Source organism: Agelaius phoeniceus, chromosome 4 (assembly GCF_051311805.1).
Source record: "Agelaius phoeniceus isolate bAgePho1 chromosome 4, bAgePho1.hap1, whole genome shotgun sequence".
NCBI classification, from domain to species: Eukaryota; Metazoa; Chordata; class Aves; order Passeriformes; family Icteridae; genus Agelaius; species Agelaius phoeniceus.
Genome location: NC_135268.1, coordinates 42,984,624 through 43,128,802, shown reverse-complemented (window position 1 = coordinate 43,128,802; position 144,179 = coordinate 42,984,624). Strand labels below are relative to the sequence as shown.

The following is a 144,179-nucleotide window of genomic DNA, read 5'->3' as shown; positions in this document are numbered from 1 at the left end:
TTTTGCAGTGCATTATCTAACAGATGTTTTCAGATCTTGTGCTGTTTCTACTGTCTAACCCATAAAATTTCTCAAACTGTGCATCTGGTGTATTGATTTTCTGGGCTGTTTGAGACATGAAAGAGAATGGAAGATGTAACTTATATCAGGTGAAATACAAGTACCAAAGTAGCTCTCGTGTCAGCTACTTTAAGAAAATTATCAAGAAAAAATAGAGGGTTTAGAACATTTATCTCTGTCACATTCATTGACTTTACTTTTACAAGCTATTCTTGATTAAATTAAATATTCCTTTCTGTGCCTAAGCACTCAGGAAATATCAGAGGGAATAAAAAGTAAGTAGCAAGAATTGGTAACAAAATACATCACCATTTACATCTGTATTTCTCATTTCTCATTGCATTCTGCTGAACAAGTACTTAACCTACAAATCCATAGCTTTGGGAACTTGCTATCAGGTACCTTATGCTCCAATTTCAGGATTTGTATGAAAAAAACCATTTAGACACATTGGAGTCTTTCTTTTTCTGCAGTATATTCTTGTGTTCACACTGGAGCAATCAGAGATGAGAAAACATGACATGAGAAGAAGGTGGCACAACCAAAGCTCGTGAGGTCCTGAAGACAATAACATTAACCAAAATACATTTTTCACACTTAGATATGTTGCATATCTAAATCAACGGACCTAAATAAAATAAAACAAAACATTCCTTTATCAACCACACCGAAAACAATGATTTTGGCAGTCTTGCTAGAATTACATTGGCCAACAAATCTGATGTTTAGGCCTTTTGGTGAGGTTTAGCTTAGTTTTAGGGAAACATTTTGCAACATTGCTTAAGTTAAACTTTTCATAGCTCACTGATCTGGCCTACATGTTCACTTTAGTTTCTTGTAATTATAGCACAACCTTCAGGGATTTTTTTCCTCCAAAGAAATAACAGCACCTTTTTATTCTTGACTTTGAACCAGCTATAAATTTGCTTGATATGTCAGTTCTAAAAATTGCATAAATATATCTTAACTGTATACTTCACAGGAGCTGCTGAAATGGTGCACTATTTCTTATATAGCTAGATGAAAAATAAATTATGCAATTTTAATGACAGCCCAGGGAACTTCTTTACTTGCCTGAACATCCAGACATCTGTTAACTGTTGCTATCAAGACTCTGGATGGCTCTAAGGAAGGGTTACTGGATGAAATTTTATGACTCTTGCTCTAAAGAAGGTTAGAATCAGAGAATAAGGAAGGTCAGTTCCCAACTTAAACATTTATGAAGACAGAAACAATTCATTCATTTCATGCACTTTTATGTGCATCTGCTGAAGAGAGGAGATTGGGTACAAAAGGATAAGGACATCTCTATTCTGTCAGTAGAGCAGATAATTCTTATTCACCAAAAATGTCCTTTAAATTGGCATAATGATAAGTAGATAAGACCCAGTTGAAAGACCAAAAAAGTATCACATACAAACAAAACTCTCCCCCCATTATGTGTTTTTCCTCCTAGATCATAATAAAAAATCCATGATACAGACCCTTGGGCCAAAATACATATAATACAGCAGAGTCATGAAATGTGCAGAACTTTAAACAAGGGTGGGGCAGAGTGGTGTCTATGAAATATTAAAATAATTTTCTTAAGGGAATGGTCTTATAGAGGATGATTCTACAGAATACAGGCTTCTAAGTTTGTCTAAAATTTAGCTGAAAAGTGCTGAGATACTTCAAACTTTTCGTGTTAGGTAACATCTATGTCTCTGACAAATTTTTATTCTTAAAATGCAACTCAGCATACCAAACATGAGATCAGTTATTTCTTTATTTCAATTAATCACATTCAACATAACTTTCTCTTATCAAAGCAGAATGTGTAGTGTTCACTTAACTAATTTGCCTAGTCAGCTTTCATTCAAAGGAAAGGAAGGAGTAGAGAATGGAGGTGACAGTAAAGGTATCAGTATTGTTAAGTGCCAGGTTCGAAAAGCCATGTGCTTCAATCTCAGATGATGTCTCCAGCCTTCCATAGAAAACTTGATTCCTGTTAAAAATATGTAGTAATCTAATAAATTATCTAATGAATAATCTTATCAAATATTAAGAGCAGTATGAAAATTTCTGAGGAAGCCTTCTTTTCATGACATTTCCATACTTTCAGAGTCATCAGAGTAATTCAGTGTTTTCTACTCAAATACATCCAGGAGTGATTAATTCAAATCCAGCCATAATAACAATGTATTTTATCGGTTAATCCAATATGGTTTTTTGCATCTAGGTATTGTATTTTCTTCAGAGGAAATACTGATGCATTAATTTATTTTTATGAAGTAGAGGAATTCTGACCATCACATTTTAGTTACTTTCTGTATAAGATTCCTAAGTCTTCACCCTGTTTTGATCTTAAAACATTTCTAAAGTTAGCAAATATAAACATGAAAAACAATAAATAAAGTAATGATGTCATTTAATAAAATAAAATATTTAAACAGTACCAAACCAACAAGGATAATAAAAAGTCCTTTTAATATTTTTAAGTGGTTATTGGAATTTGAAACAAATACCAGACTCGGTGTGAGACGGCTCTGTGAACCTGCAAGAAGACTGATGTTCTAAAGCAACAAATTTTAATGTTCTCATGTTAGAATTCTTTCAAGATAAATTTTTCTGAAACATAATACTTTACCATGTAAATCCGAGTGCCTCTTGACTCCTGCCTCAATTAAAACCCAGACTGTGCAAGCAGAAAATACATAGTTATATATAGGAATACATTGATTATGAAAGTCTTTCATTCTAAAATACTTTTATGTTTCCCATAAATTTACTTCCAATCATCATCATGCAATAGAAGCTTAATATAATAAAACTAAAATTACATCACAACACAGAAATATATAGATTGCCTCACCAGCCTCAAACTCCTCAAATTATTACATGCATCCTAGAATTATCTCTTAGCAATGGAGTTGAAGGAAAATAGAATTTGTCACTAAAGAGTTCAGCTGATAAATGTGTCCACAAAATCATATAAAAACCTACTGAGATATAGAACAAAAAGAAGTACAAAGGGACAATGCAGGACTTATAATGAGTTTAACTTTCAGCTAAGTTGTAGAGCTACAAAGCACAGAAATACCAAATTCTGCCTTGGCAGCAATGATTTGGGGGTTCTATGCGTGTGATCTTCCAATAAGAAATATTAAATTCTTTTCATTTGAATATAGTCTCACATATAATTAATATTAGCTACCAGTGTAGCAAAAGAGATACCCACATTTCTTTTACAAAGAGAAAAAGTAAACAAAATTAACAGAAAGAAAGCAGAAGACACAGTATAAGCCATGACTGGCCTAAAGTTCAGAATTTAAGGGACATTTGCATTAACTCAACAGGGCTCAGATTAACTGGATTGGCTCAGGATAAAAGTCTAATTTTATTCAAATTACAAAAGCAGTAAGTGAATTCTGTGCAAGGGAAGATACATGGATTTGTTCATAAAACTTCAGCTATCAAAAAGTTTTGGTTTACATAAAGCTAATCTAGTTGCTAGGATTCCCTCTGCTACCATAAGGGAAGACAGGCAACTCCAAAGTAAAATTCACCTCATCTTGTCCAGTTGCTACAAAATCTATTGTACTGTATTGAACACAGCTCTTCATTTTCAAAGTAACTTAAGATAATTGTCATCTTATGAGGTAGTAGTAGAAAATTTTGAAATATTGACTAAAAAGTAATAAATTCTTGCTTCCATAATTCAATTTCTTGCTATATGCACCTAGACAGATAGAGAACCAATGCAAAATAAATGCCACACAGCCAGAACACTAAGCAGTCATTCAGTGACACATTTCAAGAATGGCCAATATGTCTTGAACTCTGCTGCACATAATCTGATGTTGCACTTCAAAGCAGGGTTCTAAAGCACTGATATTACTCTTATCTGACTTGTGATAGGCTGTGAGGCTGAGTAAAAAAAAAAATCTACATCTGTGTCATATTTATAGAGAAAAAGAAGTTTCCATCTCTTTGTTGTGGTAACACGGGACTTCTTAGGCATTTCAACAAGAAAAAAATGTTATCTCTGGGGTTCAGAAAAAGAAATTAGAACTAGAATAATTTACCTTTCTTTGTCCTCCTTAACTAGAGGCAAGTTGTTGACTCAAGTCCCAGGGGCTAGGAGCAACTTCAAACATTACCTACTTAAATAAAGAAGGTCTGATTCAAAGACATTTGAAAAATATAAAGGCATACAAAAGTGCGTTTTATAAAGTATTTTGATTACTGAGCAATAATATATTACGAAGATAATGAGTTGATTTACTGAGCATTTGTTGGTGTTCCATTACTATCCTAAAACTATGATGAGACATAGACATGTCACAATTTGAAATTGAAATACAATGTCTAGGGCACTTCACTTACAGCAGTGATGTTACTTTTTCCTTTGAAATTTGTCTAGTCACATCATTCATCCCATTAATCACTTAGAGTATTTTCAAGAATGATTGTTCACACTTTTTAAATGTTCTCGCTGTTATATTAATGCTAAAATTGATTAAATGGGGATTATTTTCCCAAAACATTTACTTTAAAGAAAATTGTAGGGGGTTGTGAAAACAACAACAAAATTTTCATATGAAAAGTAGTCAGATTTGAGAATAATTCACTGTCAGCAGGCATTTAAACTAATATGATATTTTGTCTTTCAAAAGTCATGAAGATCAGGGAGACATCCCAAAAGACTGGAAGAAGGCTAGCAGCACCTCTATCCACAAGGAAATTATAGAGCCATCTGTCAAATGGAACACATGATTAGGAAAAGCCTGCACAAGACTGACCATGGACAAATTTTGCTTGACAAACCTGATTACCTCTTACAACAAATGAACCTGCTTGAACGTTGTCTACCTGAATATCTCCAAGGCTTTTGATATGGTTTCCCATGGCCTCCTCCTACAGAAATGTGTATGTGATGATGTGGATCTGTGATCCATGCAGTGGGTTGGAAATTGGCTGCCCAGCCACACCTGGAGGGCAGTGGTAAATTGCTCCCTCTCACTCTGGCAACTGCCACAAGTGGAGTCCCCCAGGGAACGATACTGGGCCCAAGGCTGTTCAGTATCTTCATCAGTGGTTTGGATTATGGGATCGAGTGTGCCCAGATGAAGTCTGTCAGTGATACCGAGTGAGGCAGTGGACACTTTGGAAGGGAGAGCCAGCCTGCAGCAAAACCTGGACAGGCTGAAAAATTAGGCTAACAAGAGCCTTATGAAGTTCAGTAAGGACAAATATAAGGTCCTGCACATGGAAAAACAATCCAGGAGAGCAGCACAGGCTGGGGATCTATCTGGCTAAGGAACAACTCTACGGAAAGGGACCTGGAGGTGCTGGTAGACAAACAGTTCAGTGTGAGTGAAGAGTTTGTTGCTGCAGCAAAGAAAGTCAACACAAACACTGGGTTGCATCAACAAGGGTCACCAACAGTGAAAAAGAAATCACTATTGCATTCTACACAGAGTTGTTCAGGTCATACCTTGAATGCTGGGTTCAGTTTTGATCCCTGCTATACAAGAAAGATGTAGATAGGGCGGAGAAAATGCAGTAAAGGGCAACAAAGATGACCAAATTACTGGGAAGCCTGCTCATGTGAGGAAAGGATGAGAGAACTGGGTTTGTCCACCTTGGAAAAAAGATTAACGGACACTTTACCATGCTCCAGCATGTAAAGTGTGTCTACAAAGACAGAGACTTGCTTTTTTCAAGAAGTCATATGGAAAAGGTGATGGGTACAAGTTCCTCCTGAGGAGATTGAGATTGAACATAAGGAAAATTTTCACAATGAGAACAAACAGTCATTGGAATAATCTTTCCATTGTAGGAAGTGGACTCCCCAAAGTTGGCCACTTATGAGATTCAGCTGGACAGGGTGCTGGGTCATCTTGCCTATACTGTGCTTTTGCCAACAAAGGTTGGACCAGACATTAAAGGAGGTCCCTTCAACCTGGGGATGCTATGATAGTATAATTCTATGATTCATTGAAAACAATTAAAAATACTGTTTGGGTCTTTTGTGTGTAGGGGCAAAAAGAATCACTATTTCGTACTTTGGACTGCAACTAACAATTATACAGGTAAAGCAACAAGAATACATCTACTGCCACATAGGAACACATTTATGCTGAGTCTTCCACATTGTTCCCCAAATTTTATGCTATAGTTGAAAAAATTAATTAAAAAATTCACTAGCTTGCGAGTTTTACAAAATGTTTTTAGTGAATGAAACACAGGTAAGTTGAATACTGTAATGTGAGATGATCTTTGTGACAGAAAGACAAATCTACGTTCTTTTTTCACACGTAGCTTTAACAAGTCTACACCTTGTCAAAAAATGAGCTGAGTGAGAAAGATTTGACATCTGTGATCCCAGCAATTCTGCCTAGCCTATGTCTCACTGCTCTTTGAAAACTCCGTGTTTGTCACTCTTGTCATGATCCTCCTGTCAGTTTTCTGATAGATAACATCCACTTTTTCTCCATTGACTTTTCCATGATCAGTTTGTAGAACTGAAGATGACACAGACTGTTTTAATGGGACCTTCTCCTGAGTTGGCAAAATTCAAATAATAAGGCTTAAGATGAGTAAGAAGTCATTCATGAGGGAACAGGTACCTGATATAAATATGAAAAGAAGCTATATTTCACCCTGACAAGGTATTTGATTTGAAAGGATCATATTGGCATAATTCTGACATCCTGGGAGTCAGACTTTCCATCTGTGATGGTACTGGGCTTACAAAAAACATAAGACCCTGTTCAAGCAGGAAATAGCAATCCTTTACAGGCATTACAAAATATAGAAAACCTAAAGGAGTCTGATACATGACTTCGTCTGCTGGGAGAAGAGTAGAGAGAGAAAAGAAGGTAGAAGTAAACCATTGGCTCTTTCTAGCCATAGCACCAAGGGAGAGTGCAAATATCTTTTCCTAGTCTCACCTGACTTGCCTCACTCCTTCCTGAGGGACATGGATGAAAACACAAGACTTAATTTCCCAGGTCCCACTCTTTCATGCATTTCTGGCATTTCTTTCACATTCCCTGCCCATTTGGATGGCTGCCTCTTCCCTCAAGCGTTTTCTTGCATGAAGTCAGATTTTCTTTCTCCCCAGGGGTCATCTCATCTCCTTTCATCTAGTCTCAGCCACTCTAGGACCATGAGTTGGTTTTCTGCTTCATACAGAAGTAAAATCTTTTGCAGCCCCCACCTGTGACATTTTTTCCAGCCTATCCCAGCCTTCCCTTTAGTGCTGTTCCTAAATCAAGTCAGGAGTTTATGGGGTTAGCACCTCCCTACATCCCCACGTACATGGCCATTGCACATCCCTCTTCCCTACATAGGCAGCCCTAGACTACAGGAGTGTTTTATCCTGTTTTTTTTTCCCATGTTTTTACCAACAAATTTCCTGCCTGTTTTTGTTCCAAAGAATTTCACACCAGTGTAGCTTTGGTCTTCTCTGATCTACAGTCCGGCAGATCCTCTCTGCCTTCTCTGTGCCTGTTTTGTGTCCTGTGAGGTTCCGCTGCAGCACAGCCCTTGCATTGAAGCATGTTCAGTCTCTCTTCAAAGCTGGCCCATGTCTGATATTCAAGAGGCATACAGGATAGTGATGACCTAGCACAAACACTGAGGAATGGCTCTTCAGAGATACCAGCTACTAAACCCACTGCAGATTGTATACAAACCATGGCAATTTGGAAGCAAATTTTTTTAAATGCTTGCACAGGAAGAGGTAAATGCCTTTCCTTGACACAAAGGCTGACTGTGTGAAGAAATTCAATCCACATACTTGAAGTCTGACAGAATTAAAAGCTTGTTAAACAGGGTCATAAAATGGGAAATTTCAGATGTTCAGATTTACAAGGCAGGACAGGAGAGAAAGCGAGAAAGAAGCAGTGTCAGCCCTGTCTGTGGTATCCAGAGCTTTAACTTCAGTGTCTATTAACTGTGAACTTAGAAGGAAATATCATTGTATAAAATACAATAAGCCTGTGAAGCAGTCATGAGGTTTCAGGTTTCCCTACTGCTTTAAACTAGGCTTACTCTGACTCTCCTCTGAGCCCAGAGAAGTCTTTGTAGTGTGTGTCTGCTTCAGCAGGGAAGGCAGTAAGTTATTCTGGTTGCTCCAGTTTCAAATAGCATCAGATGTTCTGCAGAGAAGGACAGTGGTTTAAGTCTCCTCAGGTGGAGAAAGCAAAGCAGAGACCTCACACATTTAGGAGGAATATGCTTTTTAAAAAAGCATGCCTCCATGCTGCTCCTTTGCACACTCTCTGATAAACATTAATTTTCTCTGAAGAAGGAGATCTGGTTACACTGTGTCAGACACCAAACTCTGCAGACATGAGCCGACCATGTGGATTCTCTTAACAATCTTTTCACCTTCAAATTTCCCACCAGCTTAGTCCAGGTGGCTCTTCTACTGTGCCAATCATTCTGGTAGGTAATACTCAGTTTTGTGTTTCATTGTTCTAAGAGGAAGATAAAATACCAGATACTGCAAATGTTCTTAAGTCTCACTGAGTACCATATGCAGCAGTGAAGATAGGACTGAAACAGATTTGCTTAGTTATTGCCTGAAGATTGTATTTATCTAACCTACATTACACATGCATGCCTGTGCCAAGAGACAGGCTCCAAGCATCAGACATATTTATCCATTAAGTAAAACTGGGCTAAAAGATTTAGCAGGAATGATATAAACATGGTTATCAATACTTTTGGTTGAAAAGAGCATAGTATAATCATCATACTTTTCAAAAAAAAACAACAAAAAAGTAGGTATTTTAAAGACCTCATGTAAATAATTTCTATGAAATCTAACTCCTATTTATACAACATATATTTTCTGTTGCTTGAAAACTATTCCACCTTTGCCCTGGTTATACTCCCTTTGAAAATGAAAATGTATCTCTTACCTGACCCAGTAGATCAGCTAAACTTTCTATCTATTTATTTGTTATTATTTTCTTAGATCAGCTTTGAATTTATAATTTCCTTTTTTGCAATATTTATATATAAAGAATATCAAGTCATCTAACATGCCATTAATGTATTTCAATACTATATCAATACACTCCCTGTGGATTAATTAAGAAAGAAATATTAATTTTCCATTGTATAGGAATTATCCACAAGCTTGGCTTTATAAAAAAGACAGATAAAATTGTTGATCCAATAATTCTGAAATTCTTTGATAAAGTTAAATATAACTGCTGCAAGATGGCATTGTTTTCCTACAAAATCTATAGTAAGGTGTCAGCCTGCAAGGAAATAATAAAATTAACATCAGGGACATTGCCAGACTGAATCCCACTAGTCAACTGAGGTTAAGAAAGAAAAAGACTTCATCTAAAATCAAATGTAATTTGATTAGAAGCAGGCAAATCACACCATATCTGAATACTAAAGGGTTTAATGAATACTATTTCAGGTCTTTGTCTCTTCCATGGGACAGTGTTCATCTTTTTGAATAGTCCACATAGATTCACAGAAATCCTGAAACACAGAATTGCAGAATATTCTAAGCTGGAAGGGATCCACAAGAATCATTGGGTCCAACACCTGGCCCTGCACAGCACTATTCCCAAGAGTGTTGTTCAAATGCTTCTTGAACTCTGTCAGCTTTGGTACTGTGACCACCTCACTGGGGAGCCAGTTCCAGTGCCAACCACTCTCTGGGTGAAAAACATTTTTCTAATATCCAAGCTAAACCTCCCCTGACACAGCTTCAGGCCATTCCCTTGGGTCCTGTCACTTGTCACCACACAGATCAGTGCCTGCCCCTCCTCTTCCCCTCATGAGGAAGTTGAGACCACAATGAGGTCTCCCCTCAGCCTCCCCTTCTCCAGGCTGAGCAGACCAAGTGACTTCAGCTGCTCCTCATACAACTTCATCTCAATGCCCTTCATTATCCTCATAGCCCACCTTTGGACACTCCCTACTAGTTAAATGTCTTTTTTATATTGCTATGATCAAAATTGCCCGCAATTCTCAAGGTGAGGCCACCCCAGAGCCAAGCAGAGCAGGACAATCGCGTTCCTGGCCTTGCTGGTGATGCTGAGCCTGATGCACCCCAGGAGAAGCCTGGCCCTCCTGGCTGCCAGGGCACTGCTAACTCATGTTCAATGTGCCAGTCATCAGGATACCCAGGTCCCTTTTCACAGTGCTGCTCTCTAGAATTTCATTCCCCAGCCTGTCTGTACATCCAGGATTGCCCCATCCCAGGTGCAGAATTCAGCACTTTGCCTTGTGAACCTTCATTTGGCTGGTGATTACCCAATCCTCTAATTTACCAAAATCTCTACGCAGGGCATCCCTGCCATTGAGGGAGCCAACAGCTCCTCCCACTCTTGTATCATCATCTGTGAACTTGCTCTGTATCCCTTCTGGAGAGAACTGGGCCTAAGATGGATCCCTGAGGAACCCCAGTAGTGACAGGTCTCCCATTTGATGACACCCCATTCACTGTAACCCTTTGTGCCTGACCTGTGAGCCAGCTCCTCACACACTGCATGACGTGTTTATCCAGCTGTGTGCTGGACATTCTATCCAGAAGAGTCCTGCGAGAGACAGTATTTGAAAGTTTTACTGAAATCCAAAAGGATTACATCAGCTTGCTTCTCTTGATCAGCTGGTGGGTTAACTTGTCATAAAAGATGAGAAATTTAAGCTCCATCTTCAATGACATGTTTTAACAGCTCTCTAGACTTAATATCTTTACCCTATTTATTGTTCCACTAAAAAAATACAATACTATTTGAATATAATTTAAAAAAACCTAAATAAAGAACATCTAAATATAGGTTGTTTGTGTTTGGGGTTTTTTTTTTATAAAATGGTTAAAGCATAAAAGATCTTGCCTTTTCAATTTGACGTACTTCATAGAGGATGTGAAAGAAAGCAGAACTAATTTATGCTTGCAGTGGGTAGCACAACTTGTATGGTAAATATACATGGGCTGAATGCAGGAAAATCAACAAGACACAGATAATTTCAAAATCCAATTTAAGACCTGGGATATTATCTTATGGTTTAGTTCATTTATAATCTGTACCAAGACTTTTACTTAAAGCACAAATGAAAAGTTAGAGACATATTCTTCATTTTGTTTTCAACAAAAAATATTATTCTTGACTATGCTTGTTTGATTTGTCGTATATTGGTGATTTGTTAATGATGTACAGATGTAAGCTTGTATTGTAGAGGGAGGACCCTGGTTACTCATTCCAGCATTAATTCTCCCATTTAAGTATAGGTTAGCCTGCTAATGGGGAGGGAGTCATAAAGTTCTTGTATTTTTGTAGTGCAGGCTTTAATGCACTCTTTGTTGATGGCTGCTTGAGGGCCCCCAGTATAATTGGGAAAATCCATATTTATCCGCTCGTAGAGATTGTATTCTTTTTTAAAGGAGCTGTACCCCCTTTAAATAGCCCTTGATTCACTTCATTAGGGTTTGTGGGTTTTCCTTGGAGAAGAATTAAGAGTGAACATAGATTCGTTTCACAGGCAACCAGCAAATGATAACACCAGTTATCATCTGCATCTGACTTACATCAGAAATAATTTGTTATTAAATTGAACAGTGTTCCAAAAGATACTTGGCTACCCTGCTCATATTTTGCCCCCTTAATAGTATTACTCTACGCAGTAAAAGACTGACTCTTAATGCATATGTATAATCAGACTGAAATACAGTTCATACAAGTCAGGTCTTGGTTTTCTTGATCTTATTGTTTATGACTACAATCATAGTATGATGTTAATACAACCACCACGTAAAAACTGTAGTTACGTTATACAATAATATCAAAATTTCTAAGGTTGCAAAAAAAGAGATTAAAATCCTGGGAAAAGACAGAGAGAGTTATGTGTGTAAGAAAATACATTATGAAATTAAATGTGCCGAACTATTTTTTAAAAATTATTAATTTTTTTTAATAATTAAATTAAAGTGGAAGGAAAAAATGAGTTGAAGAGCCCATACAAGGAAGTCAAGAGTACACTGACATTTGCATTTTGTCACCTGGACATGCTGATGACTATGACTGAGTGAATTTGCATTAAAATATAAAAGCCATAGCTGAAATCAAGGGCACACATTCTAATTAACTACAGTACATCAGGGAGATGAAATTATGAGTTACATTGTACCCAGCTGTTATGAGGAATGCATGAAGTTCAAAATGGGCTTCCACCATTCATACAATTATCAAGAACTACCACTGACTCCTGTGCCCAGGGGAATGCAGAAACTGCTTGGTTCAATTATTCACTTTTCTGAAGAGCAGAGGCACAGAAAGTATCACAGCCTCTGATGCTGATACAAGAGCTCAGTAACCTGGGAAACTCTGAGGTACAAGGATGTAACACAGGAACATACTGAGAAGAATATTGTCTGCTAAGCATCAAATTAATTCCAGGGAGAACCTAGCTGTTCATGCAAAAAATTGTATTTAAATGTATGGATCTATGTCAGGAATTTATTAACTAATGAGACAAGGTCTGTTGAGGGAAAGGGGATGGAGTCACGGAAAAGAGGAAAACAAGTGAAAGATTATTTGGTGGCAAAGGAATACATGAAAATGTGAAAGAAACTTGGAGGAAGTCTGCAGAGAAGAAAAGACTTTTCAGAGGGAAGATTCTTAAACCTAGTTTGGTATCACCCATTGAGTCCAGAAGATCTCTGTCTGTATTGCCTCAGGTCCTGAGTGGCTCAGCTATGAAAAAAGAGAGCAAGTGTGCTACAATTTTCAGAATACTCACCTGTCTTGTCTTTTTGGAAATCCACCACTTTTGGAGGGTACCCATGAGCTCCTGCAGCCCTGCACAAGGTAAAAAATGCCAAGGAAGTTTTAAGGTTATGATTTCAGCACAGAGAGGTTCCATAACTGTTTTTCCAATGAAAGCATATTAAGGCCACTCAGAAAAGTATGGAGCATGACACTTGCATAAGTCTGTTCACCAGGAGGAAAGACATACAATGCAGATAATTCTAAATTAGAAGACCAAGCAAACCAAAATTCAGATATAGAATTAATCGGATTCAGATATTCTACTTGTCATATGTGACTAGAGATGTATATTATAGAAATTCATTAATCAAGTTACCAGGATGTAGGATAAAGTTTAAAGACAAAACTACTTAGAAGTCCAATTAAAACCACTTTAAAACAACCCTAAAATAGGCTGAAGTACTATTTGTCCAGTATTTCAGTAGTTTTTAGCTAAAAATTCTGTGAAGAGAAAGAAAGCCTGGGGAGAGAGGGATGGAATTTGCACATTCACAAAGAAGGACCCTGGCTTCCTCCATGTCTTCAACATCAGCCTGTCCAGGAAACCTGTCTACCAGTGCTGACTCAAGGATGAGGACACATTTAGGTAGAACAGCTGAAATTGATGCTGCCTTTAGTTTCAGGTTCTAGCCTTTTTCTGAAGGTTCCCATTCCCAAAGCAGAGACAGCCAAAAGAGCAAGGTGTCTGCTTTTGAATGGCCACAACCAAGATCCAAACATATGAATGTAATCTGAAATCAGTCATCCAACCAATTTCAGCTTGGCTGTGGAAATCAAGTAGAAGATTAAGCAGAATTCAATCCTCTCATAATGGACCATCATCCCTCAGTTTCCAATTATCTGGCATGTCTGCCTGCCCTACCTCCTATAAATCAGTCTATGATCCAGTCCTTCTACTGATTGAACACAAATATGAACATACAGCACCCCAGCTTTCTAGACAAGTTTTTTTGGTTTTGTTTTTTTCCTGAGAGCTCTTCCTGCAGACTGAATCTCACCCTAACTTTTTATCTAGCCCAGGTCAAAAGCAGCTGCACATGAAACTCTTGCAGTTGCATGGCTGGACATTGCCTTGGAGCCTGCTGACACTGAGTGATTAAATCCTTACTGAAACCTTTCTCAGGGTACACTTTGACTCAGTTTTCCTTCCCACATAAAATTGGGCATGGAAGATCACTGGTGTGTCACAGTGATCCTCATCCCAGCATAGGATTAGGATGTAACCAAGGCATGCACTCAGGTCCTGAGTCCTCCCATATTTCTGGCATATCCTTAAGCATCCTGTTTGCTCTTCATGTGAAACATAGAAAGATAAAGCTACTTTAAAAGTTACAGGAGTATGCAAAATTTGGCTCAAACTCCAGTGTGGGAGAACAACATTTTTTGATACATCACCAGAGCTTCCATTGGACATCAATTAAAGTATAAAGTAAGTCATATTTAACTTTGTTTTGCTGAATTGCTAGTAAATGTAGAAAAATACATGCTGGAAATATTAAATGTTTTTCAAGATTAGAAAATAAAATATATTTTTTAAATAACCAAGCTTATTTTAATTGAAATAAATGTTGATTTTTCTTATCTTAGTACAGTATTGCCAAGATAAAAAAATTCAATCTTTTTATTTTAATGAGTATTATTTGTCATGCTAGCAAACACTAGTTAACCAAGAAATTGATTTTCTACAGTGGAATTAGGTCATTGCCAAACACTTCCAGTGTATTTAATTTTCTTCCCCTATTGAAATCCAGCTGTGAAATTTTTAAAAATACTTGCACTTTGTTTATACCCTCTGCAAGCACGATAGGCATAATAATTATTGCCCTTTCCTAATTTGCTCTGTGCAACAAAAAGGCGAAGAGTTTTTGTTCTGCTTTCATAAGGTGAACTTGCTATGCTCTCTATGGTCTTAGAAACTAGCTCTTCCCCCTATTGTTCTAAATAAAGGCCATGTATGTGGGTGACCAAAACTATAAAAAGTAGTCTAGTGTTGTTCTACTGCTTGTCATGGTTTTGCTCCAGCTGGCAACTAAGTCCCACACATCTGCTCACTGGCCCCACCCTCATTCTGTTAGCATGGGGAGAAGAATTGAAAAAAAAAAAAAAAAGAAAAACTTTTTCTCTGGATTGAGATAAGAATAGTTTAATAATTGAAATAAAATATTAATGATAATAATAATAATAATAGAATTAAACGAGAGACAACAAAGAGAGGAATGAAACCCAAAAAAGAGAAGTAATGCACAGTACAATTGCTCCCCACTCACTGACTAATGCCCAGCCAATTCTGAGCCACCACTGGCATTACCCACCCAATACCCCCCAGGTTATGTCTTGAGCATGACATTCCATGGTGTGGAATATCCCTTTGGCCAGTTCAGGTCAGCTGTCCTGGCCATTCTTACTCACAGCCTCTTATGCACTTCATCACTGGGATGAATTTTTCCAGAGCCTGGGACACTGGAAAGTCCTTGGCTTGGGGCAAGCACTGCTTGGCAACAACCAAACATCAGTGTGTTATCAGCATCATTCTCACACTGAATCCAAAACACAGCACCACACCAGCTACTAGGAAAAAAATTAACTCCACCCCAGTTGAAACCAGGACACTACTATCATAAACATTGATACTGGTAATTGTAATTACAGCTAAACTATGCAAACATGAAAAATAGAAAGCCTAAATATTTCACTTGTCCACCAGAAGTATGTGGTATTTGAGTGTGACTAATAAAGAACTAAATAACAGATTTATTGTGTGCCTAGCCCATAAAGGGACTGATAAAAGTCTTGCAGATAAAACTGTCTAAAAAGGATTTTTAAATCCATGTTTACAATTTTATGTGTTATAGAAAAAGTCTTAAAATACTCTAACTACAGAGCACACACAGTTTATTCATTTATAAACTAATAAAGATTTGAATAGAACACACTCAGATTTGAATCATTTATTCAAAGGGAAATTTACATTTGTATTCCACTAAGTCCCTGTGTGAATCATTTTTAGTAAGGAAAAAGCTTCAGGAATCTATGTTCGATGCTAAATCTCAATGACCAGTTCTGCAAAGTGCAAGAATTGCAGAAGACAACAGAAGCTCTGTCTGAAACTTCCTCTGTTGTGTCCTTTCTCTCCTCCCAAACACTGAAAACAGCAAGATTCTGGAGAGAAGTTTAATCCCTGGAGCAAAAAGAAGTGCTTCCCATCACTTCCATGACTACACAGGCTTGTGTACATGCACACAGACTCAAATGGAAAAGATGAACTATTGTTTTCAAAACTAAGCCCTGAAATTAATTGGAACACTTTTTACCATTGAAAAATTATTAATTATTTGACAGACAATGACATTATTCCCTCTGAGGTATTATCACTCCTTCAGAAACTATATTTTTAAAGGCCATACAGAGAAATGAGCTAATATAGGTTATAATGTTGATTATGGTGTTGAGAAAAAAATTCTCTGACTGCCATTTGTTTTATAGAACCACCAATGTAATATTTTATCTTTTGACTTTTTATGCAGGGGTTTTGTATTGTATGAATAGCTGAGAGGTGATAAGTATAAAATGACTCATAAGGAGAATTATTAATGCTGGTAAATTGGATAGCACTCCATAGGATATGACAAAGTAATTACTCTCCCAAGAACTCCTGACTTTTCTCAATATGCACTGATAATCTGCTCTGTACATTGATTCATTGTCTATGCTATAATGTACAGATGCTTCAGGTTTTTCAAATAAAGGTACCATCCTGTATAAACATCTTATTTTCCTTCCAATGTAGAAATGTATTTTTCCTGCTGCACAAACTACAAAGATCTATAAATAAATATGAAGATTAAACAACATTTACAAATGAGTGTGGAGATCTCTTCTCTGGATGTAATAAACATGAGATCAGGCATTTCTCAGTGGAAGCAGTGGATGGTTTGGCAGCTGGCTGCCAAGAATGAAAATGGTGCAGATCTGAGGTAGCTCACAGATGCACAGGCTGTAAACACTGCTGGCTTATCTGTTGCATACCTTTTTTACCTCTCCTTCTTTATTACTTTTTATTATCTTAAATACCTTGTCTTTCTAATTTTATCTTTTTCCTTCAAACCTGGGTCTCCCCTTAACTATCTGTAAAGTGTGCTTAAATATTCAACAACTTATATGTTTCGTGGTTCATGTTTTATGGACAAAAAAGTACATCTCACAATGCCAGAATTTCCTAGATCCTATTGGAATATATAATGAGTGATATATTATAATTCTGAATTAAACTGCAGATAAATTTTCTGCAGTTTAACTCAGAAAAATTTGGAATTAAACTGTAGAAAAAAGAACTTCTACTTGGTGAACAAAACCTATTTTTTTTCAGCTTTTTTTTTTTCTAATCTTCTCTTTCTTCCATGTTGGACATAGCTTACAGTACAAGGAATACTAATGCAAACTGAAAAAATTATGCTAAGATATTTTTGACTGTTAGCATTTTTGAAGGTAGATTAGATGCACAGAAGCAATAAAATGGAATTGAAGTGAGAAAAAATTTCTGATTTTGAAGGCTGATCATGCTTAAGGTCTTACTATTTACAAGGTGTTTCAAATCCCAAACAGCAATGAGAAGAAATAAACTTAAAAATCAGTGCAATGGTCACCAGAGCCCATGCATTCTAGAGAGTAAATGTTCACTGTGGGAGATAGGAACTCAAAAAAAAAAACCATTAAAAAAACTGGTTTTCTACAGCTAAGAAAATAGTACTACTTTAGAATATTGTGTTTAGAGTATTTTCTGGACATATTGGAACTTGGATACAAATGGAAACAGTGGCTCCTTTGCCCAGATCTTGCATATTGAGGAAATGAGGCATTGAAAGAAAGTATCTGCCTTAGCTGACATATTGTTTCAGCAGAAAATAAAGAATCTGGAATTCACGAGCTCTGAGGTCTAATGCAGACACAAGAGAGACCCTGCTCTAGGTATGCAGAGTGCACTGTCATCAAAGTGCATTTTGAATTTAGAGTATAAGACTTCTGGTTTAGGGACCAAACAGGTCTCCAATGCTTTCAGATATGTTAATAAAAAAAGGAAAGTGAAATTGCTTAAAAAAAAGAAGATATGGCAATATTCAGAAGCTAACCTATAGTTCAACTAAAAATGTTAATTGGGCCCTAAAGGAGAAGACATACCCACACATAAATATCAAAAGATAAACAGTAAGTCAAGTTTTACAGAAAATACAAAAAGCAAAACTAAAATATATCCAAACAGACATAAATAAAATGCACTGGCACAGCTGCTTGTGTGAGGACTGATTCTGGCTGTTTGGTAAAAGCATCAGACAACAACGAACAAAAAAATAAATATATGCAGGTGCTGGCATTTAATGCATCACCTCAAAAATGTTTTAACCTTCCTGTCTAAGAGAATGTCTATAACATTCAAGAAACACCAAACCACATAACAAAATATTCTCAAATATTCTGACATGCAAAACGCACACAGTGCTATACACAAATGTTGCAAAGTTGTCTGAGCAGGGCAAAGAGCCCTTTGATACTTCGAGCATAGGTGAAACTGAAATCCTAATATGTAGGCAAACTGCCAGCCAGAGATGACTAGGAATAACTGCTGAGATACAAAGAAAAGCAGCAGGAGAAGAGGTTGGAACTGAGGTAATTTGGATGGAAAGTCTTGGCAGGAGAGAAAAGCTCCTGTAAAGTAGCAATAGCTCAGTATGCCAAAAAGACTATTTGGAATTTAATTTTAATATAATTTAATTTCAAGCATTTGCAAGAGGAAGCTTTTCACAGGTTTTTTTCCTTCTCACATGGTGTTTCAATAGAAAACAAGGGGGTTTTTTTGACATTTTAATTTTTTTTTCTCTTCTCAACATTTTCCATGGTCTCCCTTCATCCAAGACACACTCTTTGGGTAAAAAACTAGGGGACAGAAAAAGAAAAAAGGAAAGGAGAAAAAAATTAAAATTATTGACAACATAAAGGTTAATTTAAAAAAAAGTGGCATATTCTTATTTTTTAAAGATACACTTAATTCATAATAAAATGGAGAAAAATCAGCACTTATAACAATAAATTACAATGTGTGAAAGTTGTTCATTAAACTATGTTAATTTTTCAGTTCTTAACCTAAAACTTAGGTTAAAAAATTGAATATTAAGGGAAACAGAGTAGCCTGTAAGTAGTAGCCAGGGTGAGTAGTAAGGAGTGAAAAGGACACATGCTGGTATTAGCTATGTTTTTTTACGTAATTCCAGATTACAGTTTTGTGTTTAACTTAAAATTACAGTGAACAAAAAACATCATAGGGTAAATTTGAAACTGAACAACAAAAAAATTTGGAGGACTAGTTAAACATCATTTACCATCAGAGTGGATTAAGTTTTTCAAAAGGAGTCCTAAGTTATACCTTGGTTTGACTCTGTTAAATAGGTTTTTTAGAGGTTTGAATGATGGAACAGCAGAAGGCTTGCAAATATTTTGTCACAGATTTCAAGACAATAAGCAAGAATTTATGACAGCAGCAAATCAAACCCCAACAACTATTGTAGAAGGTGTTAAAGATTGCAGTATTTTAGCCAGACCAAGTCAATTCTCTTTCAAAATATTGTTACAGCATATTTAAAAGAGAAGTTTTCTGACTGTTCCAATATTGAAGAAGTCATGAACAACAAAACAACCAAGGCATCCTAAGTGAAAAGTGACTGAAGAAAAGAAGCTGCTGTTAATAGGTTTCAGACTACAATGAGAACTGCAGCTTCAGCACAGGAGGGTAAGTACTCCCACCTGCTCCTTGCAGGGAATAGCTCACACATAAAGCCCCAGCCAGCACACACACTGGCCCAGCATGAAAGTGCTGAGCACTGAAACACCCTGGATATTGCCCACAGAGCAGGACTTAAGGCTGTCCTTTTAAGAAAAGCAGGTCAGAGGGGTCTTTGACCCAGTCAGGTTGTTACTTTATTTAATAATGCAGAATGAAAGTGTGGCATTTAAGAGGACAAGTTAAAGTTGGAAACCATACATTGTCCCAGCCTGTGTTGCACTAAGTGCCATCCCAGTTCCTGACTCACACACCCACACACAGACTCACAGGAGCAAACAGAGACTCAGGCACTCACAGCTGAGGGAAGCACCACCAACACTGCACGACCTCTATCCTGCTGAAGGAAAACACCTCTACCATTTCAATACTGAAACTGAAAAGGGCAAGAGGGTCTGCACATACAAATGGACTATACAAGGATTACAAGGGCAGAATTTAAAAGAGGTCATAACAGCACACATCTATGTTATTTACACTGCTTCTCTAATCCAATGCTGCTTTGGAGCAAGAAAGGCCAGCCTTGCTACAAAGTCTGCACAAGGTCACTGAAATCAACGCCCTTAGCTGAATTCTGCTGATGCTTAAGCCCCTCAGGTAAAGCCTCCAAAGACTTTCCTCTTTGAAGTCCTTTCTTGCATTAGTCTAGAAGCCACAGGTAGCAACAAAACATGTTCTGGCAGAGAGTCTTGAAGCATACATAATTCACTAGATACACTTTACAGGTTCTAACAGCTTTTTGCAGGACCTTTCCCTGTGCCAGTCAGGCCACAGCTAGCTCTGCAGAGGGGGACTGGGTTAATTAAAGCAATTACAGAATGCATTCTACTTATACTCTCATAATGGCTATTTTTGTAATTAAAACTTAAATCCAAAGCTCACAGAGATTAATGATGAGCTCATTTCCATTTCAATAGAGTTATCATGACTGTAGCTGTCGACAATTTGTAGTGCTACTTTATTCACAGAAAACAAAGTCCTATTGAAAATGTCCTGTCTTTCCACTTAGTTGCAAGAAAAACTTCCTCTTTTTTTCAGTCTTAAAAGAAAAATTCAATGTTTTCAAGTAATATCTGGTTAGACTCCAGTTCCCAAAAACTAGACAAATATGCATTGTTCCAACATTTGTATTGTTTACATGTTGTGAATGAAGCCTTGTACATATATTGTAATTAGTAAAACCCCTGAAAGTCAAATTGCCTGGAACTGTCTTTTGCACCAAGTCTGGTCCTCAGTCCCTCCCCTCAACAGCTCCTACAGTGCAGTAGGCCCCCAGCAGAACGAACACAATTTTGCTGTAGCCCAGTGTTGCTCTATCAAACAGGGACTTCTGCAAGACACCAGGCTGAAGAGACATGATCCCTGTGTGATGGAAATAACCCACAGCACTTATATGAGAGAAGGCAAAGGTAGGGGGGCGTAGAGAACAAAAATGGAAAAACAGCAGTCAGAGAGAAGTCAAAGAAAAGCTGGAGGAGAAAAGAAAGCAAGTTCCTTATAACAACCCCTTGAGTACAAGCTATTTATTTTGAAACAGGACACCTATGATTCCACATTTCTCCATATCCAAATAAAAAACTGTAACTTGAGTCTAAAGCGTACACTTGTGTGTGTCAGAATAAATGCAGAGTCTAGACCAAACTGAACAGAACAAAACCACAAACAAACACACAATAAACAAAACACACAGAAAAAAATAAAAAAGAAACCCAAAGAGAAAAAAATTTACATCCTTCAATACACCCTAAAAGACCTTAAGCAGACAATGGTGTATGCTGAGAGAAATTCTTCAGATGTCCTGGCAACAAGGGAGCAGGAGGCGGCGGTAAGTCTCATTCACTGCCACGTGAGTTCATGTTGCTGGAGCTGAAGGTGGAAAATTTGGTAAGAAACTTCTGTAGCTTTGTGAAACCATGTTAGGCTTTGAAAGGAGCAGCATGTGTAGGAGGAAGAGCAGGCAAGTCTTCTCTATAATAGTTCATAAAAAATCTGTGCACACAGTTCTTCTGTGCAGCAGCACCCCACAGGCCACTAAATATAGGCCTCTATCTTGGAAAAGAAAAACATTTCTCAACAATTTCAGCAGTATTAAATCACTAATATCTACAGAAATTGCCTAAATACAGAGTTTTCTATACCCATGAGAAGTCAGAAAGCAACTTAATGTCCTTGAGAATACAGAATGCAAACTTCTACAATGGCAAACACATCTCAAGTGGCCAAGCAGAGCAATTTCAATTGAATCCCTTTTCCAAAATTTATAAGGGAACTCCACTGACAATGCTTTCTCCATCTCTCTGCATTTCCTATATTCCAACCATCTCTAACATGAAATAATGAACAGGATGAAGGAGGTGAATGTGGAAAAACTTTAATATTTCTTACAATGTGAGAACTGGAAATAATCAGATGAAAGCTGTATTTCTACATGCAGCAATAAATGGACCTCATTGCCACAGGATGCTGCGAGAGCTAAAAGAATTTTTTTACAGGCTCAAAAAAACCACCCCAAACCCAGTGCTTAAATTAAAGCCTGTAAGAACAAAACATACTTGTGTATACAGCCTCACAATCCCGACCCTCATATTTCACTGTCATATTTTCTGAAAAATCCTTTTGTCAAGATTTCTTCTCCTGGGAAACTGAGATGCCTCAGAGAAAAATGAAAACAATAATTATCAGATTGCTTCTCCTGTGTTTGCTGCTTTGGAATGTGGTTTGGACATTGGTTACCAACTGGTCATTTTTTCATTGGTTTCATGTGAATTGTTTTAACTTAATGACCAATCACTGTCAGCTGTGTCGAGGCTCTGGAGAGAGTCACAAGTTTTTCATTATCATTCTTTGTATCTGTCTGTATCCTTTCTCTATTCTTTAGTATAGTTTTAGTATAGTATTCTTTAATATAATATAGTATCATAAAATAATAAATTAGCCTTCTAAGAACATGGAGTCAGATTCATTCATTTCCTCTTCTGACAGGGGACCTAGAAAATGCCACAGTCACAGATGGTCAGAGGAGAGATCAAGTTCAAGAGGTAGAGGACAGATCAAGTTCAAGAGGTGAACTGCTGTAATCTTGTCCAAAGGACTCATTGTTAGGCACACACATGCACATGCAGAGCAGAGACAAGCAACCTGGCTAAGCTGATCAGTGTTTTCATCTAGTACAACAATCCTTTGTATGCCACTGCCTCCTCCCCTCTCCCACTTACCCACACACCTCTCCCTTCAGCTCTATCTGTACCAGCCAGGTTTAACTCTCTGTGGAGGGACACTTCCCCAGGTGGGAGCCAGTGATGGGAATGGGACAACATGAAGATGCCAATGTTGTATTTGAAAGTGCTGATGATCAGTTCATCAAACCCCATTCTAAATAATCTTGCAGCAAATGCACAGCCTGCTTAACTCTGTAGAAAACAAATGGTAATCATATAAACCTGCACTGCCTGAGTTAATTCACCACTATTTCTGCAAGGTCAGGATGTTTCTTAACTCATCATTTCAGCATGAAATAGAGGAGAGAGACATATAGACTAGTTTCATCTACAAAATTAGAAAGGTAAAATCTAGTAATTCCCAAGGAGTTCAGTGTGCAACACTGTAGCTCTCCCATGTCTGACAGGTAACATTAGATCAGCTCTGACACCAAGCTTTCTTCATTGTCACAGCTGTGCACGTCTGCACAGAGCAGGTTTGTGGCTGTCTTCAGTAGCTGAAGGAACGGTATTTTTCCTTCTCTTACTGTTTCCAAAATGTCCCTATAAATTAATAGCTTTTTAGAAACTAAGCAACAAGAAGCAGCAACTTAAGCTGTAAAGATGAAGTAGGATCTTGCTGAAAAGATCCCAAAACTGTGACTACAAATGAGCAACATCTGAAAGCTGTTACTGAAAATGCTGTATTTTTATTCCTTGTATGCTGGGAATACACAAACACAATGTAAAACTACAGCTTTGCATTTGATAACTGCAAATACAAGGATGTACATATTATATTATCTATTTAGTTCCAGGGTATAGTAGACATTAAATTTATGTTATTGAGTTTCTCTTCTTTTCTTAGATCATGCAGTAATTTCTGCACAGAAACACATCTATGCATGATCTAAACAATATTCATGCTTATCTAAATTCAGAAGTGGATTACTGATAATAAAATGTATCAGATTAAATTATACCCTGACTAGTTTTCATTTAAAATAGATCCCAGTGAAAAAGTTTGCTTTGATGGAAATCTACAGATTGGCAAGTGCAAATGTCATCCTATCCTCAAGCAACCTTGTACAAGAATAGTATTTCTAATGATAAAATACACTCCCTGCTGTCCAAGTCAGCACAGAATATATCACTTTCCTTTCATAATACAAAACTTAGGGAAAGCTGCCCTCATTGTGGTTGCCTACCTCCATCTAGTGATCAGAAGAGGTATATAAATTAATGCTACAACAATGATTAATCATTTGCCACTGGTGAATAAAACTTACAAATCCCAAAACTCTGTTACTGTTAATTTTCAAGTGGTGAAGGAAGTTTCTGGATTCTAAGAAAACCCAGAACAGACCTCCAGCATGCTGAAAGATATGTTAGTACATTTGTGCAAGCAGGATGTGCATCTCATACAGAGACCTGGACAGGCTGGAAGGGTGGGGTGTCAGGAACAGCATGAAGTTTAACAACAAAAAGTGCAAGGTCCTGCACCTGGCCCAAATAATCAAAGAGCCCAGTCCAGGCTGAGATCTGTGGGCTGAGGCTCAGCCTTTCTGAAAGGGACCCAGGGATCCTGATGGAACAGGAGCCAAGTGAGCAGCACTGCAGCAATGAAGGCAAAGCAGACGCCAGAGTGCAGCCAAAGGGGCATTACCAGCAGTGCTAGGGGCATGATCATTCCACTCTCCTCAGAGTTTGTCAGGCTGCACCCAGAGCTCTGTTTCCTGTTCAGGTCCCTACAATTCAAAAAAGACATAGAGAGGGTCTAGAGAAGGGCCATAAAAATAACCAAAAGTCTGGAGAACTTGCCTGGTGAGAAAAGACGGAAGGAGTAAGATCTTGTCTTTCTAGAGAAAAGAAAACTCGAGGGTCTCATCACAATATTCTATTACTAAATGGGTGGCTCCAAAAAGAACAGAGCCACACAAAGAGGTCAAGGGGCAAAGACTGCAAGCTGCATTTAGAAGCAGATTTATCTTGATATGAGAAAAAAATTTTCATAATAAGAAAAATTTATCACTGGAAAAACCTCCCCAGGGACATATGGGAGTCCCCATCACTGGAGGTTTTCAAGACATGACTGGACAGAATGCTAGATAATATCATCTAGGCTCCCTTTTTCAGTAATGCTTGGACCAGATTCCTTTCTTTGGAAAGCAGTGACATTGTGCCAAGAAGGCACTGAAAGAATTCTGTATTCTGCAGTTCTGCAGTCAGCAAAAAGGAGACATAGGAGAGTGAAAGAAAAAGAAAAGGAGTACATGAATTGAATTAATAACACAAGTTCTATTTAAAAGCAAAAAAAAAAAGAGCTGCTCCTTTGGAGCCAAGCATAGTATTCTAAAAACAGGCAATAATTTCAGAACCTAAAATGCTACAGGGAATTTCTTGGTTTAGACAGACTGTAGATGATTGTCCCAAATGTCATTAGAGGTCAGCACTAAACCTTCCCCCCTCTCTTGTTGGGGGCATGGACCATGACTATTCAATATTCAGAGCAGCATCTACAATATAACCTTTGCCCACAGCAAAACATAAGCACAAGTACTATTCAAGACACAAAGCCTTTAACATAGTGGGATTTTATGCATATTTCTCCAAAAGTGTGGCTTTTTTCTGTGTATAACCAATAACACTAGAAGATTTTTGATCCACAGCTCAAACATTATACGCTCAGAAATACATCTACTAACTCTTGTACAGTGAAGTTTTATTTCAATGGAATTTTTAATTTAATTCCCTGTAGATAGTATTTAGAGATTTCTGCATAAGGTATAATTTACTCATATCTTTGCTTTTTACTCCCTTCTGCCATTTAGAAATATTGATAAATTTCTTCAGCATCCACTCATCTCTTTAGCAGACCTCCAAAAGACCATTAGGGCACAGAGAAATGTTTGAGAGAAGTATTTCCTTGGGGAAAAAAGGGAAAAGGAAAAGGTTACAAGGAAGAGCAGGAAAAGAAAGGGAAAGGCAAAGGATGTGAAGAAAGAAATAGATAATCAGCTCTTACTTTGTTTGTATCCAAAAGCCAAAATCACCCTTTAAACATTCTGCCTGAGTGGGCATGCAGGCAGTCTTTGAGAGAGAAAATTTGTTTCATTTGCACAGCATGGATTGGCAACAGACTCATTGCATTACTGCAACAGCATCTGAGGGGTTAGAGAAGCTCCCTGTGCTAGTTATCAAAGCAAAAAGACATCCCCCTACAGACTATGCCCCAAAGCTTGCACAGGACACACCATGCAGGAAAAGGCCCAAGGCTAATAACTCTGTTCTATATTTATCCCTGTGGTCCTATGCTTTGCTCTGTCATGTAAGAAAGTCATGTAAAGCCCTGTGACTCAGATATAGCTGACTGATAAAGCTCCCTGTTATCTCTCACTTCTAGAAGCATGCTGTTTATTTGGCATATAATAGCCCTGGCTACACAAGGCAGACTCCCATGAACAGAACAAAATCTACAGGGGTCTATCCTTCTCCTTCATTTGCTACATCTTTCACAATCTGCTTTCAAGGCAGCATCTCTGCAATAAGGAGAAATGAGCAATTAAATCGAGCTAAAAAGTTTGTTTGGAAATTATTGCCTCTGGTGCCCATGTACAGTCACATAAATCTACTCTCAGACCTGGCCCTTAGCTAAAATCTGTGCCTGAATATCTTGACTGATCCCCTAATAAGAAGATATGGTTTGTTACCAGATTAAGGTTTTTTTAACTGACAAGGAATTTAAGACACCTTATCCTCTACTTTCCCTACAGGAACTCAGATAAATGCCTCTCTCCACAAATTTCATTCATTTAAGAAAGCAAAAGGTGTGACAAACATATGACTGTCACTCTTGCATGTAACACAAAGTAATTTATAGAAAGCTATGGCAAATCAGATGGTTCCGCAAATTTTAGTACCAAAGTGAATTCCTGGCCTGCTCCAGAGAGTGTAAATCCCTTACCACCCTCACTTAAGCAATGTAATAGCAGCTCAAGGAAAGAGAGTGAATATTTTTCTTAAACCCTTTAATGTTCTCTGTAACACCTCAAAACATGACTGAATAGGCAGACAGATAACAAGTACCAGAACCACATCTCTTAGAGCAAGATGGACACTCTTTTACAGTGTCCATTCAGAAGGTCTGCTGATGGATCAAACCTGCCCACAATGCAAAAAAAGGACACTAACAAGCATCTAATCTCTGTTAGTCACTGTCATAGCAACAGCTATTCATTTTTGTTTAGAATAACAAAATATTTGTCTCAAGGCACGTGCTTTTTTTCATCATGTAAAAGTTCTTTTTAATCAACATTCTCAATGAAATTCTCAGTTACTTACTGCTCATTTATGCAACAAAAAATCTTGACCATTTAATTCCACATTAAGCTGGTCCTTCTGCATGATTGGCTGGATTATTCCTGTGAGACTAGTTTCTGCCTACACAGACTTCCTCAGGTAGTTCTTCCAAAGCCCAGGCCCCTGCTTAGCTCCTCTGGGGTGATGGGATAATTGCCTGGTCCCAAAATCATCACAGCCAAGCTCCAGCTTGGGCATCATACACGGCTGGTCTCCTTATCCCATACCTCGTGGCCCTTTTCACAGATAATTTTGGAGTAGCAACTGAGTTTATGGCACCTTAGCCCACTGAACTCAGGAGTTTCTGGAATTCTGGCACCTTTTTTTGGAAATTATGGGATTTCAGATCTAGATGTTGACCTCTGGAATTCCATACTACAGATTTCATGTTAAGATAAACAAAGATAAGAATGAGTTTGCATATTGGCCCTGCATATCAAGGTTCTAAAATAACAGAAACTGGTAGCAGTGAGACTGACAGGCCAAATACCAGGTATCTCAGCATTAGATCTACCTTAGATCTATTGTAGGCCAGGACTGGTGGTAATGTTCACAAGAAGAGGTGCAGCAGAGTGCCTTCAGTAGAATGAGGGTTGTGAATAAAAACACTGATTTTAAAACAAAATTTTATGGGCGCTTGTTTGTACATTTAAATAGTGTGACACCAGTTGAAGTTCTGCAGTCTTGGGTTAGATGTTAATATTTGGTACAAAAAATGACAATCTGTTGTAGCTGCTGCTTTTGCAATCTATTTCAAATTAACATGTGATTTATGCCAAGGAATTGTAGCACTTACACATATACTACTTATAGTGTCTTTAGTAAATTAATCACAGATATGCTGATCTACCCAGTCACTGAATGATGCCAGTAAAAGTACAATCCTTACTTGATTAGCCTCTGTTACTGGAACAGGTTTTTGTTTCAGTCCCATATGACTCTCATGGAGGGAGCCATTAATAATAGATTTAAATTTTTCACCTTATTTGCATTAGTTTTCTTTAAAATTTGCTGTGTGTAATTAATTTTCCTCCTATTTCTGCCAGTTTATCTGTTTGCTATTAAAAAAAGAGAATTATAAAAAAAATGAGAATTATATCTTTTCCTCCTCCTCTTCTAACCAAGTGATTTTTAAAATTAGATTTCCCTGTCATAATAATAATAGAAAACAAACAAATAAACAAAAACAAACAAACAAAAATCCCACCACAGACAACATGGACAACAATTTCTGGGATAAAAATGCAAGATTTAAACTATTTTACTAGTTTAAAAATTATCAGGAATTAAAACCAGCTTATTCTGCTCTTATACTGCACATTATTTCTCAGATTCCCCTTAAAATCTATGATAAAAATGTTCTTATTGAATTCAGTGTTAAACAACGGCATCATAGAAATTAATCCACCTGCATGGATATCTTTAAAGTTAATTGACATTTATGTTCCAAAATGGAAAAAAATATTCGCATGATTAATAGTCTTAACTTCTGAAAAACACCTCCTTTAGTACTCTGAATTTCTCTGTACCTGTAAGTTTCCTTTGGTGGAAAAATAAAATCCTAAAAACAATTCAGACTACACTTGTACCCAAATTTCTGTTAGAACCATCTACTTCTAAATGTTGGTCATACTCATGAAGACTTGCCGACATCTCAAAAAGGACAAATGCAGGGTTGCAGGATTCTTAAGAACCTATATTTTAGCCACAAAACACAAAATTACGTTAGAACTCTGCCAAAAAGGTCAGACTTTGCAAAACCCATGGAGAACAATATCTGGAGCCCATCATTAACACAGCTACAGTCTTAATCCTCCAAACCAACAAGTCATGTTGAATTCTTTCCATCAAGGTGCTAAGGTATTTAATCAAGAAGTCACAAACATCACTCATTAAACTTGCGTGTCAAATTACTTCAAAATAATCAATCTCACTTCTCTACAAGCTGCATTTACAATGGCCGTGTCCTGCCCCAGACAGGTTGCTACGTCTCCTTTCCTTCTCCACAGCTTGCCAGGGCCTTGCATTTCAGCTGCTATTTATAGCTACAACTTCTCTCTTTTCTCCTTAAGGAAGCTGCAAGTTCCTCGGTAGTTAATGAAAATCAATCAGACAATCAGACTGTTACCTCTTTCATGTACATAGAAAGCAGTTCTTCAGCTAAAAAGACAAAAAAAAAAAAAAAAAAGGGAAAACAATCTGCCAGCTCTTAAAACACATTTCCTGGAAAAATCAAATTCTAATTATAATTTAACCTCCTTCCAAAGCTGCCTCAAAGCACCAACCCCTTAGTAAGAGTCAAGAGTTTCTACAAAAAACAGTACACACTAAAATTTGTTCTTGCTCTTGAATTTAAAGCAGGATTAGGCCTGTGGTGTACTGCTGAGGCTGTTTATGGCATGTTTTGATATTGCTTCTCATTCTGAGTAATTCCACAAGATGAACACAGGAAATATATTTATATTCCTATTCCTCCTTTGAGCTTTTGGACTTTAGGCATTCCTCTTCCTAAGGCTTGTTTGCCCTCAAAGGAATAACTGATTCTGGATCCCACAGATCCAAAACAGTAAGGAGAAAGCTAGAGAAAGGACTTAGAAGAAAAATCCCAAAGCCAGTTAGCTACAAATAGAAACCCAATGTATTAGTAGATGCAGACTGCCTCATTCCATGTGTCTCTCACCCTCATCTAGACACTGAAACGACTGAGCATGGTAATGCCTTAAAAACAAAAGGTACAACTGAGTTAGCCAAATAAAGGTTTCTGTATTTCTTCACACTACTGATTTCTCTGGAATTTTCGATATGGCAGCATTACCTATGATAACAGAGCCTCTCTAGTTCTTGATCATTTTGTTCCTAGCGCTGCATATTAAGAAAGAGGAAAGGCAAGGGGATGTGTGATTAAAATGAAAAAACTTTTATTCACCTCAGAAATATTGCCATTTCTTTCTTTTGATGCCTCAGTTTAAAGGAAGGAAAAAGACAAGTGGGTGCCTGCTGTTGCAGTGCTTTTGTTATCACCACAGTAGCTGCCATAATTGCACTTTCAACGTCTGTGTCTGCCTCCACCGCTGAGACTGTTACTAAAATAATTACAGCAGCATTGACTTTTCTAGCCTTTTTCTAAGCCTTGTCTGTGACATGCATTTAAAGTGTTTTACTCTACCTGCTTCCAGGCAAAACCAGGCACTTTACTTGCAGAGGAGTAACAGGCCCAAGAGAGCTCTTGATTCCAACGCAACATTTCCAGCTTGAGTGAGGAGCAAGGCAGGGCACAGGCAAGACCTGTGCACTTTTCTTCACTGCTTATGGACAGGGGAGGGCACAGCTGGGTCAACACATCCAGTCCCTGGTTGTTGCTGGTGGCATCAGAGAAAGCCCTGAGCAAGAGAGAACCAAAGGATGAGTCGGGAACACCACTGGGCACGTGAAGAACTGCTGGGTGGAACTCAGTGCCATCTCTTGTCACGATCTGTCCTTACGAACAGGTTTCGTGGCGGTTCGTGCGGGTGATCTCAGGGTGCAAAAAACCAACACAGCACAGGGGATTTGCAGTAATAATCAAAACAAATGCACCGTCACTGAATGACCACAGCAAAATGCGATAGAGGGATTAAGGGAGAGAAAAAAATAGAGAAAAAGAGAGGAAAGAGAAAGTGGGGGATATAGCTACCAAATGTAGAGACAAAGTCCTTTGGTGCAGTCCAGTCGAGGATCCGCCTGTTACGTCAGGAAGATCTCAAAATCTCTAGCTAACTCAGAGGTTTTTATTATGATAATTCTATTGAAAATTGTGAGGGCAAGGGAAACAGATACGATAAGGAATAGGTACAACAGGTAGTCCACGTCCTCAACAGTAAGCAAGAGCTATTGTCTTCTTGGCCCAGTGGTCACACCTGCAGGCAAACATCTCGCTTTGGTCAGCTTGCCTCCCCCACACACCTCCTCCAGGCTGGGGGTTTCAGTCCCAGTCCTTGGAAGGAGGAGAGGGACCTCTCACATAGGGGTTTCCTGTCTCAGTCCTTGATGGAGAGGCTTCTTACATCTCAGTCTGTCTGTCACAGTGGTTGTAAAACAGGTGAGAGTCTTCTGTGGGAGACCACCCAAAACTCAGGAGAACTCCAGCCAGGCTGAGAGGTGGGGAGGATTCCAGGACTATTGTGCAAAAAAGGGCAGGGTGTCCCTTTAAGCTCAGTGTGGTGTATAGCAGACAACACCTGTGGAAACAGTGAGCTAGCAATCAGGCACATGATTTTCCCCCCACTGGTTCAGCAAACAGGAGTTTTTAATTTTTCAGTGGTCTCTCTCCATGGCAATCGTGAGGCAAAATGAAGGATATTTTGGACAGACTCTCGCAAGGTTACGCATACAGAAATACAAATTTGAGTAGTTAACGACAAAGTGGGAAATCAAAACACTGGAAACATCTCCAGCTTTCTCTGGTTCCTCAGTACATGAATTTTCTTATCTGTGTTCCAGACTGCAGAAGCCTTAGGTATATGACCTAAGAAAAGTTTGAAGGTGCATTTAACTCTGCAGCAAAAGATCCCTAATCCTCTGTTTGGAACCTTCATTAAATAAAGAGGCATAACTCCCATGTAGAATATAAATTATATTTGCTCTTCCAAAATTCACATGCTAGACTTCTACATTTTCCAGCACATGTAGATGTGGAAGCTTAAGTCCTTGATTTACTGGTGGACTTGCCTCAAAGCAATGAATTTAATGCCTTTTCCTACCTAAATAATGTTATGTTTCTATGGTCCTACAAATGAATTCACGGACAAGAGAGAGTAAAATGTCAAACAAGGTGATATTTTTCTGCTTTGCCTTAATTGAGCTAGTAATTAGAGATCCATGAAAGTGAACGGCTTTGTTAATATTATCCCATAAACAGATAATTATAATTTTGTGCCATTTTACTGTCCAGAGGTACCAGTCAATGAATTGAGAAAATTAAAGAAATTGACAGTTTGATCTGAAAATGAATGAAAAAGCCTACTAATTTGGTAATGTTATGATGCTTGCTTAGAATGAAAATAAATTACACAAGTAATTTGAAATATTTTGAAAACTAAAACTTTTACACTTGGTATTTGGAAGAGTAACCTATAAATAACATGAATGCACTTCAATATTTGTGTGGGTCAGTTTTTACCTCAGGCCACAAACCTAATCAGGTAATTCTGAGATTGGGACACTAGTTTGACTCTTGTAGTGAAGATACCAGAGAGTTTTTGCTTGCCTGGTTGGCTTGTTTTTTTGGCCAAATCAAGTTAAGCAGAGCAAAGAAAAGGCTTTTCTTTTTCCCAAAAATGGAAATTCAGAGCATGCCATGAAATGGATTAAATGCCAATGGCACATAAAAAATCTACCTACTGAGAGAGCAGTAGATCTGTAGAGGTCATCATACACAGTTGACATGTGCTAAGAAGCAATAATCTTTCTAAGTGATGTTACTTTGGAGATAATTTATCCTATTTTAAAGAAGAACAGCTTATAGTAAAGACATGTAACCAGTTTGCTGCTCCAGCTCTTCAGGCACGAGCTCTTTTACTGATCTGCTCCAATAGGGAATGAATAGTTGTTCAGACTGAGGGAGTCACAAGTCATGGTACATTTGGGCTTAAGAATTCCTAGTTTAATATTTGAATACATGAATATTTACAGCAAAGAATATAAAGTACAGTGGGAAATGACAACTTATTCCAAAACTTCTCTGTACATTTTACTTCCTTTTCTTTTTTTTTTGCCCAGGCATTACAAGTACCTATTAAGAATTTGATATACCATGTTTCTTTTAGTGCTACCCAGGGTTTTTAAGAGACACCTCATCACTCATCGATTTCTGGAGCATGAACACTCACTTGATCAATGTCAAATAATAAAGGTTGCCATAGTTCTGTCTTAGCTGACATGAAAATAACTAATGATTTCATTAACAAAATAGATTAAAAGCAGTGATAATCAGTGACAGCTCATTCTGTAGTGGCATCTGTACTGATGCATCTCTGGCGCCTGAAACACCAGACAATTTGGTTTATTAAATGGAGTTAAAAGAGATTGACATGATCCTGTTTCCTTTAGGCACCTTCCAGGGAGCTCCTTCTAACACTGTTAGTAGAATGTCAAGCCCAATACTATTCTTATAATGAAATGCTATTAACACTATGCCTTTCAATGGTAGATTACCATGGGGTATCTGAAGGGCTGTTTATTTTAAATTTTCTTTTCCATTTATATTATTAATATAAAACATATCTGGAAGCTTTTCTTTATCTTGAAGCTGATTACAACCTTTGTACCTTCTAAGTATGAAATCACGCATTTTCACTTCTGGGAAAAGCACAGCTGTGTGTCAGGTGTAAGGCTTTGGGATGTGACTAAGAGCCACACATATCCTGGGACCATTTCAAAATTCCATGTGAAAATGAAATTAATCTGCGGAAATGGTGCCTAGACATTTGGAATGTCTAAGGTTAAGAGCAGCAAATGCACAGGTTATGATCCCAGCAATTCAATGAGATACTCAGATCACAGTATTCTGATTCTAATATATTGCAGCCTTGGATCTGACCTGCTTCACCATCACGAGCATGAGTCAGTGGATTGTCTGGGCACAGGCTAGGAGTTCTACTGTACAACACTGCAATATTAAACAGATTTCTCTTTGCGGTCTTCAGAAATAAATGAAAAATTTGAGATGTAATATAACTTGAAAAAAAGAGTCAATTTAATAATGATGAGAACTGTTCCCTTATGTTAACTGAGTATCAGACTAAAAAAAGAGAGCAAGTCATCTTGCAATCAATTTTTAGATAAATTTTGCTATTTTAAAGACTTTGGCATCTACAATACCTCTTATAAAAGCAAAAAAAAATATTTATAGAAATCATACACTACATAATACAAAACCAGAATCCAATCCCTAGCAATTTTACTAATTCAGGGTCATCTATTTAGGTATGGATGTTGACACACACAGTGATATCTATTAGACCCAAAACATCTTAAATCGTCCTAAGTTCCTTGACAGAACACTATTTGGCAAGAAAAGTCCAGCACCTGATGTTTAATATTCAGTATATCAGAAATGATCCAGTGTATCTAGCAGATAAATTATGGCTAGTTACAGCTGAGTTTGGTTGATAGACTCTTATGAATTTTTAGCAATGATCAGCTAAATGCAATTTTAAATATGTGAGTCTTAGAACATTTGCCTTTTAACTGACTGCAACTAAGTCAAGACACATCCACTTAGTTTTCATATGTGCCTGCTGTTATCACTGCAGCAGAGCTATAGAGCAGAGGAAAGGTTAGCTGAGAGGCTATGGGCAACCTACAACAGCTGAGAACATTTTCAAGTTTCTGATCAGAGCTGAAACTCAGGAGCAGTCCCAGGTCGGCACCAGAACCATGTAGACTGCAAATTTGATCTTTGACATCAGCAGGAGAAAGCACCCAGCACACTGTGACTCAGTCTGAGCTGGCTGAGGCTACTTGTAGCAGCTGGACAAGGGCCAGTGGCCACTGCCCAACCTGTTCTAGTCTGAGTGGTGGGAAACCATATGTTTTCAAGACCTGAGAGTCCCAGTGCAATGAACAGTCATCTGGGGCAACACAGCTGGGAGAGGCTAGAGGCAACTTTCAAACATCAGCTGGGAAACCACAAGAAAGAAGCAAACTGTGTTAAGAAAATGTATAAAAAACCCCCATGTGGACCATAGAGCCGGGGGAAAGAAGCTCCATGCTGATGGCCTTCATAGGCCTAGAGAAGGCTCTGGAATGGCCTTGTTTTACTGAAAGAAAATCTAAGTATGATTCTGATGCAACTGTTTGTTCTCCAAAAATATCAGACGAAATGAGGGTGAGCCATTCAGAGCATTGGGACTACAGGATGTAGCACTGCAGGATATGCACACCAAGAGATAAGCCTAAAAACAGCCAGACTGGCCAAAAGAAAGAATTCACTCCACATAAAGTTCTACCTGCTCTTAATAACTGTAATTGCATTGAAAAAGGTATGCAGATAAATCTCACTTTCTCTACTAGGCAACAGCATAAACAGCTTGTCCAAGGTCACACAGAAAGGATGAACTGAACCCACCTCTTTTAAATCTTATAAAACCATATATCATTTAATGAACTTAACAGTTGTGACACCACCGTTCATCTTTCACTGATGCTACAGCTGCTGCTCAGAGGTGCTAGTTATCACCTTTTGAAAATTTCCTGTTTCCTTCCTCTAGTTGAATACCACTCTATCAGTAGAACTCATCTAAACATTTAGTAACAGGACAAGGGAGAATGGCTTCAAAGTGAGAGTAAGTTTATCTTACATATCAGGAAGAAATTGTTTACTGTGAGGGTGATGGGGCACTGAAAGAGGTTGCGCAGGGAGGTTGTGGATGCCCCATGCCCAGAAGTATTCAAGGCCAAGTTGGATGGGGCTCTCAGCAATCTGGTCTAGTGGAAGGTGTTCCTGACCATGGAAGAAGAGTTGGAATAAGATGAGCTTTAAGGTCCCTTCCAACCCAAGCCATTTGACAGGTTGCACCTATGTGTTTTAATAGAGACTGTTGTCTCATCATATAACTAAAATAAACTTAGTTTTACTTAAGAGTTATATTGGAAATCTCTGTTGTATATGGAGGAATCATGATCATTTCAAAAGGTGACAGAAGACACAGCTTAAAGGATATTGAGGACAGGAAACCCCTCAAAATTTGCATTGCTCTAGCTTGTTACCTCTGTTCCTTGTTAATCACATTACAATACAGGAAGATACGAGAGTAATCTTGTAATGGGTGCTGCCCCGGTGTTATGAAGCTACATCATATCACTTCCTTTTCTAAAAATGAGATATTCAGTCCAGTATCCTGAGTGAGGCTCTTTGGTATGAGAGAAAGGTTTCTGAGTAGTTTAAACTTCAACACATCTCTAAAAGACAGCTGATTTCACATCATCTTGTGAAGTCTGCACAGGTCCTCTTCCACAGGATAAGTCATCATTAGCTTTTATAAGCCAGGATGGGCTATAAGATCTTCCAAACAATTTGGGCTGAGATTCCTTATCAAACACACTTTGCTCACATTTCTGTCAATGGCAATTCCTGAACCAAGAGAACTTTTAAGCAAAAGTCACTGAGCAATGTGAGCTTTTGAAGTGTTCTGCAAAGGTCAGAAATTAACTTCCCCCTCTTCTCAGGAGTGGATGCACTTGAACTTACTGTAGCATTGGCATGTTCCTGATTCTGCCTCCACTAAGGTGAAAATCCCCCCAGCCAAGAAAGATGTAGAGAGTTGGACACATCAAGAACATATGGCACATGAACTGAGGTCAGGGGAGGGAGATGAGCAAAGACTGAAGTTTGATTGTTGGCATTAATGTATAAATATAGGGCATACAGTGAGAAAGCGTCTATGTATCACAAACTATTTGTCTTTTATTTCTCTGGCTATTTTAACCAGTCACAAGAAATCACAGCAACCTCAAACCTAATATAGGGGGAGAAGCTGACAACTTTCTATGACGTCTGAGAGACAAAATATTTTTATATATGAAATAAAGATTGAACAAACAATGCTAATAATTGAGAGTACTAACACTGAATTAAAATTTCTATGAAAAGATTTTTCAGATAGGTACGCATCATCACATAGTGAATCTAGATGTAGTGAGGGCTTTTAAGTCACATACAGTCTTTTCCTAGTAAAGTAAAAATTGAATGTAGCTACATAAATACTTTTCACACCTACCCAGATAACAAGTTTCACATATTGTCTCTACCACACATATGACCCCACTCAGCATCAAGAATGAAAATAGAGTGAAGAGAATTAAATGAGAACATTGTGTCAAAAGGGGACTGCAGTAATAGTAAGTAATTTCCTTTGGAATTCACACCTACTTGAATGTGTAATTTTACTCAGATGGAAATTTGCTGAAGTTTTATAAAGAACGTCTCCATAGCAGTGACCTCATGAGGAACAAAAGAAACACAGTGTGATTTACGTGTACAGGAATTAAACCACTAAAATACTGAGCAATAAAAATTTGCATAAGCAGAGGGGTAGTACAGATGTTTTACCATTCCTTACTCTTTTGCATGCTATTCACAGTCTTCTGATCTTTTTCATTTAAACAGCCTCACATGGACAGGACATACACCAATGAGAACAAGTGCACTGCAGAAAAGAGGACTTGGTTGTCTTTGTCCTTGGTTCATGAGGCGACATCCCTTTATTCTAAAGTTCAGACCCGATTCATTCTGGTCAGCATTTAAGAATGCACTTAGCTTTAAGCACATGCTTGAGTAATACTGAATTTGCCAAATTGAATTTATGTGGGCCTAAACAGAGATGATTTCCCAGCTCTAGTCCCAAGTCTCTAAAGTAACGAACAGCTCACAGAACTCTCTCCATACCTAAGTCACGCACTGCTCAAACCACAAAGCTCAAGTGCACAGCATTGTAGAAATACAGGTTCATATTCCATAGGGAGCAATTTATTTTCTTCTTACTATTTTATCACCAGTACCTAAAACTGACTAAAAACTGAATTTACCTAAGGCTTTGTGAAGTTAACATTCTGCGGATTACCCCCTTCTCATGTAATTCTTTTTCAAAGTGCTGTTACTACAGTTTGACTACTAGAAACAAGAAACTATAGACAAAACTACCCAAAACATGGCTTGGCTATTATGTTTCAATTATTTTTTCATACTGCTATTTTAGAAAGCATTCAGGAAATTTTACCTTTTGATGATGTACTTTCATCCAAGAAGGAAGAGGGGAAAACAATGAATGACAAAAATAATTGCATTTCAAATTTGCAATTCCAACTATGAGATATATATAGGGGGCATTAACATAGAGTAAAAATCTATTCTTTCTGAAATGCTTCCTGAAAGTACAATATTCAGTTCTTGTTGATGCACAAAAAAAATGTGTTTCCTTCAGACTTGACTCCCTCCACTTACTTAAATGTTTGCTTTAGATTCTTCAAAGCCATGCATGTTCGCTTATGTTGCTATGCTACCAGTGTAATACTATGGTAACCAAGGCAACAGGTTATAGCCCTGTGTGCATGTGTAACATGTCAATAATGTCAACACTCCGAGCATCGTGTTAATATATAAACTATCGACTTACCTGGAAAAATTCTAGTTTTAGACTATTATTCAGTTTTTCCAGTGTCAAATACTTTATGTTCAGATGCTTTGGTAATCCCTTGATAATGAATTATTTAATTCTACAACTTTGCCATTGCAAGTTTTCTGTGCCATTTTTGGGCTATAACTAGATATGTTTCAGTAAGTTTTGTTCTCAGTACTAGAAAACCAAGCTATCATTTTACAGTGCAAATATTCATGCGAGTGCTGAGTGAGGAGTAGTTTATGTATTAGCCAATTATTTATGGCATCTCTTGAAGGATTCTTAATCCCTGTATCCACTTTTTGAAGAGAAGAAAGCAAGATATTAGTTTCACTGTTATCTCTTTGAGCCATTACAGTGCTCTGAACAAACCTCTGCTAAAAGAAATTTCAAAAAGGCATGCAGGTGACCACCAAAGCTGTTTGGTCAGTCGTCTCCTCATCTGGGCAAGGAAGAGAAAATATAACAAAAGGGTCATGGGTCGAAATAAGGGCAGGGAGGGATTACACATTGATTATGGTCATGGGAAAAACAGACTTCATTACCAATCAAATCAGAGTAGAAAAATGATAACCCAAATCTTAACAACTCTTCCCCCTACCTCTTCCTTCTTCCCAGGCCAAACATCTCTATCCCTCTCTGTCAGTGGCACAGGGGTTAGGGAAATTACTGCAGTTCCCTTTCAACATAATCTTGTCATCCTGATCATCTAGTGCAACCTCCCCAAACACATTTTTCCAGGTATATGAAAACATGTCATGTACTGCAACAACCAGGTCTTGTACAATTTTGGCTTGCACTCCTGGAAATAATCCTGCTCAAAATAATAGCAAAGTTCTGAGCCTTGAACAAGTCGAAATATGGGAGTGACATAACACCATGAACATGTGGATCTGTACATGCATCCTTATCTCCTGTGGAATAATGAATTTCTTTTCTGCAGTTAAGAAAGAAAGGTCAACTGTCAACTTTGTACAACTACAAAATGACTGCCTGAGTCTCCAGGGAGATTTGGCAAATATGGGACAATCAGGAATGAGAGAACAGTGTGAAAACACCTTCCTTCTCAAGGCAAACACATGAGGAGAGGCTTCTGAAGGCTCACCAGTTTGGCAGGCTCTCACTACAAGAAGGTAATGACTAGGGAATTATTGGCAGATCTTTCAGAACTGCAGAATGAAATGGGAATGGAGAAAGAATTTGATGACAGTATGGAAAAATCAAACCAATAAATGTTCTAAACCAGATGTGCATTCATTTGCAGAAGGGGCACATATCCCACTCTTCTAATGAAAGCCTATTTATTACAAGTCTCCTTAGTAATATTTTTGAAAAGAGGAAAGGTATCTGACTTGATCATAAGCATCTCCAAGAAGTGGCTTTTATTTGTCACTGCAGATTTGGGTTATTTACACATTTCATTACATACTGAAAATAAAGAATACACTACCAGGACAGAATTGTAGCATAAATGGCTGTTTGGAAAAACAGCAATTCAAGGGAGAACAATAATACTCAGGATATCTCTGAATGATGAACTATGTGTTCAATTCTTAATTATACTGAAAGATGTCTGAAAACTCATCTCGCTTGTATCTATAAATTCCAGGATTGCCTTCAAAAAAATTTGCCCAGCCTCCAAAATATTCCCTTTGACAAAGGCATTAAATAAATCACCATCTAAGAATTTGGTTCTTGATCCATCTGCTCCAGTAACATGGTTTGAAGAAAGCTGCAAATTCTGCTCATAAATGATCTATACCCTCTTATTTTTGAGACTGCTTTTGACATACCTGAGAAACATACAGATGTCTAAAGGATAGAAAAAGTAGCAGATCAACAGAAAAAGGCTGTTATCAGCTCTGACAGAAATTACTCCAAATTTTGAAGATTTGAGACTCTGTCTGGCAGAAGCATAAGTGAATAATGTTTCACTCATTAGCACTACATTCATCAAGTAATTTAAATGCCACAGGTGGGCTCAGTGCTCTCCAAAGCATACGTGAAAAATCAGTTAAGTCTCCACAGAAACAAGCAAGCATTAGACTACACAATTTTACCCTCTAGATCAATTTTTGGATGTTAGATATAAATAGAAGGAAGTTCTTTAAAATTGTGAAGTAAAATGATTTTTTTAATCAACATATGCAGTGGATGTGACATTAACAAGAAGAATATCTTAGTTTGTTTATAATTTAAATAAATCCAGCAATGCCTTAAATTAACCAGGTGGCAATCTTCAAGCTGTGTTGCAGACTCCATAGAATTCTCAACAAAAACAAGGATGTGTTTTAGATACAATTCCCCAGCTTTGGATCCCATTTCAGTCCAGCAAGCAGAGAACAATTTCAGAATGAATTAGCAGTGCCTGCATGCATTCTTTAGTTAAAAAAGGAAATTACCAAGAGGACAGAGTTTTAACAGCTTTACGCAGGTTGACAGTCACCACTGAATTTCTGGAGCAAATTGCCGCAATCTTCATTTAGTTTTGTTGATGTGCTATTCCATGGCTGCCTGACTTTTACAGACTTTCCCTGCTAAAATGATAGAGGTGTTCAACCACAGGTAGTGAGCCCCAAAATGCTCTACCTAATGAAAGAGATCATTAGCTTTTGATCAGTGAGTGTACACAGATACAACTTAAGTAATTAAGTTAAAAATTCAACTAATGAGGAAATATCTTAAATCTTCCACAGTTTAATTAATTTCAAAGTAACTGAATTTAAAGACACATAACCAAGAAGTCCATTTTTGCATTAACAAAATACACCAAGTTTTAAATTCCATTTGCCTTACTCTCCCTGCCTTTAAACTCCTCTTGCAGCTTCAGAAACTCCTCTTGAAACAATAGATGTGCTTCCAGCTCTTCTAAGGTAATATCTGCCTATTCTTTATACCAAGGCATAAAATTTGAAAATATTTTTATTTCAATTTACCTAGAAGCTGTCCTGTTGGGTTTTTTTTTTCCCCAAAAGCCATGCTGTTCATCACAATACAGAGGACCTAAGCAGGAGCAATAAATACCAGTTAAGTAGCTCAAACACAAAGTCACCCTGATAGCAGTATTTTGTACTAGCATATTAAACAGCATCAAGACATTTGGCCATAATTGCCCACATTATTTAATTGTTAACATACTCTTTGGAAGAATTTTGGCCCATGAAAATGCTTGGGCACGGTTCAAGGAGAAGCAGATCCGGTGGTTCTTACCAATACCCAATTTGGACTCTGCTATCCTGCTTTGAAGCAGAGAGAAAAAATAGTGCTAATTATCTGCAGGGCTAAGGAACCATCTCTCCACAAAATTAGTTACAAAACTCACATGCCTTGATATAAAAATCCAGTCTTCCCTACAGCACAAGTCCCAGGGGACCGAGACTGTCTCTCAAGAGACAATCAAGCAAAAGAACTGGAAAACTCACATCCTATAGCAGCCACCAATTCACAAAAAAACAGAAAACCAAATCCCTATCATCTAGTGACTGGAAAGTCAACTTGAGGTGCTCTTTGTATCCTGGAACAGCAGCCAGGAGATTCTGTAGCCCTGGGAGGTAAAAAAATACTGAGTACAAAGGAACACCTGGCCTTGGGCAGGATCTCTGATCAAACCTCCTCTTAGAAAAATAAGCAAATCCCTACAGATTATTCAAGTAAAGGAGGCTTTTCTTTACCCCAAAAAGAATACCAAAAAGCCCTTTGGAATAGAAATGTGAATCTGACCCAGAATTCCAGTTTTCAGGGCATTTGACTGAGAGAAAGCAATCCCAAACTTGAGGCTCTGCTGCCTGGGCAGCTGATCAGTTACCTTCAAGCTCTTCACTGATGCAAAACACGGAAGCAGTCCCTGTCCCAGGCAATTTTCTGTCACCCTTCCCATCAGGAAGTGCCCTGACTTCTTCAATCTGCATGTCTTAGTCATACAGGCTATTTTTTTCCCCCTGGTTCTTTGATCACAAACATTCAAAATACCATTTCAGGAAAGTGAGACACAAGACATCACTCCTGTCAAGCAAAGAAGGAATTAGGCATGAGGCTATTGTCTCCAAGAGCACCAACACACCAGCCCACCTTGGTGCCACTTTCTAAGAGCACAAAGGCGACCCTCACGAGAGTACTCCAGGCTGCACACACAGCCTTTCCATCTCTGCCCTGACAGCCTAAGAGGGGGAAGAGAGGCATAGGAGAGGGAGAGGCACAGCTGAGCAAAGTGGTGCAGCTGTATATCTGCCTCATGGGGCTGCCCAGCTCCAGGAGATGGCTCCCAAGTGGCTCCAGAAGCAAAATCCAGACTCGTTTCAAACTCATCTCTTTCATGCCTTCCTTCACTCTTCTGCTCTTCAGGGATTTGCAAGCTGTTCACATGATCAATCCATTGCATGGCTTTTGTTTGCCTTTGGGAACAGTGTAACTGTCTTGCCTTGCACCCCTCTCAGTACATCTCTGCTCTTCATCCCTCACTCTGTCTCCCAGTGCTGTAGGAAATCAGTGTGTTCCCATGAGGGGTAGGATGGGATGGCAGGTGCCCCAGAGCACAGACACATTGGGTTGGACTACCTAGGGTGGTGAAACAGGAACAAAGCCCATCGGTGCAGTGAAGACACAATGTGTGCACCTTCAAATCCCTAAAACTCTGCTGCCTGGGTGTCCCTCCTCCATTTCATGGTCTTACTTAGGAACAGCATCAGCAATAAGTAGTATCTGACCTTGCTGGCAGCGCAAACAGAGAGTGCAGCTGAAACACCTCCATATTTTCACCTCTTGAATGGTCTGTTGAGGTAGTGACAAAAGCTCCCTGGAGGAGAAAGAAAAACCACTTCAGTGAAAAACTATATTTTCAAGGTCAGTGACAAAGTTCCAGAATATTATATTATGAAAACAAAGTGAAAAAGAAAGATGGAGCAATATGCACAAGTCACTCTGTGTCAACAAGGGCAAAACTCTTTATTGAAATCTATTACAAGGGGGTTAATAAGCTGTACAAAATGCTACATACTTTTCAGCTGAATGCATCATTTGAAAGTTTCAGGGTGAAGTAGTATCCTGGAAGACATTCCTGAAAAATTCCCCAAAGCAAGGGGAAAAAAATCATTTCTGCTTAGTTACTTGTTGCATGGCCTGAACTACTGCAACCAGCATGTTTCCTTAAGCATTACCCAAGAAGCAGCCAAGCACTGCACAAGTCTGTGTGCTAGTCATTGTAGTTCTACGTGGCACCTGGGCTCAACCTCACTTTGAATCTAGAGGTCCAGAGAAAAAAATTGCACTAAGTCACTTCCACAGAGCTATAGATAAGCTTTGATTAGTTTGCTTGTAGAACAAATAGCACAACCAGAACAAATATCACAATACAAGCATGACAGTGGTGAACCAGACAAATTATATGTATAATATAATCATGCACAAACTTTCATTTTTGTAGAGGATTTTTAAATACCCTAACTATGACACTTTGGAGTACAGAATTTTTTTCTTCGTGACTTTTTATTGTTCTTCAAAAATACAAGAATAATCAGAGATAAAACAAGCATTCAGAGATATTTGAGAACTGTTCCCACCTTCTGAGCCAGAGCTATGTAATTTGCTTTTCAGGGTACTCTGATCAGATTTCTGAGTTCAGTTCATATGAAACAATAACAGCAAACCAAATACTGTAACTATTTGCTTTTCTGAAAGGGGCTTAAGGTTGCATTGGAGGTTGTAAGAAACACAACGAAGAAGAGAAAGAAAATAGCTTGTGTTTTAAAATAAACCAGGAATGGTCACAGAGCAATAAATGACACAAAAAGCAATATGTCAAAAAGGGGACTGAAAAAGAAATGCCAAGAGAACCACACTTACACTAAATGTCCCCTTAGCACAAAGATAAAAAGCAAAGGCTGAACTTGACAAGGCTGAAAATAAGTTTGACAGCCTTAGACAAGAAATGTAAGATGACCTTGGCTACACTGACTTGAGTAAGCAGATGCAGACAGACGGCCAAAAGAAAAAATATCTGAGTACTTTCAAGTATAAAATATTCCCGGGACTGTAGAGACAATCTTGCTGTTTATAAATGAGGTCTGAAGAGTCAAACTAGATGTCACAATGTAAAAAATCCCAAATAAGCTCTTCGGAAACAATCAAAAATATCAGTGTAAACACAAAAATATCTGGCACTGGGTAGAAGATATCCAATCATAATAACAGCAATTCATATGAAACAAAAAGAAATAGAGCACTTGTTCCTTGCTCTTCCTTGGTACAATAATAAAGAGGGTATATTTGGACGACAATGGAAATTTTCTCATATATCTCTTTCTGCAGTTGAATTAATGTAGAAAAATCACTTAATAGCGTTGAAAGTCGTTATACATCAAATTTTAGAAAAAGAAACTGATTCAGAATAAAGTAGATTAATTGCTAGCAATTTAGATTGAAGGGGAAGGGTCGTGACTCTTGGATCTCTGTTCTTAGTATCCTCAGCTACAAGGTACTGTTTGGTCAAATCTCCCCATAAAATTTTCTTAGCTTTTGCAATGATCTCACCCGATGGTTTTCTTAAGCAGCACTGTAAGCCGTGTTCTCTTTGGAAACTGCAGGTGCACTCGAGTGTTCCTTCTGTGTGTGCTTCCTTGCTATGCCAGTAACACGCTCATCACCAACTCTGTTTGGGTTTCAAAGACCCTCAGTGGCAAAGCCTTTCATGTACCCCAGGTTTTCTGCAGATAGTTAGATCAGCTTCAAGACAGATGGAGGTACAAACATTATCCCACTGCCCACAGGTGCACAGGCTTAAAATAAATTTAAAATCATGGCTTCTATTTTTCTCCTGTCTATCAAGAACTGCAGAGGGCTTTTTGTGCTGGAGAAATATTTCACTTACGGCTTTCATTTGTTAATTAGAAATCTGCAAATATGAGAGGATAAATTTTGATATTTTGGTTTGTAGAACTTCCCTCCACAGTAGTAAGCCCTCACAATTAATCATTCATTATACTCTGCTCATTCAGAGTCTGTGGATGATGTCCCATTATAGTTAAGGTTTTTTTCCTCAAGAGTGACTTGCATTGCTAAAAATATGTAGGAGGGAAACAAAATTAATTGATATTTCATCTAGCATGTTGTGCTTGTCCTTTTGGAAAAAAAAATACTTCAGGAGTTGCATAGTGTGCAAGTATCTTAAACTTAATAAAAGCCCAAGAGCATCTCAGAAATAATTTTGCTTTTTCTTTCTTAAAAGCACCAGACAATTTGTTTCAGGTTCCCCCAGAAAATATCAAATTACTTTTCAGCAGAAGATCATAACTGACTTTTAGACTGACTCCTTAGATTTACTTGCAACCCAACTTTGCATCATTCTTTCTTACATATCAAATATATCATCAGTCAACTGTTTTATTTCTACAGTTCTCAATTAAAACTACTTTCAATGCATTTTCCATTAAAAAAGCTATTTTTGTGGTCTAAGTAAGCCTTCAAATGTATTTTGAAATATAATTCTTGAACTATACATTAATCATTGTTGAAATTATTATGGCCAACTACAATTTTCTAATTGTAAGTGCTGTAAAAATTCATAGCCTGCATATGACTAAAAGAAAATAATGTCTTCAAACGCCAAACTGCTGAATGTTGGTTCTTGCCAACATTCTTCACAGACCCAGATTAGTTTTAATTTCTGTTACAGAAAAATGCCCTTAAGAACTTTAAAGCACCTGGGTAAGGATTACTAGAATGTAGTAATGGTAACATGGTAAATGACCCTTGCTTTTCCCATAGCTTTTAAGACTGTGGAAAATTAACTGGGGTACAAATGCATGCCTGCAGCAGGAAACAGCAAAGGTGAGGACTAGTGGCAGTTAGGACACGAACAGAGATGGACAAACACACACCACAGAGCCTATTCCAAACAACAGCCAAGTTAAAAGAGTTAAATTCTGTAGTTCACTGCAGCTATGACATCTTATTCTGGTGACAAGATATACAATGGTACCGTATAAACATTCTGACTGAAATGTCAAAAACCCAGGTTTCTGCCTCATTTTTCTTTTCAGGGGAATGAGGAGAAGAAGAAGAAATGGAGAATGGGATGGGAAGGGGAGAAAACTAAAATTTCAGCTTCATGTCTTGAGCACCAAAGCATAAAAGATGTTCTAAACTCATCTGAACACAACATTTGCAATCTAAGAGGAACAGTAGCAACAATAGAAGCCAAAAACAATGCCACACATCTGTAAGTCATATTGAATATTACTGCTGTTAATTTAATTATGACTACATCTCTTGTATGTATGTTGAAAACCAAAACTAAAAATAATATTTTCGTGTTCTGGCAAACTCTCAAGCTTCTTAGACCAAAGGCAGTGAGGATTAGAAGGGGTTTGTTTCTTGATTCTTAACAGAAAATAAACAGCCCAGCTTCTTAGGTCCAAAAGCTCTCTCCAAAACTCTGGTTTTTATACATTTTACATTTACATATTGATGAAAACATGTGTATTGTAAGTTTAAAAAAATCTTGTCATTATTTTTGTATTTATTTTTATTTGTTTCATCCAGGACTGGAACTTGAAAATAAATATACTTGTGCTTTGAATTCACAGGTTAGAATCTTGGTACTGCTCATTTTGAATCTCTGTTGCTAATACATTTGAATTTACTTCTGCTCTAAAGAGGAGCCCTTTCTATAGAGCAAGCGCCTGAAGAAATTTGCAAGTTATTTCATAGTTATAACAACCTCCTACCTAGCTGCCATTCTCACTCTTGTGCATTTTTGTTAGCAAATCAAGTTCAAAATGCATCCAACATCATCAATTTCTCAATTTCTCATAGCTGTTTCTTGAAGACATCTGAACATAAAATCTGCATGCTGTAATCAATGGCACAGGGTGAATGATACCACAGTGAAACTCCCAACCTGTCTGTGACTTACATTCCTAATGGCTGGGCCAATTTCTCTATGACAAGAGGTATGAGCAATTACATCCAAGAGAAGAAAATAATTTCCTTGCATCCTGTAGAATAGATTTTCAAAGCATAAAAGTTATTTTGGTCTCACTTTGTTTTAAGATCTGCTGTCAGACTTTGATATGGTGAATGGTTTTGTCTGGCACAAAAAATTTTAAAAAATGACCTGTTAAAACCAATTATTGTTATCTAATACAAAACATCACTCTTCAGGGCATGAGCCAACCAAGTTACTTTAAATAGGAATAAATTCTCACTATCAGATTTCTGTTTTCTTCAGCTAGAAATCCAGATCCTAGTCTTTGCTCAAGAGAGTGTATCAAATGGAGATGTCACATGTAAATACGTGTCTCTTAGGCAAATGTGCAATAGGTTTGTCAAAATTTATATGTTTACTTTAGATTAACTTCTTTCTAGCATAATTGAGGCAATGAAATCTGGAGTGGAATTAACTTGTGTATTTGTATGTATTTAATTGTCACCTCTTTACTGAATTGATATTGCATTTTTAACTAGAATGAGACTAAGCTCACCTGACATATCTCCTTTATACAACTCATACTTTTGTAACAAGCCAGATCTAAATTAGAAAACCAAAGCTATGTTAAATTTTACCTGTGACATCAATGAAACAATTGAAAAATTATGCTTTGCTGCCACATTAATTCCATTCTCCATGATATTTCCTGGAAGAATTAATGCACCTCATCTCCTTGTAGGTCCTGCGGGGCCACTTGTACCTAAGTGGATCCTCTTTTGATCTGTTTGAGAGGAAAAATGTAGAGAATTCCATGTAAAGAATTATCTATTGAACTCTTGGATAAAAGAACGTAAAGATTACATAAACATATACATTAAAAAAAATGAATACATGTATTTATTTATATACATCTAGATGTAGGCACACCTCAAAATATATTGTATGAATATATAGGCACTTAGAAAGGAGGAAGAACGTGCTTATTGAAAGTCAATTAGATTTTTCAATAATTATTAAAAATCACAGTAAGTAGGTAAATGGTAAAGTAAATAGGTAAACTTTAAACAACCTCTATTAGGAATCATCAGAATTTTGAGTTACAACTGTAGTGACACCCACAGCGTACAATATCTCTTCCTACAGCATCTGAAAGGTAAAACACTGTAAAAATATGTAAATAAGATGGAAAAGAGAACTCAGATGAAAAAATTGTCCACCTAACAACATTTTTTGAGATGCATACACAATGGACTAAACCACCTCATCTGCCAGATTTACACAAAATGTGGTAATTAAGATCCCTGGTAATCATGTGGGAGAAAACTGACTGATTCACATACACACAGCCCTTACACATACACACAGCCTGCTCTCCACAATATTCCACTGAGAAAACTGAGCTGTTCAAAAGATTCATTTTGTAGTGAATATTTACAACTCAAAATAGGGGCAGGGAGACTCTTAAGAATTGGACTGACTCCATTTGCACCATCAGAGGCTTTACAATCCATCTCCTGTTTCTTAAAGTTTCTTTTCATTTTGCAAACCTCTGAATAGACCAGAACGTGACATTTACTTGAAACATCTAAGTGACTCTTCAATGAGTCACTCTACAAATTCCTTTTTCCTTCAGCCTTTCTAGGATACAGAGCCTTAAGTTCCAGAAGTGAAAAACAAGGGAATAATCAGCTGCATTTCCCATCATTATGATGCTGACCTTCATTGCACTTTGAAAGAGAGATCTGATTCAGTGATTCCAGCTCTGTTTTCCTGAGCATTCAGCCAGTGCAATACACTCAAATGTATTTCCTCTCATAAGAAATTGGTCCATTTTTCTGTTTTCCATTCCAAAGCAATATAGTATTCAGTTGCTTATTTTTAGCACTTAATACTAGAACAAAGAGAAAATGAACTATACAGTGCTACCAAGGACCAAAGTGTCTCCATTCACTCAGGAAGTACAGCAGCTGTACTCTATTGTCATCCTTTGACTTATAAGACATACTTTCACTTATTCATTCATCAGAATGAAAGGCTATTAATTTTTTTTTTTCTTTTTTCATCTATATCTTACTGGATAAAAAGTATTCCTTTGAAGACAGAATAAAATTTCCTCTCTGTGGTCAGAACCATGCAATTATGTCTATTTAATATCTAAATTCTTAGAGTTAAGCTCATTTTTAATTCTCCAGAAAAGAAAAACATCTGTAACATTAATATCTGTTATTTAAAACAAAAATTCTCATTATTATATCCATAGAAACATAGATGGTAAACTGAAAATTCATTTTTAAAAAAGGAAAAAAAAAGGTTTAAAGAAGCAGTACTTTCTACTGATTTTTTTTTCTAATACAAAAGATTTTCTATTTCCCCAATAAGCACCTACAAATCCACCCCCAAATTTCTTCTCTTTTTCATATTTACCCCTTCTTCCCAGCCTTTTCTCTTTTCCTTTTTCTTCTACTCTTTTGGGATAACCTTTACTGATCAGATTCTGCTTTGATTTAAACTTTGGTTGGCCTTTCCACCTTTTACTCAGGATAGAGAGCATGAGCATCACAATTCCAAAAATTCTCCTGGGAGCAGTCTGCAGTGCAAAGTGCTTGCACTGAATAAAATCCAGCTGCTGGAGAAGGAAAAGGTGTTGCAAAAATCATCCCCTTTTTTTTTCTTCATGCAGCAATAGTAGATTTTACACCAAGAATCAGCAGCAAATAGCTCATGTTCTTGGGACTTAAGTACACAGTTATTCAATAGAGCACTTTACCAATATTGATCCCTCACTGTCCCACTCTTGCATAAAAATTCTTAGCTATTTCAGATAAATTCCAAGTGCACATATCAGTGCCTGTGATTCCATGTACTTTACTTTTTGGGAGCCCTCATTACTTGCCACATGGTAACAGCAAAATTACAAAATGAAAAAACTTGCCATTTTATATTGCCACCTATGAATCAATACACTTTAATTATAAATATATATAGATATATAAACTTTAATTATAGTTGCTTTAGGGGGTTTAATCATTCAAGTCAACACGCACAGTCTTAGTTATTACAGACACTTTGCATATTTCGTTTATTGATGGTTCAAAGTAGCACTAAGGGAAAGTCTTCCTCAGTACTTTATGAATTTCAGAGTATTTATAGCAGAAATTACCTGAAGTGCTAAATGTGTCATCGTTAAATCCTTTGTGCCTTCATGCATTGTGCCTATAACTGAAAAAACAGCATGATGCTTCTTCATGGAGGAGGTTTCAGTCAATTCTCATGCAGGAAAACGAGGCAGCACCGCAACACTTTCCATTCTTTTTCTCTCTGGTGCAGGGACAGAAAAAGTCCTGGCTAGAAAGTAATGCATTCTGCCAGTTTTTTTCAGCATTAGATTACATACTGAAAATGCTTTTATCTTCACAGCAAAATATCACCTTTGGTTTCCTCTCTAATATCCAGCAAGAAGCACTCTGGCCCCCTAGGGATCAAATCAAGAAGCTTCTTTTTCCAGAAGGTAAACTAAACCTGGTTTTAGACCATGCAAAGCTTAAAAATAGTCAGATAAAACAAGAATTTCAGAACGTCAGAAGTAAGGTTTCTCTTGATCCTGGCTTTATATCAGCTTTGTCTGCTAGACCCTGTACATTTTGATGCAAATCCTTCCATTTCCTTTGATCCACACCTCTCTTTATTCAGCTGGAAATCAGATCTATTTGACCTGGTGTTACACTGAACAAGACAACAAAAAGAGCTTTTTTTCCCCAGGTAAAATCCTGAGTCAAAATCCCAGCTCTAGGAGAAGGTAGGATTACACCTCCAGCACGATTATCTTTGCCTTGTCACAGAAGAAATCCTGCAAACAATGGTTCCACATCTTCAAGTCCTTCCTAATACTTCAAACTGTGTACAAACATACTTCCTTTATTACCTTTTATTTCCATTCAGCGAACAGCAAACCAGATGCACTCAATATGCAATTTTGCATTATTTAACAAATTTTTCTAATAGGGCATAGTAGCACAAAGGTGTCCTCAAAGGTTAGGGCTCTCTCCTCTCTATTTCAAAGCTGAGAGTGTAGTAGCAAGGAATAAAATAGAGCAGAAGTCTTCTGATTCCAAAGTCTTAGAGCGTAGGTGAGAACAAGCATCTGATGCAACAAGGAAAAGGTCAGAGACCTTTGTGCTTTGAGCTCTGCCACTCCCAAAGGCCAAAGCTGCATTCACTTTGAAACTGAACTGTGTGGTCAGTCCTCAAAGCAACTGGACTGAAAAGTGTGAGGGCAGTCCAGACAATTGTAGATTTGCTAGGCTGATTGGCTAAGAGTCTTAACATTTATTTTTCCTAAAATTTCCAGACTCTTTTTCCTAAAGTCTCAAGACTGCTAAAGCAAAACCTGTGAGATTCACTTTTTCCTGTCTTTTGCTATGCCAGGAGAAAAATTAAATATGCAATGAGACAGAATCTGTTACTCCATCTAAAATCCAACAAAAGACACAATAAACGTTTTGACATTCACCTTTCCTCTCCAAAAAAGCTTTACTGTAAAACTAGCATTATAAGTGTGTCTCAAAAATAGAGCAGTTCTTTATCCACATTGCTACATTTGCTTGAGAAAATGTGTTATTTACTCAGTCCCAGCGCAAGGCAGGCCAAGCAGCAGCCGCTTTGCATCCCTAGTGTAGCATTTGAGACAGGCTGAGTCAAATGCGTAAGATTGTAGTTCCTCTGTTCTTAACACTTCAGTTGTGCCTGTGAGGTATGAAATAAATCTGAAGCCTTTTCAGCAGACTATGAACAGAATCAGGATTTTCCAAATTAACACAAGATGTTGGGGTTTTTCCCAATGGAGAAAACAAAAATTCTTATTAAAAAATGAAATGCTTTCTTTCTGTTCAAATATTAACTGAAGACTTCACAGATTACAAAACTTGCTGTTATACTGAGTGCATGATTCCTAGGGAATTGAAATTGATCATAAAAGAGATCTGAAGAAGATGACACAGTTTAAGGTGAATGCATTTATAAAGCTTGCAAAAAATAGCACCATGTCTCCTTCACCTCAGGAAAACACTGAAAATAATTATTTGAGACTGTTAGAACAAGGTTCCCTCAGTTTCATCAGAACTTATAAATTCTAGAGATTTAGGTGCCTAAATGCCAGCAGGAATGTTTATAAGTTTATTAATACTGAGATTGAAACCAAGCAGGAACACCATAAGCCATATACATCATAAGATGAAAGAACTCTTCCCCTAAATTCCTGCCCTGTTTATTGCCAATACCTCTCTAAGCTTGATTCATTATAATGGAACACTTGCATAAAAACTGGGGGTGGAGGGGGGGGGGTAATGATGTAACAAAATACCTGAGTGCAGTGTTGTTATCTATTCAAGCTCAGAGACAAGAATGTAAAATGCATAGAAGGTCAGATGACAAGCAGGAGCCTTAATCAAGTTTTCCAACTCTTCCCTGCAATATGTTTTTTTTATGTAGCATATGCTTGAGGTGACAGAGAAAGCCATACTCTGATAATTGTATAATGATATGGGAGCACTTCCAAGAAGATCAAATCTCTGCTCCTCTCTGTTCTGTGAAAGGTCAGCAGCTTCTCTCAGCAACTTATCTTTTTGGCTCCCTTATTTAGTGAAAAATGGTCAACATGAAAATGAAACATATTAATTCACCAAATAGACTTGCTTTGAAGTTTGACCTGAATAATCTTTTAAGTTTGGCTCATCTGCCAAGGAATAAAAACAATTATTCATACAGCTTTACTCTTGTCACCCTAATACATGATTAACTTTCCAAAAATAAAAATCAAGTCTTTTTTTCCCTCCGTTCTGAAGACCTGACATAACCTCTGCATTTCGTGAGAAACATGCATGTCTTTGAATCCTGAATGGTTCCCAGGATAATAAAAGTTACATCTGTTTTACACAGTGACTAAGCCTTATAAATAACAGAGCTTCAGCCCAGTGAAGCAACCAAAGTGTCACTACCTTCAGACAATAGTAACCACTAAGGGTAAAAGTTCTTGTGCTGACAAAAACAACTCATAACAGCACTGAGGAATGTGGAGAGACACTTACCAAGTGAAGTTCCTGCTTACTTATGCAGGTAGTAGGGAATGTTCTGCTTTGCAGGCATCTGAACAGGCCAATTTATCACCATGAATAAGCACCCCAGTGCCAAACAATCACAAAAACAAAACAGAGCAAGAACACTCTTGCATTAGGACTATATTGAATCCAGGCTAATTAGCTTTGCTATGAGCAGAGCTAATTTACTCTGGAAGAACACTAAATTGCTTTTGGACCCCACTGGATCTTGTGCAGCACACTTGGCAGCCCATGGCTCCACCTGGACATGCCAGCTCATACAGATCCAGGCTCAGGGATCACTTATAGGAACACAGCTCTCAGCCCTCTCCAGCAGAGCTTTCAGAAGTGATTTTGTTAACACCACTTTATGGCCCTGGAGGTAGACTAGAGAAGATATCCTGCAGAGAGAAGCTCTGGCCTCACAGAAGAGAGAGGCGAGCTACTCTCCAACTTGAATAGGGCCAGCCTTTCCCTTTGGTGTGAGCCCTGAGCTGTTCTACTGAGCATCAACTACTTTTATAATCATAGGACTTTACCTCTGAGTTCACTCCAGATGGAATTTTTTGCTTAATGTGTATGGAACATCTCAGCTACGTCTGAAGTGCTCTGACCCTCAGGGTCAAGAGTCCGTGACATCCATTTCATTTTTGCAACATAGCAAGGCTGGTTTTCAGACAGGAAAGGAAAGGATAATTCTTCAAAGAAACTGCAAGTCAAAGGTAGATGAGGAGAATGTAAATGTTACCCTGGCTGAAATAAAGCAGGGACAGTTCGAGTTGGAATCTGCAGTTTTCAAAAAAGTGCCAGAATAACCACCAATCGTGGTAATCCTTACCGTGCTTCCTTGGACTTGGAATATTAACCAGCAAACTATAATTTGTACTGCTACTCTTTCATTATTTATTTTTATATATTACGTTATAGTGCTGATGGACAGAATGGCCCTTTGTATTTAATCTATTTTTTAAAGTATTGGAGTTTTGTGTTTATGGAATGAAGTCCAAAAGCTAAGAATACTTCATTTACTCCTCTTGCTTGCTTTATTATATATTTGCATGCCTTAACTGCCAAAATATGTTTAGCTCTCCCAGTCCATCCCTGTTTTTTCCCGTCAGTATTTTTTTTTTTTTTTGCATAAGGTCTTTCATCAATCTTTCCCTGAGTCATAAATTTGAGTCTTTTTCTGTGGTTTAAAATTGCCATGGAAGGTCCAGCCTTTGTACCTGTACTGCTTAACACCAGCTCATACTCCAGTTTCTTCTAACCCCTTTTCTGATGCCAAAGAAGTCTTCTGACCTCCCATTTTATCTTCAAAAAGCAATTATTCCAGCAGATACTTAATGAATCATCTTACACAAAGATTTTTGCTATGAGGTTTGCTTTCTTTGTACACTTACACTGTAGGGGGAAAGCAACTTAGCCCTTCTGATATAAAGAACACGTTTGAAATCCTAAAAAATGGTCTTTGAAGTGAGGGTGCTGGTGCCAGGAGAAAGTATTGATAAATAAGAGCAGGCAAAAATGAAAGGTTATTTAATGTGGTTATTTAGGCTTGTATTCTTAAAACGGTATTCAATATATAGTGAAGGGAACCCATCAGAGACCACAATGGCTTAAGAACCCTATTTACCAAATAAAAAATTGAGACCTGATGGATGCACTTGGAACCTGACATTCCACATGCATCACCTAAGTGTGGTGGGAAGGTTTTTCCTTTTTGTACAGCTGCCCATAGTGTCACCATCTGCACCTTGGGTGAGAGCTGCTCTCACATGGGCTGGGAGATAACCAGCCAGCCTAACCCCATCAATGGCTAGCTCTTTCAAGGTATGGCCCACATAATTTTTTGGCATTTAAATAAGACATGTTGTGATTGAAAAGTCAGGATTTCTTGTTACTACTTAGAAGCCTCCTAAGTGTGCCTGATATGAACACCTGAGCTTGCTGAGAAAGTGACTTTTTACATGGGCAGATAGTGAAAACACATGGAGAAACAGTTTAAAACCTATAGAGGAGAGATGCACACTAGATATCAGGAAGAAATTCTTTACAAAGAGAGTAGCGAAGCACAGGTTGTCCAGAGAAGTTGTGGATGCCCCATCCCTGGAAGTGTTCCAGGCCAGGTTGGACAAGTTTTGAGCAATGTGAGCTAGGGGAAGGTGCCCCTGAACATTAGGGGTTGGACAAGGTGTCCTTTAAGGCCCCTTCTAACCCAAACCATTCTATGGTTTTATGATTACAGATTATCAGAAACAGAAAAATAAACATTCGAGTGATCCTGGAAACTTGCCAATGTGGACTTGAAGAAAGAGCTGGATGGCATTTTCAAAATTTCAAGGGTTTTCTACTCTTCCCTTGAATGTCTCCATAACCTGAAGTAAATCTCCATTTGCTTTATGTTCCACTGAAAAAATCTTTATTTGGGCAAAAGGGAATGCACCACACATGGAGGTTCAAAATATATTGCCAGTACAGCTAATGTTTTTATAGCTAAATAATCCATATTGTCCAATTAACACAGAAAACCTTCATTCATAATACAGGAAAAATTGCTTTAGAAAGAAAATAGCCCTTCCAACTACATACCCTTTTTCTCTGGTGTGTGCTTGCCCTTCCTATGTTCCCTTGCATCCAGAGGTTGATGGCTTCAGGCACCACCGTGAGGTTTCTGCTAGATGGAGGGATATTGTACATACAGCAACTATCACATCCTCAGTCCTTCACTGAGAGAACTATGATCTTGTTGCTGGGTATCCCAAAGATCCTGTTGAAATTACCTTTTTATGTTTTTTTATGGTGTGTTTCTCCTTGCTTCTCATTCAAGTTTGGACAATGCTCCCCCAGCCCTGTTACCCTGGCACCCTGTTTGTTTCACCATGGCTTTCCTTGGCCTTTACCACACGCAGTTTCCCATCACTCCAGCCAAAACCAGGTCAGGCAGCAGCCCCTGGCCCCTTCACAGAGTTAAACCAAGTCCCCACAACTCAAGCTGAGGCACACACAAGTGCTGGGTCCCTGCACAACCAGGTCAGCACAAAGCCTGCTGTTTTCTCATGCTAGTGGCAAAATCACATTGAACAGGACAGCACAATTAAGACATTTCTTTATATTAGTAATGTTTAGGCCTAGTTTATAGGCCTTGAGTCTTCTAAACAAAAATTACTTCTCTTGGAGCAAAAGAAAACTAAGCCCATAATAAAAAATCCTGGGGTTTTGCAGGAGAATGAAAGGACTGAACCAGTTAAAGAACAGACGTGCAAAATAAATAGAAAAATATTCAAAAATACATATGTATTATAGAAAAAAAACAAATCCCATTATTTGTTCATGATCATAGGCAGCAGCTGGAAGGTCCAGTCCACCACAAGTGCAAGGCAAGGCCTGTTAAACCACCATGGCCAGTTATCACCTAACCTAAATACTCCAGTGATGGAATTTCCACAACACCCTCAGCTGCCCCCTACCCACTACTTCATTCTCTTTACCCCAAACAGTTTTCTCAGCATCCTTCTTGGTATAACTTGAAGTCACATGTTCTTTAATCCACAATAATAACAATAACTCTAAATCTTTCTTTTGTTCACTGATGCACAGAAAGGACATCGCTTTCCTCCTGCCCGAGTGGTCCAAGATTTACTAAGATCAACAGCCACTTTCAAATGTTAGAGCTGTAGTAGAAGAGTAAGATATTACTTATTCTTCTGCTCAAGGACCCAAGTACCTGGGATATTGTTCCACATGGTTCCCTTTGGTTGTGTTCAGGGGTAATGCTGGAGACTAATAATTCAGATTATCATCTCTTCCCAATTCTGACCAATTTATCCATTTCAGACAAACAATCTCACTACAGGCTTTTCCAGATATGAAAAGCTCACAAAGGAATTTTTAACAGATGGGCATGGTTTTGGCTGTAGGAACCATTCATATATTATTAAAGTACAGGCTGAATTTGTTTAAAGCTTATAAGGCACAGCAGTGAGGGCCAGGATCACACATAGCTCTCCAAGCTAGTTCCCCCAACTCTGTCTCCAAACTCCCTCATTCAGGGCCAGACAACTGCACTGTGCCCAATCTGGCCACAAGCCAAGCCCCCCAGAGAGAGCAGATGTGCTCGGGGCCCTGCCTGTGTCGTTCAGTGGCTTTATGCCTATTTATTAACGTGTGAAATACTGTGGGGTTCCATAGGCAGGGAGCTGGGGGCAAAAGGCTTGTGTTTAACTTGATTTGGTCAGCCTTCGTATCCTAGAGTCTTTTAATGTTCCTGTGCCATGAAGAAATGTGGAGCTAAACACATCTGCCTTTGAATTCTACAAATGAAGATGGAAATTTAATTACTTATTATTACTTATTCTCAGCTATAGAAATAAAAATATCCTCTTAGATAGTCTTTTTCTCATCAGAGCCATTGAACACAGGACAAATTAAAGCTAAAGCACCACCTAGCGACAAGCAACTGAAAGTTATTTTAGAATACATAAGAAAGCTTCTTTTCCCCTGAAATTTTAGTGAAAGCTAAAGAAATCAGACGTTTACCGAGAGCCATAAAAATCTTCCTATTAATAAGAACAATAAATATACGGGGAATAAATATAAAACCTCTTTTCCCATTTATTTTCTGTGTTCACAGCAATTCTACTGCTCACACCAGTCCATCCTGCCAATCACAGAGTTTTAGAATATTTGAAGTCCAAAGTGTTGGATTGTGTTCCCTGCTCAACATGTTGGGCACAAGGTCAAAACCAAAATGCTCATGCCTAAAGTATTCCTAAATACTGAACCATGAACAGAAAAATGGAATCGCAGCACAGAAACATAGAAGTTTCAGATATGTTATGGGTGATGTTCCATTAAGAAGTACCTTTAGCAGCACTCAACCAACAGGAATCATTCAAAAAATGATGCTGTAGTACAGACAGGCAGCACAGTAAACTTCAGGAAGGCTTCATCACCCAATAACACCCCATAACAGATATCTGTTTAGATCTCTTGTAATAATTAAAACCACACCATTCTCTAAATTCCTGTAATCACTTCGAGGACAAAAATAAGCAAAGAGGTTATTGTGAGACAGAATTTACCAGATGGCACAGTCAGTGGAAATGGAGGGAAAGTACAGATATGAGCCTGACAATTGAATCTGGTGTCCCAATGCAGAGCAGCAAATCACAGCAGAGTTGTGTGATAATAAGCTCAGGTAAGAACACAGTACAATCATGTTAGGGCAATGCTGCACTTCAGATGATTTCACACTTCCTAGCACAGAATAAATCACATGTAATAGAGGAATTGTATTTTCAGGTCCTGGGATACAGTTTTGTGGACCTGGAAAGAATGCTTAGGTGTTCCATCATATTTTCAGTTCCACACCCCCAGATGTGTATCTATTGTTTAGCCTGGTCTTTCTTCAAGTTGCATTGATACTTGGGCTTTTGTTCCAACTCACATCAACTTTGATTTAGTTCCTACCAACGCCTCTTAAACTTTTGCATGCCCTGTGCATGCAGTCTTCTTTTGATATCATCTCTTCCTTTGGTATGATTGCTCCCCCACGAATAAACCAGCTAACAAAAATACGGGAACTGACCCAATATTTTCTAACATCACATTGTGATAGAAAAAAATGTTATATTATATTACAACAGTTCTATTATCATTACATAGCAAGGGTTCCATATTGCTAGAGTTTTGTACCTGCTTGATACTTCTCATAGGCAGCTCCTCTAGGCACTGACTCTTCCTTGTTCTCACAGCAGCCAACTGAGTCCAGTTCCCACCAATCCACTCTTTTATAACATTCTTCTCATTGGCTGCAGGTGTGGCCTGTTAACATCAGGCCTGCTCCTAATCCTTAATAATTGGTTCAGCTGCAACCATTTAGGGGATAAGATTGCATTCTATACTGCCTTCATTTACTCATACTGGATCCCCCTACTAAAAAAAGTATTAGAAACATGAAGAATAACTGCAGAAAATTTTTTAAAGTTAAGAAAAAAAGGAAACACAAAACTCCCCAACCAAATAAACACAAACAAAACAGAACCAAAACCCATCACAATACCAAGGAAACCCCAAAGTCCACTGCATAAAACATGAAAAAAAGTTCTTGTAGCATTCAACAATCCCCAGTAACTTTAACGCATCTATACATATCTATAATGTGATTTACAACACAAAGACCGCAGGAAAAACAATCAATTTACTACTCCAGGAAATCCTTCACTATAAATATGTAGTATTGCATATCTGCTATAATTGTTCAGAGGTAAAATAATGTTGCCTCTTATTTGAAGTAGAAATGCGATTTGAATGTATTTAAATGCAGATATTTCACTTTAAAAAAAGCACCTAACAATAATTTTCCAAAGAATCCGCCATACATACAGGAAATTAGGCAGAGAATTAGAATTCACAGTTCTCCTATGAGGAGTGCCATTGTTAATTTTAATTCCATACAGTTTCCTGGTTTTCAGCATCAGAGACTCATTTTTCATTACAGCAGAATAATAATTTTTCACAGAACAAATTAAACTTAAACTAGGAGCTTATACCAAATTGTTCCACTCCCTTCTGCTGGGAAAGCAGAGGAAACAGACTTACTAGGTGATCTCTCTAGATCTTCACTGCAAGGATTTTGAATTCTCCCAGCAAGAAGAAATGAGAGGCTTTATGTCTTCTTGTTCACAGCTCAGGTCACTTTCATGAAGTCAGACGTTAGGCAAAGCACCAGCAGTGGTAGGAAACACTGCATTTCCAGTTTAATGGGAAACTGGGTTTTCTGCTTTGCAATTCTATTTAAATGATTACAGAGAAAGCTATTACAAGTTAAAACTTTAGTCCACTTGAGCAGCAAAAGAATATTCTTTCTTGCCTTTACTTTATGCTTAACTAATTGTTCTCCAGACCGTCACAGCACATATGAAGTGTTTCATCTGTACCTGAACAAGTCTGAAAATTTCTGGGATCAGGGATCTTGTTTGTACAAAAAAAATCAGGCCAGACTAACTCTGCCATTCGATGCATCAACAATGGCACTTGCCCCTACCAAAATTCCTACATCTCTAAGCAACATCATGAGATTTATTGACTTTCAGGACAACCAGAGACACTTGCTATTAATCAGAATAACAACTAAAGCACTGATGTTTATCTTCTGTTCCAACATGAGCAGAGGAAGATTTAAAGTATAAGACCAGGCTTTTCTTTAATGAGATTGAGGTACGTTTCTTGGTTGTCAGCTTTTTAAAAATCACTTTTCCCCAGGGAGGTAGATTGGAAGGGAGAATAAACAAAGGTCATAAACTGCCTCTCATTTAGTGAAAGTCACCTATTGATACCTGAAAGCCCAAGCAATATAACAATTAATAACACCAATATACTTCTATCTATGAGTCTAAAGGTCTCAATGAATTACATATCATGCTGGTGTATAAACCCACAAAAAGATCAGACATTCCCTCATGTAGTTCATCTTCAACAAAGTCATAAGGATTTCATATAGCCACCACGAACTCCTGCATTCTCCACATATTCCTGGTACTCACTTTTAGCCATCAGGAATTTATTACAGATGGACTGAAAAGTAGCACAAATTATCATTGAAGGATATCTGCTGTAAGTGAAAATATATTGTAATAAGGTATTTTATCTGGTCAACAGCTACTCATGAAGGATGTCTGCAGTGATCATTGTGATCACTTGTCCTTTCCACAGGAACAGCTGAGTTTCCTTCAGCATATTGCTGTCACCTGGAATATTTCTGAGAAACAAAACATGGAGCTCCAGAGGTCTACAGAGCACAGCTGACTTCCATTCCTCTTTGTTACTGCAATACTTACAACCAGAAAAGTTGCAACAGAAAAAAAAACCAACCAAACAAATAAATAAATAAACAACATTGAGGGAAGGAAAAAAAGAATAACACATTTTTTGTGCATTTGAAAAAGCTGATGACAGGATTCTTATGAGAAGGTTTTAAAGGCTGTCAGATTGACATTGCATATACTCTTTAGCCTACACAGTTTGAGTATTAGAGACAAGTATTTTGGATGGTCTCCTGATGATTCTTATTTAGAGAGTTTCAGCCTCTGTTTTCCTACTGAAGCAATTCTTTTTTTCCGTCAGCAACTCTTTTCCAGCTGTCTTCATTCCTTCCCCACAAGGATAAAATCACACTGGAATGCCAAGAATCTTTCTTTTTTTTTTTTTTCCTGTTTTCTATTTTTTCCTTCTCAGTCCCTTATTTAAGTCTCTAGGTTTTTGACAGTATGTCTGAGGTTTGCTGTTATTTTAAACCAGCTGGGGATTAAACAGAGCATGAAGAGACTCAAGCAGCCCCCACCCATATCTCTTGTTCTGCTTCTGCAGTGTTGGCAAAAATCCCATGTGCCTTCCCTCTCACCCTTGATCCAATTCCCCCAGCACACACAGGCTATTCCTGTTGGCTCTCTGAGCAGCCACGTCCTGCACTCAGCACTCCCAGGGCATGACACCTTCGGCACTGCGCACCCAGTGACTCAAGCCCCTGTCACCAGGAGTCCACACAGGGCACAGGGAAGGCAGCACCTCTTTCCCCAGATGTGCCTGCAGCAGCAGCATTACCTCTCCTCTCCTGCTAAGTCTGCACTGTTCTCATCCCTTCTCTGAATTCTACTTCTTTAGAAATAAATGAACAAAGTAAATCAACTCCCCAGCCTTTGAATACAGCTTCGGAATTTCAGGTTTGTTGACTGCAGTCAGCTTAGCACTGCACACCCTGACTCCAGACACAGATAGGAGCATAAGCTTGTAGCATGGAATTATACTTTTTTCCCTCAGTATTATTTACAAATAAAGCATAAAAAATTAAAGACAAAAATAATTTGCAGCAGCTTGATTCTTATCTCCCAACAATTTGATGTTTAATTCCTAAGTTTCATGACCCCATTTACTTGCAGAGCCACTCCTGCTGCTTACCTCCCAGTGTGGTGTAGGGCAATTATGAGTAGCACTCTGGAACATATTTTCAGCAATTATGGTAATGTAGATGATTAGGAAACAAGCTCATAAATTTTGGCAAAGACAGTGTTGGTACTCTACTCTCCTTTCTGGTGCAGTGTAAAATGTTGTTTCTTACTATGGGAAAGTAATTAATTTTTGATTCCTGTTTCTCACACTAGTATTAATTTCAGCCATGAAATATGTTTGCTACCTGAAAAAAAGTAACAAAAAATTATAAAAGGAAACAAGGAGATATAGGAACAGGATAAAGTTGTTTCTTTAATGACAGAGTTAGGTATTTGGAAAATAAAAATATATATTGGGGGAGGGGATCCTTTTATTGATTTTCTGGACAGTCTTCAAGAGAAGTAGACCCTCATTAAGCTTCTCATCACAAAATTATCCACAGAAGTTAGAATACTGTAGGTGACAGCTCATTGGGAGCAATGGGTTAAAAGGGGAAGACTGGTGGGGATTGTAAACACACGCAAGCGACCTTGCAGCTGGGAATGCAAAAAGTCTGGAGAGCAGCAATGTAGAAAAAAGTATTTTATGCCTTCCACTGTTTGTGTTCTGTGTGCCTCCAGAACATCTGTGTATAGATAACATGGGTGTTTGGTAACTTGGAGGCACCCTAAGGGTCAGGCTCAAGCTCCCTGCCTTGGTGCTGAGATCAAAGCCCTGCGGAGATTACAGCACAATGGTAAATTACACTTGTGCAAACCCTTGGCAGACTGCTGGGAACATCAGGATGGGATTTTCCAGTATGACTGGGCTTGGTGGTGTCTGCACCCCCGTGTGTCCCTCTGCCAAGACTTCTGGGTTTGTTTACTTGGTTAGTACTGACATTTTTCTGGTTAATTCCCCAAGGATACTAGGGGAATGCAACTGCGTAGGCATTTTCATGCCTCAGCTTCCCTTCCCCCAGCCCTCCAGTAAGCTTGTAAGTGGTTCACCCATTTTAACTACAAGACAAGAGAGGGGAATTTCTTTTTGCTGTGTGGCAACCTCCTAAAACAGAAGTAGTTCCCAGCTTCAAGGTCCATACGTGTCCTGCAACCTCATCCACTCCTGTTTTATGCTAGCAAGAACAGAAGAAGTCTGTGGCTCAGCCATATTTTCTTCTGCCAAATCAGTGATGACAGAGTTTATTGTTATTACTTCTTTTTTATTTATTAATAGGAAAATTCATTCATTCCTGCTTTTCTACATTTTAAAACTAGTACTTTACACTCCAGGCTAACAAAAAACACCATTGAAAAAGCACTAATACGCTTTATCCCATTGCCCTGAGGGTTGTTATTCCGCAGCAACACTTTGAGTGAGTCAGTAATGCTCATACTGTGTAGTTTTTTCTAGAATCCAGTCTGAATAGTCAGCAACTTTGGTGTAGACTCCCGGCTGCCTGGGGCGGGCGCAGCCTTCGCCCCAGCTGGTGATGCCCACCAGATACCACACCTCCTCGTGCCTGCAGGACAGGGGCCCTCCTGAATCTCCCTGTACCACAGGAGAAAAGGAGAGAGCATGCAAGGAAGAGGTGCCATCAGTATTTCTATCACAAAGAAAGCTGTGAATAAAATCAGCATAATTCAATGTTACCATCAGCATAACAGCCTAGATTTCAGTCACTCTCACTTACAGCTAATTAATAGAGGACTGAAGCAGGTGTTCTGATTGTATAGTAAATTGATTTCTAAATAGTCATTGCAAACAATTTCTTCTTCCCATGAAGGTTCAAAATTACTAGTTTATATTATTTTCTTTTTATTATCATTATCACCTTGTCTACATACAGTGATTTAAAACTGTATGTAGTATTGGCAAAGTTTTTTCTTATTGACAATGTTTTTAGTATCTCAGTTCTCTACATGCCTTATCCTGATTGAGTGACTGTCCCACTAAGAATAAAACACCTTCATGTTTTCTTTTTCTATCCCTTCCTGAATATAAGATTCCTTAGAGAAGCTGTTATGAGTTGTTAGGACAACAGCAAATGTGGTTTTTTTTTAAACAGCATCTCCATGTTCTGTTACCCTGTATCAGATAAAAAAAGCTTAATTGGCATAGTGGAAAAATTACATCCCAGCTCCAAGTATTTTTATTCCTAACTAATCATAGCAATAGTAACATTTCAGCGTACAATTATTAAGTGTTAAATGTTTGCAGTGAAAACTGTATTTGGAAGAGAATTTAATATTAATAATCAAACTATTTTCTTCTTGCAGAAATTAACTCAGAATATTTAAAGTGGCGAAAGTGCCTGAGTTTACTCTTGAGCAGAGACTTTGGCTCATGGAGCTCATGCTGTTGTGACATTTTCAACTCTAATTATGAACAGAGCAGTTTTCACAGTTTGTTTTTGGCCTTCTATTCCCCATGCATTCTAATTGCATTACTAGCACCCTCCCTTCTGGTTTATACACAATGGATGCTTTAAAATAAGATTTTAGGCACTCTATTTCCTACCAAGAAATGGAAAAAAAAAAAAAGAAACTACATAGGAAATCTGCTCTTAGTGGAGAAATTCTTCAAGATACTATACTTATGCTCTCTGGATTTCTGATAGCCTGAAGAAACACTGTTTTATTCCCTAAATGGATATCTATATATCCACACTCAGAGTTTCCTTTCCATGGAATCTATCCCTAAAGATTTCAATGTCGTATAAGAAATATTTTCCATATACCTTGGTTTTCAGTGCTTTTGACAACCAAAATTGACAAGTTAATCAAGAGCTCTATTGATAATCATACTTTTCTGATAACAATTAAAAATAACTGCATTATTCATTTACATATTTGAACATATGGTTGGAATATATAACCATACACTACTGTTTGTCATTACCTTACAAGCATCCCTTCCTCCTTCATCATAGCCAGCACAGACCACTTTGTCACCGATTCTGCGCTTCCGGTACCTTGCCTGGCATTCCTCTTTTGACATGAAGGGAACGGGAGCCTTTTGAAGAATATCTTGGACCCGACCTATATGGAAGGCAATATGAGATGAGAAATGTTTGGTTCTAGAAAAATAAAGGCTAAAATTCAACTCTAGAAATCCCCATACACTGATATTACAGTGTGGGAGGTCACTGCTTCTGGAGTGTCAATAGATGTTCATGACACTGATTTTTCTTCCTTTGTGTTAGCGAACAATGTGAATTCTCTTCTAATTTAAATGCTTTTATGATGTTGGGAAAGCTTCAAAACTCCCTTGTGATGTGCAACGAATCCTCATATTGGAAAGGCTCTCAGGACATTGGCCCTTGGAGCATTGCTGTCAGCATTGCTTTGTGTTAGTAACTATTATTGTCTGGTAAAGTGTTGCAATAACTTTGAAATCTCCCAGTTGCCAAATCTGTGCTGCTCTCTGTCCTAGTAGTTTTTAAGATGGAGAAATTTGCACATAGACTAAACAAGAGTATTTAAAACCAGCTTTTTCTCTAGTAATTAACAGAAGACATTTGTCTATACAGTAACTGCCTAAACTTGTTAGATTTCACATTGAGCTATAACTTTCAGATAGGTACGTGTATAAAGGAAAATATTTTCTTTAAAGAGATGCATATACAACTATATAAACATATTAAAAATATAATAAAGAGATGTAAAACCACAGCTTGGTAATTAAGAGCTTTTTGGCCTACCTCCATATAAAATCAGAGTTCAAATCTCATCTACTATCAAAACACAAGTCATTGGCATGGTCTATAATCAATCTTCAGAATAAGAAAAGCAACATACTTCAGTCTCCAATTTCTAAAGTCATATGAATAGAGTCACATAAAAAATCACCATGAGTTATGTGAAGACTGTGATTCAAAACAGTCCAGTGGTAAATTTATTGCCTTTTTTTTTCAGCTAGGAAAAAATAAAAAAGAGTGTGCAAAACCCAGGTATTTACTGGGGTTTGCCAGTAAATTAAACTAGAATCTAAGGAAGGGTATCTAAGAGTGTTGTAGAAGATGTATTTAGATGTATGTAGAGGATTGAAATCTCAAGTACTTCAAACTACTGAACCAATTTATAAAATTAATTATTGTGTCAGAGCATGAAGCTATTTAATGATAATTTTATACATCTTTCATTTATGTTTTATGGTGTGTTAATAGAAATCAATTCTAATAAAGAATTGTATTAAAGTGCTGTCTAGAAGGAATAGTGGTAGCTAAGAACAGAGAATAATTTTCTATTTTTTAGAGAAGGGGAGGTTTTTTGTCAAAAACATTGACTTTAAAAATACAAAAATTTACTGTTTAAAAGTATTTCTCTGTACCTTTTTCTTTTCTGTAACCCCATCCAATTACCCAACAGTCAGTATAAAATATGTTAGTGTCTTCTTTTGATGGCAGGCAGATAGGTAGTTGAAGATCTAAAGTACAAGAGAAAATATTAGTTTGTCCAGCAGAGACAATTGCAACAATAAGGTTTTGTGGGCACCCACATGACCCCTGAAAACAACTTCCATGTATGCTTTGTCCCTTGCATTATGTGCGACTCCCAGCATGTAAATTAGAGCCATCCATTTTCTTTTTTGAAGCCAACAGAATAGCTTCTCCTCAAACCCCAGTAACAGCATATTAAACATATTAAAGGAAGCCAGCCCAGGTGTTCATGCACTGCCATAGCAATGCCAGCCCCGTGTCTTCCTGCACATTTTCACAATTCCTCTGCAGTATGCTACATACCAGTAAAATTCATAGGCTCAGCAAGTTTCATCAAAGCAATGTCATGTCCAATATGTGCATATTTATACTGAGAGTGAACAATAATCTCTTCCACTTTGAAGAAGGGGGTATCCTCGTTTATTTCTGATTGTCTCAAAATGCCAGCATAAATACGCCAAATGTTGGGATTCTCTAGACTGAGGGGAAAAGACAGTCAGTCTGTTACTAAATAGCCTAATGCAGTATTACAGTAAGAAAAAACTTGTATCTCATGAGAACGTCTAGGGTTCTGTAGGTATTTGTTGTCTGCTTTAGAATTTCACCTTCTAGAGTCATTAAAATAATTTAGCATCAGCAGTACAATACTATGCTAAAAAGGGAGGAGATATGGGCTTCCAGTTACATTAAGAAACTTAATGTCTACCAGAAAATTTCACCTTTTGGCTACATTAAAGCATTTCATCTATTTCTAGTTCTCATTGTGATTATCCTGAGAGGTAGGCCCTCAATTTACCTTGCATGCCGGGCTAACCTTTGAGGCTTGTTCGTCCATTTGCATTTAGGTCTCACCTGGAGACGCAGTGAGCAGCCGTGAGGACCCACTGGTTGCTGATGATGGAGCCCCCGCACAGGTGTCTCTGGCGGGACAGCTTGGCGTGCAAGCTGACCTGCCACGGCCACTCACCAGGGGAGGAGTCTGTCCCACCAACGATCCTGACTGTTCTTGCAGAATGCTGCATACACACTATGAAATTACAGAAGTAATTTAAAACTGAGCTTAAGGACAACTTGCATTCACCGATGAAAAATGAAGATGAGACTACTGCTGATCACTGAATAGGCACCACCTATTGTGAAGAAGGTGACAAATGATACATTTTTCATGGGTTATGGTCGTAAAGTCTATTAAAATCAAATTCACAGTGCTGTTCCAGTGTTTGCTATGTATTAAATTTGCAGGCAACCCCAATGAGGGGAGAGAATAATGAGGAGGACTACACTGATATCAGAAGGCTAATTAATTACTTTATTATACTATATTATACAATATTATATTACATTAAATCTAAACTGAATCTGCCAAGCACTCCACTCTGCACACAACTGTACAGAATCTCATGACTGTGATCCGACAGTCCTGACACATGCACACTCTTGGCCCTGATAGGCCAAGGAAAAAAAACACCATCACTTTGGGTAAACAATCTTCATATTGCATTCTACTTTTGCATAAACACAGGCACAGCAAATGTTTAGAATTATTTTTCCTTTCTCTGAGGTTCAGAGAATGTGAAATCCAGCAATATTCTTGGGAAGAATTGTGCCTTGCTTTTCTCGGTGAAGAGAAATGTGTTGACAACTATGTGAAGACCTGACTGACTTCACTTTTCCAGAACACTCTAACTTTACAAGATCACCCACCGGCACAGTGCAACCACTTAAAAAAAAATATGGTTTGGCCTCATACACTGAAATCAGGGAAGCACCGTCTATTTTTCATAAAAAAAGTTGTACTTACCAGTACTGGCTTTTTTTTTGCATAATCTTAATGAGTATCCAGAGATACTTCCTGGTCCATGTACTATTTTCACTGGAGATCCATTTGAGGACATTCTTAGGTGACACTCACACTTTCTGCAAATTAATTAATGCAAACATTTTGTTTGTACTTTTTTCACTGAACAACATATACATTAACTCACCCACCACATGTCTGGAATGATTATTTCAGCAATCTTTGAACATTTTAAAAAAATATATCTCACCCTTCTTCATTGCATGAATCTTGGAGGAGAGAATAGGAAAAAAATTGACAGCGGATCATGTCTGTGCAAACCTGCTGACAGGCTCTGTGTCCTTTAGTATAAGTGACAGTAAGTTCATCTCCCAAAAAATCCATCTGCATGTAAGTGCGAGAATTGCAGGCTGTAAGAATGATTGCATTCAAAGCATCAGAAAGTTATTACTTAGATTAATTCAAAATTAGTGGGTTTATTGTAATTTATTGTTTACCAGGAAAAGATCTTCTGCAATTTAGGAGGCCAAAGCCTGATACAGCATTTTCTTGTGATATGAGCTCCTCTGGAATTCCACTTGTTGATGTCTTCAGAAGGCAAAGATTTCTAAAATTAAATATTTTTCACAATAACTAAACCTGTTCTCACATTCCAAAAATAATTGTTTAGGTACTGGTAAAAGAAGGTTCTTTCCTAAATACCCTCTTTTCTCCCAAATCTCAATCTGTAGAAGCATTTCATATGAAAATGCACTCCCTAAATTTACTAGTTCACACTAAATTGAGGGAATCAATTGTGCTGTGAAATGCCATACAAGGATACTACTAAAAGCAGTACAGTATTTACACATATATAGAAGAGGTGACTTTAGAAGATGCATGCCATCTCAGCTTTGCTTCTCCCTGAAATTCCTTTGAGACCCTATTCTTCTGATTTGTGTGCAGTGTTGATTTTTAACTATTCTCACTACTAAGTGTGAAAGAAGAAAGACAAATAGAAATATTTTTAAAGCCATTAACTTAATTGAAAAATCTTTTCAAGAAAATAAGTTCGCCCTGCCAGGAAACCAGATGGCTCTTTTGATAATGCCATAAAATTCAGCTTTAAGTCTTTAAAACAATCTGGAGGCTCACTGTACTTTTGACATGTATACTTCTTTTCAGATTAAGACCAGATACACAACCACAATACAAAAGTCCTTATCACATTGGAAAACAGTTGAAATGTCCACATGAAATTACAAATTTATGAACAAAACCCATCAGAAGCTGTACTTTACTGAAAATAGCCTTTTAGCATAAATTTACATTTGTATAAGAAATTAGTGTTTAAAAAAAGACTCTGTATTTTTAAAAAAATAAATTTTAAATAATCTACATGGATAATATCATTTAACTGTCATATTCACCTTTGAGATTCTGTTTGCCATTTCCTGGTAAAAAATGTAAAGAACAAGCACTTGGGAAAATATGTACACATAGTTTGGCAGACAGAAATATCAGGAGTGAAAAAACTTGTAACATTAATTCCTGAAAACACTTGATCTTCAAAAATGTCCATTTGACAATCTGCATAAAACAAGAACAAAATATCAAAATTCAAAAAACTTTAGTATGTCATCAGAATATTGAGATTTACAGATTATTCATTTCTATCTTTATTCCCATTTTCCTTCTGTGATTGGTAAACTGGAAAGGTAAGACAACATTTTAACTAAAAACTATTTCTCAAGAATATTATTGAATATGTAAAGTCATGGAGAGCACTACAGGGGTAAGGTTCATATAGAGGAAGAGAAAATACATATTACAGTAGAGATTTGCTAATCTAATAGGGAAAAATTTAAATTAATTTTCAATGGGCATATCATGTTCATGGGAAGACTAGAAAAAAAATAAGTAATAAAAACACTTCTTTTACTATTTGAAAAGTAGGCAGAGTAAATAGGATTGCTGTCCTCTGACATAGCCAAAATATCAAAACACAACAGAGGCTTGGCAGGATAGTTCACACAACCAGACAATGGACATAGAGATTACAGGGAATACTAGCATGTTTAAAAACAGATTAATGAGTATCCTTCTTCAAAGATATACTTGAAGTCCCAGTTAGAATTCTAGTGTGAGAATTTAAAAAGAAAAACTGGAAGCATCAGCACGGAGGATGTTTCTTGAACCTATCAAGCTGCAGAGATAGTAAAAATAGTGAAATGATCCAAAAGACAGGATTTGGTGGCAGCACAGAACTTGAGCTGTTGAGAAAGTGCAGCAACCAAATCAATACTGCCCAGTGTGTTATAGAAACATATTGGGAACACATTACTTCAGAAAGGGAAACTAAGAAGAGGCAGAGCTTACTCCAAATCCTGTTAATTTGATGAGGTTTTCAAAAAACATAGGGAAGAAAGGACAATAATACTGGGAAGTAATTACACAATAAGAACAGTAAAACATATAATCAGAAATGTAGAAAATTGGAGTCAATTAACTCTCACATTTAGTAGTTAAGATCCTATGTTAAGGGATCTTCAGAAGAACAGATAGTTTCAAAGGAAATTATATTTAAAGTAAAAATGTGGATCTGAAACTTAAGGGAAGCTAACCCATGATCTCAAGGACCATGTTCAGTGATCATTTGCTCAATATCCAGTGATGCCCAGGAAGATTCTTTGCAAAGGGCAGAAAAGAGACAAATTGCTTTGCATGCGTAGTAGTGTGTGTGCATAAAGTCAGAGAGACAAAGGCAGAAAATGAAAGGCCACCTAGAAAGGAATAAACTAAATAAATTCAGAAGAAAACCTCGAACAAATATTGAAATAAACCCATTTCAGGTGTTGACAAAACAACAAGGCAGAAAACATTACTGAGGTTTTAAGACTACACGCCACAAATCTCTGTCTGGACAGGTACAGATGATCTGTCTGAGATTAGGACAGGTGACCTCCTTAGATGACTTCTTGATGCAGTAGCGCTGTCTAGGCTTCTATGATCACACAATTTATTTATTGTCTCTCTTGCCTGCTCTTGCCTCTTTCACAAGACACAGAAAGTAGGGGAAATCAGGGAGGAACATGGTTGATTTTCACACGATGTCATGGTTTTATCCCAGCCAACAACCAAGCCCCATGCAGTCACTCACTCACTTCCCCACCAGAAAGATCAGGGAGAGGATCAGAAGGGTAAAAGCCAGTAACTAGAGGTTTCAGGCAAAGACTGTTTTGTTGCAAAAGTCCATGCTGGGCACCAAAAAGGACTTTGGTGGGTTGACCTTGTCTGGATGCCAGGTGCCCAGCAACTTACTCTATCATTCCCCTTTCCCAACTGGACAGGTGAGCGAAAATGAGATGGAAAACGACACATAGGTTGAAATAAGGTGGTTTACTAAAGCAAAAGCAAAAGTTTGCACACACACAAGCAAAGAGAACTAACCCAATTCTTTTATTTTCTACTTCCCATCAGCAAGTGATATCCAGCCACTTCCTGGGAAGGTCTTCCTGGGAAGCAGGGCTTCAGCACACATACTTGTCGCTCCAGAAGGCAAACACTGCCAATAATAAATGCCTGCCCTTCCTCCTCGTTTCCTTAGATTTTATAGCTGAGCTGACATCATAAGACATGGAATGTCACCATGGCTAGCTTGGGTCAGCTGAACTAGGTGTATTCACTCACAGGATCTTGCCCACCCCCAGACTATTGATGGGTGGAGAGAGTGCTGATGCTGTGCCAGCACTGCCCAGCAGTAAACCCAAGCACTGATTTTAGAAAGCAATATATTGATACACATCTCTATGAAATGTGATTTATACAGAAAAATTAGATTATCTGTGAGATAAAATAAGGCTATATGTAAGCAGAGTTACCTCATCATCATTAAGAAGGGAAAATATCACACAGTAAGACAAAGTGGAGATAGAATTAAAAAGAAAAAGAAAAAAAAGAAAAAGGGAAAGATGTTTCAATTGAGAATAAGAAATTTTGATACACACTGTTTGATGTTAGACACTTGAGAATTTTGTATGAGTAATGATTGCAGGAACAAGCACAGACCTTTCCCTTTCATCACAAATCACCCACAAAATGCATATTACATCCTTTCCTATTAGCCAGCTGCATTAAAACACTGCAGATCTTCAATAAAAATTATCAATTGCATACACAGTATACAAACAGAATGTAGAAAGCTCCATATTTCCCCTGATCTTTGAATCTGATGGGCTTTTATCTTTAATTTTTGTATCCATGATACAAAGATAACATACTATTTCATCAAGCTAATATTATGAAAGAATTCTTTAGATCTCTAAAGAAGGGAATTGTTTCTGTAAGACAAATGATAACATGAAAAATTTAAAAGATATGAACCTCCTTTGTCCCTGAGTGTATGAACTATATTTTAAGAATAAGATTATTTTAGAACTATTCTACATAATGAAACACTTCTACATGTGAGTGATAGATTACATTTCAGGATACATGACCCATAAAACTAATCAGAATCAGAGATTTTAAATAGTTACCTAATTCAGAAAGCTGACATGGCTTTAGAGAGAATCCAGACACAACCTCATCAAGCGCCTTTATGTTGGTTGGAGTTCCAACACTGGTGTGTTTCAAGAAGCATTTTTTACTGAATGACAAAGAGTAAAGAAAGTGGTAAGAAAATAGGTCTTCTTCCTTGGACCAAGCCATCCTCCTGAACCCACAATTCCTACCATTGTGCATGATCTGGCCATGGGCCAGAACAATCTCCAGCCTCCAGTACAGAGTTCAAATGATGAACAGAGCTAGCTGAACAATGTTTAACTTTCACAATTGAGCAGATTAAGAGCTCAAAAATAGGTCTCATTAAAATGAAATAATTTCTCTGGATACTCTGATGATGCTATTTTCAGAACAATAAGCAGAGTAAGATTGAACAGAGCAAAAATGCAGCACAGCTATCAATATAATTTGCATTTCAGTATCTTCAGAGAATTTTAGGATTTTTTCAAGGCTGTAATAATCAAGTTTGTCTTTCTCACCAACAGACAAACGAGAGCCAATTTACAATCAATATTTTCCTACCTGTAAGTGTGAACAAACATTTCAAAGAGGAATAAATTGAATATTCTTGAGTAAATTCTTGCATCTTAGAGTGCTCTAAGATTTAATCTATTTAGGCACAGGGCTGTCCAGGGGAACGAATCCAACTTGTATTTACCAAAAGCTTGCATTGTGAAAATTTTCAGAGGCATATGTAAAAAAATGACAACGGTTGTCATTGGTACATCGTTTTTGACACTCTTGATAGCTGTCAGCCATAGTAATATCAAAAATATTCCCTTCCATATCCAGTCCTACATGGACATCTGGGCTGCAAGCTGTGAAGAAAGAGAGACCAAGTTCTGAAAATGTACTTCTATTCTTTTCCCATCCCTTGCCCCAAATTGCCCAAAAGATAGCAGACTGTATGACAGATTGTATGACACATCCTTCATAATCCAGATGCCACATCCCACGCTCACTTCAGTTACATCATACTTTATACATAGATCCAGCACCAAATCAGAAATGTAGGTTTAGTTTAGTACCTCGTGGCAAGGGGAAAAACTGGCAGACTTTGACAGTGCCTTTGCCTACGTGAGAGAGGGGCTCTAACCACTCTGGCTGACTGAGAACAGGATGACACTCACCACAGCAAGAACTCAGCATCAATATTAAAATATATTTTCCCAGTTCCAAATTCATAGAGCAGATTAGATGACATATTCTTTCCTCATAAGCAACAGACACTTCCCACTTGAGTCAGAATATTACATTTACACTTCACAGAGAGAGGACCACAAAACTGCGGGGCTTGAAATGAAGGTCATTTCAGAGAACAAGAGTCAGCCAATGATTTGAGGCATTTTTAAACATGTATGCACAGATTTTCATTTAGTCTGATTCTAGAGTAATTCAGTGATATTAATTAGTCTAAATAGGAAAAAGAATAATATCCCACTGAAATCTCTTTCTACTCCAAGATACTCAGAAATCCAAACATGAAGGGTTACTGGCAGGAAAGAGCTTTTAAGGGGCTTGGCTGCTCTGAAGGACAAGTGGCAAGCAAAAGAAACCACAACTTATTGATAATAGTTAAAGTGGAGAACTTGCATAAAAACCCACTAAGTCCTGACATCTTGAGCTGCTATACCAATACAACTAAAGAAGTAGCCTGACATCCGTAAGACACTATTTGTCCTGAAGTCAGGAAGTGAATAACTATATTCTTCCTTATTCCATTTTTCTAAAGTACCACACTATGCTTAAAGTTGATCTCCTTTTAATGACATCACTATGAAAGTGCAAATTTAAAACATTCATAAAATAACACATTTAATAGGCTTTTAATATGCCTGATAATAACCTGCAGGCATGGCATGATGACATTAGGTCTTCATGTAAAGCACATATACCCTAAAAGATGCATCTGCTAAAAAAATTATTACACAGAATCACAAAAGTATTAGCATCACTTTGTGACAGTGCACTTTTGCCTTGCTGAGCATCTGCACCTCAGGGTCACACATGCCATATGAGCCACTTTCTGGACTGGAATTGTAGTAGTAAATTAATCTTTAGAACTGGAGTCAGTAGTTAAAGCAAGGGCTGCCATCTGCCTCTAGCAAAAGAAATTGTGACTGCAGGAACATGATCTCCCTGTTACCTCATCTGGGGACCCTCGGTGGTGGATAGGTGGGCCTGAAGAGTAAAACCAGTGGAGATTTTGTCACCTGTGTTTGAAAGTGGTCTGGCAAATAACACACAAATCACTGCTTGGTTGCCTCCCCGATTCTATTCCTCTTCCCAAAATGCTAAATTTTTAACAACTGCTATGCAATGCAGAGCATAAAATATATGCATGTGAATAACCATATCTTACCACTAATTTGGTTACACTGTTTTAAGGAATGTCCAGAGATAGCTCCTTCCATATCCACTTTTGGCAGCATTTCTGTATCGCTGTCTTTTAAATAGCAGGAGAACCTGTGTTTTAAAATGCAGCAATTCACAGCTTTGGCAGTACAACACAGACATTCATAACTGTTTCTCAGGTGAAATGCAGCCTGTCCAATATCCCTCAACGTGAAAATTTTGACAAGTGTAATTGGAAGAAAAATAGGGTCAAACCTCACACACTTTCTTGGCAATTGTGGCAGATGAGAATATTTTGTGTTTGTGGGAGCTCCAAGAGGTCTCAACAAAATGAGAAGCAGAGCCCAGGGCTGGGAGGACATAAATGCACTGGGCATAGAGAGAAGACAACCTCATTCTGTTGGGCTACTGAAATTCTTAATTGTGAGAAAAATATACCAAATAGAAAGGATGGGGAACAGTACAGGGGATCATTGAAGATGTGAAATTATTCATATTGTCCCTCAACAATAAATACGTGGCCTAGAGAAGGGAGTGCAGAGTCAGTTCTCTTTCCTTCAAAGGCCACTGTGTGAATGTGAAAAATTGGGCATTGTCAAATTTAACCTTTTGAATTCAAGCAATTACTCTTAGATCAACAGTTTTAGAGATACTTGACTTTTTTTATGGCAACCCTGCACCTTTCCCTGCATGCCTATGTTCTGTCAAAATGTTACCAGGTTTTTAAATTATCACAGGAGACCAGCAAGTACATGAATGTTCTACCTTTTTGCAGGATCTCTAGTCCATGTGGCTGGCAAGTAGGTGAAGAGCAGACAGGTAGGATGGTAAGTGCACACTATTTGGCAGTAATTGGCACTCGGTGTAAAAACTGTAGTGAGGTCTCCTCCTTGGAAGAATGTATTTTCATAGATCTGAGTCACACATTCTGACATGGAATAACAAAGTTGTCAATTATTAGAGACAGGAACACTCAATTCACCAGGAGAGCCACTTCTCCTCTTCATCATTAACCTTGCTTTTAAACCAGGCTTTTGTCAGGAAAAGTGGGTAAGGGGGGGTGAGTAGCACAGTTCCTCTGAGAGTCCCATCTTTTCACTCCAGCAGAAATAATACTGTTTAGGGTGTCTCCTTCTGTTCCCCACCTCACACTGAATGCTGGAGCAGGGCAGCTTGAGCCCAGGTAGAAATCCAAGAATCTGGATGGCCCTCAAGGCAGATCTGCCTGGCAGAGGGGAAAGGTACCTTCCCATGGCAAATCTCAGGAGCAGCAGAAGCCTCTCCTGAGAGAGGCCAACACAGAACATCACTATGAGGAAAACCAGGAAGAGGAAGCGCAAAAAACAAAAGGAGTTAGAAAGTTTTATGTAAAGACAATCCTATTTTTTAGGGATCCTCTGAATTCAGAGTCACAGGTGGTGCCATTATGCACAGCCTCAATGGCTCCCAGGATTTCATAGACCTTCGGCTCTCTCACCCTCCACCCAAGACCCCCCAAACCTTCTTCACAATGAAGAAAATACTGTTACAGGAATAATTTCTCAGGAACAGTTTAGATTAAAAATAAGATGTACTACTACCTTGCATCTGCAGGACTTCTTAACTCTGAATGTCATACTGAACTCTGTAATGGCAACAACTCACACTGCTCTGCAGCAGAGGTACCCAAGCAGCAACCTCCTCACATCTTTCAAAATGAAGGCACTTGTAAGATCACAGAGTATGCTGAGTTGGAAGGGATCCACAAGGATCATTGAGACCCTGCCCTGGCCCTGCACAGGACCATCCCCAGGAGTTACACCACGTGCCTAAGAATGTTTTCCAAACACTTTCCGAATTCTGTCAGGTTTGGGGCTGTGCCCGCTTCCCTGGGGAGCCTGTTCTGGTGCCCAGCCACTCTCTGGGTGAAGAACATTTTTCTAATATACAACCTAAACCTTGCCTGACACAACATCAGGTGAGTCCCTCTGGTCCTATCAGTCTCAAGATTCTTGGGGGTCTTGAATATCTACTGTAGTGGAGAAGCAGGGTAGAGTCCAAGGGCTCTAAGATCTCTGCATTAAAACACACAAGAGATCTTCTTTGCATAGAAAACCACTCTCTTTTTGAATTTGCCCTCCAAAAGGGGTAGCAAATCAATAAAATGGCAATTTTTATTCCTGCATCTACCAAAGTGCTTTTTCTTGGATAAAAGATAAAGAGAAAAGAATGCACTTTTACAGACTGGGTGGAAACCCAACTGAAAACATTTCACCTAGTGGCTTAATCTGTTACTTTAGAGTGATCATACTGTATCAAGTGATATTTAAAATGAAAACAAAAAGTAATATCATATTGGATTTGACAGTTTTTAAAGACTACAAGTGGATTTTATTTGTTATTATGATTATAAACTATGCAATTCAGTATTTCCTGCACACAGGTATAATATATATATATTTTTTTTAACAAGGAATAAATAAGCATTATTATACATATTTGCTAGATGTGTTAATATCTTTCAAAGGTTAAGTCCTTATTAGTAAAAAACTAGAATTTATAAACATCCAAATTCTCTGGTATGTATACACTTTAAAGCTCTTTCTCTAAAAAATTCTATTTATTATTCTTAGTAGCATTTCCTTATCCAGGTCATCATTAAAAACATTTTCAATTCTTAGAATACACCAAGTGAATTCTAAAGCTAAAAGAAAAGAATATTGCAATTATTTATTGTATCAGATATTTTGGATCCTATTTATCTTCTTCTAGCATAAATTAATACAAAAAAATTATTTATGCTGCAAAACTAGGCACCATGTAGAACTGTGCCAGTTCTGAAGATTTTAATTTGGTTAAAATGTTTTCTAGACCTCAGAAATTTTCCAAGATTTTTTTCTGAGACTTAAAGCCAAGTGAAACATTTTCTTAAATAATATTTCATTTATCTATTTGATTTTGCTAAAAAGCTGTTACCTAATTGTTTTCTGAGAAAACAGCTAATACATTACTGAACTTATACTGTGTTAGTCCTTAGTTATAATTTATCAGGAAAGGGAATTTCAGAGAAGCACAGTGCAGTTTTTTGTAGTTTAACTTTTGTTACTGGAACAAAGTAAATCATTTACCCATCATGAAAGACACACATTACTCTGCCTCCTGCACCCCCAAAGGGCCTCCTTCCCCAGCTGCTGCTTGGGCTACTGACTTTGCCACTGGGCACAGAACAGGGACCATCACACCAGTTTCACAGTTACATGCCATGGTCCCATGTGTGCTGGGGAAGGTGACAGCATAGGGGGTGGCAGGACAGTGTCAGTAAAGCCCCACTAGAAAGTTCCATGTCAGACAATAGGGTTATGCCATTTACACAAACTTAACTAAACTCAATCCAACAGAATAAACAGCTCTCTCCAGAGCAGACTGCAGTTACTAATCTTCTCCCCTCCTACAAGAGTTTCTCTACACTGTTTGTAAGTCTCAGGAATTATATATTAACTTACCACTGTAAACAGAAGCAAGTAAGAAAATGAAATAGGAAGTCCAATAAATCCAATTCATCCTAAAAAACATAAAATCATTCTTTAGGATATGTTCAATAAAGGCTGTGTAATTAGTTTTATAAAGCACTGCTAAGCCTAACACTGCTTTACACTTGTACTGTTTCACCATTAATTCAAAATGACATTGAAAATTAATTGCAACTGTGACATGCTGTTTTGGCATACCTTTTAACAGCAGAATATTCATTCCTGCTTAGACTGGGAACAATATTCCTCTGAAATGACATTACTAATATTGACTCTCCAGATATTTTAGTAAATACTGTTATCAAGCTAGCAACTTGAACACTCACTGCTTCATATGCTATAAGAATTCTAAGCTTTATTTCACATGCAACAACTCAACCTGTGAAATAAGTTAACCACAAAATACAAACCATAAAGACTCCAACTTGCACTGTCCTGTTGCTATGAAAATCTTTCACTGAATACCAGTGCATTATTGCAATAATGATTACATACCTGAACACATAATAAGTCTGGATGCATGGATCAGGTTTGCACTCTACTAAAAAAAAAAAAAAGTCAACACTTTTTGTTAAATATTACTACCTGCAATGCTAACTCATCTTTAATGTTTACTTTGAACGGGTACCGCTTTTGTCAATACTGCTACTGACCTTGGGACACATTTTCAGAACATCTATCATCCACACTGCACTGGAATTCATCCTGTATAACCACACATATGCAACATAGTCTCTCTTTTCTTCCCTATAAAATGATGATAATATTTCAAAACTCCTGGAAAAATTTTCACCTCTATATCAAATTACAGAATTTTTGTGGTCCCTGGATGCAGTCACAAAATCTACCTGTATCTGAATATTTACAAACAAAGTATGCTTGTAATGTATGCTGAACTTACCATTTTTTGTGTTGCTTAACATATATTAGTATTCAATTAAAATAATTGTTTTGCCTGTGTGTGTGTGTGTGTGTGTGTGTGTGCACATTTAAATTGGTGGCACAAACAGGTTAGAACTTTTGTCCAAGAACTTAGTTTCTCCACTTTTCACTTCTTGTCTGGGCTTTCCTATTCAGATATTGGGCAGTTGTTCCAATAGGCAGTTGTTACTATTTTAATAAAAACAGTAGATATTAGAGAAGATAGGATATTAGAGAAGACAGGATGTTTCAACATACACTGAAGGGCCCCAGTATCTTGATCAAGGCCTGTAAACTGCCAAACAGTAATTCTTGGGCAAGTTGTATGTTGTATGTCAATTACTAGCCTGGAATGAGGTAATTTGGGCATACAACAAATGCTGAGTCTTTTGCTAAGTGATAACTTTTGCCTTTCTTTGATCAAAATATTTTGCAATTTCAATGAACACGTAATACCTCCACAAGTTATACTCCAGGCATCAAATAGGAAAGTCCATTTGTTAAACAAAAGATAGAGTTTTACTCAGCAGAGTATAACTAAGAGACTCTCATTTTCAGAAGAATCTCAGATGCATGCAGTTTTTTGGTTTAGAAAGTGACTTAATTTAGTTTTTAATCTTTTAACCCATGCAGACCATGAAGGTCATCTTCTAAATATGACCTGACTATAAACTGAGGTGCTTCTATACTGGGAGTTTTGTCAGGGTGTGGCACAAATACTCCTTTAGGAAGAAAATTGGAGTAGGATTCACTGACTCTTTTAGCTGCTGGAAAAGAAGATGACACATGAGATCAAACATGGCAAAATTATTTGTTTGTAGCAGCATACTAACATTTATATATCAGGTTTTTGTCTTTTACAGCATGAGGATTATATTCAGGAAGGCAGGTGGATATCTGGTATGCACCACTATTCCACGTCCTGCATGTGTCCAAAACATGCATCTTTCAGAGACCAAAAAGCAGTTTGTGTAAAGGTGGCTGGGAAATTCTAGTGCCTCAGGGCACCTACAGGTGCTCTCAAGCAGAACTTCGCAACAGAGGGAGGTCACACCTTGTCTGTTGTCAGTGTTACTTGTAACAGCGGTAAACCATGATCCAGAAAACACTCACACATTCCATTTCTGTCATCCCAGTAGAAAGTCATGTCCTTTCTGACACCTCACAAAAGGGATCTTTATAGAAAGTGTAATCTTTTGGTTTAGAGATCAGCTGCTACCTTAATACCACAGCAGATACCTACAACTCTGGAAAAAGATCACAAACAGCTACTACGCACATGCAGTTTTTATTACACAATATTTTATTGTCTCATTATTTTATCAGGAAACCTGCAATGCCGTGCTGCATGCCACAATCCTACAGAACACTCCCCCCCCCCCCAATAAAACCCCAAATCAAACAAAAAAAGCCCACACGAAACTAACAAACAAACCCTCACATCCAGAGGATTGCTGCTGACACTACCAACAGCTACACACCACATGATTTAACCTAATAAAAACACACTAGACAATGCAAGGTATTTAACATCTATCCAGCAGACACAAAGTTGGCTGTATGTTCAGTACTGTTTTCCTCAATATTTATTTCCTTAGCAGCATCAGATTGCTTCAGAACCAATTTTTACAACAGAAGATAAGAGATCACTGCCATTTCAGAACAGCTCAGAACACAAAGATTATAGGATTACATCAGTGCTCAGTCTTGGCAAAGACACTTTTTGCATCACTAAATAGGGATTTTTCAAATTGGCATCCTCGTGCCAGCATTTGAGCCCATGCACTTTTCATAATGAGTTTCTTTTTATAGTTTTATCCAGTTTTTGTCTCAATTAGTTTCCTGTCCATTTTGAAGAGTATTAAGAAATTATAGGAGATACACACACATTTTATGAGAAGAGCATGGTACAAGAAAAAAGCACAGCACAAGAAAAAATATTGGTCAGGGTAGATAGAAGTCATAAGAATTATCTTATGGAAAAAAATGTTATAATTTGGTCTATCTTACAAATATTTTTCACAAAAAACATCCCACAGAAGGAAAGGAAGTAATATTAGTTTTCATTTGTCTTGAAAGTCCTTAACTTAAGCACATAGCTTAAGACATGAGGTACCTCTCCAGGTTTCAACTACATTCCAAATTTCCTGAGAAAACATATTCTGGATACTAATCTTATTTACCTTGAAAATTCGCATTGCCAAGTACGTAAAACCATGAAATAATTCCTTAATTTCGAGTCTCTTTGGAAAACTTGTGTCATGTGTATTATATGCATTAACATATGGAGGTGGTCTCAAAAGTTATCTCATTATAAAGAAGACAATGTTTAGATTCAGCCCTGGAAACTGAAATTCTTGTTATTATACAGCAATGAGACCTATCTTTGAAAAAGAAGGCTGAAGAATGCAAATATTACTATTGTTAAAGGCTCTTTTGTCTTAATGGTAAAATAAAGGTAGTGATAATAATAGTGATATTTGTCAAGATCTGTGATTTCATGGTAAAAACTAGGCTTATCAGAATACCAAGAGTTTGGCAGGTTCAAGGAAATCTCTAATTTATTTGGAACAAATAAATCATTATTTGTTATTATTATGATATTCTGCAAAGTATAGCAGTATCCCAGGTATTAAGTGACAAAGTGTTGTTAAAAGGAAACATAGAAACAGACAAGAGAAATAAATCTGTAAATGTCAACAAAATTGAGTAAGAACAGATTACTCCTTTCCTACTTTGTATCACATTAATCATTTCTAGACCAGTCCATATTAGTTTTATCAGCTCTGACCTCCAGCTTCTCTGTGCCAGTCCCCCTCTGCAGGCTGCCCACAGCCCAAGAACAACCTAAAGGCAACAATACACCAGTAGCCCTCAGCACCAAGAGGCAAGAACAACTAAAGGCATGAGTGTGGTTATTGGTGGGCACCCCTCTTTGTACGGCACCAGGTATCGTGCTGGACCAACACACACCAGTCAAAAGAAGCCCCAAAGCACAGGGCATCAGTAAAGCCAGACCAGCTAGAGGACATCAGCTTGGTTTAGCACCAGCTTTTTCTTCAGAGCTTGCAAAAATCAAGGAGAGTCTGTTCTCCAGCTGTATGGCCTGCAGCAGAGTTTGAGCTGTCATGAAGGTACAATCAGAAACTTTGACAGGCATTTCATTCTATCACTGTAATTCCTCTTCAACAACAATTAGCAAAAAACTCTGTATCTTGCCTTCAGGGCACTAGAAGGCAAGAGCACACTGGCTTTGACCAGCATGGTAAAATCTAGTTGATTGATCACCCTAGAGGAACTGATGCTAAGAAACAATTATTCATCAGCAATTTACCTGCACAGAGGCATGCAATTTCAACAGGTACTATTTCAGTCCACATTGAGGCATAATGGGAGTTTATTCTCAAAATTTGTAATAATACATTGCTTTTATCATTATGAAATCCTGTGTGTAATTTGCATACAGTCTAGTTCCTGCTATGGTTAATGCTTTTGGTACAGTTTGCTAAAAAATGATTCAGAGCACTCCTCTCTTACAAACTACTTTAAATGCTTACCAAGGAGTGAAATGATCACAGATTTTTGTGTGGTCTTTACAGAGGCAATCATCACCAAAAAAAAATTATGCGAAGAAGAAGGATTATCACTTGTGTTTTTCAGAAAAAAAGAAACCTGAAAACCTTACAAACACTTGAGACTTCCCAGTTACTTGGAAAATGCTGTGGCATGTAAGCTGATCACTTCATCACAGGCATTACTGTTGTTATTACCATAGCTTAGTTTTTATGGCACTGTGGCAATAGAATAGTTTCATCTGAGCAGATAAGGCACTAAAATTTAAGGATTAAAGGTTTGCATTTCAAAGATTAACATGAAGTTCACAAGCACTATAAAAGTAGAGCAACTGGGCCATTACTGCATCTTCTTTAATAAAACAATAGCAACTAGTTTTAACAAATTGCTGGACTGACATCAAAATATTTGATTTTAAAATATGTCTCAGCCTAAATAGATTGAAAACTTTTGGAAGTAAACTCTTGAAATTCCTTTCATTCTGATCCAGTATTTGGTCTCCTAGACTTCAATTTAATCCAGATGCCTTTATTTGGACGAAGAATCAATTCTCCACATAAACCAAGCTCTTCTGGCTTTTGACATGATTCCACCCAAAAGCGCCGCAGGATGAGGGCTAGAAGAGTTTTCTCCTCCATTTGTGCAAAGCGCTGACCTATGAGTTACAGGGCAGGAAAAAATTAGTCATTGTCAGGTTGCATCAACAGCTGCTGCACTTGCATGCTCACAGGACTTAAGAACAGAACTAGCTTTAGGCCAAAATAAGGTTATATGCATACAAGTAACACTAGCACTTTTCTCTGCATGAAAACTCTAGACTTCTTGGGATAATCCACAGTCCATCCTCCTTCCCATAGTACACAGAACTCAAACAGCAATGTGGAAACAGTCAACCCTTCATATGGAACTACTACAAAAAACAGCCTGGTCATAACTCTTGAAAGGACTGGGCAGGAGGGGTGGATAGCAGACCAGAGCAGAAGATGCAGCACAGGGACTGTGGGGAGAGAAAAATCTCATGGTTCCATATATGTGGAGGGGAGCAAAGGAGATGCAACTGCAACAGAATGACAGACAGACCTTCCTTCAGTGATCATTAAGCCTCATACACACAGATGATTTGGTAGCACAGAGGGCAAAGTTCAATTTACAATCCAGAGACAGGTGAAGGCAGAAACATGAGAACAGAGAAACATGAAGGAAGCCAAACCAAGTGCCACAAGGTAGTTCACAAAAACTAAAAAGTGGAGATGGGACACAAAAGGCAGGGCTGAGAACTTTTTTAGGTTCTCCCCTCTGTATTATACACACAGATTTTATACACAGAAGTCTGTACATATGTACACACAATGCACTTTTGCAATTATACTAATGAAACACCTCTCCTGCACATGGTTCCTGCACACTCAGGAACTAGCTAGACATGTTATATTAAATTAGATTTCTCTTTAGAACAAGGAAAGACCTAGTTTACTGCTCTTATGGAAAAGGGCACCTACTACCAATGAGACAAATCAAAACACATCAATCGCATCCCCCAAAAACAGAAACCAAACCAAACAAACAAAACCAAAAAAACCAAAAGAAGTAATATTTCCCATTATCGTAACAGCATGACAACATTTGGATGCTCCCCATCTACACTTAAAATCAGTGTAGGGAACAGTTTTTTCACATGTTCTACAATATAAACAACACTGCCTCTACTTGAAGCACACATAAAATCCAAGCGTCACAGTGGCATCTGAAAGTGCTAATGAGTTCTGGGATGACAGAGAAAACACCAAATCAAATACAGTGTCAGAAATAGGGAAAGAATACATCAGTTGCAGATTGCATGCTTTGGACATCCAGCTCAGAACCTGAGAGAGACAAATGAACTGTTCCCAGAGCAAAACAGGTGCAGGACATGTGTCTTCTCTCACTCTGTGTTGCTGACATTGAGAATCAGAAATTAGGAAGCAATCATGTCCTAACACAGGAGCCCAATAACATGCTGCCAGGGTGCACAGCAGTGAGGAAGAAACATCAGCAGGAGACACACTTGTCCCTAGGAAGAAAGGAAATCCCTTGGAAGAAACAAATGGGGCAGCTCAACAGCATCAATATGAGTCTATGAATTAAACTCTTCTGAGAGAATTCAGGTCCATCTAATGGAAGTGTGTGGCCTGCAGGACACACTGCCCAGATTCAGAGGTGGGGAATGAGGAAGAACACTATACAAACAGTACTCATTGCTGTCTCAGTTACCACATTCAAAAGCAGAACCTTACAAGGGCTTCCTCTCCAGATACATACCAATGCAGTTCCTGGGACCAGCTGAGAAGGGCACATAAGCGTATGGGTGCCTTCCCTTAGAATTTTCAGGGAAGAATCGCTCAGGCCTGAACTCTTCCGGGTCAGGGAAGACCTCAGGGTCTCTATGCAGGGCATAAGTTAGAACTACGACATTTGCACCTCTTGGTACCTGATATCCCCCTAAAGAGAGGCGAGAAAGGGAGAAGAAGAGTCAAAAAACCAACAAACAAGTGACTTCCTACACACAACAGAACAGTAAAAAATAAAACAATGCTGCCCTTTTCTTGGGAAACATCTCCACTGCAGAAATGCTAACACAAGAGAAAGTGGCAAAGACAGAACACCACTTACTAATGCAGCAATCCTCTCTCAAGGTACGGGCAAACATGGGAACTGAAGGGTAGAGACGAAGAGCTTCTTTCACAACACATTCAAGGTATCGAAGATTCTTCAAATCCTCCGTTGTAATGGGACGTTCAGTATTGTCTGTCCAAAAACAAATAGAGGGATGACCAAGACCAAAACTCCCCATCTTTGGCTAAACAAACTCATCCTGGATCCCCCCAGAAACTCTCATCATGCACCAAGACTACATACAAGAAGGTGTTACAAATATATTATACATGCATATCTTGCCCCAAAGACATAAGTTGGTTGTACACCCCAACAGACCTTCCCACACCCATCCCAAGCACCTCTAACTGCTGAAAGTTCCAGAAGGGCCACAAGGCATGCTCTTAAATCCCCTTCTACTTCTAGGCTTTTAACACATTTCCACTCACAAATGCAGCAAAACCCCAATGAAGGGGGAATGGAGACTTACCAAACACCTGGTCCAATTCCCTGTGAACCTTCTTCTGAATTTCCGGATTATGTCCAAGCAAGTACAAGACCCAGTTCATAGCAGCTGCTGTTGTATCATGGCCCTACAGGTCCAGATTTACAAAGACATTAATTTCAACTCTATTCCCATGTACCAGCGGGCTTTGTAAATACTTAGATGTGCAGTTAGTATGAAAAGTGAGACTTATTAGGCCCATCACCATGATAAAAACAAGAATCAAGAGTGAATTATTCAACTCACTAACTATCAGGATAAAGGTGATCCACAATTGTTCTGACAAAAGAGGAAAGTATTGAAATAACCCAAGCAAAATCCCTTTCTTCTGATTCTCTGGAGCTGCATGAACTATCAGTATCTACACAATTAATCAGATGTATATTCATCTTTTTGATTACCGTCCAGTCAACATCTAGGGGGAGGCAGTGACTGTCACAGGAGAGATACAATGGACACAACTTGTAACCTTTTCAAAAGTATCTAAAAATTGTTTTATGAGACACAATACAGTAGCCATAGAGGAAAATACTTGGTTTTCTGTGGGAAGGGAATCAATTAATAATTCCCAGCACTGTGGAAAGGAGAGACAAAATAAGAACCAAAGAAGGGGGGGAAAAAAGCCATAAAAAAGGGAAGAATAGAAAAGGGAAAACTTGACCATAAAAGGATTTTGATAGTAAAAAAGCACACTTGTGGTGAAGTTCAGGATGCTGCTGTAGTACAGAAATGGCAAGATGAGAAGAGAGTTTCTTCAGGTTACAACAATAATAATATGATTCTATGAATTAAGCTCTTCTGAGAGAACTCAGGTCAATCTAATGGAAATGTGTGGAAAACTTGTGAAAATCTTCTTCAGATCCTCCCTTGGGGAATCAGACAAGAAGACGGGCCTTGAAGATAATCAGAGGGATGGGACACGTCTCCTATGAAGACAGGCTGAGAGAGTTGGGGTTGTTCAGCCTGGAGAAGAGAAGGCTCTGGGAAGACCTGATTGTGGCCTTTCAGTACTTAGAGAGGACTTACAAAATAAAAAAAGAGGGAGTGTGCTCATTTTACATGAGCAGGTACTTATGAGCAGGACAAGAGAGAATAATTTTCAACAAAAAGAGAAAAATTTAGATTAGATGTTAGGAAGAAATTTTTTAGTCAGAGATTAGTGAAGAACATGTTGGCTAGAGAAGTTTTGAATGTCCTGTTTCTCAAGGTGTCCAGGGCCAGGTGGGATGGGGGCCTGGCAATTAAATCCCTGAATTGCCAGGCCCCCTGACAAATTGATGACATCCCTGCCCATAGCAGGAGGGTTGTAACTAGATGATTTTTAAGGTCCTTTCCAACCCAAGCCATTCTAGGACGAGTTTCTCCACAATGAAGCACTGATGCACAGTGGACAACAGAACCCGAAGACTGCAGGCAATGTAGCAAGGGAAAAAATGTGAGATGACATGACAAAATGCAAGTCAAAACGGTGAAACTATTTAGAGCTCTCTTCAGTATTAATGAAGTTTGCAAAAAAAGGCAAGAGCCCACGGTCCATGTCAGCCTTTAAGTTTTCATTTTGCTCCTGCTTTCATGAGTAGACCCTGCTCACACAGGCAGGGTCTACCACATGTGCGTTGTCCAAAGTTTTTCCAGGGCATACCAGTGCATCTATCCTACCTCTGTAGAATAGAAACATTGAGATTTTCTCTTAGGCTTCCAGGGCTTAAGTAACATCATGCTAAAAGCAACCTCCTGAACTATGGCAAGAGTCACCACCTGAAAATTCTGAATCTTGGGTTTGGAAAGAAAAAACCAAACAAAAAACCCCAGCAAATAATACCTTCCAAAATAAAAACAACAACAACGGAAGAACAATAAACCAATGAGTTCTTTGGTTACCTCAAACATGAAAGTATCCACTTCCTCACGAATGTCCCTGTAGCTCAATTTTTTCCCTTCATCATCTGTTGCACTCAGCAGCATATCCAAGAATGCTTTTCTCTTTTTGGAACCACTTTCTTCAGAGTTACCATCATGTTTCTTTTGCTGGGTGTTTTTAAGTTCTTCAGCTTTTTCTGCAATGACCTGAGATTAGAACCATTATATTAGATATGATGAATTCAGCACAAGCTCACCGTCTGCCTCATAGAGTTTTGTCCTAACTTATCAAAACAACTTCCATCTGTAGCACTCTACACAAGCTGGTTAGCACAGCTGTGAGCATTTAATTTAACTGACTTTTTATTAGCAGTGAATTATGACCAAACTTTCTTGCCCCTTGAACAGCCTTTGTGCAATCAAGAAAATAGATAGCCAAACTACATAAACAACTTAGGGGCCATCAAGAAGTGTAAACATATCCAGAGTATCTGGAACACAACAATAATGAATGCCAACAATGATAACAGTATATCAAAAAAATCACCAGTGTGACCACATTAATCACCAATAAGATCTTCTCTATCCCATCTGAGAACTAAGATCTCAATTCCAACCTCCAAAAAACTCAGGAAACAGAAGAGGAGCCAGGGCATCCCAGAATGATGTGTCAAGGCTACACACAGCGTTGCTGAATTCACTACACTAAAGCTTCCCAAATTCTCTCCAGTATGAGAGCAATGGCTGAATTTCCCTTTTTTAGGTCAAAGCACAGACCCAGTAACAGACATAAATTTCTTATTGCTGCAATTGTTGTTGCAAAGTCAAAACAGAACCCTTCAACAAGCTGGCATTGCTCTTAAAAACAACAAAATAATTTAAAAGGGTGTAGAGTATGCATTTCTGTTTGAAGGAATCACTGAATGGAAGAAAAAAATACAGTTCCATGCACACTCATGGTTTTCCTCACTGTACACACACATGTGTCATATATTGACTAATCCTTCACCTCAGTGCTTGGTCTCAGCACCTACACAGGTGCAATTATTATTTATGGTCCTTTGTCATCTTCTATGATTTGGTTGCTTATATTCTTCAGTGCACCAGCCCAGCATGGGAAGAGTACAAGTGTTAAGAGCCTCTCTCATGACTCACTGCTGCAATTTCCAATTAAAGGAAGCAAGAAAAAACAACACAATGTGGCTCATTATATGTAGCCAAAGATCAAAGATTATTTCCTTTGTCAAAGACATTGATACAATGACATCATGGGGTACATGCATAGGGAAAGCAGCCTCTCTGATAACATCCTAATAATAGATTTGGGAGGGCAAACTTTGGCAAGAATAATGTAGGAATTATTTGGTGAGAGAAAGGGCTGTTACTTCTAGAGTCTAACAAGGTGAGAGAACACTTTATTTTATGCCAAGTGAGTAATGCATGCTTAATGATTTCTGTATCAGAGTGTCTTACTGCTGATGTGGGGACCTGCATGTGTTTGCTCCTCTCAGCAGTTCTGTTCTGAATAGGGGAAAATGAATACAGGCTTCGGTTTCTGAGGGCTGAAACCAGTGGCACTACCATGCAGATCCCTATGTTTAGCTCACTGCTCCAAACTTGGCAGTGAGCCAGAGCATGTCATCCAGATGTGGAGCCTTTCAGGCAAAACAAGAGTTCAATGAATTTCTGTTGTTTGTTTCAGTTGTCAAGGACCTGCAAGTTCTGGCACTCCGTTGGAGTAGCCTACTTTCTTGCTTAAATTAAGCAGAGATCTTAAAAGGGAAGTTAGCTCTTGTCTTCTTTTCAGGGAATTCCTCAGCATCACAATAGAGTGACAGCATATCAAGGAGGCTGAACCTCATCCCCATCTGGAAGATCTGAGTGCAAAACGTTAATCCAACAATGAAAATTATCATTATAAATATTATAATTAATATTTTTTTAAAATACTCTATACCGTATCTGTAAAATTGTGAAGGATGTTGAGCTTCCTCTTGTGCTCTCTTCCTTCTTTGAACAATACATACAAAAAGTCAGGCCAAAGCCAAGGGCTCATCTGTCGCCGTTGGATTAGATCACTCATCCTAGGGGCAAAACAATTTTATCATGTAACATTACTTGACAAAAACAACAAATTATAGCACATTTCAAGAACAACAAACAAACAAAAAAAAAAAAACTCACCAACTTCTATGTACCCTAATGAAGTAGAACTTAACATATTGTGTAGCTTTAAACCCATTATCTGAAAGGAAGGCCATTCTCATTTGTGTCTTGATTTTAGACCATCTCAAAATTTCTGTTATTTATCCCAGCATCATCATGTTTTATTTCTTTAAGTATTGATCCCTGAGAAGGACAGCACATTCTCATTTAATCTTGAATCCTCTTGAAACAGTCCTATTAAGTCATCAAATCCCATCACATTCCCACTTCAGCAAAGCATTGGCAGTGTTGTAAAGACTACTCATGACAGGCTCCCAAAATACCTGTCCCAAGAACTCAAACAGTTTCTGAGACCATTGCATTCCTACTTGAATATCCAGACACCAGACCACACATTAAAGGACTTAAAATGTATTTAAAATGAAAAATATGAGACTTCAAGTATGCTCCAACACAAGTGGAGTACATTTGGAAGGGCTGATTGTCATTGCTATTCAGCTCTTGCACATGCTTTAGCTGCAGAGGAGTAATTATTACCGACTTCAAGCACACTTGTGCTACAATTTGGAAAAGGCCAAGGAACCAATGATAATCAAACCCTTCAGATCTACCCCTGTTTTTTATCACACCTGTCTCAACAAGCTCCATCAAAAGTTAGGAGTGAGATCATAGAATCACAGATTCATTTAGGGTGGAAAAGACCTTTTATATCATTGAGTCCAACTGTTAAACTAGTGTTAACCCAGTCCATTGCTACACCATGACCCTATGTGCCACAGGAACATGTCTTATCAACCACCTCCAGGGTATTCAGTGACTCAGGATTAGTCTGTTCCAATGCTTTACATCCCTCCCTCTCTGACTCCCTGGCCTTCCTTCCTGACACCAGCAGCATTAATTCCAGCTCAACTGAAAAATAACTAGGGAAAATGTGTGTTTACCTGTAGATAGCAGAAACATAGTCAGAATCCTTATTCTTCTGGGCACCCACATTCCTGCCCATTGCTGTTTCTAGAAAGAAAACATCAACATTTCACAAGTACAAAGTGAAATGCAATGTACACAATGAGTTACTACTACTCCCAGCTTCTATCACCACCATCCCTTTGACAAGTGAATGCACATATCCCTTTGAGCTTTCTTTGTAGTTCCATGCCCAGGAATCCTGCTCCTCAAGAAAACCTCACTTCAGACTGCTACCCCTGTCCTGCCAGTCCCAAAACTCAGCTGCTCAGTTGCAAGTAGTAAACCCTGGGAAAAAGGTTGGGAAGGATGAAAATGTATTTAAAAAATATGCAGGGACATTTCTCTTCAATCATCTTACACAAACTGGCACAGCTAAATTCATGATCTTCTGCATCATTCAGAATTCTACCACAATAACTGAACGTGACTTACCACAAATAATATCAAGGGCACACAGAGTGATGTCCATAAAGACATCAAATGGCTCCTTGTCAACATGCTTCTCAAGTTTCTTCACCAAAATATTTCCTTGTTCATTCATGACTTCTAGGAAGTCACTCAAGATTGCAAAGTGGAATGTGGGAGTTATCATCTTCCTCCGTGACCGCCACTTGTCTCCAGTGCTATAAAATTAATGGGGAGCAGGAAGGATAAAAAACTCCAAGCCAAAAATAATATCCTCACCATTACAGGAAGTACCCAGTGAATACTGCAGCCTGGAAGAGATGGACACACTGTAGATGTCTCTTCAAGCTGTTAATAGCACCCCACAGAAGCAGCAAATGGAAATATTTCTTGCTCCAGGTCTCTTGGAAGCAGAAGCCACCATTTCTTCAGCTGATCTCAACCAGTGGAAATACCAAAAAGCCTCCAGACAGTACATCCTTGTTAGTCAGTGCACAGGCTCAGAGGGACCAAGCAGAAGCCAGCCAGAGGCCAAACCAGCTATTCAGCATCAAGGCCTCAACCACCCCACCCTCTCTCTGAATCAGTGGTTGTGCTTGCCTCCATTCACTGACCATGAAATGAGGCCTGCAGAGAACTAGGGCCTAGAGACATCATGAAAATTACTGCCTCAAGGCACGGCTACAATCTACTTCCTTGGAGACAGGCAATCACTTCCCACATGCAAGTGACAAGCATGGAGCCATAGTGAGTGTCACCAGCTTCCTGGGGGTCCCTGTTCACTTTTTCTAAATAACGTGCCCCAGCTGGTACTTCTGCTTACACAGTAAAACTATCACACCACTGCCCCTGTTAACTTGCTATTAGGGCACTCCACAGGCCAGCATAATTGCTTGCTGTCTGCCACTGCTGCCCTAATCAGCAGAGACTGGAACATTCTGGAACATTCTCCTCCTTCTTGTGTTTTTGCAAGCACAAGAAAGTCAAAATACCTCTGTACATCTATGGAAGATAAAACAACCAGTAAGGAAGAACACTGAGGATACACCATGCCTGATGCTCATGGACTTCACCTCTGCACTCTGCTACTGATTAATTACTGCCTTCTTACAGGCCATGAACAAAACTCAGGATAAAATGCATGCCTTGTCCTCTCATGTGAACTTGTACTTCCCATACCATATGATCACAGCTGGCTTTTACAATACCATGGTCCCATCATAAAGCATGAGGAGTCCACCTCTGAGGGCTCCAAACAAGCAACAAAGTTAACCACTAACACTGGGACCTGGACCTTTTTTCAAAAACCCAGAAGAGGCTCAAAGGTACCAAAGACAATCTATACTTACCTTGCTCTGACTAGTGAATATCTGCATCATCCAAACCAATCCTTCCTTTGCCCTTCCAAGACTGGAGGACACCAAACCCTTATACCACTGCTCCTCCCTTTCTCCACTCCTGATTTATGCTTCTACCCAGGCTCATTTCTCACGACCCTCTACTTCATGAATGAAATAAAGGAAAGGGTGCACATACTCTCCAATCTACCCCAAAGCATCACCAACCTCAGGCCTATCCTACTGGTCTGCAATATGACCAGCTGAGATAAGCTAAGCAATGCACACAATCTCTTTGTTCAGAAATACATACAGCATTCCTGCCACCAAGACCTCTTCTTATCATATACCCTGCAAATTTCAAAAAGGCAGCAGTGCACCTTCACTTCATTTTACATTATACCTTGTCAGAAGTCCAGTGCCCAGCCATGGATGCAGGAATTCATATAGGTATGATTTTTCTAGAAGTTTTGAATTGTTCAGAATAACCTGTCAGAAAAATGAACAGTGAGGAAAAAATATTACTTATTAGATGGAGAGAGATTTCTTCACTATTTCTTCAATAAACACTCCAACAGAGAAACAACGCTGTCTTACTAGATCAAGGACAATCCCTGTCAGCAGCAAAACTTATGACTATATTTCATGGCATCAAAACAGACCCACTAAGTTTTAATGCAGAAGTCTGTCAAAGAGACACAAGCATTGCAACCTGAATTTCATAATGTTCTATCCTTATTTCAGTGGTCCCATATTCCCTGCTATCTGCTTGTTTGTTCCGATCTTGGGAGCAGAAGCTTTCACACATGTGAAAACCAAGCTAAAGGAGATGCTTCTTTGAAGCATTCATTTTCAGGTCATCTTCAATATTCCCCCCCAATGCCCTCTGACTATGCCTTTTTATATTCCTTTACTTTAGGCCTTTGTTTACCACTAACTCAGAGGACTATCCCAAAGCAAATCACTCCAAGCCCCTTTTAACAAAAATTACATTGAGGTAATAGAAAGTAACATGTTGGGCACTGCTCTGCATCCAAGTAGAATAGACAGGAGACCAGCACACTCACCTCCACACTGTCAGGGTGATACAAAAATATGGCAGGCACTGGTCCTATCCAAAGTTTGAACAGTGGCCAACTTCTGAACTTTTCAGTATAAAACTCTATCTGTTTAAAAAAATCTGGAATAGAAAATCAGAGTAGAGCTTCAACAAGGGGGATTTACAAAATAAGCAAGGCTTCTGTAATGAACTCTAGCACCATGAGCCCTGCAATTATGATTTTCTTGTAGTTTTAACCTGCTGCTCTGACCTATTAGCATATTTTACACCTGTGGACTGTACAATTCAGGTATCCTAACCTCTTCAGGCACAGAAGAGCACCATTTATGCCACAAATCAACCTGAGGGATACCACTGCTATCCAGCTGCCAGTTGGACTTCACACCAGTGAGCTCAGCAAACCAGTAAATATTCCTCCCACATTCTTTTGCAATTATCCAGTCCACATCTTGTCAATTCAGCTATACAGAAAGCATGGGAGATAGCTGAATCTATTGGCAGGGTAAGAAGAGTCGATGGTGTTTGATTTACTTCTAAAAGGTCTTTGACACTATCTCATCACAGAGGACAATCAGGTTCATTCCAAAATATTAGAGTGGGGGCGTCTCTCAGGATGTTCAAGGATTAAACACTTCTTTGCCCTTTCAGAAACAAGCTTAAACAAATGATACCTTTACAAGCCTGTGCAGAGTTGAAAATTCAAAGGTCTCCAATTCAAAGATAAAAAAAAGAAACATAAAAAATTAGTTTCCTAATAGATGTCCAAATACAGCTTTCCCTAGACTTACAAAAAGTTCTAATGGCACCTCATTCACCACGATTCAGTGTCAGATTATTTCACTATTTTTAAAATATTTTTCCAAACGTTGCTGTGATTAAAATAGCACATCTTCCAGCAACTGTCTAGTAATACCAACTTAAAAAATCTTTATCATATGAAAAGTTATTTTCATTCCTGTTATAGGACCTTTTTAAAAGTTTTTTTTGTTATATTTTTAATGAAAAAGATTATAAACCACAAACGTCACTCATTTTTACATAAATAAACAAGAACAAAGAAGGCTGGACACAGGAGCTATGTGATTCCTTAACTAAAACACGGGAGCTATGTGATTTCTGCTAACAAATGAGATTAGGAACTACACAGGACATCAGAGTTCACATCAAATTGCTTTCTGGAGACAGAAGCAATGTTCCAGTTTGCTTTGGATTTTTAAATTTTTTTCTTAAAAGAGGATAAGAAAAAAAAAAAGGATTAATCTCTCAGTCCAGCTCATATAAACATCCTATCATCCTCCTACTGCTTCCCCAAAGTCAACTTTGTGGAAATCTGCCTGCCGTCACATCCACCACAGACATCTCATATTTGTCCTTAGATATGGGACTGGATCCAGAGGAAAGATATGACAGTGTGCCTTGTGAACAGAGGCACCATGTCTCAGTATGGGCCAGCACTGGGCAATTTGCATTCCAATGCTGTACTCTCACTTGACTTCACCATGCACCCATGACCCACTAGTCTCTCTTCTGGCAGCATACACAGTAGCACAGCCAGTAACACGTGCACAGAGCAGAACTGGCAAACACAGGCATCACAAACACACACAGAGTAGTGTGGCAGCAGACTCAGCAACACTTTCATACCACAAACTTCTTAAGAAATATGTTCCTGTTAAAATACAAGTACCAAATGGAAAGGGAACATCTAGCACATTAGTGCTCTCTCATGCACCTGGCAAAAAGAAGGTCCCATTATCCAGTTCAAGAATAAAAGGATTTGATTTTTAGTGATGCACTATAAATGCTCAGCAAGTTCTTTCACACTCAACACATAAATCTAAGTCACAGATGATTCTGGAAGTGAGCCCAGGTAAAAAAAACCTTGGCATCCTAAAGTCCCTTGCACATGCTTGCTTGGGGGAAGGTAATTGTTTCAAGCTTTGCTAGGATCACAGCCAAAAAAGTCATGAGAACCTAGTGCTCAGCTTTGTGAAGCAGCATTTCCTGCAAGACCCCACAGCACACCTCCCTCTCACACAAACACATTCCACAGCGTTCATGCTCCACCCTGCCAACAACTAAACGGTCTGAGCCCAGCAGCAGCTGCTGTCAGATTTAACCTCCTGTTAGTCTTTGAGACCAATAATAATGCCACATTTATGCAGGTCCTCTCCTTTCCTCTTCACTGCCCACTCCTCACACTGTTCCCCTCTGCAGATTGCCTGGAGAGACCTAAAGGCAACAGCACATCCTCTGATACCCACTCCCACAGCTCAGCCACAAAAGCACCTCACCCCCACTGGCTCCTGCAGCAAACCCCAGGCAGTGCAGGGACCTCACAGCTGGGCTACAGTGGAGCTGGCATTACCTTCTCCTTTCCGCTCAAAGAGCAGGGCATTTCCCACCACAGGATAGCAGGGGCTGACACCAGGGATGGACTTCAGCATCCGCCATTGCCTCCAGTATTCCATCAGGGAGGGCAGGGAGCACACACTCACTACTGTCAAAAGCAGAGCAATGATCCCAGCTCCCCATGGCAGCAGCTGGGGTCTCCCTGAGAGTCCTTCCACGACATCCATCATCACCTCTCAGCCTCTTGCTCTGAGCCTTGATCCCTGCTGCGAAACTGGCGCTGCCTGTACTAAGCACTGCAGAAAAGTTGGCCAGAAGAGCAGGAGGTGGAGCCACCACACTGGCCACTGGCGTAGCTTCTTGCCAAGAAAATAAACAGAGTTGAAAGACACTCTTACGGAGACATTGCGTTCTAGCATTTCCTGGTGTCAGGCAAGCCAGAGGAAACAGTCACTGCCCTCATTTGGTTCGAGCCAAGTGATGAGCGAGAATGTTCTTTGCAGGCCCATGCAATACCTCACAAGGAAAAAACAAAGCACCATCAAGAGAATAAACACCTTTTTGCTGATTTGGGATAGATGAGTTTTCTCAATATCATCTTTCTCAATCTGTTCTCAGGTGCTCAACACCATTTTGCCATAGAGAACTGCTCCAGTGCTGTCTAACATGATAACTAAAGGGCCAGATGGAGAATACCCTTTTTCAGCTGGTTTGATGGCTTCAAGGGGTTACAAAAACCAAAGGCCATAAAGACCCCTGATCAACAGCAGCACTGCAAAGCACAGTGATGCTTCTCAGCACAAATAGCCTTTACTGATCGCGTTGTTGAAGGCACAGGCTAAAGGGTGCCAGTAAAACAACTGGCAGCACCAGCACCTATGCCCCAAATTGCAAAGTGCCTGGGTACTCACAGTACCAAACCCACCATATACACTGCTGCCCCTCCTGCCTCAGGAGGATCCAGGATCTCTTCTCACTGCTGCAGGGCTACTCAGCATCTGTTTCTCAAAGTGGGTGCTCAGAAACCTTTTGGTCAAAAAGAATTTTGGTAGAGGCAGCATGGTTCACAGCCAATTCACAAAACTTCATCTCCCAAATAAAGCACAAATCGTATGTGTGTATGGCCATAGTCACATTTATCTTCTTTGCTTTGTACCAAAAAGCAAAAGCATTTTTGGCAAATCAACAAATAGCATAAACAAAACAACTAAAATAAAAAATATAAACAGAAAGCTCAGAACATCAGAAGTTAAATAAGTTTCTGTGACCCTTGGCATCAGAGGGGGGTAAATTTTGGCACTTTGTCCTTGCAATCTCCCAGCAGAGACTATCATAAACGCTGATTGTTATATCCTTCTGCACAGTAAACAGCTTGAAATGAACTTTGCTACTCTTGCTGTTATTTGTAATGGTTTTCTGACAGAAAGCAGCAGATATATACCCAGTCTTGCAAACACATAGGCAAGTTAGACAATAATCAGTCCCCTCTTTTGTTCAGGTGACAACCTAAGAAGCAAGCAAGCACACAGGACAAAGAGACTCACCTTTTGTATTTTTAACATGGAGATCAGCTGAATAATTATACTCTCATATTTACAAAAAGTCTTGCAGTTTGTTGCCTTAATTGCACCAATAATTAGATTAAGTGGCTATTTGTGCTTCTGAGTCAAAAATCTGTATTTCTAACTGCTGATTACTCCTTCTACAGGAAAAACAAAAAACCCAAACACCAAAAACCAAAAAAAACCTGTGAAACAGCAAGGAGAAGGTGGAAAGGCATTGGAAAAGCAGTAGGGAACACTGCAAAGCAAACATTGCAGTATCCTGCCAGCAGCTGGCAATGGTGATGATGTTAATAAAAGCCAGCAGAAACACTGGAATGAGACATATATATATATATATATATATATATATATATATATATATATATATATGTCTCAGATAGATATATACCCAAGAAACAAGAAATGAGAGGTCTAGCACCTTTGAGGCTTAATTATGTTACCAAGACTTGGAATCATAACAAAACTTGGAGGGTGTTCTGTAGGAAATAAGTTTTCTACCATATTGTGATCAGCATTTCCTTTTCACCCTGAGAACTATTGTTCAGTGTAGGATTTCTGTGAGCACTCCACTGGTTAGTGAATCTTTGCTTTTATAAATGCTTGTAACAGTGCAAACCTGCTCTTCTTCAGCCTCTTGCCTAAGTGGAAGCCTATCTACCTGTGCTGGCAGAAGACAAGCAACTTGATAGGCAGCTGTCACCATGAAACACAATGACAACATAGGCTTCTGCTAGTCCCTAGAATGAAGCCTGGATTCTTCAAGAAGAAAAACTAATAAAATCATCATTAGCAGCAAGAAAAACAAAACAAAACAAAACAAAAACAAAGCAAAGCAAGTCTAAAGCAGATCTGATACAACAGAGGGGGGGCGGTTCCTGCTGGCTCCACTGCAGAACATAGCTGAGCTCAGCAGCCAAGCTGGACAGAAGAGTACACAACTCATTCTGAAAAACTGTTTTTTCTTAAGAAAGGCTTTCTTAGAAAGAGCTTCTTTCTTTCTAAACACACACCATTGCAACATGATTAACCCTTATCAGAAAGCTAAAAATAATTTGGCTATTTGTAGACAACAATAGCTATCACCGAGACAAAGAAAACATAACACAGTATGTCTCCATTTCAAAATATGTCATCAGCTGGACAGGTGGAGAGCTCAGAGATCTCACCAGTCCTCAGAGAGGAATTTTAGGGCCTGATACTAAATTTCATGCCCAAACAAGGCTACTAAAGCTTCATACCCGAAATCTAGTCTTCCAAGAACAAATCCCTGAGAAAGACTCCAGCTTCAAATCCTTCTGTGGGCGCTTTCTCACACAGGTAAAGGATATTAAAAGCATTTGTGAGACAGAGACCACAGCTGTTTTTCAGAGACACTGACTGGATTGATACCACCTCCATCAAGCATACCTTGCTTGGTTTCTGCAACCTAGGGTTCACTGCAGCAACTCTTTAGTTCCTTCACTACAAGACATTTTGCATGAATGAATTATCCGCAACAGAATACAAAAGCCTGCCTGCTAAGAAATCATAATCTTCCCTACCACGATAAAAATGTGACTTATAACAACAGAGACCACCACTCATGCCCCAGAACACAGACCACTGCTTCAAAGCAATTCTGATAAGGTGTTAGTTATGTTTGCATAACTAATAGACAATTAACACTAAGTAGCTACCGAAGCACCACACCTGTGTTATTCATCAATTTTTCCAGGAAGGTGCGCACTCCCAAGCTGGCTGATCACAACTCCTCCAAGGTCACAAGTGAAGATTCCGCCCACTTCTCTGTGATTTGGCTAGATTGTACAGGGCCTCCTCTTGCTAAACTCCAGCAAGTTTAAAGAAAGAAAGTAGCAGCATGCAACACACTACATGAAGTGAGCCAGAAGTCATGAAGAATGAATAAACAGGGCAGTTTAAGGCTAGGAAAAACTTGTGGGGCACAGAAGCACAGCACTGCAAATCTGCTCCCTGCATTCTTGCAGCATGGAAGATTTGGTATCAGTATTCGCTCTAGGAAGTTCTTTGTCCACATTTCATGGACATGCACATAACACAGTCATAGCTGTACATCCTCTTAGAAGCTGTTGTGGGTTAGCCTTGGCCAGCAGTCAGATCCCCCATTCAATCCCCTCCCTCAACACGACAAAAAAGCTTATGAGCCAAAATAGACTGAAAGATTGCTTATTGGTTACCATCATGGGCAAAACAGAGGCAAATTTGGAAATTCAATTTAATTTATAGGCAATTAAAAACAGATCATGAGGAAGCTAAAAACAAAGACAAAAGTTCCTCTCTGCTGCTCCCTCCTCCCTCTTTTCTTCTGCTCCAGCATAGGTTCTCCACATGCTGCTGAGGAATCTCTGCTCTGGAACCTGGAGCACTACCTCCTTCTCCTTCAGAGCCTGGTGTTTGCACTGCTGTTTCCCACTCTTTTCCCTCCCCACACTTCTCTGTTTAGCATTTTTTTGTACACTTGTAAATACTTTTTCACTGAAGTGCCACTGGTTTGGCTGCTTAGCTCAGCTGTGTCCTGCAGTGGATCCAGAGTGGAGCCAGCAGGAACTGTGTTCTCCTCTCTAGCCTTTTCTCAGAGAGGCCACCCCAGTAGCAGCCCTGCTACTGACACCATGACCTCTCTACTCAGCTGAAAAGCCTACCATGAAAACAATCACAGGACTGAAAGGGAAATTAGGGGTGAAATATCCTTCACATCACCCCCTAGTGAGACCAGAAATGTCAGCTACAAAGTGATGGATGCATGAAAACTGTCAACAACATTAAATATTTGGGAACTATACAGGTGCTTTTCCTTATAATGTTCAGGGAAGAATCACTCAGGACTAAACTCCTCCAGGTCAGGGAAAACCTCAGCAGGGCACAAGTTATAACAGATATAACAAGTTATAACAGGAATATTTGTACCATTCAATACTTGATATCTTTCACCTAGGAGAAAAGGGAAAGGAAGAAAGATCAAAACAGCAAATAGTAAGCTATCTATAACTGCTTTACCATAAAATAAAAAAGAGAAAAACCCTACCCTTTACCTTGAAAACTTTCTAAGTACTCTCTCCTGCAGATATTGTAGCACACATTCCAGCCACCTCCGGCTACTTAAAACCCTAGAATGGCCACACGGTGCATTCCTATCTCAATTTCTTCAATCTTGATAAAGGAGGAATGGAAAACTTACCAAACACCTTGTCCAGTTCTCTGTGAATCTTCTTCTGGGTTTCAGGATTACATCCAAGTAAGCATAAGGCCATGGCAAGGGTGTGCAGATGAAGTTAGAAAAGCAAAACCTCAGCTCAAATGGAAATTTGTGAGATGTCAAAAACTACAAGAGTTCTTCAAGTACTATCATGGCTTAGACCATGACAAAGTACCATGCATACACCCTACCCCAGTGGAACAGAGTAGAGTTATCAGGAAAAAAATAAAACCCATGGGTTGAGAAAAGAAAAGTTTAATGATTGAAATATAATAAAGTAAAATGAAAACAGGAAAAGAGAGAGGAACAAAACCTAAGAAACACAAGCAATTACACAAAACAATTCCTTACCACCCACTGACCTCAGTCCAGCCCCAAGCAGCAACAAGTCCCTTCCAGCCACCCCCCACCCCAGTTCATGTACTGAGCAGGGCCTTCTGTGGTAGGGAATATCCCTTTGACCAGTTGGGGTCAGCTGTCCTGACCATGCTCTCTCACAGCTTCTTGTACGGCCTCTCACTGGCAGAGTATGGAGCATTGAAAAGTCTTTGCTGTTGGGCAAACACAACTTAGCAAGAACTAAAACATTAGGGTGTAATCAACATTATTCTCATACCAATTTAAAACACAGCATTGTGCCAGGTACAAGGATGAAAATAAATTCTATGCCAGGTGAAACCAGGACAGGTATGTAAACAAGAGGAAACAGAAGGAAAGTATTTTCCTGCTGTTTAACAGGAGAGATTAATTAGTCACCAACAAGGCTGAAAAGGCAGAGGTACTCAACACTTTCTTCACCCTTGTCTTTCCATCAGCTCCAGGCCTTGGGAAAAAATCCTGGCTGATGCAAACACAGACCCAGTATCTGTGAAGGAAGGGTTGGTGTGTGAGCTATTATTAAAGGAGCTTGACCTCTACACATCGATGTGCTCTGACAGTATCCAACCAAGGAAAGTTGGCCAATATAGCTGTGGGGCCACTCTCCATAATTTTTGAGTTGTGGTATTTGGGGGACATCCAAAAAGACTAAAAGAAGGCTAATGTCACTCCTATCTACAAGGACTTCAGAGAGGACCTAGAAAACTATAGGCCCATCTGTATTACTTCATTCCCTGGGAAACCTATGGAAAAAATTTTCCTGGGTGCTGTTACAAGTCAAATGGAGCCCCTCATTAGGAGAAGCCAGCACGGACTGACCAAGGACAAATTTTGCTTGACAAACCTGATTGCCTCTTACAACAAATGGACCTGTTTGGCTGATGTGGGGCCTGCAGTGAACGTTGTCTACCTGAATATCTCCAAGGCTTTTGATATGGTTTCCCATGGCCTCCTCCTACAGAAATGTGTATGTGATGATGTGGATCTGTGATCCATGCAGTGCGTTGGAAATTGGCTGCCCAGCCACACCTGGAGGGCAGTGGTAAATTGCTCCCTCTCACTCTGGCAACTGCCACAAGTGGAGTCCCCCAGGGAACGATACTGGGCCCAAGGCTGTTCAGTATCTTCATCAGTGGTTTGGATTATGGGATCAAGTGTGCCCAGATGAAGTTTGTCAGTGATACCAACTGAGTGAGGCAGTGGACACTTTGGAAGGGAGAGCCAGCCTGCAGGAAAACCTGGACAGGCTGAAAAATTAGGCTAACAAGAGCCTTATGAAGTTCAGTAAGGACAAATATAAGGTCCTGCACATGGAAAAACAATTCCAGGAGAGCAGCACAGGCTGTGGATCTTCAGTAAGGACAAATATAAGGTCCTGCACATGGAAAAACAATCCAGGAGAGCAGCACAGGCTGTGGATCTATCTGGCTAAGGAACAGCTCTATGGAAGGGGACCTGGAGGTGCTGGTAGACAAGCAGTTCACTGTGAGCAAACAGTTTGTTGCTGTAGCAAAGAAAGCCGATACAAGACTTGGCTGCATCAACGCCAAGAGAGATAAAGTAACTCTGCCATTCTACTCAGTTCTGGTCAGGCCACATCTGAATATTGTGTTCAGTTTTGGTCCCTGCTATACAAGAAAGATATGGACAGGGTGGAGAAGGTGCAGTAAAGGGCAACAAAGATGACCCAATTACTGGGTAGCCTGTCACATGAGGAAAGGCTAAGAAAACTGGACTTCTCCAGCTGGAAGAAAAAAGCTTAGGCACACCTTATTACCATGTAATAAGTAAGTGTATTTAAAGGGGGTCTACTAAGATGGAGATTACCTTTTCATAAGGAGTCTTATGGAAGGGTGAGGAGTGATATGTACAAGTTACGCTTTGGAAGATTCCAACTGGACACAAGACAAAACTTTTCACAATGAGAATAATCAGCCTTTGGAATAATCTCTCCATTATGTGGCAAGTGGTGGATTCCCCAGCATTGAAGACTTAAGATTCGTCAGGACAGGGTGATGGTGACTCATCCAGATTTTGCTTTCACCAGCAAAGATTGGACCAGATGATCCTTGAGGTCCCTTCCAACCTGGAATGAGTCTACAATGATTAATAGGATGTAAGATGACAAGTGATTGTCAGGTGCCCAAAGACTGACCAAAAGGGAGAAGTGTTAAAATACTTCTGGTAGATAGTAAACATCCCTCTTCCTCTCTCTTGCCACCTGAGAGCAATCCATTGCTGCTCTAGTAATTAGCAAATCTTTCTTTTTAAGCCACAGAAGCTGATTGTTCTGCTCTTCTCCTCATTTGTGCAAGAAATCGCAAAAAGTGAGAATGGTTTTACAGATTTGCCAACATGTGGTTCAATTGCTCAGCATCTATAAATGCTTGGCTTGGCAGGAAAAACATTACTTGCTGTAAACAAGTTTATCCCAGCAGTTCCCGTGGTTACTGATGATCAGAACAGCAATAAATGAGATTTCAAAAGAATTAAAGGAAGAAAAAAAGGTTGGTACAGATAATACTTGCAAGAGATAAAATATTATAATATAATAATAATCAGACAGATTGAAAAATAGAGAAATGTTAAAACAGCAGTTAAAGAGGAAGTACTGCAAACTTCTGTTTAAAAGTATAATTTTTATGTATGACTAATATTTAGATAGACTAGAACATCTTTAAGGAAACAAAAAAGTGGGAACAGCACATTATATTCTAAACGTATCTTATTTGATAGGTAGAAAAACAATTCACTAGGAAAGGCATAAAAAGGAGGAATGCCTGAGAAGAAAGTGCAGCCACAGTCTCTTGATACTGCAGAGCAGACACCTCAACCATTTATTTCCTTTTGCTATAATTTTTAATCTAAGCTCTGGTCAAATAATTTTAAAAGAAGGCAATGCAGGCATCCTGAGGACTGCAAGGCTCAGCAGACACCAGCATATGCACACCTTCTTTGTTACACAAGATACTAAGTGGCAAATTTAGTGCTTCAGTCTTTCAATAAGGGCAGAGGGTTTTGTTTCTTCCTAAAACGGGTTACGAAGCAATCTGAAATCTCTTCTTTGAGTTTGGAGGATTTCTCTGAAAGGATCTGGAGTAATTCTGTGAACCTGAAAAATATAAAACATTGCTAATTGTTGTAGTTTCTGAAAGTTTCTGAGATTATATATGAATTACTTCCACCAATGTGCTCAGATCAGTATTTGCTAACCTGCCCTTATTCTTACATCACCTGTTACATAATTTTGTCAATGATATAATTATATAAACTCAAGGAACTTCCAAACAAGTAAAGATTACTTATAAGAACTCAGATACACCAGGAACCTAGCCAGTCAGCTTTATTGTAAAAATAAAAGAAAATGAGCCACTGAATGTCTCTTTTTTTGGAGTTGTAAATTCAAGACAGAGATGCAAATCAATACTAATTTTTTTATGAGAGCTTTATATTTTTATTTAAAATGCACATTTTCAAATCTACTTTTTCTACAGAAAATAAGTTTATTAATTTCAGACCTAAAATAAAATTTATCATCAGCAGTTCACAAGCATGCAAGTGTGGTACTACTCTAGAAGCTACAAAAATATCTTGCCAGTACACCACCTACTCTTGCTATAGTTGTAAATATGTCAAAATGCTAAAAAAAAAAAAAGATGAGATTATGAGACTGAATCTTTTTTCTCTTCCTTTTCCCTTTCATGTCATAACAAGGAAAAGAAGATTCACAGGATTCCTACCCGTAAGAGTTAGGACTACCTCAGAACAAGTGAGAAAAAACTTCAAAACCAAACTCAAAAAATCCTGCCAAGAAAACCTGTTGTTCTTTTATGCTGAGATGGCTCTCCCTAAGCACTAGACTTTTTGACAGTATGATGGGTTAATAAGTTTTGTTGGCCTTTTACCTTTCAAGTCATTCTCCTTTGCCTACCTGTTATCAAAAATCCTTGACCGGTCCTTCTGTGGTTAGCGAAATCTACGGGAGTCAGTGACTTCTTCTGAGTTGTGTCTCTCTGTACAAAGCAAAGACACACTCTTACCTAGTGAGATACACTTATCTACGGAAAGAGATCAATTATGGTTTTACGATCTAGTCCAGCAGACTGGATCCTACCAAAGTGCAAAGCTCAACACAGCACTAAAACTGCACACTTCTAGCACACACACCCCCTCAAAACCTGAAAAAAAATTCTTCATACAACAGTACCACACCCTCCCCAAGACTTTTGGCATCATCCTCTCTACAGATAGCAGGAATCCCTGTACATCAGAAGTCAGGAGGCTCAGAAATGAGACCTTCTGTAAACCAACAGCAGGCATGAAAGAAAACCTCCTCCCTTTTTCCATGTCTCCCCTTACACTGTAACATACCCTGAATGTATGAGTTGTGTTGGGTCTTGAAAATTGATCAACAGGAACAGTTCTTTCTCTGAGTGGCTGTTGCTCTGCCCTGCCAGCTACTGCACTTGACACTCTGCTATGAGTATATCGTTCTTGATGCTGAGAAAATTAAGAAGAGCATTAAGAGAATGCAGCAATTGAATAAGTTAAAATATTTTTTCTTCTGACATACAAAAGTTTACAAGAAAGCAAGAAAAATATGTTTTCAATAACCAAAAGCACGAATTTAAGTGTTGATTGTTTTTTAAACAGATGCAAGACTGTTTCTATGTTGGCATATCGATATATCAACATGCTAATTTACTTTCATTCTGGTGATTTATTACTGCCTCAACCTTCAAAACTAGCCAATATAAGATCTGGCTTTTTTCAGTTATTAGCCTTTTCTACTTCAGTCAGCATAGTATTCTAATTCTTATAACCTAACATTAGTGAATAAAACAATGAAAAGAGCTATTTAAATCCAGATGCATAGAAGAGCAAGGTTACTATCTTGTCATCTTGTTGGTTCTTTTAAGATTTTTTTTAACCAGATTTTTCTGTTGTCAGACAAGTCTTTCCACTATGATCTGTCTGTGACCTAAGGTTTTGAACTGCCTCCTCTTGCATTGTAATTGCACCCCAATGTAACACACATTAGCACGTTAAAACTATGTATTAAATACAAACTAACACAAGCTGTAAACTTACTCACTTCAACAAGTGACATAGCATAATTTATTTCTAAATAGCTTGAAGTTCTTCACCGGTTAAATAATGAACAAAACTTACAGGGCTCTGCTGCATTCGAGGTACTGAAACACGTTGTTCAACAGTCTCGGAGTTTATTGGTGGTAACTTGTTCCGGGTCGCAGGCGCACGAGCAGAAGATAAACTGCTGCCAACCCTACAGAATTTTAAGGATTCCTCTTTTAGGAGCATTCACATTACAGACTTCTTCATTGAAGTAACATGAAATTATAAAGTAGTACATTTCTTTATAAAGCTCAGCTACAGAAAGTAAGAGCACCTAATACAGCAATGAAGAAGTAGAACAAATGCCTTTCCTGCTTGCTTTCTTCTTCCCTCTGAATTCTCCAATTAATAATAAATCATGGGTTAGTTCTCAAGTATTTTTCAAAATCCTTCAGTGGTGAAATTTCAGTGAAGTTCTGAGAAAAGAATAAAATTAAAAACTCACAATTTTTTTCCTTTACGGATTTCATCATTGTGCATATTAGGAACTTCTGAGCAGGGATGGTCAGAGGTGAGAGAAGGTAACCTTGGTACTTTCCTAGAAGATGCCAGCAGAGCTGGAGATGGTGAGAGAACACTGTTATCAGAAATTCTCCCCAACCTAGCATGTGCTGAATTTGGAGTGCTGGAGGTACTGGTATGCTGTTTGTCTTCTTGCTCATTCCTAGGGAAAGAAAAAGAAATAAGGAATTAGGATCAAGAAATACAAGGGTTTAACACTGCATCATTTCTACCTCTGCAAATTACTATCATATCAGTGATCACAAGATCACACAAAATCACTGCCTTTTTTACCATTTTTTTTCTAATTGCAAAAAATTTTTTACATAATGTGAATTATGCCCTATTTTTAAAATGTCAATGTCACCTACTGGTTTTTTTCTGCCATGGCAGCAGGCCTCTGTTGGAGGGGTTTTGCTTGAATTGTCATCACACCACTCAGATCACTACATAAGTTGCTGGAGAAACGGTAAACCTATTAAAAGCAACAACTATGTGTTAACCTTTACTTTTTTAAAAGGAAGATCTCAAAAAGCACATAGTTAAGAGGTATTTTACTTGTTTTTTATTTATAGTTCCTTTTAAGATGGTTCAGTATGATTCTCAGGAGTAGATGGGGCAACAATGCTTTTTTTTCTTTCGCCTATCTTCAACATATTTTTATAAACAAAATTTGTGTAATTTAGTTACTGAATTGCAACTCAATTTACAATATAAATTTCAGTTGAAGCCAAAGATTGATTCTTCAAACTTTTCATTTTCCCTCAGCACAGGGGGGGCATGATTTATCAAAGCATTTTACTTCTCCTGGCTGCTGGGACTGCAACAGAACAAAGCACACCCATGGGGAGAACCAAGACTGCTGTGCTATCTTTCCTGTGTTCCTTATCTCACTGTTTAGCAAGCATGGAAAAAGAGCCAATGGAAGAAAATTAAGTCACTTGAACTCAGTAGTGAGAGACAGGAGAAAAAAAAAATACAAACAGAAGCAGTGGTTGAAAAAGGAAACAAATGTGCAATACACTAATCAGGACACAGAGGGAGGAGACAGCAAGCAGGACAAAATACGACATTTTATCAATATAAGCATGAGCTTCTACAAAGACAGGTAAGGCCTAGTGCCAGCGTGCTAGTGGATGTACTGCAGAATCCCCTCTCACAAGATGCAAAGAAAATAAGAAGGAATGGGAGAGTCTGAAACTCGCATTGTTGTGAGAAAAGCACTTCAAGATGCAACTTCACATCCCAGTTTATCTTCTTAATTCTACCATGAAGAAATTACTGGGTCACAATAAAAGCATAATTAATTTTTAAGGACAGAATAGAATTTAACAAGACTTTGCAAATCAATGGCAGTAATACCTTAGTGGTAAATTGTACCTTTAAGAACTACCAAAGAAAAACAATTGACAATAAACAAAAAATGAATTAAACTGAGTTAAACCTCATTTTAAATTAATTACTTCAAATACCCCTAATTGGTATAAAGAAGAAAAAAAAAAAAAACAGAGAAAATAAAGAAAAAGAGCCTTTTCAAGTTTCAATCAAGACTATCCAAGGTTTGACAAAAAACAGAACATTTGACAGAGAGGTTTGCTTTATTTTTACCTGTGATGAAACTGAATAAGCTCCAAAAGATACACTTTGTGCTTCAGAGCCTCTGGAAAGAGGATTGGTCTCAGCATCTGCTGTAATATGAATGGCTGGCAAATGCAGCAGTTTTGCTGTAACAGTTTTCAGTTTTTCTATTTGTTGGTCACACTCTGCACAACAGCAAAAAAAGTAGAAGGAACAAGAAGTATTTTCTGTGTTTACCAGCCATCATTTCTTGGGGTTCAAGCAATACGACACAGTAAATAAAGAGTTGCACATAGCTTTATATTTCCATGCTACTTAAAAATCTAACATATATTATGGGTTTTTGAAAGCATTTCCATTTGTCTATGTTTTCTCTGACACTGACATACAAGCTGGCCTATACAGGTAGATTCGGAGGTGGTTTTTTAAGAAAACACAGCTATGACCTTTGAAATACTGTCTAAAAATCGCCAGAGCTTTTCCTTTCTAAGTAGTAAAAAAAAAAAAAAATTATATATATATATATATATATATACCAGCCTCATCTGACAGCAGCTATGTACCGTTTCATTTTGGGTATATGTTACCATCTTATTTCTATTATAAACCCAAATTCTTTTCCTTCCTAGTTTAAATACTAGCTATACAACCTTTAAAAATATAAAAGGGCAAACCTATCATAATACTGCTAAATGATCCTCCCTAAACTATAATACAGAGAGCTAAACAATCCACCTGCGGTGTCAAAACAACATTTAAATTACAGAAAAACCTGAAATATTAAGTTCTGATGCTGCAAGCATTCAGAAAAGTTTTGCCATTTCTTACTTTGTTGTATTCTTATATTTGAGGTCAAGTGTACCTTATATTACAGGTAACTTCCAAGACCCACCCTCAGTTATTCTTCTGTTACTTCTGTCCTTTTAAAATACATTGAAAGAACTGAAATTCCCCTCAGCCTCCAGAGATAACACATGCACACTAAATAGATTTTCACTTCTACTTCTTTTTCCTAGCTTTTCCTTTTCCTCACTACAGTCTGTTAGAATATGAAAACATAAAATAAAATTACACGCATCACCTTTTCTTCATCCTATAGTCAAGTCATGAACTCCTGCACATCAGCAAGACTGTCTATCTCTATTTAACATTCTGACCACCCAAGGGTTCTTTCTATTTCTAAAGCTTAAACAATGAGGACTAGGAGACTCTGATTCCTAGGTTCCAGATCACATTGTCAGTGATCCCCTGACTAATGATGACTAACAGCATCAATTTGCATCTTCAAGCCAGTGACTAATATTTTTATTTTTTTAAACATGCTCTCTTGCAATGAAGCTATTTCAGTATTTTTCTTTTTACACCTCTCATACAAAACTCCCTGAAAATTAGGAAGAAAGTTTTATTTTAGGTGCATGTGTGTGCACACATTCTTGTGGCAAGGCATTACATATGTTACAGTTCTACAGCACTGGTTATCTTAACTAAAGCTTGGAATATTTGCTTAATTTAAGCAGATAGGGAAGGATGACTTTTCTGAATTAGGTTCAACAAGTACCGTATTTTCAAATGAAAATATCAAATACCTGGGATACTAGTTTCCCAATTTTTTTTAATCAGTTCCTCCAACATTCCAATGACATTGCTCCAGATATGATCAAACACTTCAGAAGCCACAGCATCTTTGATACAGGCATTGGGAGAAACAGGGGGAATGCCACGCTTACACCTCTTCTCAGAAAGACGCATTTTCTTTTGTTCCCAAATCTCATCCTCACTAATAAAGGAAACAAATTCAAAAGAATTCCCATGGGAATTGACTTCCCCTCCCGCCCCCTCCTTCAACAGAGAAACATACATATGGAAGAAAAGGCAGTCAGCTGGAGATAACCAAAAAATTCAAACTCAAATTCACCTAAGGGAAGAGAACCTATCAAATACATATACTGATTTCTTTTTCATTTGTTTGCCATTGAAAAATTTAAAAATACCATTAGGGCATTACAATGGAAAGATCTACATGTCTAGGAAAAAGTTTTAGATATGGCACATAGTCATTTGAGACTAAATCCTATGCTTTTTACAGTAACACAGGCAACAACATCTGTTGTATTTGTCAAGAGGACTCTCACATGAAAATTTCTTTCTCAGCATGCCCTGTGTACCTGCATACATCTGCAATTTTCCACCATTGATCAAAGATGAAACAACTTTAAAGGATTTCTGCAGTATGACAAGAATAGTAGAGCCCATAGCCTTGTAAGTACCTCCTTCCTATGCACTACAGTTAGAACATTTACGCTTTTTAATTTTTTTTCTGTTTCCTCTGGTTCTAGGGAAACATGTTTTAGCAACATAACTTGGTCTCCTAACATAGTCTTCTAGTACACTCTCTGAGGAAGAACATTTTAACTTTTTTCTTCTTATAATGCCATTGAATTTTTTCCTAAGGAATGGGGGTTTTTTGGAGATCAAAAAGATGCTTCCGAATTCCTACTGGTTTCTACTACCTCCCTTTGTCTTCTCTGTCACTTCTTCACTTCTTCCACAAGCCACACTGCATAATTCTTAACTGTATGTGAAATGTGGCTGATTGATCATACTCACAAAATGACCAAGCTATTCTCCTGTCAGGCTTTATAACACCTAATGTTTTAGTTATGGAGAACAAGGTATTTCAGAACTGAAGGAAATAAGAAGCATATGAAGGAGACAAAAGAGAGAAACATACCTTCAGACAAGTCTCCCTCCCAAGTTAAGTTTGTTTACTTACTAAAACAAAGAGATAAAACTACTGAGAGCATTCTTAAACCTAAATACTTCCTAAAAAGGCAGCAATCCCAGTCTTCTCTTTCAAAAAGAACACTGAAATGGTCTCTGTCTGAAAGGTTCCTCAGGTTTTCACAACCACTGTGTCTTTGTTCTGAGTGTGCATAGGCACACAAAAAGCTGTGCTTTGGGCCCAATGAGTTCTACCAAAGCTTTCCCCTTTTAGAGGCCTTTTAGAAAACAGCACATGATGATCTTTCATCCACCCTGGAACGTTCTACATAACTGCTGGAACATTCAACTGGCTCACAGGAAACCTAGGCTGCACTGTCAAGAAGATGACTGAATGATTCGTCGCTCACAAGAGTGCTCTAAATGCAGGCTGTAACCTGCAGCTCTCCTCACAAAGCTGTTGTACTCCACACAGAAAGAATTTAAGACTCATTAGGGCAGACAGTGACAGCACAAACAATGTAATGACACTAAATATCCTGATGCTCAAGGCACTCACTTGGGGAGAAGGGATACCTTCATTCTCAAAATTAAAATAATCTTAAAATTAAATATTAATTTTACTGAATCTCCATGCATCAAATACCTCAAAACAACTAATTAAGACATTCCTCTGAAATGGGAGATGTGAGCTTTAAACCACTAGAAAGACAACATATTAATCTTCCACATGCCCAGTGAGTATCCTGACCACTGTGCTACCGAACACAGGGGCAGAAGAGAAACACAGTTTAGTAACCCTGACTCAGTTCATTGATATTTTTTTCATTACATTCTTCAAAAATACATATATCTGTTATTTACAGTTCCTTGTTGTCAAAGGCAAGATATTCCTCTATTTTTCCATCCTCATCATAAATTTCTTCTTCCAGGAAGGAATACGTGGCTGAGTCTGAAGCAGAAATCCTATTGGAACTTGAATGCAGTGATGTATGTATTGGAGATACTGTTGGGATCAGTTTAGAGCCTGAGATGCAGAGCCTGAAAAAAATATCAAGAAAATGAGAATTAAACATTCAAAGAAAGGAGAAAGTGCATATTTAATTATACTGACATGTTTCAGTAATACAAAAGTAATATTTGTACATGTTTCTGAAGAGGGAAGACCAAAATTAAAACTTTAAAAAATTAACATACTCTTTTGTATGACCAGTACATTCAAGGAGGCCAGGTACACACTTAGTATCTACATGGGTATCATTTCTGCTCTGAAAATGCTGAAAGCCTTCATCCTTTGGCACTAGGAGCTGCTTTCCTAGAACCCTGAATAAAAAGGAGAGAACAAGCAGTGTCATAGATGAAAACCTTAGCCATATGCAAATATCCAGAATACAAGCACCTGCAAACAGTAGGCTATGCAAAAGCACAACTTACATCTACTTTGAGGGGCCAGAGCCTTGTGTATTACTTTAATATTGCCTATTATTTAAGTCATTAAAGTTAAGCTGATTTACACAAGATGAGATTTGAGTTTATAAATTTTAAGAGCAAATAGTAAAACTTGTTAGATTGTTCTAAAGCCAGACAAAAGTAAACACACTTCCTTATGAAAAAACTATGCAAGATACATTTTAAAATGGATGCAGAAGACAAGTAACATCTGTGACTTCACTTATCCAACTCCAGTATCCACCAATGTGAGTAAAAGGGCTAATCAAAAGTGTTTACCTGGAAAGTTAAGGCTAGAGTTAAAGTTCAGAAAATGTGTGAACTCCAACATGCATAATGTAGAGAGGAAGAGCAAAAAGATAAAAGCAACTCTAAAAAATTTACACTAAATTATAGAATAAAATAATTTCTGAACAACTTTGCCTGCAATAATTTTATTAATCAAAATGAAGGGCATCAGTTGTTAAAGCACCACTGCCCAGACTGACTGACAGCTATGGCACAGCTCAGTCCCAGGGACAGAGATGTGAATGCACAAGTGTTGCTGATGCCCAAACCATAAAAGGGTACCCCAAAAATTCAAATTACAATGGTAATTGATTTAAACTACTACTAGCAAGAATTTCCTTACCTTATATGAGGAAATTGTTTAACCCAATCTGCACATTCTGCCCGCAGGTTCTCTGTTTTTGAGGTCACTTTTCCTTCAAACAGCATTTCATCAATCTCCCAAAATAACTGATGCACTCTCTGTGTGTTGACTTTATCAAATTCCTATATATTATAAAGTTAATAGTTGTTAGCAAATATGCACGAATACTAAAATTTCTGTAATATTTAAAAAACAGAACAACATGAATCAACTTGGCTGAGCATGTCAAAATGCATGTTCAGACTATATTTTTGACACAATTTATATACCACAATGCAAAAAAAAAAAACAAACCCAAAAAACAAACACCTAAAAATCCCATACAGCTGGCCTGAACAAGTTGATTTAGCAAAAAGGAACTACAAGACTGTATTTCTTTGACACTAACATATAACATACAGCTGCCTAGAATTAGCCCTATTAAAAAAAAAAGAAGAAAAAAAGAAACAACTGTTATAAGTTGTTTAGACTCCCAGCTTATTCTCTGTGCCAATGTGAAGCACACACACAACCAGCATCTCCAGCACCCAGGGCACTGTGCTCTTCTTCTTCCTTACTAAGTACAACAGCTATGAGGGCAAAGAGGGAGCACCTTATGCCTGTGGACCTAGTCTAGGGCTTAGGAAACAGCTGTCCGTGTGAGAAATGCCCTTCCATACTTCTTCACTGAACCTACAACTCAGTGCAATTAGATAGCAGGTTAACACAAAGACAAATGAAAATAGTAGAGAAATGCCGGATTTTATCCAGTGATGTGGAGACAAGCACTTGGCTGAGGGTTTCTCAGCTAGGCACTGTTTGTAGTCACATTTGCCACGTACATTAGACATTTTGATACACTAACAAAACTGATAAAACTCAAGGCCCAAATTATGCTTGTTCACTTCCAGCTGAATGCCTCAAAGCACTTAAGGCCACAGAAGGGATCACACAGAATGAGAAAATAACTCTCACACAGGTTACTGTAATATCCAGAGTCAGGCTTTCTCCTGAAGGGCTGGCAGCGACAAGTCAAGTCAGTACCCTAAAGGTTAGGGCATTATGCAAAAAGAATGGCAGAACTACCACTACCAGCCACAGAAGTTTTTCTGAAATGAAAGTGGCAGCAACTGCAATGCTGCAACTTCCAGCCTGCACCAGGTATGCCTCAGAGGTCAGCCTTTGTAACAGTAAGACCTCTCTTTGCATCATCTACAAAAAATAACTGAGTTCACTTAAGAGCTAAATATTTTCCAAGACTGGGAAATTTATATGCATGTTCATGAATGTACTTCATAACTGAAAACATTGAGAAAAGTTCAATTTAGACATTGCCTGCACTATATGGTGTTTGAAAAGACATGTTTTATCATTTGCTTGGACTCAAAAACCTAAGCCTACCTTTTTCAGTAAAACAGCTTTGTTTTCCCCAAACTTCATAATTTATCATTTTATTCCATTTTCCTTTGTTACACATTAGCTGCACCAATACCAACATGCAAGTAAAACTATTTTTTAAATATTCAATTAATACACTTATTCATTAGGCTATTATGGATGAGGTGCTGCATGTCCAACATCAGTAAAAAACTAGTATTTCTACAATATTTAGAGAAAGGGTAATATAAAAGTTTCTGTGACATACATCATCCCTCCAGGAGTAAATCGAACTTCTTTCAGTAGACAAACTAGTAGTATAGCTGTTTATTCCAGACCAAGAATTATTCAGCTCCGTGGGTGTTGTGCAACCACTAGGTGAAAGTGATGAAAGTGTCTCACTGAAAAGAAGACAAATTAAAATGAAGAACACATGTATTTTCTGCATAAACATATTTTAAATAAAGAAACTAATCAAGTAAATGGTGCAAGCGGATAGTTTAAAGTAGAGTGAATACATGCTCCTATTAGTACTATTTACTGTCGCAAAGGCAATTCCTTCTACACTATTAAGTTTTTGCATGCATATAGACCATTGCAAACGTACGGCACTCTAAAATATGCATATGAACGTGTGTATGTATTTGAATATAATTATATGCATATATCTATGTTTCCAGCTCAAACAATTATTTTGGTTTCTCCACGTCAGCTAGTGATCACATGAAAAACAGACGGAAGATAACATCAGGTTTCTTTAACTCTTTCACATTAGAAGCTTCCACAAGAAAACTTTTGCAAAACTAAGCACAAGATCTCTACAGATGTTTCAAATTGCACTGAGTTACATGTCTCTATGCAGCGCTTTTTATGTTGCTAAATCTGGTGCACTTTAAAATTTGAGCCACAGCAACTCAAGCCCCCAAAGTTCTAGCTGGTCCCTGCCAGCTATCACCCATCCCAGGATGCAGGGAAATCAATGATAATTGGATGTGCAGGCAAATCCTAACCAGTGTCATCTGGAACAAAATTTCTTGCAAGTTAACTAACCTGCAACATTGGCGAGCATGATTTCAATTTAATCATGAAGTCTGATTAAAATTTTTCCCTTCCAGACCTAATCGGTGCCCTCTACTACAGTCTTAAAATACTTAAATCCATATCACAAACCAGGAATAAAGTTCAAACCCTTTAAACAGCAGGTTAGGTCAATTTGTATCCTGCATTATATTGTGCAACAGTTATTATCCATGAGAATGATTGGAAGAATGATTAGTGAAAATTAACTCCAATCTGGAAATATCTAAGTCAAAAGTAAGTTAATTAAGTATTATTTCAGAAGTACATGTATACCAGGTATAATTGTCAATGGCTTCTTGAACATTTCTTGCAAAAACTGATGGAAGAGACACTCCACTTTTTCCAGAGAGACACCGATTTGGGGAACCTCTGGACAGTCCCTTCCTATAAACACAGAAACATAACATTCCATAATTTTAAATAAGGTTAATTCACATCTCCACTGGAAGGAGGGGGGGTGAGGAGGGCAGGGGAAAGGAGAAGAGGAGGAAGACAACTACTCTGTTGAATTTTTCAATTTTTCAGTCCTATCCATCAACACAAATGTTTGCTTGAAGCAAACAAATAGCTTTTATTTGCCTTACTTACAAAAGTATGTTTAAAAAAAATGTACTTCTACTTTGAGACTTGCTTTACTCCACTGCCATCCTCCTTGGATTTTGCACTTCAAACTTTGCAAGAAGCACACACAAATGAATCAGCATCGCACTAAAGCAACAACAGAGCAAAGGCACAAACCAATAATTGCCCATACAACAGTTTAATGAAGGAATGTTTTTTTCCTTTATTTGGGAGGGTGGGGCTTTTTGTTGGGGAGTTTTTGTTTTTTTTTTTTTTTAGATGGAAATTGTTTATAATTACACAACTGTTCATAATTACATATTACGTTCAATGCAGGCAGTTGGGTCATTAATATGCTAAACCCAGCTGTTCAGAACATACACAGATGTGTGAAAGCGCTCCTTGGAAGCACTTAGAACAACTGATTGCTTCACCTATTTTCATGCCATAAAACCCTCACAGCAGCATGACTGCATCGAAGTACATTTGTGAATAAGTAACTATAAGAAAACAGCTCACAGTTCCAAGAATTTTCTTCGTTTCTTTAGACAAGAACTGTAGGTTGGCCCTGCAGCAGTTAGGATTGCTCTGTCTTCTTTCTATCCTTTCTGATATTTACCTTTCCATTACACATATTACAAAGACACATATGTCAAAGTCTAACTCCCCACTCAAATGGACCACATCACACATCCTACTGCTATGTCTTGGTTAAGAAAACAGCAAAACCTACAATCAGTGTGAACTTCACATCAGGGAAGACCTTAAATTTAAAATTCTTCAAGGCTAGTAAAACAGCAGTGGAAAGCATTTCCATGCGTTTGCACTTCATATCCTATCTCTTCCCTAGGCATCTGCTTTTGGCCAGTAAGCACCAGGAGATTCTATGAATATTCATAAGTCCAGTCCCATGACTTGAGTCTCATTTTGTCCTAACACCAAAATCCATCTCTCAAGAAGTAACAGTGAGGCCACAGTCTATCTTTTACATGGAATGCTATTTCCTTCTCTTCCTGTACATCCCTCTCTAACATTTGCCATGTTATTTATCACTCAGGGAGCCTTATAAGGTCTTTCAATTTTTTTTCATACTTGACCCTTGCTCTTAGTATTTTTCCACAGCTTAATACCACCACCAAGGTTTAACACTTCACTGCTCTTTACCTGCTCAAACTGCTCCGGTCGGATTCCTATGAAACATCACTGGAGGAGGAAACCACTTACTGTTACCTTCTGCTTACATATAATATCCAAGCTAAACCTCCCCTGGCACAACTTCAGGCTGTATCCTCTTCTCATTATGTGAGCTGGAGCAAAGTAGTGTTTCTGCCACATTTTTCCACTGCATGTTGTTGTACTACGTCTCCTGACTCCTTGGATCACACGCCCTTAGATGCGCCGGTTAATTATTGCAATATAATAAAACTATAGGAAAAACTCCTCCCAGCACATCTATAGCATCACTTCCCCTGCGCTGGCAAGCGAACACCAGAAGCTGGAACAGCTCCCAGCTGCTCACCGAAAGCTCCGCAGCGACGGGCATTACACAGGGACGACAATACCGCGGCAGCGCTCCCGCCGCCCCGGCAGGACGGCAGGCGGGCCGCGGAGGACACCGCCCCGCCACGGGCCGCAGCCCCCGGCCCCGCCGCCACGCTCACCCCGGGACGAGCAGCCCCCGGCCCCGCCGCCACGCTCACCCCGGGACGAGCAGCCCCCGGCCCCGCCGCCACGCTCACCCCAGGACGGGCAGCCCCCCGGCCCCGCCGCCACGCTCACCCCAGGACGAGCAGCCCCCCGCCGCAGCCGCCACGCTCACCCCGGGACGAGCAGCCCCCGGCCCCGCCGCCACGCTCACCCCAGGACGAGCAGCCCCCCGCCGCAGCCGCCCCGCGGGCCGGCGCCCCGCGCCCTGCGCATGGGGGCGCGGCGGCCGCCCCTCGCACCGCCTCGGCGGCGGCAGCGCCGCACCGCCCGCTGCCAGCGCCCACCCGCACCGCCCGCGGCTCGCCGCGCCACGCCCCGCCGCAAGGCCTCGCACCCCTCCGGGCCTCCCCGCGAAAAGCTAAAGCCTCAGCCTGGGTGGGAGCGGTGCGATCTCCCCATCTCTCGCCTCGCAACACGCAGCCAAAGAACGCCGAGCTTGGTCTTTCTGAACAGAGAAGGTTTCTCTCGCCTTAGTAGATGAACAATGGTTATGCGATGCTGGCCAGCTACATAAAGATTTTCCCTTGTTAATTGAGTTCTCCTCCGAACTACCCCTGTGCACGTCACCGATCTTCTTTAGCACGGGTCAGGGCAGAGCATAGACCGTCAGCTGCAGATTTACACTAGCTCCAGTAATCCACTAGCTTTATTCATCTCTAGCTCCAGGACATAAAAACTCTGGTGTCTACGTATTTTGCAGAAAGCATCTCTTAAAGGAGGAAACAGATATGCTTATAAGCAAAAAGAAAATACAAGAAAGAGAAAATAAAAATAAAGGCAGCATTAAATATGCTGAAAATTAAGACTGAAAAAGCAAGACATATGAAGCCTCACCTTACAGGAAATCAAACAGCAGCATTTAAATGACATTTAAAGTTTCATAACCAAACAAAATACTGCTCACTAAGAAAGGCAAATAGAAAATGCCTAGCATTTTTTCTCTGATGATAAAATATTTTTTTTAAAACCTGTTCAGTAAGGAAAGTTCCACATTCTTCAAAGGCCCATTCTTCCATGTCAGTAAATCATTAAGAAACTGCATGCATTATTACAACTTTCCTTGTTCTTAGCAATCTTTCTTCTATAGGAGCAGGTTTGTCCAACACTTCAGACACATGCGCACACAAAAAAATAGAGTCCTTTGTTAAGAAAAACTTATCCAAGCAGATGAAATCTAGAATAGAAAATTATGTCCTGGTTAAGAAAATGCAATTTTAACCTTCCACCTTCTCCTATATTTCCACAGTGGAGAGCAAGAGTTAAATTTTGTGCAACCGTTTTGGAAGGCTTTTTTGTCATTACAGCAACAAGATTCAGCCAGTGGTCACCTCCACACCTTACCACTACAAAACCCCACAATATCATTTGCATTTCTCTAAACCAAGCCCCTTCTCCCTTTCCAACCAACACAATGACAATTATATGGATAAATAATTGTGAAGGAGTATATTATTAGTATTAACACTACTTCCATCACTCTAATTTGGAACTGGAGAGAACTAATAAAGGACATTGCCAAAAGACATTCAACCAAAGGAGTTTGGAAAAGTCAATTAATAGAGAAAAATGCTAACTTTATTATCTGTCACACATGCTATGAGACCTTTTTAACAAATGATTCAAAGTCTGTTTTGTAGCCACAGCCCCAATAGAAAATATTATGCATTGCTCCCTTGCCAACAAGGTATAATATCCTAATTTCTAATTAAGCTGCTGCGTTGTTGTCTGAAATAATTAATTTTCTTAGATTTCACATCTTTACATGTTCTTTACTATTTTGGAAGTGTGATTTGTAGCAAATGTAAACATACTAACCACATCATGCTCTCATAACAAGACATGCTTTATCTTTTAACCTACCATTTACAGCTGGGGCACTTAAACCTGGAGAAAAAGAGGGTTCAGGGGGACCTTATCACTCTCTACAACTACCTGAAAGGAGTTTGTAACCAGCAAGGGGTTGTTCTCTCCTCCCAAGCAGCAAGTGGCAGGATGTGCAGAAGTAGCCTCAAGTTGTGCCAGAGGAGGTTTAGATTGGATATTAGAAAAATATTCTTCACTGACAGGGTGGTAAAGCCTTGCAGTAGGCTGCTCAGGAAAGTGGTGGAATCACCAACCCTGGAAGTGTAAGTGTGACACCTGGGGACAGAGTTTAATAGAGAATACATCAGTCCTGGGTTAATGCTTGGACTTAATGACTTAGGGGTCTTTTCCAACCTTAATGAGTCTCTTTATTAATTTCACTCATATTCTCACTTTCTGCTTGTTTGTCTATCCCATTCTTGGTTTGTAAAACCAAGACATTACTATTTGCATGCCAGATTTCTATAAAACTTTGATGTGAGAGTATATTAAAACAAATTAAACTGTAAGCTCTCTCTAGCATAAATGTGGAAATACATCTGCAGGAAAAATACATTTTGAAATCACACCAATCTTTCTTAAACTGGTCTGGCACAATTACCATGGAAGTCTATTTCTCATTCTTCTTTGAAGTGATACAGCAAACAGAAGTGTAACGCCACAAATCCAGCCCGCTCAAATATTCCTCTTTAAAGGCTCACTCAACACAGTACCCACCTGTCAGGGGCATTTTCTTGGAAGTGAATAAACACTCCTGATCAGTATCATGTTCACTGAGCAGAACATACAAACTTTGTTGCAAACAACACTGAAAAACTGTCACTGCACAAAATGATCCTTCCACACATTCACCAGCTAATGCTGCTCCATCTTCAGAGCAAGCAAGAAACAGACATGTTATGGCTACGTTCCACATTGATAACATACAACATTCCATGCATGGCAGTATTGTAGTTGAATATTTATACCACAGAAAATACAAAATTCATAAGAAATACACACATCCTTTTCCTTCTAGGTCAGGTAGTCATCTGTCCAACTTGGTTGCAGTCAGCCATGGTAAGCTCTCCCTCTATTGCTTGACAAAACACATCTTTTTCAAGACTGAGAGGATCTTTTCTGCAGTAAATTATTTTAAGGCAGCTATAATATGTTTGGCTAGTTTGTTTAGAAATGACATGGCTTATTAAGGAGAAGGAAAAAGAAAACCTGCCTTGAAAGGTAATATAGTAAATGTTGACCTTCTTAGCTTCTAGCAACACGTCTTTATCATTGCTCCTACTGAACATGCCAGAGGCTTGACAGCTAGCAAAAATACATTCCAAAAAATTATAGAATGTCTCCATTTGAGAGTGTCACTCCAGACTTGGAGATAATTTTCATTTTGTTCTCATCTTTATTAATGAGCACTGCCAGAAGTGTTTCAATGCTTTCAGTCATCTGGCTGTTGATCAATGAATGACGTACTGACTATATCTGAAGCATGAAAATAAAAATCTTTATCAGAGTCTTTCCACTGATAGTGTTTAATCATACCACCTGATTGGCTCTTTCCTCTTACAAAAATGTCCCTTACTGTCTTTGAAGCCATGTATGGGTTACTGATGTGTTGATGATCAAACTACCTTGGGAGCATTTGTACAGTTGAACTCTTGGTGAGTTTTTCCTGTGTCTTTTTGATCTGACAAAATGACCATAGTTTGCCACAATGTCAATTTTCTTCATATGTTGCTAAAATTCTATTTGTAAATAAACATAAAAGTCTCACTTGGTTCAAAATGTAGGTAGCATTGGAACAAAAGCATGAAAGTTTCTCTGTGCTTGCCTGCATCAACATCTACAGTTCATCAGTCCTCTGTGGCTGCCTCCTGCACAGAGTGCTCACTAGGTGCACTCAAAATCACCTCTTTTACCCAAGACCTGCTTCCCCTTAGGGTCAAGGTTTTCACATGTTATCTCATCTGGAGTGAAGAAAAATAACAAAGAAGTGAATGCAATTATTTTCTTAAATCACTGACAACACCGAAAGCAGGCCATCATTTCCATCAAGTGCAGTGTCTCTATTAGACATTTTCATATTGAATTCAGAAGCAAATTTAAAGCTTTTCCAACCATGATTTGTGCTGAGTTCTGTTTCTGTCTTTATGAAACCAAGTAAGAATAAACTGCTCCAATTTTTAAGAGAGGCTTTTTTGTATATAGTAATTTTATTCTTCTTCAAATTTTAAGGCTTTGTAATTTTGAAATGCATTCAAGATGGCATGAGCTTGCAAGGTATTATATATATAATTTTAAATCTATTTGTAATTTTGATTCACTGTAAAAATATAACTGCAAGTATAATTCTTGGTTATAGGAAATATAAACAATTTCTGAGCGCAAGATACTATAGAAGTAAATCTGACTTTTTAATATAAATTATGAATCAACATTGAGAAAAATACTATCATCTTAATTAACTGCAATAATAAAGAATGCTAATTAGTGTCTTAGAGAAGGTGTTTTATTTCTTTGGATCTGATAGGAGGCATTTACTGCTGCAGGATCAAGTGTCTGAACAGACAGGGACAGAGTAGCACCCTAACAAAACACTTGGAAGTAATCCACAAGACTTTCCCTGTGTATTATTTTTATGTAAATTTGGAAAACCAATAAATATTTTTTTTTAAATCAGACTTAAGCAGCATAACATCATAGAGTTTGGAACATATTTTCCCTTCTGTTCATTGATCTCTGAAGAAAATTGCACATATAATGAATCACTGAGAACAGGTGCAGAACTTTATCCTTTCCGAATTTAAAAAAACAAAAACCAAAAATAATCTGAAATGTGACAGTTCTATAGCACAGACTGAAGCATTGCAATTGTAGGGACACCTTAATCTGCACATGCTCGGGTATACTAAATACTTTTCTCCTTCCTCTGTAACCACAAACACCCCTGGCTTGAGATGTCAAGATGTGCAATCATATTGCTAAACCATTATGTAGCCAAACAGATTTGAGGACCTGAAAGTTTTTCTCTATTCTTGCTATAGTGTGACTTCCATGGTTGTGTACTAGAAGAAAGGCACTACTGAAAAACAAAGTAATGATCCTCTATTAATCCCACAACCACAACTCCTTTCCTAAAAAACACAGAGAGAGACTGAGCAATAAAATGCAAATAAAAAACAAGCAATTGCACAATATCACTGCTCACCACCTGTGTGGAATATCCCTTTGGCCAGTTCAGGTCATCTGTCCTGGCCATGCTCCCTCACAGCTTCTCGTGCACTTCCTCACTGGCAGAGCCTGGGACACTGAAAAGTCCTTGACTTGGGGTAAGCACTGCTTGGCAACAACCAAACATCAGTGTGTTATCAGCATCATTCTCACACTGAATCCAAAACACAGCATCTACTCAGGAGACAGAAGTTATCAGAGTAAGGATGTAAAAACTATCACATGCCAACTTGTGAACATTATGAACATATGTTTTCAAGTGAAGGACTCCAAACAGCACAGAAATCCTCACACTGTTATCCATATAGTGTACATACATGCACAAGTACACATTCACACCACATCCAAACTTTTCCAACAAAACTGTAGCAACAGTGAGAAAAGACTGACCAATTCAGTCAGTCATGTATTTTGTGAGACAAGAAATCTCTAATTCCTTTGGCATTTGACAAAACTGACAGGAATAATCTCACCACTGAAAAGACCACAAATTTTCACCAAACTACTGCATTATCCAAGAATCTTCTACCTTATGAAAAATATTGATTAAAAAAAAGCCCATTATGAGCCCAAACCTTAACTAAAAGCATGACTCCCATGAACAATGCATGCTGAATTCTACTTTAATACAATTAAAAAGAAATAGTCCCCTAACTCAGAAATTTTAGAGGAGTTCACAACAGTTAAGAGTAACAACGAAGACTGAAGGTTCTTCCTCTTCTTTTCATAGTTGACTTAATAATCCTGTTTATTGAGCACTGGATCAGAAATAAAATGCCTGCTTGTAAACATATCATCTTAGTTTCCAACAAACAACACAAGTGCTCTGTTTTTAAGAACAGTTAAAGGACTTAGAGCTAAAATGAGATTCATTGGGTTTTAGGGCTCTGTGGTTGCCTTTTTTTTTTTTTTTTTTTCACATTTATTCTCTAGTTGATTAGCTTGTACTGCATCTAGCTCTTGGACCCCCAGCATAAGAAGGATGTCAGCCCCTTGGAGCAATCCCAGAGCAAGGCCATGAAGATGATCAGAGATCCAGAACACCTTTCCTATGAGGACAGGCTGAGTGCATGGACTGTTCAGCCTGGAGAAGAAAAGGGGAGACCTTAGAGAAGGCTTATACTACCTAAAGGGGGCCTGCAGGACAGCTGGAGAGGGACTTTTTGTACAAAGACACGTAGTGGTAGGACAAGGGAGAAAGGCTTTAAACTGAACGAGGGCAGGTTTAGATTAGATACTGGGAAGAAATTCTTTACTCTGAGGGTAGTGAGGCACTGGAGCAGGCTGCCCAGACTAGTTGTGGATGACCCATCTCTGAAAGTGTTTAAGACCAGATTGGACAGGGCTTTGAGCAATCTGGTGTAGTAGAAGGTGCCCCTGCCCATGGCAGTGGGATTGGAACTAGATCATCTTTAAGGTCCCTTGCAACCCAAACCATTGTTGGAAGTCCGTTAACATTTTCCAAAAACTGAGGTTTATGTACAATATTACTAAATGTTAGTAATTATTTTTAGTTGCATCCATCTAGAGAGTGTAGATGAATGTGTAGCACCATGTGAAATTAAAATTTACTTCTGAGTTCTTGTACACTTAATTGCAATGAAAAAATAGACCATAGCAAACCACCACATTACTATATTTGCTCTTTTAGATCAGTACAATAAGGGAAGTGACAGCTTGGTAACACTACAATGCCCCATCTAGGTTAGTATGCATTACAGTGTGAAAGAGATCTATTGCTTTTAGTGGGTAAAACAGGAGACAGGGAATCAGAGTTCCCACCCTCTTCTGCAGCTCATCAGGTTACTTATATGTACATTTTCAAAGTTAGTAATTAGTAATTTTGAAACCCAAAGCTTGAGCCTCGAGAAATAAAAATTGACAAAAGATAATGATATTGGTACATCACAGAAAAAGCTACACTTCTCATACCTAGTTCACAAACATTTTTTTCCATGTATCAGAACCATTCTGAAAATAGGGAGCAGCAAAATTAGTTTCTACAAAATATTACCCACCCCTAAACAACATAACTTAAGCTTTGCCCAGTTTATCTTTAGATTAGGTAGGGGTTGTTATGTCATCTCACCTACCTAATTGCAACATGTTAGGATAGCAATAATAATGTTTCTTTAAAAAGGAATCCGTGTATCTTGGTACATTAACATTGTTGCAAGTGTAGCATAAGGCATCTTCATATTCTCTCAAGAAATATCATGGTCTTTTTTAGCAGAATATATTTTCTTTCAAATAAGACTAAAAAACTGTGAATTTCTTTCTCCATTATGAAGAAAAAGATTTATTCATTATAAATCTTCCTTCAATTTGAAGAACAGGAAATTGCTATGTAAATAAATAGCAAATGTTAAATCTCACAAAGTACTGCCATAGTTTAGCCCTATGCATTACTAGGACAAATAGTTGGTAGTTGTGGAAATCAGAAAATTTAGCATATCTGAGAAAGATAGAAAGAAATCAGTGCTGGATTTTCACAATTTTGCACTATCCATGTACTGTCATTGCTATCAGCTTGTATGTACTTAACTAAGATATAAAATGGATCCTTTCCTTTATTAACTAATTATTCATCATAGATTGCTATCAATTAAAATACACTAGCCATTGAGGTCTTCTAAATCATTTTAAACAGCAATAAAACTTGAAATGAAGGAATTTTACTTACGTAGGCAAAAGCTTCCTGTGTATAACTATCAATAATGCATTATCATATTCTGTAACTCACAAATTCTCATCTCAACTCTAAGCAAGGAATGCTAAGGTTTTCAATATTTAATTAAGATGCTTCTTCTAAAAGCTTAAGTGAAACCATCTAATTAAAAAAATGCTAATGTGGAGGTATAGACTTTCCTTGTCAGTGATGTATTTTTTTCCTTCTTCTACCTATTTCTGGTTTGGTTTTGTTTTTTGAAGAGAGACAATACCTTATCAGTATAACCTTTATTGCTATTAATAAAATATTTGAAATGCCACCATGCATACAAAAGCTTAAGTTCGGGGATAACAAGGTGATATCAATTAGAAGTGGTTCAATAGCAAGTCAAAATGAGTATTTTGCTGGACACAATCAGTTTTAAAATAATAGGGTTTATTCTTCATCCCAATACAGTCAGTTTGTTTTAAGAGTGGATTCCATTCTTCAAATTTTTTTAATGATAGAAATCATAGACATTTTACTTGGCTTTATGTTTGGTACTGAAAGAAATAAGTAGCTAGGGGGAAATTACAGGGACATAACACTGATTTGTTCTGGCATTGTTTATATAAAGCATCTTAGAAACAGAGCTCTATTACTACACATAAAACCAGATTAACCTCCCTATTCATAAAAGGCTACTATTTTACAAATACAGTAAAAGTTTTAAGCCTGAAAGAGCTTACAATATGTTCTGAAACAAAATAAAAAGCTCTAGATGGGAGTAGGGGGAATAAAAGAAGCATGTCAGGGAGGATTTGTGCTCCTACTTTAAATATTAGCCTACATGGAAACCGAACTTAAAGCAGAGGTTCCAAAATCCATCTGAAGATTTAAGTGTACTAAAAGAGATTCCAGTCCTTTAGAGTTAAAAAACTTAAATACACATTCATTCCTATCAACACCTAACAAAACATTACTGTTCTTCTGATTGTCAGTTGTAAAGGTTAGCATAGTTTAGTACTACAGAAGCAGCATTTATAGATGTCTATGAAATATATACAGTACCTTCTTTTTTTTTTTTTTTGTAATAGTATGAAAAATTCCACCTACACAGTAATGCAACTGTTGCTCACTTTTATAAATTCCTCTGGTTTAAATACACTAAGAAACCACTTCAGTATACCTTTGCTGTAGCAAAATATCACCAAATGGAAGCACATATTTAACAGGCTTCTTTTATATGCAGCAAACCTTAAACGTTTCAAGGTGGGACTTGAAAATTAAACACAGAAGCATCCAAACCAAGTTTCACACCTGTTATTGACACTTTAGAACCTCACTAGGCAGTGACTGAAATATCTGCTTTGATGCGCAGTAGCAGCCTCGGGACAGAACTTGATACAACTCGCGCACCTGCGTGAGGGACCTTTACGATACCTACTCAAGCTCACCATCCCCTGCGCGCCCTCTGCACCTCGGCTCCTCTCCCTGCGCATCCCCAGGTGGGGACGGGACAATTTTGCGTGCAGGGCCGGGCTCTGACTCCGGTCCCTTCCACGCGGAACCGCGAGCGTTTTCCAGCTCTTCGTTCCTTACGGCGCCGCACGCACACAGCCCGTGCGAGCCACCGCTCCTGCCCGTGAAGATGCGCTTCCCTGCTTCTGGCATACTGCCGGGGGAGGGAAAACCCTGCCCACGGAGATGTTCGGTACCTCTCAGGACGCCCAGAGGCAGAAAAAGTCAGGAGGAAGGAAGCCCCAGCAGTGAGGGGCGCACACCTCCCCCGTACCCCAGGTTTGCGGGGCGCTCACTCACACGGGAAGCTGCGGGCTGCCGGCCGCCTCGTCGCCCTCGGCCGCCGCCTCCTCCCCGATGTCGGGCAGGGTGATGAGCAGCCCCTTGGCCGCCGCCCGCCCCCCGGGCTCCTTGTCCGTCTCGCTGGACGGGGTGCAGCCGCCCCTGCCCTCGGCGAGGCCCCCGCCGGACGGGGGTCGCGGGCTGGGGGCCGGCGGGGAGCGGCGCAGCCTGGAGAGAAGGGCGCCCGCCCTCAGGGCCGCCACCTTCATGGCAGGCTGGGACGGGAGCCCCTTCCCGGCGCCGCAAGCCCTGTCGAGGGGCCGGCGGCCTCCGGCGGGAGCTGCCCGCTGCCTGCGGCCCGGCAGGCGTTGCTAAGCGAAACAAACCCCGCCGGGCACGCACCGCCCTGGGCGGGGAGCACCGCGCCGGCGGAAGGCCCGGGAGCAGCCCCGACCGGCCTGCGCACCTGCGGGGCGCCGGGCAGCCACAAAGCGTGAGATTTCCCCTCCGGTTAGAATTCCATCTAATATTACGGGGCAAAAACGAAGCCCACCTGCCAGGGCAGCGGGGCCCTCTTCACACACCTGTGCGTGGGAAGGGCTTAACCAGAAGTGGGGAGCGAGAGCGACCCAAGCCAGCACATCTTTATCACCGTGCCAGGCAGATGCAGAAAGGAGCTGTGGGGAAGCAACAGCTCGCATGCTTTTAAAGGTGCTGCAGCCATCCTAGGCAGTTTGGAGAGCAGTAGAGGGTGACAGTGGCACAAGCCAGGCAGCTGAGGGCACACAGTGGGGAATTATTAACTTTGCCCTAGCTTTCCAACACTGGGTTGTCTGCCTGGCTGAAGATCAATATGAACAATCAGCAGCAGTTTGGGAACACTGTAACGCTTAGTATTATGGACAAGGCAAATATTGTGCCAGCTCAGAACATGACAGGTTACATGGCCCTTGGAGTGCCCAAGAGAACAGCACAGGCTGAAAGTTAGACCAGTTGCTTTATACATATGAGCCTCAGAATCGTACATCAAGCAGCTAGTTGTACTATTGATTTTAAGTTGGCAGCTGCTGGTCCACAACAACCAAGAGTGAAAAGTGAGGAATTTTATGTCTGCCTAGTCTTCCTAGCACATCAAGGAGTGCAATGAGCTGGCAGAGAGAGCACACAGAACACCAAGTAGAGGACTGAGGTTTGAAACTGAAGTATTCCTGGCCTTTTTCTTACAAACCAGGATATGTTCTGACAAAACCTTATGGAATAGGTGCACTTAAATCTAACAGCAACACAATCTGAATTTATTCCTACCATGGTAAAAAGCCCTGACTAAGCCACAGTGAAAGTAGCATAATTGAGCTCATTGGTGGGTAGTATATTTATCTCAGCTATATATATGAACATCACTACCTGTAACTTGTTCATTACTCCCTGTGTCCTGGTTCTGGCCAGGACTGGGTTAATGTTTGCAATAGCAAACATTAAAATAGCAAACATTTGCAATAGCAAACATTGCAATAGCAAGAAAGGGCACAGCTAGGACCCTGAGGTAATTCTGTGTCTCCTCACATCAAGCACAAGGGCCAGGGGTCCTTTGTGTTCCACGAGGTAAGAACTCACACGTGAATTGATTACCTCTCTTGTACACTCTTGTTATTAATGTTGTTCATGTTACTGTTTGGTTTTTGTTTCATTGCTTTTTCAAGTAAATTGTTCTTATCTCAACCCATGATCTTTACCTTTTGTGTCTCCAGTTCTGCTCTCCAGTCTTCCAGGGGGAGGGAGGAGTGAGCGAGCAGCACATAGTTTAGAACACTAAATTGGGGAATAGTATTCCTAAACCATGACACCCTGTCATTCAAGATCTACAGAAACAGTCAGGTTCCACTCCAAATCTCCAGACTTGAGCATTCTGCCTCACTCAAGTCCTTTATATATTCTGCTTTCAATACAAATGGCTCCTCTTTAGTCCTACGTAACATCTTTGATATTACAAGTTTGGAACTACTTTTCATTTATTTGGTGTTTAACTCATCAGCAAATCAACATAATATAATCTCATGCTGCCCACTGCAATGAGACTGCCCAGCTCAGACATAGACTGTGAATCCTGAAAGCACTTACAACTCTTAGCCATGTTAAGCCCATTTATTTACTCTCAATAAAATTGTCAAACAAATCTAGAGGAGCAGACCAGAAGTAACTTTCAGAAAAACAGGGAAAATTTATAGGAAAATTTTAGGTCTGGTGTACCTGGTGATTACCACTGGCCCTGTGATTATTATTTTTGTGCCTTTTTTTTTTCTACATTATGAACCTTTTTTTTTTTAATTTTATACATTGCGAACCTTTATAATGTCTATTACTGTGATAGATTATTTTAAACTGAATCTATGTACTAAAATAACTGTTTAGAATGTATTCATCATATTTTTATAATTTAAAGGGATTTTTCATTCATCACCCAATACTTCTTTGTATTCCTAGCTGTATTACAAAACTAAGCATTTATAAGATTTTTTTCACTGTTCTGAAACCAATTTTGGGGGCTTTTGTAGTCACTAGAAAAATCTTTAAGAATTTAGACATGCTGTCATCTGTCAGTCTCTAAGGGTCAGAAAAGACCATTAGATACTCTAGTCTGACCTCTTGTATCACATTTCACCACAGCATTTCTCCATGTGTTCTCTTCATCTCTATGTCATTTTTAATATCCATGTGAATACTAATAATATCCATGTGAACTACTAGCATTTTCTAAACAATTTATGTTAATGTGGAAAGAGAAATTCTGCTGCTATGTGTCATTGCAGATTTAGGATAGGAACTCTGTCACATGTTAGTCTTTAAATAAGAGAAAGAACAGTTGAAATGGTGCATACCCGGCACACCATAATTACCAACTTGCCTCCTCAACTTTCATGGCCTAAGCATGAAGAAAGAATTTGTCACTTCGCCTGAAAAGGTGAGAAAGATGAGATGAAAGCATCACAATGGGGATAATCCTATTACTGTAATTAGGGAATCATCATCTATCACTTCAGCTGTAAACAAAGCCTGTTTTGTTTTCACTCAGGACTTCCCAGGCAAGTGAAGATAACTGCACCCCCTTCACTATTCCAGTGCATGAAAAAATTATATTTCACTAATTATTTGTCTTGTTTAGGTTTTTATCATCATGGGACAATAGGAAACCTATTAAAACCCAATTTTTCATCTACACATATAGCAAATAATGAGAAAGATGTTTTAAATGTGAAGTATAGAACTGTTTTCTAAAGCAGTAAAACAGCATTCTTGTAGCAACAGTGGTATTGAAGTTGATGAGGGAAATGCTAGGGGAAAAAAGAAATTTAAAAATATTCCTGAGCTATTGAAGGATCGCAGACCTACTAAAAGCTGACAAAGTTTTCAAAGGTCCTTGCAGCAGCAATTAAATATTAACAAAACTATACAAATGATTGCCTTGTGTCTAATTTACAATAACTTGTGTTTAGATTCACCATAAAATTTTAGCCAGTGTTAAACATTATAAACACTCTTGAAAGCACATTTTGCTCAGCCTCACCTCTCTCTCACAATCAAGATGCTAGCCCATATGTTTGAAGCTTAATGCCCTGGCAATTGCCATCTAGCCTACATTTCTGTAAAATATGTTCAGGAAAAAAAAATCAAACTAGCTTAATTTGCAAGAAATAAACTACAGAATTCTATCTGATTTTTTTACAGTTTTATTTTTAGCTATCAAAGGCAAAACTGTATATAAAGGGAAACAAAAGAATTGAAATTAATCTAGTGTTTAAATTTTTTTCCCACTCCACCTCTAACTGTGGTCAGAATAATGTTTCTGATACTATTTGAAACGATTTGTTTTTGTTATTGTTGCTTTACCAGTAACAAAATTTTTGGTAATGAAATTGCAGTAGCACCACTTTCTCCACAAAGTTGTCTTCTGATTATATTATAAAAACATCTGTACCTTTATTCATTTTATATAGGTGCAGCAGCTGTGCCTTGGCCACGCTTCACATTGATTTCAAGTTCTGTGTACAGGCCTGCATACAGTTTTGTGTGCATTCTAAGAATCAAGGTGACATCTCTCTCTGTTAAAGTCCTGCCAGCTCTCTGAATTTCACCAGAGAAGAGCTAAATTTTTTTTCCTGATATCAAATTTATTAAATTAGTTGACTCATCAGTCTGAAAGTCACTTTTTGATAGCAACCAGTATTAGCCCCCCCAGAAGGCATAATCACAAAGGTATTAAAACTCACTTTGAAACTCACTTTTGAACTGCAAATTCTTGTTTTGAATTACAGAAGTAATTTTCTGTGTTACTTAATGTGTTTCACAAGGAAAGCTTTCCAGCTGGAGGCACTGAATCCCCCATGTTTCAAAAGCAAGAACTAGTGTCCACTCTACCTTCTACAAAGATTTTGCTGTTTTATCATTAATGCATTTTCTTTTGTATATCCCCTTAGAGAGTCTGTCTTTTCTACTATATATCATTTCATAGAACATCAGTGATTCTCACTGCTTTTCAGAATTTCTACCACATTTTCAATACACTGATTGAAATGACTATCCACCATGATCCCTTTTAACATCACTTCAGTGCAGCTGAATTAAAATATCAGCAAAAATATGAATATAAACAAATAAATTTAAATGATAGTGCCCCTTACATATATTTACAGGATGACAATTTTCAGACCTTCATGAAGGCTTGCTAGTTTTCCAGTGATAGACAATAGACAATAAAATGACCCCATAATTCAAATCTGTAGCTCAAAAATCAGTGCACTTTACTTTTACATTTAAGTGCCATCGCTAATTGCTGATGAAATGCACTGACTCGTTCTTTCTGGGCTGGCCAGTTCAAGATGCAGTGAGATCTGAACATTCCTCTTCTCAGGTGAAGTGCATGATACAACTTGTAATCTTGGATATCATCAAGAAAGATCAGTATGATGGAGTCCCGACTTTGTTCAATAGCTTGCTGGAGAGCATGATACACCTTGAAACTGAAGCAAAAATAAGAGAAAAATCAGTGTTTTCTTTTATGTGAAAGAGAAAGAAAAGATTAACGGGATCTTAGTGTCTATTTTGTGATATACAATGGTTATTACTTTTCTTAAATTAGTTGCCTCTAACTAAAAAAATAAAATAATGCTCTAAAAATATAACCTAAGTGTACTGTCTTGATATAGCCTTGTTTAGCAAAATCCTTTTCTTTATGAGACCTCGATATAAGAATAGTGAAAAGACTAACTTAAAGGGAAACAAAAACCAGCTTTCAATCCTAGTGGTCTCACTCATTGTTGCTCTTCTTCAAATGTGTGATTTAAGGAAAGCAGTCTGCAAAGGTATCAGCCTGACTTTTGGGAAAAAAAACCCAACCAAACAAAACAAAACAAAAGACCCCAAAAGCAAAAAGAAAACCAACAAACCAAACAAACAAAAAAACAACCAAAAAAACCCAACAAAAACAAACTTAAAAACCCAAACAAATAAATCAAACAAACAAAAAACCCCACAAAAAACACCCAAGAAAATGCCTAAAACATTGACTTAGATATTCAAATGTACACTATCGTATGTGTGAAACAATTAACGTTATTAACTTAGGAATTATTTTGAAGTTACAATATATTAGGTAAATATATTGAAGTAGATTTTGAGTCGGTATTTTCCATTAAATGGTATTTTTTTATTAAATTACAACTAAAAAATGATCTTGGTAAAATATCTCTTAAGAAATTTTTCCTCTTACAGATAAAATTTCAAATCCTACTCACTTTTTACACCAGGGATCCTCTAAAAGGTGTTCAGTCACAACAAAAATAATCTTCCTGCTCATTTTTATGCTGTTAATTGTGGCTTCAATTACAGATACGCCTGCTTCAAAATCCCGTTCTTCTAAACAAAACTTAATTTCAAAGTGGTTATTTTTTTCCAGAGACATGAAATTTTTAGACACCCAATTCTTGTCCTCTCTTGCATGAATAACATACGCATCATAATCATACTGTTCCTGTTGTCTCTCAAATTCTTTAAAACCAAGCATTCGATTGACTAAAATATTCCAGTAGAAAGCTATTCTCCACCCTTCAAAATGGATGGTAAGGACAATAAAAATGAATAGCGTTACAATAGTGGTAGAGATCACAAAAAGAAGTTGAAATGGAGCACTGTCTTTGCAGGCTGAACTATCAAAATACAAAACCAGACTACCATGATATTTAGGTGGGGTGTTGCAGATGTACTGGGACCTCAATACAGGTATATCTGCTTGGGTCTCGTTAAGCCAATCAGCAAACCAAGCAATGCTTTCACAGGTACAATCGAAGGGATTGGAATCCATCTCTAGTCTTCTCAAGCTCCTGAAAGGTGGACCAAATACTTTTTCTTCAACTGAGGTTATCAGATTTTTCTGAAGGTTCAATGAATTCAGAGAGGCTTGGTCATCAAACAGAGTTGCTGGAAGCAAATTCAAATTATTTGAGCCTAAATCCAAGTGTTTTAATTGAAACAGACCCCTGAAAACCTGAACTGGAATTTCATCAAGCCCATTTGATTTTAAATTAAGAATTTGCAAATTGGGAAGACCCTTTAAAAAAAGAACAGGGCCACCCGGATTTGCATGCTTCCAAAGCCGGGCTAAATTATTGTGCTGCAAATCCAGGATGTCGAGTTTGTCAAGTCCATCAAACAAGTCTTCTTTTATGTTTGCTATGTTGTTATTGCTGATGTCCAGGACAGTCAGGTTTCGTAGAGGATGAAAAGGTGAAGGAGAAAGGTCCAGATTACTGCAGCCTACCTTCCTCAGCATCAGTTTTCTAAGGCCTGGGACAAATATGAATGATTCACTTTGCAAAGTCAAGTTTTTATTATAGGAAAGATAAATATCTTGTATATTATTGAGACCTTTAAACTCATGACCTGTAAGCTGTTGACTAATTTCATTGAGACCAAGATCAAGAATTTTCAGGTGTCCCAGGGAAGAAAATGCCCCGCTTTCTATTGTAGAGATTCTGGTTTTTGTGAGGTTGAGAACCTGTAAGCTAGAATTAGCAAGTGATGAAAATGTTTTATTAGTTATTCTTTGTAAGTTTATGTTGCAGTTGCAGAGACTCAGATATTTCAGGTTGTTCAGACCTGTGAACATGTTAGCAGTAATTCCTGGAAAATTGTTATTATCCATTATAAGGTACTCCAGGTGGTATAACCAATGAAAAGAAAAATCTTCAATTTTCCCAGCAAGTGAGTTTATGAGATTCAAATATTTAAGGCTGGATAATCCATAAAATAAACGTGAAGTTACATGAATATTATTAATCTTCAGGTTTAAGTATTGTAAACTTGAAAGCCACTGAAATGAGTCATTTTCTATGACAGAGAGAGAATTTTGGGAAAGGTTTAAAATTGTAAGATTTGTTGCTTGTAGTCCCTGGAAAGTTGACTTGCCAATGTAGGAAAGTTTCACATGGCTTAGTGAGAGGTTTCGAATTGCTGTGTTTGACAATTCTGTACAAAGTTTCTTTGTGCGATTTTCACCAAGTTCAACATTGTTCAGTATGAGGCCACACAAATTTCCAATTGTATGGAAGCATCCCGTATGAAACTGAAAGGACAAGAAAAAAAGTCTTGAGCTAAACAAGAAAGTTGTAAGAAAGTTGACCCATAAAAGGAAAACTTGGAAAGGCTTTCAAATGCAATTTCCAAGAATAGAATTCCTACACTCAGATTGCTTCACAGCCAAGTTCAAACACTTTTTGGAGTTTACACTTCTTGTGACAATAGTTCTATCACTTCTAACATGATTATCATAAATCTGAGTAGTATTATTTTAGGAGGAGACAGAAAGTGGCTTAGTGAGATGCAAGTTTGTATCCAACAACCAAAACTCCTTCTCTAGAAGTATCTTAAAAATTTTTATATCTTTCTTCAGCTTTCTTTCATTGATATCTGCTAGGTATACTAATCTACTAGTTATTAGGTCTGCAGACAGACAAGAAGAAACCCAGTTTCTATGTGCAAAGTGAAGCTAATATGAAACCTAATACTTGCTTTCACAATATGGATCACAAGCTTTTATCATAGTGCTAGCCCCTCATCTTGATTAACACATCAGCTGAGGGATTTTTCAGAATTCTTCAAATGCATAAGGCTGCTTTTTAGATAGCAGTACTGTAAAACCAGAGTAGCTGAAAGTGGCACAAGGTAGCAGTGCCCAAGAAAAGAGTAGTGCCATTTACTCATCTACACCCTGTACCCTTGTGCCAGAATAGCCCCACTTGCAGTCACACAGTGAACCAGGTAGGGAACCAGTGTGACTACAAGCTAACCAAGCCAAAACACCTGTAGATCTTCCTCAGTGATCCAGCACATAGCCTCATAAAAGCTGGTATCAGAAAGAGGGAGGGATGAAGAGGCCAAGCAAAAGAGGATGGAGGGATTCACTCTTAGCATGGATACAAACTTACACCACCTTAAAATATTCTTGTAGGTTCAATGTACATATTTAGAATTGCCACACTTAATCATCACTCTTCACAGAATCAAAACACTGAGAAGCAGATCAGAGAGCACATATGGAAGACAAAGCACCCATGTGGGTTTTTTTTAAAGGAGTGGGTATATGTTCCTGGAATGATTATTTCTCTGATGTTCCCATAGCCACAAGTTGAACACTCTACTCTCTTTGATTAACTGAGAAGTGAAACCTAGATTGTATAACCAGACATGCATAGTACCACACTTTATACCCACTTAGAAAGTGTGTCAGCCCTTCCCCTTCAGCACATGCAAAAATAGTTCTGCACAGAAAATACCTGGTAAGGATTCTAAGAGCATCTCAGTTTAGGTCTTGCTTGAGACCTCTGATCTACATGGAACCAGCCCATATGAAACCAGCCTGTGCCGATTTCAGTGGCAAAACAATAATTCTGTAAATTACTGCTGGAGGTCAGGAGGAATGCTGTATAAAATGGAATGGGTTTTGGACCTCCCTGGATCAAAATTGTAATATAAATGCCATACAACCATACAGGGTAAATCAGGATAGTTCCATTTTATACTTACACCTGTTAAATTTCTGTTGAAATACTGCCTACCTCTTTTAGTGGATTTGATGACAAATCAAGACTATTTAATGAGGTGTTGCTAAGAAAACTGAAGTCTTCTTTTTTCAACTCAGTGATTTGGTTGCTCCCCAACATGAGTTCATGAAGTTTCTCCAACTGTTGCTCCAATCCTAAATTGGCTGACTTCAAAGAATTATGAGATAGGTCCAAAATTTTCAAGTTCTGGAGACAATATGCAAGAAAAAAAGGTATAAAATTATTTTTTAATCTTTATTTTATGTAATACAGAAAAAATTTAGAAATATTTCATTAAGAGTACAACTGATTAGAAATTAGTTGCAATACTACACTTAAAATAAATTTGCAATACAGAAATGGCAGCTTTCAAGCTCCTGCTGAAAGAAGTATTCTGTATTTTTCACACCAGTAACTTTCATGGTATTAATGATATTAACCTGTTAAAGTATCTACTGCAAACCAAAGCAGATTTAGTTAAAGTTCCTTGATTCACTGAAGGCCCTCACTCATATAAAGTGATAAATGCAAAAGCCTACAGGTGGCTGTAGTTACAACTATTGCAGTATTAGACATTGCATTCCGTGCTTTTTCAGTGTGGTCCAGCCCCGTAAATGGAATGAGGAAGGTGAAGTTCCCAACATGGAAGATGGTTGCACTCACTTGTATTTAGTTGTGCCAGCAGACCGACAGTGCAAGCAAGTACACTTCATGCAACTGAACTGGAATACTGAGTTTAGCAGGGAAGTTCAGACCTACTCAAGACCACATGCATACTCATTGGAACACTGAGTGACAATTAGTACCTACACATTGTCCTTACTTTACTTTTTTTTTTTGTCCTTAGGCTCTTCCTTTTGCATGAATCCTGCCTGGGGCAAAGACAGTGAAATAGGCCTTTCTTGCTTTCTGTGGTGGTCCCCCAATTTCTGCTACAGACACGAATATTTAACCACATGTAAACTACCAGAGAAAGCAAAGGTACAATAAAAACATTTTTACTCTTTCTCAGTTCTTAAAGTCCTGAGAGACACTACATTCAGCCTAAGCACTGGCCCTCCTGGTTTGAATACTTAAACCTCAACCTTGAGAATTGAGGCTGCCAGCTACCCAGGCAGCTCAGATTCCACAGATTCCACTTAGATATTCTCATCATCTGCTGCTGCTATTGGCTCAGCACACATCCTGCATGGGAGAGATGCTTCAAAGGGATGCAATACAGAAAAAGGAATGGAGAGCATTCACTCACAAAGATGATTGAGACTCCAACATGCTATAATAGAGGAAGCCACAAGGCCTCTTCTTCAGCAAAAATGAGTGAAAGATTATATGTTGAGTATTTTGAGATACCAACGAAGCAGTTCTGTATAACACTGGAAAATACAGTAAATTCCCCATTTATACTTTATTTACATGAAAAGGTGCATTTCTAACTCTTACCTTCAGGGTTTTGAAAGGATGATTTTTTATATTTAGTCTGTTGTATCCTAGATTGAGCTCAGTCAGGTTGGTGCAGGAAGCAAAGACTCTGTCAGGGAGCTTATACAATTCATTATGTTCTAACTTCAGAATCTGCAACAGGGGCACATTTTGGCACAATTCTGGTTGCAGTTTAGAGATGCTGTTGTAGCCTGCATTCAAGTAAACCAGCTGGCTGTACTTGGTCAAATTTGCAGGAGCTAGCTGTCTTAGCTGATTATGAGAAATGTCCAAACTCGTTATATTGTCTGGAAGATCAGAGGGAATTTGAGTCAGCTTTAGGTGACTGCAGTCAGCCATTTCATTTTGAATATGACATTGCTTTCCAGCTGATGCACACGGCCAGAAGACAAACATCAGTCTGACACATAAGCTGCTCCACCAAAGAATAGTGTTTCTCATCATTCTATCTGCAAAGGCAAAAAGAACACTGCAAATTACAATCATTTTGAGATGACTTGCGTCTTCAGCTGAAGGCTAAGCAAGAAAAGCTAAGCTTAAAAAATATGTGATTTCATAGTGAGCAAGCAGTCAGTGGTTTTAATCCATTATTTTTTTTCTGCATTTACTTCTGCAGAAGAATTATGTCTAATAATTGCTCTAAATAAATACTTTTATTTAAAAGCAATAATATTGTCTTGCACAAAAATAGGTATGTTCAAAAAGCTACCAACTTTATATATTATTGATGAAAATTTTCAATTGCTTTCTCTTTTCTGATTAATTTGGCATTGCTTTAACATTCATAAAATGCAATAAATATGACAAATTGTACATAAGCCTCTCAATGTTAGTAACTGATCTCTGAGCTTAATTACATCTAAAATATTTACAGTTATATGCAGTAAAAATACATAATATACCACTTCTTTCTTTTACTGTTCTTGCCAGTTTTTATTTTACAAGTCAATCACACAAAATTCTATCTGTCTATCCATCTTATAGAGAAAGAAGGAATACCAGGCTATAGAAACATATATGAGAAAGTAAGAACACACAAAATAAATCAGTACCAACCTAATCAGAGAAAGAAATAGATAACAGCCAAGGTGTATAGGAGACACTGCCCCTAGATTCAATATATTTATCCAAATACTTTCAGGAAAACTTATACATTTAAGAATTTATATACTCCACCCCATATCTTTTGTTCATTTAGATTAGGCTATCAACATTGAAACTCTAATTTTCAATGGCTATACCTGTTTTGTCATTACATTTCTAATGAATCTTAGGCTTTTTCATATTTTGTTCATTTTCCATTTAGTATCCATTAGATTTAAATTCACCTGGTGATCTTGTAATGAAACTTTACTGCCCAAAGAAAGAAAATAGATTCCATAAAAATTCTGATCAGAACAGAGCTGTGTGAGCTCACAAGGGTTTGACTAGCCTTCTGAGTCATGGAGCTTGCCTAATTAAATGGAATTTCTTCTAATCAAAAGAAGAGTCCTCTGTATCTTCCATATTATTCTCTACAGAATTAATCTTAAGTAGAGGGAGAACATACTTTCTGAGTGCTTGTCAGAACATTTTTTCCATGCTGTAGCACAGGACAATAAGCTTAGGCTCCTGTCTTCAATATTTTTCTTTTTTAAAAAATAGAAAGCTTATACTTTCAACCCTGATGTGTGACAGTGTCTTCACAGTCTTGATACACATTTATCTGTATAGCCTTCTGCCAACAAACTTGGAACCTACCTACCAACCTCAATTTACCAATTAGTTCAGTCTCGGCAGGACGGGCTCCCAGGCAGAGAAGGCTATTAGGGCCCCAGTACAGAACAGGCTATAGATGGGAATAAACCTGCCTAGACTTAGCAGGAAGCTAGAAGAGCTTCTCAAAAAACTAACTCATGGGAAGTGTGAGCTTTATTTCTTCTAGAGCTCCCACTTTCCTTTGCTAGGAAGCTGTGTTTAATTAATATGATTGAGCCTTGAGCACATTAGAGTATCGCGCTTTAGCAAACAATGAAACAAGAAATTAGAAGAGAAATTAAACCTGCACATTTGTATAGAAAAAGGGAAGAATTCTTCATAACTGATATTTTCTAAAGAGACAAATTTCCACTAGCATAACAAAACACTCTAAGGAGTTGACACTGCAACGTGCAGCCAAACAGGAGCTTAGCAGGTCGACCTCAGGAGAGTTTGACTCCATAGCTGACCTGCCTTGTCAGAGGGCATGCATTAAGACTGCTCCAGTGGCAAAAAGTCACATTATAGTGGCCAGAGGGGAATCTCATGGCTGCCTTTTTGGGAGCAACCTGGCCATCTAAGGGGAAACAGTTGTATAATCCAGTGGGAGTGGGCGTACAAGCAAGGGATAGAGGGACATAAAACATTGCAAAGGCACACACAAAGGACTACAAAAGATGGGTTAAAATAAACCTTCATGAAAAAACAATTCCCTGCTGGATACTGCACGTCAGGCTGACCCACATCCTGCAGCTCTTATAGCCTGGCTCTCCACTCATCTGCCACTGGTTAATGGGGAGGAGGAGGGGACAACAAACTCCTGGTCCTGCAGACAGCCTGGCCTGCTACAGCTGCTGCCAAGCACAGCACCCGTGTCCCTGTAGCTGAGAAAATGAAGGACCACTTGTCCTACCTCTTTCCTCTGCACCCCAACTGCTGGAAACACTAAGGAAAACAAAAGGGAAGTTTATCTGTGACAGAAGCTTGCAACCTGGTCTGCATCATTCTCAGGGCTAGGTTTAGGGTGATCAGCCAGCTGCTGGGTGCAGCAGCAATTGTTGCCAGGCTCACCTTTAAGTTTGAAAGGCGGAAGAAATGTACTGCGCAATCACAAACCAGGTTCTTTAGCTGACTTCCAGCGAGGCCCAATGGGCTGCCTTTTCCTGGATTTTTCATTGTAAGAAGTCTGAAACCAACTTTAGGTGTTTTAGCTTTGCCTGGGGGGTCCAGTGAAGAAAGCACACACCCATTATCAAACTTCAGAGACAGCATTTCAGATGGGCAAAAGAAAGAAATACAGTTTTAACATTATGAGCAAGAACTTTAAAAACTGGCACTGACTTGGCTGACTTGCAAGTGAAGAAAAATCCAGGATCAAGGAAATCACCCGAACTCCTGGGCAGCGCTTTACCTTTGCACCCCAATATTCACATTTATTTTTATGAAGTGAAGGATTTTACCGACTTACCTCTGCGGGCTTTATCCCCTTGGGTCTGGAAGCATCCCACCTCTGCACTAGTTTCTCAGCACACGAAAACCATGAGGAAGCTCTGTGCCCAGAGCCGGAAGAAGTGAAAGCGAAAGCGCGGCCAGGCGCTCCGAGGGAAGCGGGGAGCGGCGGGGCGGCTCCGGCAGCCGGCGGGATGAGCATCCCCGGGCAGCCGCAGCCGCGGGTCCCCCATCCGCAGCGAACCTCCTGAGATCAAAGGTTTCAGAGGTGTTGAGGGTTGGCAATAGCTCCTAACCTCACAGTCCGGCTGCTGCTTGTGGATGCTGACCACAAGTAAACGGATTGAAACACACAGATTTATCACAGATGAGCAGCAGCATCACACGATCCTATTTAAAACTCAGATAGAATTTATTCCTGGCTATTTCCAGTGTCTGAAAATCCTCAAGGGCATATCCCAAAAGCCAATATCCTGACTGATAGATTACTGACATAGGGATATTAGTTTTTAAAGTAGAAACAGCAACAATGTTTCCTACAGAGCCATGTACAGTATTCCCTTTAAAAGGGAATTTGGTTATGTGACATAGTAATATATTTAATTTCTAAGAGAGAAATAAAATATTTCATATTTAATAATTAAAAAAAAAACAACAATTCTTTTTTAAGTCCAAGTTAAAGTTTCAGGTACAGCTTTCAGATGTGTGTCCTCTTAATACTGTTTGTGAATCTGTGTGCCCCTAATTTCCAAAGAACCTGAGCATCAGTTTCCTGGAGGAGACTTTCTCAGAACTACCTTCTGAACATGACAGGATGCTATTGCTTCAACTACTTTGGCATTCATGAATATTCTGCAGAACTGATCCAGCTATATGTAGGGCACATTAACTGCTGAGGTCACCTGACATTTTTAAGTAATTGTGCTGTCCCCTCTTAAGTGAAGATTGGGTAGCTGCACACTAACTCAGAAAAGAATAAAGTTGGGCTTTAATTTGTCATTGGAGGTTTTTGAAATTATAACCTGCAGGCAAGGTGTTAACTGCCTGCCCATCAGGAGCTCTGGGGAGAGAGGGAGCTTGTTCTGGTTTCTACCCTAAATCTGGGACTACCAACATTTTTGCTGTGGAGGAGGCTGGCTGGGAGATGGGCTGGATAACAATGAGGTTGAGGCCCTTACTTCCTACTTCTGTTCTCTGAATTCTTTCAATAATTGCTGGATAGAAATTAATGTTTATTCTTGGAGTTGGGACGCAAACTGAGACCAGAACCAAGATCCTTTGGAGTTGAAAGGGTCTAAAGCCTTTCATTCCCATTTTACAGTAAAACCTTGATCCTCTCTTTCTTCTTGGTGTGGGAAGAGTAAATTTCTGTTCCATGCTGTCCAGTGTGCTAGTGTCAGGATGTAGAGAGCTTTTTGGAGAATTGGTTAGCTGAGAAAGGACATTCCGATGTGATACCGATGGATAAGGGTAAGAGAAACAAGCTGGGAACTGAGCAACCGATGCCCAATTACTGATGAAGGTCACAGCGACCTTCTCTAAAATGGGAAGACGGGGGAGAAAATTGCTTGCCAGAAAATGTAGTTATCCCAAGGTAGAGAAATTAGAAGAATGTATACATAGAAGCAAAATAATTGTTAAGAGATAGAAGTAGGTGTGTTTGATTATAGTGTGCTTTAACCAATAATGAGCTCAGATTTTGCAATATGCATAAGCTTCATTAACACTAATATAAAAGTGTGTAAGCTTTCAATAAACTTCGAGATTTGCTATTCATCGCATATGGTGTGTCGCATCTCTCCCGCCGTTACGACATCAGGATAAGGTCATTTGATCAGAAGGACAGCCAGCTGACGTCACATTAAGTTAATCTGAAGAGAATTTTTGCTTTGTGTGTTGTTATTCTGCTGCTTTAGAACATAGAAGATCACATTGATGGTAAGAAACATAGTAATTAACAACCTTTGTAGATCACTATTCCAGCATAGCAATACTCTCAGGTATTTTCTCTCTCCCTACACCATACTCATAACTACAGATAAAAGGTGGTCTTTGATCTTACCTCACAATTTTTTGCTTCTCAAACCTCTCTTCCCTATACACATAAGAGACTATTAGGAAGCTACAGTTGTCCCAGGCACAATGGAGGAAAACCATCTAATGCTGCTGAAACTGTTAATTTTTTCACTAAGGCTTTTTCAACACTCTAGCCTTTCAAAAATATCCAGGGCTCGGGGAGACAACAGCACATGGGTGGTCAAAATCT

At 38.6% G+C, this 144,179-nt stretch overlaps 4 protein-coding genes across 10 annotated transcripts; all 4 read right to left on the bottom strand.

Annotated features, from left to right (window-relative positions):
• Positions 1–62,653: 62,653 nt before the first annotated feature.
• On the bottom strand, positions 62,654–79,012 carry F11 (coagulation factor XI). Its single transcript, XM_077177463.1, has 14 exons — positions 78,954–79,012; positions 76,237–76,399; positions 75,479–75,582; positions 73,775–73,934; positions 73,092–73,201; positions 69,984–70,143; positions 69,072–69,181; positions 68,825–68,984; positions 68,578–68,693; positions 67,629–67,803; positions 67,080–67,255; positions 66,668–66,763; positions 65,237–65,376; positions 62,654–63,886 (listed from the first exon to the last, which is right to left on the bottom strand). Exons 1-14 carry the CDS (start codon positions 79,009–79,011, stop codon positions 63,716–63,718), a joined length of 1,899 nt encoding a protein of 632 aa, XP_077033578.1. The 5' UTR covers position 79,012; the 3' UTR covers positions 62,654–63,715.
• Positions 79,013–81,170: 2,158 nt separating this feature from the next.
• On the bottom strand, positions 81,171–101,747 carry CYP4V2 (cytochrome P450 family 4 subfamily V member 2). Of its 3 annotated transcripts, none has more exons than XM_077177461.1 (11): positions 101,518–101,747; positions 94,412–94,524; positions 93,748–93,833; positions 92,035–92,225; positions 91,578–91,647; positions 90,428–90,554; positions 88,492–88,677; positions 86,596–86,698; positions 86,124–86,258; positions 85,773–85,952; positions 81,171–84,129 (listed from the first exon to the last, which is right to left on the bottom strand). In XM_077177461.1, exons 1-11 carry the CDS (start codon positions 101,588–101,590, stop codon positions 83,951–83,953), a joined length of 1,443 nt encoding a protein of 480 aa, XP_077033576.1. In that variant the 5' UTR covers positions 101,591–101,747; the 3' UTR covers positions 81,171–83,950. The 3 variants fall into 3 exon arrangements, with proteins under 3 accessions (XP_077033576.1, XP_077033577.1, XP_054489150.2); XM_077177462.1 differs by lacking the exon at positions 101,518–101,747 and adding an exon at positions 100,011–101,482; XM_054633175.2 differs by lacking the exon at positions 101,518–101,747 and adding an exon at positions 96,773–98,654.
• A 27-nt stretch (positions 101,748–101,774) lies between these two features.
• On the bottom strand, positions 101,775–128,498 carry FAM149A (family with sequence similarity 149 member A). 5 transcript variants are annotated; one of them, XM_077177457.1, is made up of 14 exons: positions 118,806–118,955; positions 116,660–116,770; positions 115,575–115,707; positions 113,930–114,072; positions 113,047–113,172; positions 112,714–112,890; positions 110,715–110,905; positions 109,159–109,313; positions 107,922–108,025; positions 107,495–107,713; positions 107,086–107,200; positions 106,285–106,413; positions 105,845–105,926; positions 101,775–105,025 (listed from the first exon to the last, which is right to left on the bottom strand). In XM_077177457.1, the coding sequence occupies exons 1-14, from the start codon at positions 118,865–118,867 to the stop codon at positions 104,952–104,954; spliced, it is 1,821 nt and encodes a 606-aa protein (XP_077033572.1). In that variant the 5' UTR covers positions 118,868–118,955; the 3' UTR covers positions 101,775–104,951. The 5 variants fall into 5 exon arrangements, with proteins under 5 accessions (XP_077033572.1, XP_077033574.1, XP_077033570.1 ...); XM_077177459.1 differs by lacking the exon at positions 118,806–118,955 and adding an exon at positions 118,727–118,766; XM_077177455.1 differs by lacking the exons at positions 116,660–116,770; positions 118,806–118,955 and adding an exon at positions 128,214–128,498.
• A 3,414-nt stretch (positions 128,499–131,912) lies between these two features.
• Positions 131,913–142,022, bottom strand: TLR3 (toll like receptor 3). The gene is made up of 5 exons (XM_054633379.2): positions 141,933–142,022; positions 138,728–139,176; positions 137,303–137,494; positions 133,985–135,810; positions 131,913–133,210 (listed from the first exon to the last, which is right to left on the bottom strand). Exons 2-5 carry the CDS (start codon positions 139,169–139,171, stop codon positions 132,982–132,984), a joined length of 2,691 nt encoding a protein of 896 aa, XP_054489354.2. The 5' UTR covers positions 139,172–139,176; positions 141,933–142,022; the 3' UTR covers positions 131,913–132,981.
• Between the last annotated feature and the right edge of the window lie 2,157 nt (positions 142,023–144,179).

Coding starts and splice junctions, on each gene's coding strand:
- TLR3 (XM_054633379.2), bottom strand. CDS start 139,171: ATGATGAGAAACACTATTCTTTGGTGGAGCAGCTTATGTGTCAGACTG. Junction 135,811..137,302: donor CATCAAATCCACTAAAAGAG/GTAGGCAGTATT, acceptor TTGTCCTTTCAG/TTTCATACGGGATGCTTCCA. Junction 133,211..133,984: donor GAGGATCCCTGGTGTAAAAA/GTGAGTAGGATT, acceptor TTTTTGCTTCAG/TTTCAAGGTGTATCATGCTC.
- CYP4V2 (XM_054633175.2), bottom strand. CDS start 96,986: ATGATGGATGTCGTGGAAGGACTCTCAGGGAGACCCCAGCTGCTGCCA. Junction 92,226..93,747: donor GGCACTGGACTTCTGACAAG/GTATAATGTAAA, acceptor TTAATTTTATAG/CACTGGAGACAAGTGGCGGT. Junction 86,259..86,595: donor GGAATTGGACCAGGTGTTTG/GTAAGTCTCCAT, acceptor GTTTTTGGACAG/ACAATACTGAACGTCCCATT.
- F11 (XM_077177463.1), bottom strand. CDS start 79,011: ATGAATTGGATTTATTGGACTTCCTATTTCATTTTCTTACTTGCTTCT. Junction 70,144..73,091: donor ATGTCAGCTTTCTGAATTAG/GTAACTATTTAA, acceptor TGTTTTATGCAG/ATTGTCAAATGGACATTTTT. Junction 67,804..68,577: donor CAAAAAAAAAGCCAGTACTG/GTAAGTACAACT, acceptor GTAATTTCATAG/TGTGTATGCAGCATTCTGCA.
- FAM149A (XM_077177455.1), bottom strand. CDS start 128,464: ATGAAGGTGGCGGCCCTGAGGGCGGGCGCCCTTCTCTCCAGGCTGCGC. Junction 114,073..115,574: donor TTTACTCCTGGAGGGATGAT/GTATGTCACAGA, acceptor TATAATATATAG/GAATTTGATAAAGTCAACAC. Junction 109,314..110,714: donor TTGGGAAACTAGTATCCCAG/GTATTTGATATT, acceptor GCTGTTGTGCAG/AGTGTGACCAACAAATAGAA.